Here is a 121,896-nt window from a genome sequence, read left to right as displayed (position 1 = left end):
TTGGCACCCTGCCCGGGGTTTATTTCCTGCCTTGTGCCCTGTGTTGACTGGGATTGGCTCCAGCAGACCCCCGTGACCCTGTGCTCGGATTCAACGGGTTGGAAAATGGATGGATGGAGTTGCAGGGAATGTTATATCCCTAGAACTTGTCTCTGACCAATGAGATATTTACGAAGGTCAAATATTTGAAGAAGACACTGTCTGATTATTCATCAGGAGGAGAGGTACATTTTACAAATAATGTTTGATCAAACTACACTCTGATCAGTCCCATGTGCCCCAATCACATTTGGAAATCCTGGGTAATGAGAATGTTAGGCTGATTGTGATATTCTTTATGGAACTCTGGGTGTTTTTGCCTGTGTATTACCTACCTGCAATGGCATAAAACGCCTCTTTTATTGTCTGCACACGCAGGTGTCCAGGAAGCACTATGAAAACCCGAAGGAAATATATTAGAGCCAAACAGACTTTACGAATTGCCTGGCAAACTGCACTTTTAGATAGATTTTCCGCATCGCCTACAGTATATTAAAGTGCCACTTGCAAACAACCTCAAAGCAATCCATACTTTCTGTGTGGTTGTGAGAGCCCGACTTCACAAGGTGCTAATAAATCTTTAAGGTAGGCCTACAATATTCCCCCTCGGCTAAAGCGGTATGTTTTGAAAAGAATTTCCTCCGGGAGCAATAAAGGATCTTGCCGATCGTGCAAAACGCTCTCTATATGAAATTCTCTTCTTGTAATTTGTGCACCAATATCAATTGGTTGCTCATTCATGAACAGTGAAGCCATGACTGAATGAATTCCATGCACGGAAACTGATTAAGTATGTGAGCTAATCCTTGCTTACATAGAACAAACCTGCTCCAAGCAGGTTTGAGGATTTGGATGTGCTGTTATGACAACACATCCAGCAAGAATTTCGAAAAACCGACAGATCCAGGATCATGCCAAATCGTCAACAATTACATCTGGCTAAACGAATAATCCACATATGAAAAATACCCCCCTGGACTCATGGATCTTGCCAGTCTGACATGATTAAAGGATTACTGTAAAGCTGCTAATTAGATTTAATTTTACAAAGCCAGACTATCCAGCACTCCATTTATGATATAGTACATGCTGTTTTTATCACATTAGTTTTTCAAATAAATCACAGAGTTCAGTAAAAATAGTGGATAAAGAAGGCAACAAATATGTTGTTTATTAATGTAAGATTTAAAAAATGGGTCTGCTGTGGTTACAAACCAGTTTACATAGTTTATATACTTCAGTGCAGTAGTGTGTACCATAGTTGCATTTTTCAGTTTCTTGTATAACTGTGGGTACATCCGCAATTTAATTCCTTACAACTCAGAAAATCTTGTGATTTCACATACAGCAGATGCACTGTAGATTTTTTATTACTTACAACCGCTGTCCCACCACTAACAATTTTTAACAAGCTTTTCCTGTTCCTTGTTCAATGTTTCCATCATCAGAAGCTGCTGCAATCTAAGCAGGTGCAGAAAGGAACCTCTTTCTGTTTATCGTACTCTAAGCCTTTGTCCTTTTCAAATTATTTTTGTCACTGTCAGTAGACATCTTCCCTTTGAAGCACTCCACTTACTCACTATAAGTGTGTCCTTCTTCTCAATTTTTGCTTTGCTCACACAAGTTCTTTCACTTCCTTTGAAAATTGTTATTTCTACATCCTCCAAATACACCTCTGTGGGAGTCCAGTACATGTCTCATTTTTTAACAGGTACCCAGTTTCTTAGCAAATGTCACCCTCAGCAGGTTGGTTTTCATTTTTTTTAAATGAGTGTCACATTGAGTTATTTCTTCTTGTCATATGTTTCACTCATAGCAAGCATGTCATTCACAACCTTCTCCCCACCCCTTTACACCTGGGGGTTCACACCAAGCATCCCATGGGCTTAAATTGCACGGGTGTCCAGGTAGGTGTCACAATCTTAGCCCAGATGCAAAAATTCACATGGGACATTACCTTGTTAACATGCATCATTTTTTTCAACTAGTGTCACTTGAAGGAGGTGCCATCCTTGTTTTCTGTATGAATCTCACTCTGTGTCAATGTCATTGGCCAACTGTTAACTGCATCACTCTGACTTTCATTTATGTCTGACTCTTAATAAGTTGGTCACTTTTAAATATTAATGAAAAGAAAACTCTCTGTTATATGCCATATGTTTAGCAGCTGCTTTCCCAAACCTTTGCAAATCAGTGTTCCTTTCTCAATTTTTGTCTCATTCTCTGAATACATGCTCTCCTCTTAACGTCTGTCTTCATCACTTGGACTTCTGGTCAACCTCTTCTTTACATTCATATTTGGCCTAGACTGTAAAACTGTAGCATGAATGCCGACATCTTGGATGTCCTGTACACTCCTTGTCTACTGCTTTGTTGATGGCAGTAGTAACTGGCTTTTTTGGATAAACTCTAGATTATATTTTACAAGGCAAGTTTGCAACTGACCTCCTGTCTTTAAGGGCAACTCCCCATTTCAAATTTTGCTCAGATATGTAACTGGCAATGAGTATTGTAGCTGCATATGGGGATGACATCACCAATGAAGGTTACATTGCTATAAAGGAAAATGCTTTGATACCACAACTTAGATAATAAAAATGCCCTCTGCAAGGCACACAGTTAACATAGATGGCTAACTGAACAATAGCTGAGATATTAGGGATATAAAGGACAGAGGAAATTAAACAAAAGAAACATTTTTGTTGAACCTAAGCAATGGGTGTAATAAGAAATGCACTAAACAATTTCTCTACTATGGGTTATCAACAGCTAAGTACAGTACATTCACAATGAAAGTCACACTTATATTTTGGTCTGATCTGAATGGACATGTAAGAATCAGAAACAACTGCTATGTATCACTTCTCCCGTGATTTATCAGAAACTAATGAATGTGTCTGTTCCAATGAATGATTGCAGCTAAAGAAATGAAAGGACTCTTATGTTCTCTGCAGTTTTACATTCAAAGAAAAACATGGCAATAATGGCATATGCCAAAATGACACACTCATACAAATTAAAAAGCATCTTCCTGAGTAACATGTACACACAGTCAACTTGATCTCTGCTAAGGTTAAAATAAGCACAGTGTTCTTAGAATGGAAGGTGAAGGACACTTTTAAAAGTTCTTTTGAAATTTTCATTGCAAAGAGGATAAATAAATGGATTTAACGTTGAATTGATGTATCCAAGCCAAATGGTGAACATGTGTAGGTCATGATGAACGCATGTCTTACAAAAGGCCATCACCATAAAGGTGACAAAATAAGGAATCCAGCACAGCATGAAGCCAGCCATGATGAAGCCAAGCTGCTTGGCAGCTTTCCGCTCTTTGCGCATATGTAAGCTCTGCAGGTACTGCTTGGAACTTGAGCAAAATCTCTGCCAAGATTGCTTTATATTCTTTCCATTGGCTTGTAGACAGGGCACACCCTGCTTCAGGATGCCCTCATCATTACCACCTTCCTCTGGCTCTCCCAGCTCAGAAGCTGACTCAGCTTGGGGGCTCTGGTGGCAAGTCATCTCCTTGTTCTCTTGTGTCTGCTGCAAAAGGTCCTCATCCAGTGCCCTGGCATACAAGGACTGCTCCAGACTATATTTTTCCAGCAAATCTGGAGCTGGTCTCTCCTTACACTTGTGTTTTTGCCAAGGAAGCATTTTAAAGCCAGTTTCACTGATGTTCTCTCTCTGCTTGAAATGCTTTCTTACTGCCAAATATATCTGGGCATAGAACCACAACATCATCAGTGAAGGCACATAGAAGTTTAGCACTGCCGTGAGCACCTTAAACCAGGTAACAAATCTAAAGTCTGTGTCACATTTTAGCTCCCTTTCAGGTGCCAGCTCTACATTTGCAAAGGTGCGCCAACCCAAGATAGGAATCATCCAAGTCATTGAGAGCAGCCAGGCTGCTGAAATCATGGCACTTGCTCTGGCTCGGGTGCGATATTTTAAGTATCTGAGTGGGTACTGCACTGACCGATATCGATCTATGCACAAGATGAAAAGGCTGAAAATTGAGGCTGTGCTGGCCACGTAGTCCATCACTAGCCAGAACTGGCATAGTGGCTGCCCAAGCCTCCACTCTTTTTCCAGTAGGTAGACAATGTTTAGAGGCATAACTGTGGCACCTACCATTAGATCTGCAACTGACAGACTGACAATGTACAGGTTGCCTACAGTATGCAGGGTCCTCTCCTTCTTGACAGCATAAAGCACCAGAATATTCATGACAACTGTTAGCAAAGCGACAGAACCAAGGATCAGGCCAAGCAGGGCATAATTTAATCTGCCATCCTTAGTCTCAGGTTTGACGGTGCTGTTAGGGTAAAAATCCTTGCTTGTAGTGGTTGCCATGTTGTATGGAGCATCTAAAAGGGATGAAATCTAGGGAATGCATGAGGCACACAGTTCAGAGATGAGCCCTGCAACAAAACAGTAAAAAGAATGTTACAATAGCTACAGAAGCTAAAGATACTGCACCAAACTGTACACTATAAGGAAGACCTACAAGTATATTGCTCACAACATATGTAACAAATTTAATTTCTGTGTCACATTTTAGCTGTCCATATTACAGTAGCAATACTGTAAATAGCTTGCTAATGTTAAAAAATAAGTTTAGCTGGTGATGTCATTCTTATGGTGGCCTTAATTACACAAATGTAAACAGAATGAATCTAATAAACAGAACAGCATAGGAATTAAGGCATGTTATTAATTGCTTTTTTAGATCCTTATGTCAAAATTCTAATATGGGTTAAGATCTTAGTGTTCATCTATAACAAAAATATAATTCTGAATATTGAGGTTATTTAACTGAACACTCCAAATGGTCTGAAAGTTTATTAAACCAAATTCAAATAAAATACAAGTATATAGTATTTATAGCAAAAATTGGTACATTACCAAAAGACTTAAAGGAAAATTCCACCCACCCCTCTCCCTGATATGTTGGTCAAGAGTCACATCTTTGAGTCTAAAACCCTGCAAAAGGGTTCCAGGTTGTGGGCTACTTTCTTTTTAACGGAAAAATAGATTTAACAACAACTGGATGACTTGACATGGATTATGAAACTCGAGTAATGTGAGATTTTTTTTCATGGATGTTTTGATATTGTTTGTTGTTTTCAGTGTTGGCCACCATACTCTTACATTGAAGCATTAACTTTATTAGCTTAATTTTTCATGAAAACATGAGATTAAAATGTTTTCTGTACCATCACTACAAAGTACATGGGGTAAGTAATATTGAAAAAAAATTGTACAGCATTTATTTAAGAAAAAAATGACAAAATCCACATGGAAATGAATATTAATGATGATACAAAAAGTATATATTTTTTAAAATTATCTCAGGGGTTACGACTTCTACCCCAGGATTTCCTTAGTAAATAAATCAGTGAGGAGGAGGAGTCAGTTAAAAAAATATTGGAGAGAATATCAAATACAAAAAAACCATGTTCTTTTATTATTTTCACCCATGGAGATGTCGGTTGCCTGTACAAAATATAAATAGGTAACAAGAAAAAAATATTTATATCATATTAAATGATTTGTGGGCATTTTAGAATAATGTGCTACTTAGATTAGAAAGCCAAAAAAATAATCAAATCTCCAGAGCTGGTATTTATCCTACACTCCTCAAAGCAGTTTATCTACTCTTAACATACATTTTTCAGAAGGTACAATAAACCAATGAAAAAAAGTTGTATTAATATTGAGTATTGCAGGCTTAAAGTCACACTTAATGTAGAAAAGCAGCAGTTTAGTATTAACAAACAGACAGTCAGCGTATGTTTAGATTAGTTTTTTTTTAATGTACTTAAGATATTTGGCAAATGCGTAGCTACGATTCATTCCATCAAGCGTGTTTAGTTAGCTAATAGCTAAGTTGTTCCAGCATCTCATCTAGACACTTTTTAAAAGTGGTCAAAGTTTCTGTTTCAACTACATGTCCTGAATGCATATCCACAGTATGCATATGGAAAAAAACAAACATTTTTTATTAATTTAGAGTGTATTTAAATTTACCTTGATTTAGTTTAAAGTTGTTTAATGTTATAGGCATGGATTAGATCACTATACTTGTATATAAATATTTTAACATATATGTACAAAACAACTTGATAAAATGTTACAGAAACATTAAATAAGTTAGAAAATATTCTCATGGTGTAATATTAATGTGCATGTGGAAACTTAGTAAACTCTCCTTTTAAAGTTGGAGAATTTTTTCATTTTTGTTAATTTGCCTAAAATTATATTCTTAAATATTTTTCTGACAAAGACTCAAATTTAGAAATAAACATAACAGAATGTAAATACATATGTTAGTACAGTAAGTAAAATGCATGTTTTTATAGCATTTTAAGAAGCCATATAGTTAAAAATCAGAGACTTGCTAGACTTGTGGCTGCAGAAATACCTTTTGTATGCACCAGATTCCAATTAAACAGAGGTAAAATTGCATTGATTGATGTACTCTTGTCATTTGTTGATTCTTAAGAGTTTAGAACCCATTTTAGTAAATATTGTTAAAATTTCTGAAATATGTAACCAGTGGAGTTAAAATTTATGTCAAAGTCTGACATGCATTCTCACCTGCAATATACATGCAGGTTTTTCAGTTACTTCTCCTGGGGATTTGTTTTACTCACAGCAGTGGCTATCAGACATGTAAAAGAGAAAAATGCACAAGTTGAAATAACCCCTCTTTCAATGAAAGGATAAAAAAATGTAATTGAAGTGACATATAATATTTCTCTGTTTTAAGATAGACAATTATGTAAATCTAACACTCTTGGAAATAGCTCATCAAAAATGGAATTTCCTTGACAAATTTCTTTAAAGAATATGTGTGCCAGACAGACATAATGGAACTAGAGGGGCACCCATGCCTATAGCCAAGCTAATTTTAGCTTATGATTAGTGACGAGCCAATGATTCAAGCAAATTCAAGCAAAACTAAATAAAAAAAAAAAGATTGTGAAATGATCTGGAAATTGTAGAAGGATAAGTATTGCTCAGATTAAATAGGCTAAAATTTATCTTTGAGTTCTTAAGGAGGTTAGTGGGTACACATTGTAATAAAGGTGCTATATATGCGCCCAACCCGACACAAACTGACACCGGAGGCATGTATAAAAACCAATAAAAATTTATTTTTCTTCACCTGTGGGGCACGTCTTCCCCATGTCCCACAGACAGTACACAGTCCCAAAAGCACAACCAAAACAAAAGGCACACTACTCTTTGCACCACCACTTCTCCCAGCAAGTGTTCTCCTCCTCCCAACTCAGGCTGTCGGAGTGGTAGCTGCTGGCGCCTTTTATACTTCACCTGGAAGTGCTTCAGGTGCTTGACCACCTGCCTCCAATTGCACCTCCGGGTGTAGCTAACTATGGCCCAGACGGGCCCAGGAACCCCTGCAGCGCCTCCTGGTGGCCACCCCGGATCCCAACAGGGCTGTGGGGAACTCCATCTCCCATGGACCCCTGCGGGTATCTGAAGCACCACAGTCACCCAGCAGGGCTGCCACCAAGTGGTCCGGGGTAGGTACTGCGCAGCCTATGCTTGCTGCCCTGGAACATTTAGAGAAGGGGCGTCCCGGCCGGGCATAACAATGGCCGCCACTAGTACTGTTAGCCAACAGGGTGCTGATGGAAATTGGGCTACTGTTGGCCAAAGAAGGAGAAGAGGGGGGAGACGTGTCCAGAGGCAGAAGGACAGGAGGAAGGTAAAGAGAGTGGAACTGAGGGTAGGAACTTTGAATGTTGGCAGTATGACTGGCAACGGAATAGAGTTAGCTGATATAATGGAGAGAAGGAAGGTTGATATGTTGTGCGTACAAGAGACTAAATGGAAAGGGAGTAAGGCCAGGTGGATTGGAGGTGGATTCAAATTGTTCTATCATGGTGTGAATGGGAGAAGAAATGGGATAGGGTTTATTCTAAAGGAGCACTATGTCAAGAGTGTTTTGGAGGTGAAAAGAGTGTCAGACAGAGTAATGATTATGAAGCTGGAAATTGGAGGTGTGATGATAAATGTTGTTAGTGCATATTCCCCGCAGGTTTGGTGTTCGATGGATGAGAAAAAGATTTCTGGAGTGAGTGAGATTTCTTGACTGTGTACCCAAGGGACAGAGAGGGATGATTGGAGCAGATTTCAATGGACATGTTGGTGAAGGGAACAGAGGAGATGAGGACGTGAGGTATGGTGTCAAGGAGAGGAATGAAGAAGGTCAGAGGATAGTGGATTTTGCAAAAAGGATGGGCATAGCTGTGGTGAATATGTATTTTAAGAAGGAGGAACATAGGGTGATGTAAAAGAAGTGGAGGAAGATGCACACTGGTAGATTATATCCTATGCAGAGCAGTCAATGTGAAGGAGATTATAGTCTGGAGAGTGGTGGCAGGGGAAAATGTGGTTAGGCAGCAGATGGTGGTCTATAGGATGACATTGGAGATCAAGAAGAAGAGGAGCAGTGAGAGGGCAGAGCAAAGGATGAAATGGTGGAAATTGAAAAAGGAAGACTGCAAGGCTAAGTTGAGGGAGGAGGTAAGACAGGCACTGGGTGGCAGTGAAGAGTTGCCAGACAGCTGGGCAACTGTAGCAGAAGTAGTAAGAGTAACAGTAAGAAGGGTACTTGGCGTGACATCTGGACAGAGGAAGGAGGAAAAGGAAACCTGGTGGTGGAATGGGGAAGTACAGGAGAGCATACAGAGGAAGAGGATGGCTAAGAAGAATTGGGATAGTCAGAGAGATGCTGAAAGTAGACAAGAGTACAAGGAGATAAGGCGCAAGGTGAAGAGTGAGGTGGCGAAGCCTAAAGAAAAGGCTTATGATGAGTTATATGAGAGGCTGGACACTAAGGAGGGAGAAAAGGACCTGTACTGATTGGATAGACAGAGGGACCGAGCGGGGAAAGATGTGCTGCAGGTTTCAGTGATAAAGAATAAAGACGGAAATGTACTCACAAGCGAGGAGAGTCTGTTGAGCAGATGGAAAGAGTATTTTGAGAGGGTGATGAATGAAGAGAATGAGAGAGAGAAGAGGTTGGATGATGCTGAGATAGTGAATCAGGAAGTGCAATGGATTAGCAAAGAGGAAGTAAGGACAGCTATGAAAAGCATGAAGAATGGAAAAGCCGTTGGTCCAGATGATATACCTTTAGAAGCATGGAGGTGTTTAGGAGAGATGGCAGTGGAGTTTTTAACCAGATTGTTTAATGGAATCTTGGAAAGTGAGAGGATGTCTGCAGAGTGGAGAAGAAGTGTACTGGTACCGATTTTTAAGAATAAGGGGGATATGCAGAGCTGTAGTAAGCTACAAGGGGATAGAATTGATGGGCCACAGCATGAAGTTATGGGAAAGAGTAGTACAAGCTAGGTTAAAAAGGGAGGTGATGATTAGTGAGCAGCAGTATTGTTTCATGCCAGGAAGGAGCACCACAGATGCAATATTTGCTCTGAGGGTGTTGATGAAGAAGTATAGAGAAGCCCAAAATGAGTTGCATTGCATCTTTGTGGACCTGGAGAAAGCATATGACAGGGTGCCTCAAGAGGAATTGTGGTATTGTATGAGGAAGTCGGGAGCAGCAGAGAAGTATGTAAAGAGTTGTACAGGATATGTACGAGGGAAGTGTGACAGTGGTGAGAACTGCAGTAGGAGTGACAGATGCATTCAACATGCAGGTGGGACTACATGAGGGATCGGCTCTGAGCCCTTTCTTATTTGCATTGGTGATGGACAGGTTGACAGACAAGATTAGACAGGAGTCCCTGTGGACTATGATGTTTTCTGATGACATTGTGATCTGTAGCAAGAGTAGGGAGCACCCTGGAGAGTTGGATGTTTGCTCTAGAGAGGAGAGGAATAAAGGTCAGTAAGAACAAGACAGAATACATGTGTGTGAATGAGAGGGAGGTCAGAGGAATGGTGAGGATGTCGGGAGTAGAGTTGTTGAAGGTGGAGGAGTTTAAATACTTGGGATCAACAATTCAGAGTAACGGGGATTGTGGAAGAGAGGTGAAAAAGAGAGTGCAGGCAGGGTGGAATGGGTGGAGAAGAGTGTCAGGAGTGATTTGTGACAGACGGGTATCAGCAACAATGAAAGGGAAGGTCTACAGGACAGTAGTGAGACCAGCTATGTTATATCGGTTGGAGACGGTGGCACTGACCAGAAAGCAGGAGACAGATCCGGAGGTGGCAGAGTTAAAGATGTTAAGCTTTTCATTGGGTGTGATGAGGATGGGTAGGATTAGAAATGAGTACATTAGAGGATCAGCACAAGTTGGACGGTTAAGAAACAAAGTCAGAGAGGTGGGATTGCGTTAGTTTGGACATGTGCAGAGGAGAGTTGGTGAGTATATTGGGAAAATGATGTCAACAATAGAGCTACCAGGCAAGAGGAAAAGAGGAAGACCTAAGAGAAGGTTTAAGTATGTGGTGAGCGAGGACATGCAGGTGGTAGGTGTAACAGAGCAAGATGCAGAAGACTGGACGATATGGAAGAAGAAGATCCGCTGTGGCAACCTGTAACAGGAGCAGCCAAAAGAAAAAGATATTATTACTAAGTGTGTGATATAATCCATGATGAAATGGAATTAAGCACAATTTTTAGAACATGTAGAGTCACTGTTCAGAATATGGTAGATAAAACAACTGAGTAACTTGTATTGTTCTTTATTGATAGACATTTATTTAAGACCATTTGATGAGTCAGTTGTAATTTTTAGTGTTGATGCCAATGCAGTATCATGATTTGTCAGAATTTTAAATCAATGTTGAATTAATCAACTTTAAATCACCTTTATGACATTATCCTATAGTGAAAATTGTGCTATATCCTGTAATAATACAGTGACCTGCAAAGTGTCTATGAACCTCAATACCCCACTAAATGTATATGCATTCTGCTGTCTATGGCTCAGTAAAATTTGACTACTGAGAGACGAGTTGTTTCATGTCGGAAAAATACACAAACAGCTGTATAGCTAGACAGACACTACAGACTGTGGGTGCTTTCATATTTTATTAGAATGCTTATAAATAAGTGGATTAACAGGTCCCCTAAAGTTGGAAAAACTACCCTGAAAAGAAATTAGACTTGGTTGTGACAAATTATGTTTAATATAAATATCTTTTCAAGTTTCAAGAAGGAGAACATACTGGGTACAGAACAAGAAAGAGCACTTTATGAAGAAAGCCCAGTGGTTCAGTTACTCATTACTGTCCATCTTCAGTAAGAAGATATGTCGCTGAAAAGGCTTGAAGGATTTTGGGGTATGTAGGAATGGTTTTTAATCGGTTTTTAAAAGCTACCATTTCAAACAGAGTTGCCAATGATCTGTGAACTTGTTCCAACCTTAAAAAATAAATACAGACGCAGACTGAGTAAATAAATAGAAGAATTTGACTCATCTTGATGTCTAGTTATGCATAATTTTGAGCTTTTTGGGGCATCCCTTATTTTTGGCCCTCTATATCCAAGTAACCCTCATTTTTAGACCTTTTTTGGGTCATATTTTGTTCAGAAAAATATAGCCTTATGATAAAAAATAAACCAATATGTCTCTTCAGCAAAAATGATCAAAATGCCTTGAAGTTGTGCATGCTACGTCAACTGACCCCAAGGTGTTCACCTACTAATGGGATAGGAGGGGTCAAAATTACTCCTTTTCACAAAACTTAAAAAAAAAAAAAAGGGGATTGGCCCTGTAGATTAAAATTATATTATATACCAATTGTCTTAGCTCTCCAACAGACTCTTCCATAAGGTTAATAATGAGACATTTCAAACATAGGCACATGAGGTATCATTTTAGACTATTTCAAGGTCAGTGAGTACAAATATGATGTTATTTTTGATTTTTGATCCATTACTAGGGATCTAGCCCTTTACGGACATCTATCAGAAGATACAAAAGGACACATTTCTATTGCAATTGAGAATATTTAGACTTAAAACATTTAAATTGTAGCAAACATTTTAATATTCTTAAAGCAAATATTCTTGTTAGTTATGTACTTTTACATCATAAAGTAAATCCCATTTCTTATGAACACTCCACATTAGGGTGGTGTACACTAATTCAGTTGTTTTGTAAATTAAATTTTCAATTAAAATTGAAAGTTTTTGGCATCTCACATACATAAGAAAAATTTAAATACACATCCCACATAAATGTTTTCATTTGCAAATATTAATAAGTTGAGCTGACACAATAATAATAGTAATTGCTTCAACTTACTATTGTAAGTAATTTGGACTTCATGTAATTAATTAACTGATAAAAAATAAAAATAATGTTGTAACTTAATTAAGTTGGCTGAGTTACAGTATGTGATTTCTTTCTACTCTCATTTGAAATGGGGTGTTGAAGTTCCCACACACTTAACATGTCTGCCGATGCTCACAGCATGTTTCTTGCCGGCTGAGTAACACTGTCTGTAATGCATAAACACTCACTTGGAGTAAGTAATTCTCTATTTAAAAATCTATTCTTATGATCAAAGTGATGTCTGCACACAAGCTTTGGTTTGTGATATAATAGAAAACGTTTTTATGTTGATGTCACAATTTAACTTGAAAATGCTAACAAGTAATGAGATACTGTAAAAGTATTTGGAATAACTGTTTGTGAAATGTTGTCAATTTACAAAAATGATACTGCTATTTATATGTATAAAGTACATTGTACATAAAGGGGCAACCCAGTAGCACTGCTGCTTCACAATAAGGAGACAAAGGTTTGTGTCCTGGGTGCTCCCTGTGTAAACTTTGAATGTTCTCCCCATGTATGTGTGGGAGTCTTCCTACAGTCCAAAGGCATGCAGTGTGTGTGTGTGTTCACCCTGTGGTGTGCTGACAGCATGCCCTGTTACCCCACCCTGGATATGCAGGTTCAAAAAATGGATGGATGATGCTTAAAGTGTCTTTAAAAACTGATAAAAAGGTGCTTTGAAACAACTTAATTTTTTTTTGTGTAGCCAACTTAAATAATTTTGTATTGCTAATTATGAAGTACATGGTAATTAAAATATTTTTAAAGGAAAAGCTAATTCACCTACTTAATCTACTTAATTTTTACAGAAGCTAACATAACTTTGAAATTGAATTGCAAACTGCTGTGTTCATATTTTTGTTGACTTGACAATTTTGTTTTTAGGGTGTGAGGGAGATGTGATGCTGAGAGAAAGTAAAAAACTAAAAGTTCTTCTATCCATTCAGGAGCTTAGTAGCACAAGGTAACTGAAGCTTAATAATTAATTTGCACATAGTAATAAAGAGCGCTGAGACAGTTGGGACAGACAGGCAAACACACATAGACCACCGCAGCTACTGGGCTCCACGTGTTTATGAAGTGTCTCTGTCTGTCATTTTAACTCTTGCATCACTATATGACATAACAACAGCAAATAGAGTTTAGATAAGCATTGTGGTCTATGGATACACGTGTTGAAATGCTGTGGCTATTTTGTCATGTATGTGTGTATTTCCAATTAAGACAGTAATGTTAAATTTCTTTAGTTATTTGTTTAGGCATACAGTCAGATGGTGGATGTTGTGCAGCCTCATCTGCGCATCTACTGATGCTGTTGGGCAGATTCAAGTGTTTTGAGCACTGAAATGTGCATCTCCTGTGGCTTTGCTTATTAGTTCTCTTAACAAAAATCCTTTTAATAACATGTGACACACCATTTACTTTAAATGCTCTGAAATAAACACAAAGAGCACAAATAAAGGTTTGGGACAGCCACCCCATATACTTTGCAAGCAAGTTGAAAATAACTGTTATCACACACATATGCATGGGAGGTAGCTAGAGGGCTTAAATAATAGTAGTACCATGCCAGACTAAGGGGTGGCAAGCTGCACTAACTTTCTCTCTCCGTCCTCTGCAGACTATCCGCGGGAAATCCCACTAGGTACTGGCACCATTGATGGCGTTACTTCCAGCACCGGTGATCCAGCTGACGTCACTTCCAGTCCCGAAGACACCACTTCCGGTACTGGTGCTCTGGCTGATATCACTTCCAGTTCAAGTCCAGATGATGCCACTTCCGGTCACGGCCTTTAAAACCGCCATTTTACCTAACTCAGATCAGTTCTGTTTTGGACTCCAACCTGTAACCAACTCAACAAAAATAACCATTTTGCAGCCAAGGCATAATATACGGGTGGCTGCCCCAAACCTTTTTGATGTCTGTGGACTGTTAATTGTGACTGTGGCAGGATGCAAGCCCAGAAGAAACACAGACAGGACCTGAAAATGTACCAGGTGGGAAAGTACCGGGTGGGGGTTCGTCCCGTGGTCTGGAAATACCCGGTTCAGGCTCCACTCCAAATATATATGTCCGGGCTGTCTACAAGGGAGACTATAGGAGAGACACACCGAAGGGGGCTTATAATGTCCCCCCACTAGGGTTAAGACCCTAGCAAAATGTGGGGCATCCTCAGACCAGCAGGTGAGAAGAATAAATTGTGACCCAGAGCAGCCGACCCAGGAACAAGCCTTTGCTTTCTGGAAGAAGGTAGCACTATGGATATGGCCAATTGAATGCTCCATGGTCCAGATAGTACAGCAGGTCGCCTGCTTTCTCCTGCTCACAAATCTTCCTGAACATTTCACCCAGCCGGTTTGTGTAGACTTTCAAAACATGGATGAGGTCATCCAGCTTATAGAAACATCTAGGACAGCCTCGCAATCTGGGGATTACATCCCACAAAATCTGCCTCTCCCTTATGAACCAGAGCCTATTCTGATGTCCCCAGATCCACAGACGGTCAAACCACTTGGAGATGATGAGGAATGCAGCTGGAGGGAGAAGGGAGAGTTGTGTGCATTTTTAAACCCCCAGATGACATCACATACAGTAGTGAACCTTAATGGTTTAAAGTCGATGCCCTTTTCGACCAGTATTATTTGTATACATGGAGAAATCCGACAATATATAACAACCCTATGTTTCATCAGCCATGGAGGATCGCTAAAGAAATTCCCTGTAGTGGTCCTCCCAAATCCACCTTTTTTAATGATTCTAGGGCGGGATTGGTCTGACAATAAATGTGGTGTAATACTGACTACTCCTGATCAAAATTTAGACCTGGTTATAGACAGGAATGACCTGGCTCAAGCTAAGCTGTCTCCACGCCATGGAATCAGCTGGACAGAGAGAAATACAGAAGACCAAGTGGTAGATGAGGAGATTCCTGGGCCATCACTTGCTGATATGTCATCCACCTGTACCTTGACAAGCTGGGAGGATCTCCCAACCTTTGAGGTCAGACCGGACCCTCTCTCCAAGATGTAGTTTCAATTTAATGAATATGCCGGCTTCTTTCAAAAGGGAGCAGTGGAATGACGAATCCGTTAAATTTGCTAAAAATGCAGTTTTACTAGTCAATGGCCAATGCACTCATCAGCCCATGCCACAAGGACCTCACTTTGTAATTGAGAATGATCTGTTGTATCGGGTTGCACAGCATGAAGGAGAGGTGTGGAAGCTGTTGTTAATACTACAAACATACCGGTGGCAGTTCTGTGAATTGGCACACGCCTACCTCCTAGGAGGCCATTTGGGTACTGAAAAAACATTAGAGCGTATTAAGCTGTGATTCTGCTAGCTAGGAATTAATGAATAGGTTCACCGTTTTTGTCTCTTGCCCAGAGTGTGAGCTGTGGCAAATTCCTAGGAGAAACTGAGCTCCTCTTGTTCCCCTTCCCCTGATTGATGTTCCCTTTGAACAGATTAAGGTCGATATTGTAGGACCCCTTTAGCCCTAAGCCCAAGGACACAAATATACAGTATATTAGTTCTCATGGATTGTGCAACCTGATACCCAGAGGCTGTTCTTTTGTGCTCAGCCACGTAAAAAACTATTGCACGGGAACCTATAGATCAAGGGCTACCTTTCACCTCAGGGAAGTTCAGGGAGACGGCCAAGTTACTTAAAATAAAGCACTTAAAGACCGCGATATATCATGCTCAAACTGACGGTCTAGTTGAGAGGTTTAATCAGACTCTCAAGCAAATGCCTCACACGGTGGTCAGCATGGACAGGAGGAACTGGGATCAGCTTCTCCCCCTCGTGCTCTTTGCCTATCGGGAAGTTCCACAAGCCTCTACGGGATCCTCGCCTTTTGAATTATTATATGGACGACAACCTTGGGGAACATTGGATATTTTAAAAGAAGGTTGGGAAGGAAAGGCTCTTTCCTCTACCAATATATTAGAATATATTGCACAATTATGCAATCGATTTGGAAAAATTATACTCATTTTAAAAACTAACATGGAAGAGGTGCAAGCAGCACAGGCCCACTATTATAACCGTGGTACAACTCTGTAAGAATTCCATCCAGAAAATAGGGTCATGGTTTTAGTTCCTACCTCCCACTCTAAGTTGCTAGCCCATTAACATGGCCCCTATGAAGTTAACGAGAAGAAATGACTCGTCGATTATTTGGTGACACAACCCAATCGTCGACCGAGCGAGCGGGTATATCATATAAACTTGCTGAAGCCGTGGAAGAAAAGGGATCCCACTCTTTCTTTGCTCAGAAAAATATCCTTTAGTACTGAATTAAATTCCAGACAGAGATGGGAGCTCGGAGCAGCTATCCTGTCCGTCCCGGAGGTAGTGAGCGAGAAGCCAGGAAGGACCTCTCTGATTGTGCACGACATTGTGACTGAGCTCGTGGTTATTGTTCGAGAGCGCCCCTATTGTCTTCCCGAGGCAAAAAAAAGAGGTGGAGTTTGAAATCAAGCACATGCTGGAACTAGGTGTTATTGAGTAAAGTTATAGTCCCTTTTCCAGTTTGATAGTCTTGGCTAGTAAGTCTGACGGGAGTTGGAGGTTTTGCAATTACTTCCGTCGGCTTAATCAAGTCTCCCAATTTGATGCATATTCCATGCCTTGAGTGGACGACCTCTTCGAGAAGCTTGGACAGGGAAATTATTTGACCACCCTTGACATGACGAAGGGGTACTGGCAGGTTCCTTTAATGGACTCCGCTAAGGTTAACACCGCATTTAGCACCCCTAGTGGACACTGGCAATATTGTGTCCTTCAATTTGGGTTACATGGGGCTCCTGCGACTTTCCAGCATCTGGTGGATAAAGTGCTCCAGCCTCATAATGCATATAGTGCTGCCTACTTGGTTGACATTGTCATTTATTCCAGCAGATGGAAGGAACACATAGAGCAAGTCTGATCAGTATTACGGAGACTAGGTGAGGCTGGGCTTCGGATCAATTAAAAAAAATGCTTTTTTGGGTTGAAGGAAGCTAAACATTTAGGCTGCCTGGTGGGTCAGGGTATCATTAAGTCACAGTGTTCAAAAGCTGATACCATATTGAAGTGGTCCCATCAGTGAAACAAGCGGCAAGTCTAAGCATTTCTCAGATTAGCTGTGTGTTACCACTGGTTTGTACCTCGGTTTTTGGAGAGAGCAGCACCCTTGAGTGATTTAACAAAGAAGAACTTTTCCTAACAACGTGGTATGGACTGTTAAGACTGACGCTGCATTTTGTGACTTAAAACAGGCCTTCACATCAGCACCAGTCTTGAAAGCACCTAACTTTTCAATCCCTTTCATTCTCCAGATGGACGCTTTGGACACAGGCCTAATTGCCGTACTGAGCCAGAGCTTCAATGGTGTTGAACATCCCGTTATGTACTTGAGCCGGAAGCTGTTGGATCGGGAGACCAGGTATGCGGTGGTGGAAAGGGAAGCCCTTACGATTAAATGGGCGATTATGCAGTTGAGGTACTATCTCTTGAGCCATGAATTCACTCTTGTTACGGATCATGCACCCCTGCAGAGGATGGCCCTATACAAGGAGTCAAATCCGTGTGTCACCAGGTGGTTTCTTGACCTCCATCCGTATGTTTTCACTTATTCATCGTAAGGATTCTCATCATGCCAACACCGATTCCCTTTCTCATGTTCACAACCTCTCAGTTAGAGCCGCCCAACCCAATTGGTCTGGGCTGAGTGGGGGTGGGGGCCCTTGTCACACACAAACCAACCCCTGGTTTGGTGGGTAAGTACAATTATTCAAACACATAAGCTGTCTCCAATGCACATGTGTGTGACACGTCCTCCCCTGACACAAGACCCGTTGGGTCGTGTGGCCCGAACTGAGAGGTCATGAACCTACGACAAAGCATTGACGTTGGCATGGATAGGGCCCAGATGATGGAGGACAGTAAACCAGTAAGACTGGAGGTCCAAACACCATCTTGTCACTTGTGGGTTCAATCCCCTGTGAACTGCTATCCAGCGTAAAGGAGCATGATTGGTGACAAGGGCAAACTCACAGCCTAGTAGGTAATACCTCAGCTAAGTAACTGCCCACATGATCTCCAGATCTTCATGCTCTAATGCTGCATACCTGGTTTCACAGTACAACAGTTTCTGGATCAGGGATAATGATGTGGTTTCAACGCCATCTATGCTTTGGCTAAGCAGTGCCTCAAGACCTGTGTCTGAAGTGTCAGTCTGGTTGATAAATGGCAAAGAAATGTTAGAAGCCATTAAGATAGGTGCTGAAGGGCCTGCTTCAGAGAAGCAAGATACAAACCAGCGGAAGTAATCGGCTAACTCCATGAAGGCCTGGTCCTGCCTCTTGGTCTTCAGTTGGGGCCATTTGACTATGGCCTCTGTTTTCGAACACTGTGGTTTTACCATCTTCCCGTCCACCAGGTAGCCAAAGTTGGCCTAAGTTAATCAAAAGTGACATTTGTTTGAATTTATCTGGAGCCCAGCCTCACCTAGTTTATGGAGCAGAGCACATACCTACTGTTGGTTTTCTTTCCATGTACTGGAATTGATGATGATGTCATCCAGGTAGGCTGAACTTTGTGTGTTGTGGGGGTGTAGTACTCTATCCACCAAATATTGGAAAGTAGCTGGTGCACCATGTAACCTGAATGAAAGAACGTGATACTGCCAGTATCCAGTAGGGGTGCTAAACAATGTCTTAACCTTTGCAGAGTCTGTTAAAGAAACCTGCCTTTACCCTTTTTGCCTTACCAAGATGCTCAAGGAGGTCATCCACTTGCTGTGATGATGGCGGTCCCCTACAGACTCCCTCTTCCTACATGGGAGTGTATTGAACCAACACAGTCAATGGTTATGTCATTGATGCAAGGGGATGGTGTAAAATGCTCAGGTGCTTTTATTAAAAAAAAAAAAATCCAACACAAAAGTAAAACCAAAAGAGTCCATTGTGCAGTGTAAAAAAAAAACCAAATCCTTAAAATCAGTGAAACGTGCAGATACATATCCATAATAAATAAATCCGTTAAAATAGAGGTTAAAATGCAGTCTTCTCTTCACCCGATCGCAGCCCACCACCTTCTGTCTCCCCAGCTCACCCATCACAGGCATTGCCGGCAGAGCCTCTGCAGCATGAATTCCTTTCTGCCAACCCCCGTCTTGGCTGCCGCCACACTGTGCAGCCAGACCATCTGAGGTCAGCACACCTCCCACTTTCCTTTGCGCTCATACAGTTGCTCCTCGGATCCATTGGGAGGTCATACGTCTCACTCGCCCCACTCTACACGCTTAGTGAGTGGAGTGAACCAGACCCTAGAGCACCTCAGTCTGCACTCCCTTCCGGAGCCCCAGCTCGAGCTGCCTTCTCCAAATAGGTGGCCCGATTGCCTCTCTCTGACTGCCCTTCACCATATATTAACCTCCATCATCTATCCCGTTCTTTCCCCTCTCTTTCTTTTACATCTCTCATCCCTCTTTTATGTTTATGTGGTCTGGGGAGATGCTATACCTTTTGAACACCTTGGCTTTTAGTGCATCATAATTGAAGGTGGCCTGCTCATCAAGATCGTAGTAAGTCTGCTAAACTTCGCCCTTCAAGAACAGTGCCAGTATGTTGGCCCACTCCACTCGCTTCCAATGGTATTGAGTTGCTGTACACTCAAAGATAGGAAAATATGATTCAATATCATCGTTATTTTGTACTAGTAATAATACTTTGGACAGAGCCTGTGATTGGTCCTGTCGGAGAGCAAGATCCTTACGCACCTCATTCTTGGTGAGCTGTGTCCTCTGTTCACTGATCTGGAACCACAAGGACTAGATCTCTGCTGCCATGTTGATAATAATGGTAGAAATGTCTTTCTGTTTAGTCATTTTCCAGCAAAATCCCGCCAACTACGTCACTGTAAAATTAACACAAAAAACACAGATAAAGATTTGGGGTAGCTACACCATATACTTGGTAAGTACATTGAAAATAACAGTTTTTACAAACAAAGTTAAAAATAGAACTGAATACAATTAACAAGATGGCAGATATATTGTGAATTTGGCAGGAAGGGGTGTGTACAGAGGCACTTGAACTGGAGGTGATGTCAGCAGACCCAGAAGCAACATTAGCAAAACCAGAAGTGGCATCAGGGGACTCGCGTTCAGTCTGCTGATCTACAGAGGGTAAAGTGATAAAGGATTAGTGGACAGAGCCAACTTCTGAAGGGGTTAGAAGATACTGCAAAGACACCCATCTTAGCATTTGAAAATCATTTATGGATCCTGCTGCAGAACATTCAGCTCAGATTCAGCTGTACAGGTGAGTAGTTCCTGTGAAGTAAAGCAAGTAGGAATGCAGAGTGAAAATGTCCTGTTAGTAAAGGGCACCAAGTAGATGTAGTTCATACAGCTACACTGGTTGATAATGTTAATAGTTCAAATTGTGGGCCTTCCGTCCGGGAAACAACAACTCAGATGGAAGAGCTCATGTTGGAAAAAGAAAACGGAGTTCAGAATAAAAAGGATAAGATTTGTTTGTGTCACTTTTGAAGCCTTTGTGCAAGGTAGATTGTGTAAATAAACCTTTTTATTTATACCGGGCTTTGGGGAGCCGCAACATCCCCTAGTGGTTACACAGGCTTTAGCGAGACTAACCACTGAATGGAGTTTAAGAAGAGACAAACAATAAGATAAAAACAAACAAAAATAAGAAATGTGACAAACGAGAAGAGACCATCATGTTTGTCTGTTTAACTAGTAGCAAAGCTGTCCTACTATCTCATCTAAATACTTCTTTAAGAGGTTTGTAAAGTTAAACATTTAAATTTAATTATGGAAGGCATAAGTGAGGTAGATGGCTGTTATTAGTTTAAAGTTGTTTTTTTAACACGGATATTCAAGAGCAGATTAGTCTGTTCAGAAGTATATTTCACTGAAATGGTAGATAATATCTTTTCACACAGTGACCTGTTGGAGCAGTGTGTTGGTCATATTAGATGAAATTTTGATGAAAGGTTATTTTTGGGATGAATGGTTTATCTTCTTCAAAACATTTCCTTAAAATCCTGTGCTTCTTTTTTGTTTATATGTAATGGTTTACATTTCACAGTATTTCACACAGGTAAACCATTCTCCATAGTAAAAAAATACATGTCCAGGTGGTTGGTTCTGTAACACTATAAGGTACTCAGAACACCACAATTTAGATGTTCTCTGTTAATGCATAAAGTAACTAATTCCTACCGTCCACTACTGTATCCTCGTTAGCATCTAAATATAAAATGACCATCATTGACTCATTAGATATTGAAGGGCAGAAGATAAAAGATGAACTGATGTTACAGATGGACAGTATAAGACAACCTATACGAAAAAAAAAGTGTGTAAGCTTGTATCTCTGGGTTATGCCCTGCTCTAGAGGACAGTGAGGGACTTATTTACTAATGCTGCTTTCATCCACAGATTTCTTCCACACCTAGACAGAACTGACCTAAGTCTTACCCAAGAAGTAAATGTACATCCCATACCATGATGCATTAAGATGTGTTCCACAAGAATACATCCCTCTATTATGCTGTCTTTACTCAAACACTGGAATGTTTCCTAAAGTACATTTGGACACAGTGACACTACATTGTGTCCACAATTATGTGCTTCTGTATTTTGAGAAAATCATTATAAAAAATGTAAATATTCACCTATTTGGTAACCTGTTTGTAACACTTCAACATCACAGGGCTTATGACCTATTCCAACAGCATCAGACAAAGACAGAAAATAGTTTTGCATTGGGTGACAGTCCATCACAGCCCACAGTCTCACACACAGATGCACACTCACTCATACTAGATTATTTGTAGTTGACAACTGACCTAACCTGAAGCTGTTGTGCATGAGGGAGAAAAAAATCAGAGTACTTGAAAAAAAAACAATCAAGGAAATGCATGGAGAGTGGTGAGACAGCACTTCTAATCACTGTGCCACCTTGCTGTCCAGTGTATAAAACATGACTAGTAATCACAATGCAGTAAAATAGCAAGTCTGCCTCCTGCACTGGACAACTCATTCCATACTTATTCTTTCCTTTTCTCTGAAGCTCTTTTTGAAAGAAAAAAGTAACAGACTATAGTTACTATCTTGTGCACATGAAGTAGCCTTCACAAGGCCAGACATTTGCCACTTTTATCACTAGTTTTGCTATGAGCACTATGGAAGTCTACATGTGCTCATTTTGTGTCAGTATTTATCTTCCAGACTTCTTTTGTGCATTACAGCCACAATGTAAAGCCTTCTCTTTCCCATTTTTGACATTGTTCAATGCCTTCTGTAACAACACTTATATTATGCTGTTTCTGTTTCTATATTGTGTTTAATTACATTATGCTGCCCTTGTGAAAATGATAAATTAGTAAACACAGTTGTGTTTTTAAAGGAATTTGCATCAAGACCAGCCCCAATACCACTCACCACCAAGAACTATGTCCCTTCAAATTACCATTTGGTTTGGGTCATACTTTAAAAATAAAGGAGATAATGCAGAACCCCAGGATTATCATCAAATCAATTGTAACACAAAGCTGCAGGCCTTTCAGATTGTCTACCCACAGTAAATAAAATCTTTTAAACCCTCCATTTCCCCAAGGTCAGGAAAGCATTATCTATAGATCCAACGATGAGCTGTAGTAAAGGAGAATGGGAGGACAGCAATTAGCACAAAAAGTTTACAAATACATTAGCATTCAAGCCATCAACAGATTGTGACACTTTAAGCAAAATAACCATTTAGATGAAAGCACGTGTCTATCCCACTGGGCACTCTCTTAATTAGCCAGATTTCCAAACTGCTTGGCATAATATTAGACAGACACTAGATACTGCTAGGTGGGCAGGGTGTCTAAGCATCTGCCTATAATAGACAGGCACATGAATCGATCCTAGTGTAAACAAACTGTAAATGTAGATGGCTTCAGGGGTATATGACCTGCAGGTTTTGACAGCTGCATCATATCCACCTGGACGAATGCTGCCTGCAACCCCAGAGAAGACATGAGGACAGTATTTAAAACATGAAAAGAACTGGTAAGGCTAAAGGAAGCTTTTACTTCATAGTATCTTTTTCAAAGATAAATGCATACTTTGCATAGATGTTAGAAATTTTCTGCCTTAATGATAGTGAGTTCTTATCCAGATGATATTATGGACGCTTCAGCCACTGCAGTCAGAAGGCTTGACTTAAACTGCAATCCAGGTGCTCATAGTCTTAAATTGAACACTGTACCCTATGAAATGTGTGCAAATTAAGAAATTAGATGGAGTCTAAGGCAAAGATGTCTAGTCTGGAAGGTGAAGCTAATGCATAAATGTGCATGAAGGAATTACTGAATAAAAAACTGAATGCTGAAGCTGGATGACAGAAAACAAAAGAAGATATCAAGGGTGCCTGGCAGAATCTTGGTTACTCACAAAAGCCGAGAATCAGTAAGATGCAGTAAAGAAAAGGGATTGGACATAAATGTATCATTGCTCATAAGAAACAAGAATTCATGCACCTGGTGAGAATATTTGCTTACCTTCAGACATCTGCTAAAAGTTTAGATTCAGTTTATTGTATACAGTGTGCTATCCAGTGACAAGGTCAACAAAGCTCTTCATTCTAACACGTATACTGTAGTAAAAAACATCAAAACATGTAAAACAGAAAACAAAGAAATGAACTAACAAATATGTACATGAAAATCAAGTATTGCATACAATTGTTGTTAAAAGAAGTCTACACACTTCTGTTAACATTTCAGCTTTTGTTGAGTTAAAAGACCAGAATCATGGCAGACCCTTATTTGCCAGTAGTACTCAAGTAAAAACTCAATTATTTATTTTCTATAAAAAAATATTAAAAATAAAAAGGCATGAAAGTTTTGAAACACTGCACAATGGGTTTGAGTGGTAATAGAGACGATTTCAGCCAATTCATTTTATAACCTGACATGGTTTTGTTGGATTTGAAAAGGTCAAAAAACTAAATTATGTTAGAAGGCCAAAAATAATATGCAAAAAGGGCAAGAATATATCTAGAAACAACAACTTACATCTTCTTCACAGGCAGGACACACAGATACTTCTATGTTTATCACAACAACATGTCTGACATTTCTCTTTAAAATTTACCACGCTTTCTTTTCTTAGACACTGCAGTGGGTTAGAAAAGCTATCAGCATCCACCGAACTGAAATCACTATTAAATGAAAAAATGTCAAAGTCAAGTGAGAGTGGCTATCAGGACACAGGTGAACATTTTAAGCTTAAGTTAATTACAGCTGTTCACGCCTATACTGTATATTACCATTTGTCATAATCAGATTGCACTTGATTACATTAAAAAAATATGTAAACATGCTGGTGGTGGATCACACTGACCACATTCAGAGGTGATCAGAAATAGTTATTGATCCCATTAAGAGGAGTAGAAATGCAAATGTGTCTCATAGACATGCAACAATCAAGTCAGTGGAAAAGACAAAAGAATTGCAGAAAAATGGTCAATCCTGACACTCATGCTGCTTTATAAAGGAAATGGATCAGTTGCAGGGGCATGTGTGATGTTTCTATTCTATTATCTCCTTTAAAACACTGTCACTTCTTTGGCACCCTGGTAAAACACAAAGGCTCTTTATGACAGTATTGTATGTCATCTTCTTTTCACTTTTTCTTGTTGAGTTGTTACAAGCAGCCAGTTTGCATTCCATCTTCGTGTTAGTTGCTTTACTATGCTGTGCTGCACAGAATAACATGAACAGACACTGGAGGTGTGTTCTAACGCCAGGAGTAAAGGTTATTCAATTAAATTATATACAGATGCAACATATATACTGTATAAAATGCCCGTTAAAGGGGGTCTTTGTGAAAAATAACGGTCATTACAGGCTATATGTAACATGTTTTAGATACTGCTAAAGCAGGCCATGAACAAATATCCATGGGCTGGATCTGGCCCTTGGGCCTTGAGTTTGACTCAATAGTACTTAAGATTTAAGGACCGTTTTTATCCACAGGTCACAAGGTTACTCTATAGCCACTCATACTTTCAAAAACATTGTTGCATTTATACAGTACATATCGTATTCAATGTATGATGTTAAATGTTTGTATAAGGGGGACATGAAAGTGTGCATAAAATTAACCTTGAATTTAAATCCATTATGATCAATAATTAGTGATTTAACAAGTTCCTTTATTTAGGTGTGGCAGCATGGTAAGATGTTATTGTCATTGATCTTTTGGTATGGGGTGGGATTTGGGACAGGATAGCAGAGGTGGGTGAAGGGTTCTGTTTGATCAAGATATTTGTTATATAGCATTAAAATGATACATTTTGTTCTTTATTTATATTAATAAAAATCTGATCACCTAATAATTAAAAGTTTAAATGCCTTGGTTGTATATGTGTGCACATATTTTATAATGGGGATTGTAACTGTTTCCATATTTAATCAATAACATTCCAAAACATGTACAAAGGTAATATGAATTCCAATTAATCCTAATAAAAATAAGCTATTCTGGTAAGATTTCACCTAAAGGTTCTTGGTTGCTAGCCATGGTCCACAAGGAACAAAGGAAACATGTATGAAGCCTTAGTGCTGAAATTTACAGATCAATAGAGAGGCATATGAAAGATTCCACAAGCAATAGTGTACATACACTCACTCACCTCATTAGGTAAACCTTACTAGTACCGGGTTGGACCCATTTTTGCCTTCAGAAATGTAATTCTTCATGGCATACATTCAACAAGGTGCTGGAAACATTCCTCTGGGATTTGGGACCATATTGACAGGATAGAATCATGTATTTGCTGCAGATTTGTCAGCTGCACATCCATGATGTGTATCTCCCGTTCCGCCACATCCCAAAAGGTGCTCTATTTGATTGAGATCTGGTGACTGCAGAGGCCATTTGAGTATAGTGAACACATTGTCATTTTCAAGAAACCAGTTTGGGATAATATGAGCTTTGTGACATGGTGCATTATCCTGCTGGAAGTGATCATCAGAAGATGAGTACACTGCGGTCATAAAGGGATTAACACGGTCAGCAATAATGTTCAGGTAGGCTGTAGCATTTAAACAATGCTCAGTTGGTATTAAGGGGCCTAAAGTGTACCAAGAAAGCATACTCCACACCATTACACCACCACCCCCAGCCTGAACCATTAATACAAGGCAGGATGGATTCATACTTTCATGTTGTTGATACCAAACTCGGACCCTACCATCTGAATGTCATCATAGAAGACAACATTTTCCCAATTTTCTGTTCTCCAATTTTGCTGAGCCCGTGTAAATTGTAGCCTCAGCTGCCTGTTCTTAGCTGACAAGAGTTGGTAATACCTGGTGTGGTCTCCTGCTGCTGTAGCCCTTCTGCTTCAAAGTTTGATGTGTTGTGCATTTAGAGATGTTCTTCTGCATACCTCACTTGTAATGAATGGTTATCTGCTTTACTGTTGCCTTTCTATCAGCTTGAGCCAGTCAGGCCATTCTCCTCTGACCTCTGGCATAAACAGGGTGTTTTTGCCCAGACAACTGCCATTCAATGGATAGTTTCCATTTTTCTGACCATTCTCTATAAACCCTAGAGGTGGTTGTGCATGAAAATCCCTGTAGATACATACATACGGGTAGTCTGTCAGTTCTGCGATCCAAATTCAAAGAGTTAGGTGCCAAGCTGAGGAGCAGAACTGACAAGGTAATCTTCTCCGAAGTTCTGCCTGTGCCACGTCCCAGTCCAGGTAAGACTGAGGGGATTAGAAAGCTTAACGCTTGGCTCAAATCTTGGTGCAGGGTAGAACAGTATAGGTTTATGGGGCATTGGGACTGCTTTTGGAATAGATGGGACCTGTTCCTCCGTGACGGGTTACATCTGAACTGGAGGGGCACCAATGTATTGGGGAGGCGTATGTGTAGGCTAGTCGTGGATTGCTTAAACTAAGGAATGGGGGGCAGGGAATTTAGGACAGGCCAGGTTTAGATGTATACATGGAAGAACAAACAATGGTGTAGAAATGAAAATGCATAGTAATGTAAATTCTAAGCAAACATTTAAATGTAGAAGGAGTAATACATTAAAAATAGCTTGCCTTAATGCTAAAAGTATCAAAAATAAGGTAAGTGAGTTGGAGTTGTATGTAGCAGAGCATAATTATGATATTAAAGCAATAACGGAAACCTGGCTAAATAACAAAGATGGGGATGAGTGTAACATAGAGGGATACACATTTTTTAGGAAGGATAGACAGAACAGAAAAGGAGGTGGGATTGCTGTTGTGGTGGATGGCCGGCTTTATATTCCGGTCCTCACCCCCAGCCGCCAGGAGGAGATCTCCCAACAGCGTGGATGGGCCCTGAGTTCCAGCAGGGCCTTATGGACTATGTAGTTTTTATGCACAGCCCTGCAGGAAACCTTGGGGGCCACTGGGAGTCGCTGTCAGAGGGCCCGTGGACTCGTATATGCCCTATGATGCCCGGAATGAAGATATGGACTATTTACCCTGACCCGGAAGGAGTAAGGACTTGTGGACTGTTGGGCAGGAACACCTCCGGGTCAAGGGTGGCTAAGTGTCTGGGATTGGGATTAGTGTTGTATTGAGTAGTGTAGAGTGGAAGGTGATTGGTGCACTGTGATAAAAGAAAAGAGTCTGGAACATTTACCTGCTGTTTGGAGTGGTACCTGAGGGTTCAAGAGGTGGGTCGGAACGTCTACCGCCACACTGGCGTAGTCGGCAGGATTCTCTGGCCATCTGTAGCATTTATATTTTATATTTAAAATAAATATTGTGTGGGCAGACAACCCTAAGTGGGATACGCTTCATTGCACGGAGGTACAAAACCACCCACTACGGAGAGCGCTGCTACTGTGAGCCTCATTCTACTTCGGAGCACAATGGGGAAAAAATCCGGGAAAAAGAAGGTCAGTACCAGCTGGGTACAGAACCTGACAGAAGCCGAAATGACCTGGGCTTACCTAAATGGGAGTGAGGAGGAACAGGCACTGATAAAGGCTGAACAAGCTCGGATGGCGCAAAACCTGGAATGTGGTCAGACATCGAGCGCGCCGGACTGAGTCGGAGTGTCGGGGTGTTTTTATTCCTGTTTTTCAGAAGCCCACTTCAAGAAAGCAAGCAGTGCGTTGGATGCCTGCCTCATACCTCTGCAAGATGGCCGCGATTTCCAGAAGGCAAGTCAGGCTGGGTGTCGGCAAGCGACGACCCCATTTGAGGACAATGACCGCGTGACCTTGCGCGGTGGATGCTGGGACGGAGAAGGTCACTTTGGGTCCTTCGATGAGGTCATACGTTCCCCGACGGATCCGAGCCTCCTGGAAGGGAAGGGGAAGGCGAGCGAAGCAGCGCCGACACAAAAAAAGGTAACAAGGAGCGGGAGGTGACTGAACGGTTCTCCGTTACAGTAGGAAAGGAGGAGTGCAGTTGGCAGGTAACGGCCTCCCAATCCTCGATGGACTCCAAGACCCAAGAGCCTTTGCGCCACCCAGCAGAACACGTGCCAGGAGGTGATGTGCTCATTGGTTCCCGGCCGGCAGGTAAGGAGAAGACGAAAGCAAAATTACCCCCGGCCGTATTAACTAACTTTGTGGACTTACGGGGTCTCGAGAAATACCTTGAGCCCCTGCACTGTTTCTTCCAGGAGTTAAAGGAGCTGAAGGAACAAGTGGAAGAGCTGGGAGCGACGGCTGAGGAGCCGCTGAATGGTCTAATGGAATGTTTATGGCGACTGGGTCGTGAAGCTCCGGTGGTAATCGATGCGGGAATACAGGTGAATCCGGCCTGTATCGTACAGCATAAAGGGACACATTGTGATCTGGCACTGCAGTTAATAAGTAGCGGGTGTCAAAGCACCGTGTGCCTGACAGTAGAGTGTTGTGTAGAGAGTGTAGAGTAGAGTGACTGAACGATCGCAGGGAGGAACAATCGAGCCGGGGCATACGTGTGACGCAGCCTTCCAGAGCGGTTCAGATCTCAAGACCCCAACCGGTGTTTTAAGAGGGCTGTCACTGGTGACAGGAGGGGCGGGGGAAGCGCCGATCATACCGGTACAGCTGAACAGTGCTGTTACTCGGAGCGATGTAGATCAACGGGCATGCAAACAGCAAAGGGGCTCTCTTTTTCCAATAGAGAGACTCAAGCTGTGGACCGGCCCCAGAGTAAGCAGGAGATCCCCAAAATACATCGTGGGTCTCCTGACAAGGTGGAAAAAAGGGCGGAGCATACAGAGGCGGCCAGTAAACCTCACTTGGCGGAAGAAAGGGCGGAGCTGACAGAGTTCCCACGGTGTTTTCAGCCTCGTGGAGGAAGACTACCAGGAGGGCAACGTCGGTGCTACCACTGTCGTCGGCTGGGACACGTGTGGCGGTACTGTCCCCAGAGGACAGGAGATCAGTGGGACAGAAGGTACACCGTTCCCCCAAGGTTCTCTGGGGGGCCTAGACAGCAGAGCCAAGGTCCAACTGAAGTGTCCTCCTGGAGTAGGGCATCCCTCGTGGGGCTGGATGCTCCGCCCTAGTTGGCTTCGCTAAAAGGCGGGAAATGTGGTGGATGGCTGGCTTTATATTCCGGTCCTCACCCCCAGGCCACCAGGAGGAGCTCTCCCGACAGCGTGGACAGGCCCCGAGTTCCAGTAGGAACTTATGGACTATGTAGTTTTTATGCGCAGCCCTTCTGGATACCTTGGGGGCCACTGGGAGTCGCTTTCAGAGGGCCCGTGGACTCGTATATGCCCTATAACCCGGAAGTACGTCATAATCCCGGGACAGGAAGAGACAAGGTGCTTCCGGGATGAAGATATGGACTATTTAATCTGACCCGGAAGGAGTAAGGACTTGTGGACTGTTGGGCAGGAACACCTCCAGGTCAGGGGGTATAAAGGGATGCTGGGAAAGCCCAGACACTGAGCTGAGCTGGGAGGAAGGGTGGGTAAGTGTCTGGGAGAGGAGGATTGATTAGTGTTGTATTGAGTAGTGTAGAGTGGAAGGTGCTTGGTGCACTGTGATAAAAGAAAAAAAAAAAGAGTCTGGAACTTTTACCTGCTGTTTGGAGTGGTACCTGAGGGTTCAAGAGGTGGGTCGGAACCTCTGCTGCCACACTGTTTATGCCAAACAGGGTTTACACGTAAGACCTCTTCAGTTGGATGATGAGCCCCATCTTAGTGAGGACATGTGGCTTTGCCTGGAAAGCATTAGTGAAAGAGGCCTTATTTTAGGAGTGTGTTATAGACCACCCAATTCATACAGTAATTTCAACACACATCTTTTTAGTAATATCAAAAAGGCAAGTTTACAGGGAGATATTATAGTCATGGGGGGCTTTAATTATCCAAATATTAACTGGGATAACCTTGCAGATGGAGGAGCACAAGAGCAGGAGTTTTTAGAAGTAATCAGTGAGTGTTTTTTAACACAGCACGTTAAAGCACCAACACGGGGTGAAGCCTGTCTGGATTTAGTATTTTGTAATTATCAGGATAGAATTGAGGGTGTAGAGGTGATTGAACCACTAGGGTCAAGTGACCATAATGTAATACAATTCTCAGTATTTTGTAAGAGTGCAGATGCAAAGACTAAAATTGTGAAGTTGAACTTTGGTAGCGCTAATTTTGAGCAGATCCGACAAAGTCTAAGTAGGATAGACTGAGATAACCTTTTAAGTGTGGAGACAGTCGAGGAGCAGTGGAACAGGTTTAAAAATGTTTTACATATAATGCAGGACAGATACATACCTAAATTTGGAATTAATAGGAAACTAACAAAACTCCACGGTGGATTAATGAAAATTTAAAAAAGAAGTTGCAAAGGAAAAAACTGCTTTATAAGGCATATAAGACTAATGACTGCAAAGTGAATCGTAGAGCGTATGAGAACATGAGGGCAACCATTAAGAAGGATATCAGGGAGGCTAAAAGACAGTTTTAGAGGAATATAGCAGATAAGGAGAAAGAAGACCCTAAGAGATTCTTTCAGTATTTTAGTAGTAAAAGAACAGTCAAGGAGGAGGTCAAGTGCATCAGGAATAGTAAAGGGGAATTAAAAGATAAAGGCAGTGAAATAGCGGATGCCCTAAACTTACATTTTTCTGAGATGTTTTCAGATTAAATAAGATGAAATCAAACAAATCACCAGGACCAGATAATATTTATCTTTGTGTTCTTAAGGAGGCTAGTGAGTACATATATAAACCCTTGACACATATTTTTAGGAAGTCACTGCACACTGGAGAGATTCCATAGGACTGGAAAATGGCAAATATCATCCCATTATATAAAAAGGGTGACAGGACAGATCCAGGCAACTATAGGCCAGTAAGCTTAGCATGCATCAAAGGAAAATTAATGGAAGGTATTATTAAGGATAAGATTGAGCAACATCTGGAAAGGACAGGAGTTATTCTGAACAGTCAGCATGGGTTCAGAAGAGGGAGGTCGTGTTTTACTAACATGCTGGAATTCTATGAGGAGGCAACAAAAGGATACAATCAAAGTGGAGCTTCTGATATTATTTATCTGGACTTTCAGAAAGCATTTGATAAGGTGCCACATGAGAGGCTGGGCATCAAATTAAAAGAAGTGGGTGTTCAGGGTGATGTTTTTAGATGGGTAGAGAATTGGCTCAGACACAATGAAGCAGAGGGTGATGGTGCAAGGCACCTCATCAGAACTGGCCAATGTTAAGAGTGGTGTTCCACAGGGGTCAGTGCTAGGGCCGCTGCTATTTTAAATAAATATAAATGATTTACATAGGAATATACTGTAAGTAACAAGGTGGTTAAGTTTGCAGATTATACTAAGATAGGTGGGCTAGCAGATAATTTGGAATCCGTTATATCATTACAGAAGGACTTGGATAGCATACAGAATTGGGCAGATTTGTGGCAGATGAAATTTAATGTCAGTAAATGTAAAGTATTACACATAGGAAGTAAAAATGTAAGGTTTGAATACACAATGGGCGGTCGGAAAATTGAGAGTACACGTTATGAGAAGGATTTAGGAGTCATAGTGGACTCTAAGCTATCGACTTCCTGGCAGTGTTCAGAAGCCATTAAGAAGGCTAACAGAATGTTAGGATATATAGCATGATGTATGGAGTACAAGTCCAAGGAGGTTATGCTCAACCTGTATAATGCATTGGTGAGGCCTCATCTTGAGTACTGTGTGCAGTTTTGGTCTCCAGGCTACAAAAAGGACATAGCAGCGCTAGAAAAGGTCCAGAGAAGAGCACTAGAAAAGGTCCAGAGATGCGCGACTAGGCTCATTCCAGGGCTACAGGGGTTGAATTCTGAGGAAAGATTAAAAGAGCTGAGCCTTTACAGTTTATAGAAGCAAAAGAAGATTAAGAGGTGACATGACTGAAGTGTTTAAAATTATGAAGGGAATTAGTACAGTGGATCGAGACTGTTATTTTAAAACGAGTTCATCAAGAACACAAGGACACAATTGGAAACTTGTTAAGGGTAAATTTCACACAAACATTTGGAAGTTTTTCTTTACACAAAGAACGATAGACACTTGGAATAAGCTACCAAGTAGTGTGGTAAACAGTAAGACATTAGGGACCTTCAAAACTAGACTTGATGTTTTCTTGGAAGAAATAAGTGGATAAGACTGGCGAGCTTTGTTGGGCTGAATGGTCTGTTCTCGTCTAGAGTGTCTAATGTAGCTCTTGCCACTGTTGATGTCAAAGTTCTTGAGTCTACCATAAGAACAAGGCTGTCATAAAGATCAGCAGTTTGTGAAATTTTCAGACCAGCCAATTTGGCACCAATAGCCATGCCACATTTAAAGTCACGTAAATCACTTTTCTTCCCCTTTGATGCTCAGTTTGAATTTCAGCAGGTCGTCTGGACAATGTCTACATGCCTAAAGCACTGAGTTGCTGCCATGTGATTGGCTGATTAGGTATTTGCGTTAACAAGCAGTCAGCAGGTGTACCTGATAAAGTGGCCAATGAGTGTACATCATATGTATAATATGGAACCACTGAGACTTTGCAAAGGGCAGGTTATCCATCCAAAATTGATAACCTTTTAACTTTTAAACAACCAACAAGAATTTATGGCCACCACTGTGAACAGTGAGCTTGCAATGGAGTAGAGATGCTTGTGCTTTAATGAGCTGTAGCACTTTGTTGTCTATTGATATGTACATCAACCACCAGGAAAACTAATAACTACTTTCTTGAGTAATACCATGTGATGCATGCAGAAGCCAAAACAAATGAAAATTAAAAAAAAAAATCAAGGCAACCAAAACCCAGACAATAGGCAAAAATCACAGTCAATAATCAGACATCAAGTCGCAAATCAAGCAAGACATGGAATATAATCATAATGACAATTCAAAAAGGTTTAGAAGGTTTTATCCACAGATCTGATAAGACTCAATGCAAAGTCTGAACTTTTATCCCATCTGCTGATTAATTCGAGGTCAAAACTACAGACCACAACTCTAGAAACGCGGGACGCGACCCTGACAACAGTACACAAAAATGGCGCATTGCTAGCAAAAGCAAGTGAAAAGGTACATAAATGAGTTTGGTCTCATCTTTTATTGCAGATGCACATCTTAAGCGGAACTCCATTAGCAACAGTGTTATTTTTTTCTCTTATTTTTTATTCTCCTGAGGTATCCTATATTTATTCAACCCAATGCAAGCATATATAAAATAAGCGTCAGGAAAGGGGCTCAGAAAGAAACAGAAAAGAAAGTTAAAGCTTCATCCATGCCTAGACAGGCATCAAGTCCAAGCTCGAGGTATGGCCTTTCAGAGACTGACCTGGAACAAAGCGAATGTGCAACTGACTCAGGTCACGATAGCTTGTCGATTCCAGAAGATTCATTGAAACTGAAAATGGCCTCGCCTTCCACGTTGTCATGTACTCCTCCTGGGCATGGAGAAGACAGAAACGATCTGTCCGAACTGAAGGCAATGATCACTGCAATGGCCACCGCCACTGCTCAAGACATAAAAGAGCTCAAGAATGATTTTAAGAAAGATATAAACAAAGAAATAAATGATATAAGGAAGGAAATAAGGACATACACAAGACAAACGAGAAGCTACGTCAGGATATTAAAGACCAGGAAAAACGTTTAAATAATCACTTTGAGGCAGCCTTTAAAAGTATGCTAGAAAAAATTGAGGAACAAATACAGGAAAATGCGTCTAAGTTTGAGAATAAACTGAGAGCACTTGGCGCTCAGTTGGAAGACGTTAAGCAAACATTTACGACTCGAATGGAAATAGCTGAACAACTGGCATCCACCACTGACGGAAAAGCAACAGCTGCAAAATTCGAATGCAAAGTTCTCAGAGACAGACTTGCTGTACCAGAAGATTGATGCAGAAGGAATAATATCAGAATCAAAGGTCTCCCTGGGAGTCGTGAAAGTCCAAACCCAGTGACATTCGTAGCTGAACTATTTTCTAAAATAATTGGAGGGGACTTAAAATCAGATACCGAAATAACAGCAGCTTATCTACTGCTGGCCGAAGTAAATAATATTGTTAACTTGCGGGATCTCGAAAAAAACTTATCGAGCCCGTAGTAAGTTTCTTACAGGTCCTGACGACCATAGAAGGGATCGTCGGAGAATTGGGAGCTGTAGCCAAAGCGCCGCTGGAGAAGGTGAGTAGTTACATGCGGCAATTTGGGGAAGAGCCTCCTGTATTTCATGATGCGGCAGTACAGGTATGTGAAACCCGTACCGTATATAAAATAAGAGGGACGCAGTGTAATCTGGGCCCGCTATTTATTAAAAGCCAATACACGGCGTGCCCTACAAAAGAGGTTGGATCGTTAACCGAGTGGTTGGGGGAAGAGCTGATCGATCCGGGGCAGCTAGACAGTGCTGACTCCCGGAACGAGGCGTCCCTAAAGACGCCGCCACTGGTGATTTATAAAACTAAAGGGGTGCAGACAGTAAAGGGTCTCTCTTTATCTCATGGAAAGACTCAGACTGTGGACAAGCCCCAGATGAAACAGGAGATCCCAAAAATAAAATGGGGTTCTCCTGACAAGAAAGCAAAAGGAGAGAGAGCACCGTTAGAGGTGGCGGGGGTTTCTTTCCCAGCAAGAGAAGGGGAGGCCCTAACGTTTCCCAATTGTTTTCAGTCCCGCAGGGGGAGAATAACAGGAGGATGGAGGCAGTGCTACGGATGCCACATTTGGCGAAACTGTCCTTGGAGAGAGGGGGACAAGCTGTCGAATTGGACTAATATTCCCCCTAGATTCTGCAGGGACCAAGATACAAGAATCAGTCAAGATTCAACCGGAATGTCCTCTTGGAAAAAGACTTTCCTCTCAGGGCAGGCCACTCCAAATAATAATTCGTCGCTGGGAGGGGAATACTGTGGTGTATGGCTGGCCATTTATCCCGGCCAATAGCCCAAAGCCGCCAGGTGGAGCCCTCCCTGCAGTATGGAGGTTCCCCAAAGACCAGCAGGGCATCATGGACATTTCAGTTTTTATACGCAGCCCTGCTGGATACTGTGGGGGGGTCTAGGAGATGCTGCAGGGAGGAACAACGGGTATTTTACCTACGCCCCGGAAGCACACATGGACAAGGGGAATGACGTGCTTCTGGGGTGAAGAAAAGGACTTTTTACCTGACCCGGAAGTGATACAAGATCACATGTACTGGGGATTGAGAACACTTCCGGGTCAGGATATATAAAAAGACTACGGGAGCTCCCAGATGGCAAGCTGAGCTGGGTGGAAGGGTGGCAACGCATCTGGGAGTTGGAGGATTGTGATTTATTGTATTGGTTAGTGATTGTATTGTATGAGTATAGTGGAGGAGAGGGTGCTTTGTGCACTGTGGAGATTTAATAAAGTCAAATATTGGACTTTTACCTGGTGTCTGGAGTCGTGGACAGGGGTTCAAGGGAGCGATAGCGCCCCCTATCTGTCACAATATATATATATATATATGGTTGAAATAGTTTACTGTCAAATAATGCAAAGAGTATGCGACACGTGTTTCGCTGTAATTCTGGGCTCATCAGGTGTACACACTCACTGCACCCCCTTTCGGGAATCGAACCTTGGACGTCAGTGTCAGATGCAAAGCCTCTTACGTTGCGCCACAGCGTGTGGTTCATTTATTTGACAGTATGTAGAAAGAGGGCACCATGGCGGATGTTAGCCGACTTGCTGACCAACCACAAGCGTTACCTGGTAGGTAACCACCCATACAATCAGATTGTGATTCAGACTACAAATGCCATGAATATATATATACTGTATAACTGTATATATATATATATATATATATATATATATATATATATATATATATATATATATATATATATATATATATATATATATATACTGTATATACCAGAGTATGAGAAGGAAAAAGCACCTGTCCATAAGCTGAAAATGAATAATAATGAAGATGATGATAATAAACAGTGCAGTTGAAATAGACGATCATCAGATTAAAATCAAGTACTCTACCACAACACAGACTACAGTTGTCTCTCCCCTCAGCTAACATGAAAACTTGACAACTGACTTTTGATGAATTCCGGTTTTTCCAAATACAAAGCTGATATAATCAAACACACACTAGATCTTTCTTCATGACGTGCAAAGGGAACCATTAAGCATTCTTTAAGTGTATTGATTGGCCAAACTTCATGTTAAGTGCAAATTTGACCTGACATAAAGCTTTGTAAAAGTAAAACAAGGATGGGATATAATGCATCACTGGATTTTTATTCTTAATGGTTAATTAACATGGAACTTTTATCATTATTTGAGAACCCAAAACATTTTAACATGTTTGCTTGTGCATGAATGATAATTTAATGAATCATTTATTCTGAAAACAGCATGTTAATGATGTACTAATAGTTGTATGTGGATCTGAGAATTTTCTTCAGTTATTGGTATCTTAAAATATTTTAAATATAAAACAACTTGATCTTTGTTATTTGTTGATAATTCTACTTAAAACAATAGGGCTCATCTGAAAAGGAAAAACTCAAAATGAAGGTTAGTTGACAAACAGATTTGTTTATATTAACTGCAACTGTGTATTCTCACTCTCACTGTGGGGACTGCTGTGATACTTCAAATTCATTTTCTCAATTAAAACAGGATTAAAGTGGGATAGATTGGTTTAAGCATTTTTTAATTAGGTGTTAATATATCAACACATTTGGTCTATAGGGATGTTATTTCGATTTTACATTCTGTCAGATAAAAAGAGAAATACTGTAATATACGGGGGTAAGTCAAAAAGAATCTGTAGTCATGTTTTAAATGTGTTACACTGTTTGAACACACCAATCATTTCTGCATAAGGTTTATTTTTGTCCATTTGGGATAGCTTGCTTACCTGTGAAATTTCCCTTGATTGTAAAATAGCTGGTCACTTCATTTTCCATTCTGGCTAAGTACACCGAGAACGTTTTAGTGCTAAGATGGAGTTGCCAGAATAATCAAATTTTAAGTAAGAGTGTCTATTTTATTACTAGTTTATTTGTGATCTACACAGAAACTTTTAGAAGTGCCTGGTAATGGCTGTTGCCTAAATAAATTGTTGCAAACCTCACAACTGATACATTGTTACACATAACAGTAATAACTGTAACAGTATATTAGTTTAATACAGATGTTATTGCATTAATATGTCTTCATCTTGTTTAAGATGATGCTATTGAAACATATTTCTTAATTTTTTAGAGAACTGCTACATGGCATGACTGGGATCGTGCTGAGTGGGCACACATATTGGCGCCATTCATGAGCGGCCCAGCTCAGCGTTCCCATTATGATTTATCGGAGAACAATTTCAGGGACTATGACAAATTATAGACCAAACTACTCTTGCAATATGGCATCACTATAGATCAGCAGGTGAGGTCCTGCCATGAGTGGATCTTCAACCCCAAACTAGATCCCAGGGTTATGAAATCTGGAGTTGCACGGGTCATTAGTTAAAACCCGAAATTAAAACCAATAAGGAAATCACCGAACCTACTCAAAGCTTCATGATGCTCCAACAATGATGGACGGATTAAAAGGCAGAAGTCTACGTGACCATCATCATCATCATCAAGCCCTTCCGTGAGAACCCTAAATCCAAAGAGGACTGTTTCATTTATGTTAGGTAGAATGCCCAGAGGGGACTGGGCGGTCTCATGGCCTGGAATCCCTACAGATTTTATTTTTCTCCAGCCGTCTGGAGTTTTTTTGTTTTTTCTGTCCCCCCTGGCCATTGAACCTTACTCTTATTCGATGTTAATCAATGTTGATTTATTTTGTTTTATAATTGTGTCTTTCATTTTTCTATTCTTTAATATGTAAAGCACTTTGAGCTACTGTTTTGTATGGAAATGTGCTATATAAATAAATGTTGTTGTTGTTGTTGTTGAACTAGATGCTTGTGATTTCCAATTTAGGCCAGCCTGGAGGCAGTAGCATAAATCAATGATTGGTCTTATATTGACCATCGAATGTCACAGAGTCACCTCCTAGGTTGAAAAAAACAACTCAGTATGTTGAGCGTCATAAGCCTTCTTGGGGACAAGTTGTCCATTGTCATAAACTTGACAAAGAGACACTAAAAGGTTTGGGGCAGCTACCCGTATATTGGTTTCCTGGCTGCAAGTTTGGCTGAATAAATTTATTACACATTAGAGTCAACAACAAAACTGATTTGAGATGGTTAAAATGGAGGTTTTAAAGGCAAGCAGAGGAAGTGACGTCATCAATAGGGCCGGAACCAGAAATGGTGTCATTGGGGCCGGACTGGAGGTGACATCATCAGGGCCATGCGGAATTTCCCATAACTGGTCTGAAGAGAAGTGAGCTAAAGAGTCAGTGCATTCTAGGTCCCCGGTCTGGCATGGAATTACTCTCATTGAGGTCCTTTAGCTGCCTCCCCAAGCTCAGACCCATTGGGTTGGGCGTTCCTGAACAAGAGGTTGTGAATCCGAGAAAGAGCATCGGCGTTGGCGTAAAGAGAACCTCGATGATGAAGGAGCGAAAACTTGTAAGACTGTAGGTCAAGAAACCACCCGGCGACCCGCGAATTCGACTCCTTGTGTAGGGCCATCCAGTGCAAAAGTGCATGAACCGTGACAAATGTGAATTCCCGGGCCAAGAGGTAGTACCTCAGCTGCATAATTGCCCATTTGATCAACAATGCCTCCCACTCCACTGCCACATACCTGGTCTGCTCCAACAGTTTCCGACTCAGGAGCATGATGGGGTATTCAACACCATCGACGCCTGGCTCAACACCCAGGCCTGCCGCGCCTGGAGAATGAAAAGTAAAGAAAAGTTAGGTGCTTTCAAAACTGGTGCAGACATTAGGGTCTGCTTCAAGTCAATAAATGCGGCATCTGTCTTATCAGTCCATACCACATTGTTTGAGGCCCTATTCTTTGTCAAATCAGTCAAGAGTGCCACTCTCTCTGAGTACCCCACTAATCTGAGAAAGGCTTGGACCTGCTACTTGGTTCATGGATAAGGCCTTTTCAATTTGAAATCTACTTTAGAGCACTGTGGCTTCACGGTACCCCAGTCTACCAGGTAGCCTAAATACTTGGCTTTGTTTAATTCAAAGAAGTATTTCTTGGGATTAATCCTGATTCAGGCCTTACCAAGTGTCCGTAATACCACTCTGACCTGCTTTAGGTGTTCCTTCCATGTGCTGGAACAGATGACTATATCATCCAGGTAGGCAGCTCTATATAAGTTATGAGACTGGAACACTTTATCCACTAGGCGCTGGAAAGTCGCAGGTGCCCAGTGTAACTCAAATGGAAGGACATGATACTGCCAGTGACCGCTAGGGGTACTAAACGCAGTCTTAACCTTTGCGGAGTCCGTTAAAGGAACCTGTCAGTACCCCTTTGTCATGTCAAGTGTGGTCAAGTATTTAACCTGTCCTAGCGTATCTAGGAGGTCATTCACTCATGGCATTGGATTTGCATCAAACTGGGAGACTTGATTAAGTTGAGGGAAGTCATTGCAAAACCTCCAACTTTCGTCAGGCTTACTGACCAAGACGATGGGACTGGTCCAGGGACTATGACTTTCCTCTATTACGCTTGATCTCAAGTTCCACTTCAGATTTTTTTTGCCCTGGGAAGGCGATATGGGCATTCTATAAACCCGGGTTCGGTTTCAATATTGTGCAGAATCAGAAAGGTGTTCCTGAGTTTTTCACTCACTGCCTCTGGGACGGACAGGGTAACCGTTTCCAGCTCCCGTCACTGTCTGGAACTTAAATCTGCACCGAAGTTAAGGTTATTCATGTGAACAAAGAGTGAGTGGGGCTGACAGGAGGAGGGATCAGGATCTTTGTCCTTCCACGGCTTCAGCAGATTTACATGATAGATCCACTTACTCGCTCGACAATTGGGTTGTTTCACCAAACAGTCAACGAGTCCTTTCCTCTCCTTAAATTCATATGGACCTTTTGCCTTCCCCATGAACGTGTGTGACACCATACAGAAAATCGTAACCTGCAGTATGGCCCAAGGAGAAGTCCCCACACCCGCCTCACTGCTATAAGTATGGAGAGCTTGGACATACCATCAATTGCACCTGTATCCATAGGGAAACCTGCTGGTATTGTTAAGCTGAGCTTAAAGGTTGTTATTTAATACGTTTGAGAAAAAAAAAAAAGACAATCGTTCTTGTGTATGTTTGTTTAAATAAAGATTGAGTGTGAAGAGAGAGAGACTGTTTCCGGAAGTCAGGGTCAGCGTACTGCTGCACGGAAGAGACGCTTAGTTTTTAAAAGAAGGCACGGAGAAGGCAATTGTGAATGAAAAAGAAAAAGAAAAAAGCGTCATGGAGAAATTAGAAAGCTGAATGTGTTAGCTGATTTTGGAGACATCACTGGTATGTTAAAAAATTCCCATTTTTTAATGTGAAACATTTCTGACTTAGTGACGGCTGTTGTTTATGTAAAAGAATAAGTAAGTCTAGTTAATGCGCAATATTATGCAAGTGTATTTATTTTTAGTAACTAACGCATATTTGAAATAAAGAAGGGGTGTATATATATATATATCCATCCATCCATCCATCCATCCTCTTCCGCTTATCCGAGGTCGGGTCGCGGGGGCAGCAGCTTAAGCAGAGAGGCCCAGACTTCCCTCTCCCGGCCACTTCTTCCAGCTCTTCCGGGAGAATCCCATGCTCCCAGGCCAGCCGGGAGACATAGTCCCTCCAGCGTGTCCTGGGTCTTCCCCGGGGCCTCCTCCCGGTTGGACATGCCCGGAACACCTCACCAGGGAGGCGTCCAGGAGGCATCCTGATCAGATGCCCGAGCCACCTCATCTGACTCCTCTCGATGCGGAGGAGCAGCGGCTCTACTCTGAGCCCCTCCCGGATGACTGAGCTTCTCACCCTATCTTTAAAGGAAAGCCCAGACACCCTGCGGAGGAAACTCATTTCAGCCACTTGTATTCGCAATCTCGTTCTTTCGGTCACTACCCATAGCTCATGACCATAGGTGAGGGTAGGAGCGTAGATCGACTGGTAAATTGAGAGCTTTGCCTTACGGCTCAGCTCCTTTTTCACCACGACAGACCGATGCAGAGCCCGCATCACTGCGGACGCCGCACCGATCCGCCTGTCGATCTCACGCTCCATTCTTCCCTCACACGTGAACAAGACCCCGAGATACTCGAACTCCTCCACTTGGGGCAGGATCTCTCCCCCAACCCTGAGAGGGCACTCCACCCTTTTCCGGCTGAGGACCATGCTCTCGGATTTGGAGGTGCTGATTCTCATCCCAGCCGCTTCACACTCAGCTGCGAACCGATCCAGAGAGCTGAAGATCACGGCCTGATGAAGCAAACAGGACAACATCATCTGCAAAAGCAGTGACCCAATCCTGAGTCCACCAAACCGGACCCCTTCAACACCCTGGCTGCGCCTAGAAATTCTGTCCATAAAAGTTATGAACAGAATCGGTGACAAAGGGCAGCCCTGGCAGAGTCCAACTCTCACTGGAAATGGGCTCGACTTACTGCCGGCAATGCGGACCAAGCTCTGACACCGGTTGTACAGAGACCGAACAGCTCTTATCAGGGGGTCCGGTACCCCATACTCCCGAGCACCCCCACAGGATTCCCGAGGGACACGGTCGAATGCCTTTCCAAGTCCACAAAACACATGTAGACCGGTCGGGCAAACTCCCATGCACCCTCCAGGACTCTGCTAAGGGTGAAGAGCTGGTCCACTGTTCGCACCAGGACGGAAACCACACTGTTCCTCCTGAATCCGAGGTTCGACTATCCGATGGACCCTCCTCTCCAGAACCCCCGAATAGACTTTTCCAGGGAGGCTGAGGAGTGTGATCCCTCTATAGTTGGAACACACCCTCCGGTCCCCCTTTTTAAAGAGGGGGACCACCACCCCGGTCTGCCAATCCAGAGGTACTGTCCCCGATGTCCATGCGATGCTGCAGAGACGTGTCAACCAAGACAGTCCTACAACATCCAGAGCCTTAAGGAACTCCGGGCGTATCTCATCCACCCCCCTCCTGAGACGCCGGACGGTGGACCAGAATCTCCTCGGCCGTCCGAAAGTCGCTTCTCCATGGCCTCTCCAAACTCCTCCCATGCCCGAGTTTTGCCTCAGCAACAACCGGCCGCGTTCCGCTTGGCCTGCCGGTACCTATCAGCTGCCTCCAGAGACCCACAGGACAAAAAGTCCTATAGGACTCCTTCTTCAGCTTGACGGCATCCCTCACCGCCGGTGTCCACCAACGGGTTCGGGGATTGCCGCCACGACAGGCACCGACCACCTTGCGGCCACAGCTCCGGTCAGCCGCCTCAACAATAGAGGCACGGAACATGGCCCATTCAGACTCAATGTCCCCACCTCCCTCGGGGCGTGGTTGAAGTTCTGCGGAGGTGGGAGTTGAAGCTACTTCTGACAGGGGACTCTGCCAGCCGTTCCCAGCAGACCCTCACAACACGTTTGGGCCTACCAGGTCTGACCGGCATCTTCCCCACCATCGGCCAACTCACCACCAGGTGGTGATCAGTTGACAGCTCCGCCCCTCTCTTCACCCGAGTGTCCAAGACATATGGCGCAAGTCCGACGCCACGACCACAAAGTCGATCATCGACCTGAGGCCTAGGGTGTCCTGGTGCCAAGTGCACATATGAACACCCTTATGCTTGAACATGGTGTTTGTTATGGACAATCCATGACGAGCACAGAAGTCCAATAACAAAACACCGCTCGGGTTCAGATCGGGGCCATTCCTCCCAATCACCCCTTCCAGGTCTCACTGTCATTGCCCACGTGAGCATTGAAGTCTCCCAGCAAAACGAGGGAATCCCCAGAAGGTATGCCCTCTAGCAACCCTCCAGAGACTCCAAAAGGGTGGATACTCCAAACTGCTGTTCGGCGCATATGCACAAACAACAGTCAGGACCCTTCCCCCCACCCGAAGGAGGGAGGCCACCCTCTCGTCCACCGGGGTAAACCCCAATGCACAGGCTCCAAGTCGGGGGCAATTAGTATGCCCACACCTGCTCGGCGCTCTCACCGGGGGCAACTTCAGAGTGGTAGAGAGTCCAGCCCTCTCAAGGAGATTGGTTCCAGAGTCCAAGCTGTGCGTCGAGGTGAGTCCGACTATATCTAGCGGAACCTCTCGACCTCGCACTAGCTCAGGCTCCTTCCCTTCAGAGAGGTGACATTCCACGTCCCAAGAGCCAGTTTCTGTAGCCGAGGATCAGACCGCCAAGGTCCCCGCCTTCGGCCACCACCCAACTCACACTGCACCCAACCTCCTTGGCCCCTCCCATAGGTGGTGAGCCCATGGGGAGGAGGACCCACGTTACCTCTTCGGGCTGTGCCCGGCTGAGCCCCATGGGTGCAGGCCCGGCCACCAGGCGCTCGCCATCGAGCCCCACCTCCAGGCCTGGCTCCAGAGGGGGCTCCGTGACCCGCGTCCGGGCAAGGGAAAACGTTGTCCAAAGTTTTTGCTCTTCATCGGAGGTTTGTTGAACCGCTCTTTGTCTCATCCCTCACCTAGGACCAGTTTGCCTTGGGTATACCTTGTATATATATATATACAAAATTGTTAAAGCATGAATGAAAATATGAGTTTTCTTGTATTTTCTTTGTTTATTTAAGGTTATCAGCCTACTTCTAATTCAATCCTGTTCCTGGTGTTACTATTGGTCTTGCAACCTGTTTATTATTAAACAACATCAAATAACGAAAAGGAAGAGTTGTTCCATGTGTCCTCTTTGATCAGCTAAAGGCCTTTTTCAAGTTTGGGCAGACATTAATGCAGTAAGCCTAAAAAACTTGGCAGGTATGGGGCTGCCCGGTGTATCATCACTTATCAAAAAATCAGAAAATTAGGGAGGCTGTAATGTGCAGCCCTCTCTACCCGGTGATCCTCGGATGAGACTGGTCAGAAAGTACAAGGGATGTTCAAAATGTTTCCACACCTTTGTATTTTCATTGGAAAGAGTGAAGGTGGGAGTGAGTGGGGTGAGTAGTAATTGGGCGTTAAAAAGTTGGTACGACGCTGGAAAAATTGCATTGCAAAGGAAGGTGACTATGTAAAAAGTCATGTAATTTGTTGCTGAAACTCTTAATACGGTAAATACAGTTAAAAAAGGTGCAGAAACTTTTTCAGCATCCCTCATATATGCAAAAGTACAATCACCACCTCCAAAAAAAAAAACACTAGACCAGATCACTGAGAAGGAAAATCCCGCCCAAGTTGTTCCCACGCCGCATATACAACCAGAAGGAAACCCTACTAGTGTAGCCACAGAATGAGAGGAGAGGGAAATGTAATGGTGTTGTGATCTGATGACATAATCCAGGTAGAGGATGTGACAATTAGGGACATAACTCCACCCCTTGAGGTCACATCAGACTCACTCCAAGAATTACATTTTCAATTCCGGTTAAACGATAGCAATGGGACAATGATTCCTTGAAATTTTCTTTGAATGCTGTTGTATGTGGTTGTGATGTACAATGGAACAATTATCCCATGCCACAGGGGGCATACTTTGTTTTAAAGAATTTATTTACTTTATTGGGTAGCAGAGCATGTGGTTGAGGTGAGGTTGTTGTTGTTAGTCCTGCGGACTTTCTGGTGACAAGTCTGCGAATTAGCTCACACCCACCTTATGGGTGCCCATTTAGGTACTGAGAAGATTTTGGAGTGAATTAAGCTCTAATTCTGTTGGCCGGGAATCAATGAGGAGGTCCGGCGCTTCTGTGCCTCCTGTCTGGAGTGCCAGTTCTGGCAGATTCCCCGGAAGGACTGTCCTCCTGTAGTTCCTGCCACGCACATTGACATTCAGTTTGAGCAATTAGGGGTTGATATTAAACAGTCTCCTAGAACACTCTGCAAGATGCCACAAATATATATTAGTGATTGTGGATAACGCTACCTGATATCTGGAAGCCATCCCTTTGAGAGTGGCTAATTCAAAAAATATTGCAGAGGAACTGCTTGGGGTCTTTTGTGAGGGTTGCCATTTCAAAAGAAATCCTTCCGGATCAAGGGACACCCTTTACCTTGGGGAAGTTCAGGCAAGCAGCCAAATTACTCCGTATAAAGCATTTAAAGACCTCCGTGTACCACCTCCAGATGGACGGTTTAGATGAACAATTAAATCAAACACTCAAACATATGCTACTTAAGGTGGTCAGTTGCTCTCCCTCGTCTTGTTTGCTTACCAGGAGGTTCCTCAAGCCTCCACAGGCTTTTCTCCTATTGAGTTGTTATATGGATGACAACCCCAAGGTTTACGTGACATATTAAAAGAGGGTTGGGAAGAAGAGGCCAATTCCTCCATAAACATTTTAGAATCTATTGCCCAATTAAGCAATAGATTTGGTAAAATCAGGCCGATACTAAAAGAAAACATGGAAAGTGCTGAAGCAATGCATGCTCATTATTATGACCAAGGAGCAACCTTATGGGTGTTCCGAACAGGGAGACCACTTTATAGTTTTTTGTCCCACATCCCACTCCAAATTATTCGTTCATTGGCAGGGCCCAAATGAAGTTAAAGAGAGGGAAAGCTTGGTCAACTATTTGATTAAACAACTAAACAGATGACCAGCCGAGCGGATGTGTCATATTAACCTCCTGAAACCATGGAAGGAAAGGGATCCTGATCCTTACTCCACCTCAGGCCGCTCCTTCTTCACAGTCAATCATTTTATCTTTGGTACTGATTTAACTCCCGAACAAAGATGACAGCTTGAAGAAGCAACCTTGTCCATCTCAGGTATGGTAAGCGAGAAACCTACTGTAGGATTGTTACTGACCCTGGAGTTGTCATTAGAGAATGCCCCTATCGCATCGAAGCCGAACGTGCTGAAGTTGAGCAAGAGATCAGAAGGATGTTGGACTTGGGGTTAATTGAGGAAAGCTACAGTCCTTGGTCCAGTCCTGTGGTTCTGGTTTCTAAGCCAAACAGAAGTGGCTCAATCAGTCTTGTTGGTTTGATGCCTATCTGATGCCGCAGGTAGATGAACTTCTTGAGCGGTTAGGTAGGGCTCAGTGTTTCACCACTCAACAAGACCAAAGGGTACGGGCAAATTCCCTTAACATCATCCGTGAAGGAAAAGACTTTCCAACGTCTGATGGATAGACTGCTACAACCCCACCAAGCCTATAATGCCTCCCATCTCTATGACACAGTCATACAATACAATTTATTTTTGTATAGCCCAAAATCACACACAGACGTGCCGCAATAGGCTTTAACAGGCCCTGCTTCTCGACAGCCACCCAGCCTTGACTCTCTAAGAAGACAAGGAAAAACTCCCAAAAAAACCCTTGTAGGGAAAAAATGGAAGAAAGCTTGGGAAAGACAGTTCAAAAACAGACCCCTTTCCAAGTAGGTTGGGCATGCAGTGGGTGTCAAAAAGAAGGGGGTAAATACAATACAATACACAGAAAAGAACAAATCCTCAATACAGTATAAAAATAAAAATTTTACAAGTATGGAGCAGAATTTAACAGTAGATGATATCACATAATATGATTTGGATTTGTTTAGAGTTCTGGAGACCTCAGCCATCAAGTGCCTCCCCCATTTGGCCGCTCCACAGCTGAAACAGCGCTGGGCCAGCCAATCCGATAAAAGGATCCCTCTACCCCACAATTCCTGCGATCCTCCATCAGGGATGACTTTACCTTAGGCAGGCAAAAACAACCTGGCAGGTGGGCCATGGCACCAAGTGCCACATTTGAGTACCAAAAAGAGAAACAGAATAGGTGAGGGTTAGTAACAAATATTATAACTATCATCTTACTTATGTTTTAGTGCTAATGACTAACAACAGAGATGCAGTCTGTACAGTTAATCAACAGCTCTAGTCAGGATATGCTAAACTGAAGTAGTGAGTCTTCAGCCGTGATTTAAAAGCTGAGACTGAAGGGGCATCTGTTATAGTAGCAGGCAGACCATTCCACAGTTTAGGGGCCCTGTAACTAAAAACTCAACCTCCCACTATTATTTTATTAATCCTTGGAATCATAAGCAGACCAGAATCTTGAGATCTTAATGCGCGCTCTGGTTTGTAAGTCATGATAAGTTCAGACAAGTAAGCCGGACCTTGGCCATTTAATGCTTTATATGTTTAAAGGAGGATTTTGAAATCTACCCAAAACTTAACCAGCAGTCAGTGTAAGGATTTAAGTCTTCTATTCTGACACCTGGGAGAATCATATACAACAGCTGTGTGTGGTCCTGTTGGCACTAAATGAAGCCAGTCTCACAATTAATATAAGGCAATGTTTCTTTGGGTTAGTTGAGACCAAATATTTAGGCTACTTGGTGGGCGGTGGAACCGTACTCCTCAGTGTTCCAGAGTTGCTGCCATTGTTAATTGGCCCGTCCAAAAACTAAACAGCAAGTACAAGCTTTCTTAGGAGTTGCGGGGTACTATTGCCGATTCGTATCTTGTTTCTCCAAAAGGGCTGTCTCTTTAACCGATTTAACAAAGAAGCATGCTCCTAACATGGTGGTTTGGAATGAAAAAACAGAAGACGCATTTCGTGACTTGAAAGAGGCCTTCAGTTCAATACCCACTTTGATATCTCAGAATTTTTCCTTACCTTTTATTTTACAGACCAATGCTTCGAACACAGGTCTGGAGGCTGTGCTGAGGCAAAGTATCAACACTGTTGAACACTCCGTGATGTACCTGAGCTGGAAACTATTGGACCAAAAGACGAGGTATGTGGCAGTGGAAAGAGAGGCCAGTGGTGATCAAATGAGCTATTAACCAACTAAGGTAATACCTTCCGGGCTGTGAGTTTACCCTGATGAACCCTGGATCATGCTCCTTTACAATGGGTGGCGTTGCATTGGGATTCCAACCCTTGGGTAACCAGGTGGTTTCTAGTCCTCCAGCCATTTAGGTTTAAAGTCCAGCATCGCTGCTGTCTTCTCCATGCCAACGCTGATGCCATGTCTTGTGTTTAGGACCTCATGGTTTGCAGTGCCTAATCCGGTGGATCTGGGCTAAAGGTGTGGGGGGTTGGGGGGGTACTGTCACACACATGTGCTATACTACCCCAGGCCACTGAGGGCATTGTGTAATTATGGTATCTCATCTTCTTTCCTTTTCCCTCTGTAGAAAGTAGAAAGTAAGACTGATGTACCATCATCTATGATGTCACTTCCAGGTACCGCCCAACTATACCCTTCTTCCTTGTAACCATTTTATCTGAAGCCACCACCATCTTGAAGCAGACTCAATCTCCACACAGTTCTAGTCTCTGTTTTTTAAGTTCTTTACCACACATTTTCTTTTGTGCATTTTGCACTCCTTTCAATATACAGGGTTTACCTATGGATGCCCCAGACCCTTTATGAACATCTTTTGTGTTTTTCTCTTTATAGACATAAAAACTGCCAAATAGTGTGAGGTACAAATGTTGTTTATTTTCAATATTTTTTGAGTTCATTATATATATGATAAAGAATAAAACTATCATTATGGTGATCTTGAATTTGATAGTATTTTTTGGACCACCCCACTATGCATACATGTGTGACCTTTGTTTATTTAAAGGCATTTTCACACCTAGTTTGTTTGGACCAGTTTTTTTTTCGAACTCCCATACGATTTCCTTGAAAGTCCATTTGGGTTAGGTAGATGTGAACTTGCCAATTGCACTCTGTTGTGGACCAAAACAACCTTTTGAAAAGGGTGGTCTCAGTGTAGTACGAAATGAACCCTGGAGCGGTTTGCATTGGTAAGCAAATACCTGCCATGATATTTTTTTCCCAGGGAAAAAAATGTTTTTACTCAATGAAAGAAGTCTGTGACATGCCCATGAAATATCTACTGAAACACAACTAAACTAACAGGACAGTGTGTAGCATAGCTATTAGTAGTTAGAACTGCATCTCCCAGCAGTCCTTGCATGGGCTGATAGGGTTAAAGGTGGCCAGAGGGGTTTAAAAAGAGGGCAGGTGTCAAAGAAAGAAAAAAAGTTTGTTTTGTTTTGGTGCATTGTGTGTTACGTTTATCTGTCGTGCTGCCTGCTGTTATTAGAACCTTAATTAATCATTGTGACCTGGACTGTATTCGTTTGTTGGGGTCTGGATCGTCTGTCTACCTGTGCAATGAGGACTGTGTTGGAATTCATTGGCTTTCCCAGAAGTTCCTGAACCATCCATCCGTCGTCATCCTTTCAGCAACTCTGATAGGTCTGTGTTTTCCATTCCCTTTCTACTTTGTACATACAGATCGCTGGACTCAATCTCGTCACTTCTCATTTCATCCGTTTTGGTTCTTTCATGGACTTTGCTGTGTGTTTATTGTGTTTATATGTTAAATGTAATATTGCCGAAGGGGTCAGGGGTGGTATTATTGTTTTCATTTAGTTCATTTAATTTCATTATATTCTTTATCGTTTAATGTTCCCAGTGTGCTTTATTTGGTCTCTGTAGTTTGTGTGTGTCGTTCCATGGCTGGGGTTGTCCCTGGTAATCCACCACTAAAATAAATAAATAAATCACCGTCACATTGACGGTGTGCATCTTAGCGGCACTTGACCGCTACAGATTTTGGCGAGCCGGGTAGGAGCCAGGGTTATTTACGTCCCCTTCTAGTGCGACTTCGCTTACACCCTTACAGAAGCATGTCTGTTGAAAGAGCAGTGCAGGGCGAGGAGCTTGAACTGAGTGGGCCGCTGGTTGATATGCGTCCGCTGCCTAGGTCATGTCAAGTAACGGTCAGAGCCCCTCTCGAGGAGGAGTTGAGCCTGCTGTATACCCTGTGTGACTCCAGTCCGGAGCAGCCTCAGACCAGCGAGGGACGACTTCTGCAAGACCTGACGCTGCGCCCAGAACAGCTAGAGGCTCGCCTGGAGTTTTCTCAATCGAGACGAAACTGTCCATGACCTCATCGATGCCACAGCCACCCGAGTTTCCAGCGAGGAGGTTGTGAGGGTGCAGCGTCTGGAACAGTCCTTTGCGAAGTGTGTGCAGCGCCTGGAAGCCAATATGAGATAGGAGATCAGGAGGCAGGTGCAGGAAAGCTGGCGTGCTGTCATGCAGCCACTGGGGCAGTTGACTCCTGTAACGGGAGTGAGGAACGACTGGGGACAATCATCCTTGTCTGTTGCAGTGCCGCGGATGGAGTTTCCTATGCTGGCCCCTCAGTGTGCACCCACGGGCATTGTTGACTTTGTAGAGGAGGTCGACATGTTCGTGGAGCTGCATCCTCTGAGTGGAGCCGACCTGCTGGGATTCCTGAACACAGCACTCAGTGGGCCGGCACACTCTTGGTGGTATGCTGAGCGGCACAAGTGTAATACCTGGGCGGAGTTTCGCATTGCCTTCCTAAACGCGTTCCTCTCTGATGAATACCAGGCACAAATTCTTTGTACAAAAACCATTGCAGAGCCTCCGGGACTTTTGTCTTTGAATTCCGTGAATTGTGTCTGAAGTGGCGATCTGACATGCGTGAGGAAGAGATATAGCGACTTGTCCTTGATGCATGTGCTGTGAAATCGGTTGATGAGTTGGTGAAGGTGGGGTCCCGAGTGGAAAAGGATTGGGCGGCTATCGGGCTTAGTGGGTCTTGAAAGAGTCCCACATCTCGAGATGTCCCCTGTCCGAAACCACGAGGAAAAGCCCCAGTGGATCCCCGGGCTGATCTCACCCTGGTGCAAGCCACCTTGCCTCTCTTAGTGGTGCCCATACAAGTGCGAGGTGTCACTGGAGAGGCGGTCGTAGATACAGGGAGCACTTATACCCTTATGAAATACAGCTTGTGGGAAAAGCTTAAAGTTCCTCATGAGCAGTTAAGGGAAAGTGCAAAAGTAAAATTCTTTCTTGCGGATGGAAGGGCGCACGGGGCAAAGGGCAGGGGTCCTATGAGGTTCTGCTTACATGAGACACACTGGGAGACAGAGGTTTACATCCTGGAAGATGACCACCTGTCGATGCCCTTGTTACTTGGAATGAACTCTCTAGTGTTGGTAGGTCTTACCATCCACCTGTCGCGGCTGGAGTACGAGTTGCTGGGGGGTGAAGTCCATCAGTTTGGGACAAAGGCTCAAAGGAATCTGGTTTGGCCTAACTTGTATTATTACCTTGCGCAGTTGGTGGATGAGCCCAGCCCAGTAGAGAGCTTGTTTAGCCACTGCTTAGGAGGTGGCACTTGGTGTGGACGGACAAATTGGGTCGGACTGATTTGGTGTGTCAAAAAATTCACACAGTAGACCCTGTCCCAGTTCGGCACAGAACTTACAAAGTGTCACCTCTGAAAAGAGGAATAATCAAGGAGTAGGTTGACCAGATGTTGGTGGATGGGGTCATTGAGCCTTCCACCTCGCCATGGGCTAGCCCTGCGGTGCTCATTCAAAAGGCCGACGGGACCTACCGATTCTGTGTGGACTATCAGGAGCTGAACAAGAAGACCTTGGATGATGCTTACCCCATGCCCCTCATTCATCACATCTTGGTGTCTTTGCATGGGGCAACGGTGTTCAGCTCCCTAGATTTGAAGTCCAGGTATTGGCAGGTGAGGATGGGGAAAAGCAGCATGGAGAAGACCACCGTCATCACCTCGGAGGGGTTTTTCCAGTTTCGGGTGATGCCCTTTGAACTTAAAAACGCTGGGACGTCATTCCAACGGCTAATGGAGCAGGCCCTCCGGGGACTCATTGGGAAGACCTGTTTTGTGTATATAGGTGACATCATCGTATTCTCCCCATCTGTCCCACAACATCTAAAGGACCTAGACCACATCTTCCAGTGACTGCAGAAGGCTAATCTGACCCTCAACACCAAGAAGTGTAGATTTCTACAAGACCATCTGAACTTCCTCAGCCATGTGGTGTCGGCAGACAGGGTCCGGGTGGACCCAAAGAAAATTAAGTCCATCTTGGACTACCCAGCGCCCCAGGAGGTAAAAAGTCTCCAGCGCTTCCTGGGGATGGCTGGGTGGTTCCACAAATTTGTGCATGGGTTTGCCGACATCGCTGCCCCTTTGTTCCAGATGCTGAGGATGGGATCCCCCTGGGAGTGGTCATCAACGTGCCAAGACTCCTTTGAAAGACTCAAACAGCCCCTGATATCACCTCCAGTCATGGCACAGCCTGATCCCTCATTAACCTTTCAGGTCCACACAGACGCAAGTGACCTAGGGCTCAGCGCCGTTCTCTCGCAAACGAGTCAAGAAGAGGAGAGAGTGTTGGCCCATGCTTCACGGTCACTAAAGGGCGCCGAGTATAATTATTCCACCACCGAGAAGGAATGCCTCGCTGTCCTGACCTGACCTGGGCATTCAATTGCCAGAAGACCACGTCTAGGCTAACAAGGTGGATTTTGCACCTTCAACAGTTCACGTTCAAGGTGTGCTATCGGAAGGGTTGTGCTAATGTTGTGCCCGATGCCTTATCACGGGTTCATGAGCCCGCACCAATGGTATGTGCAGTATCGGTCTCTAACCCTTGGCCTGATCTTCCCCTGAACATGCAGGAAATCGTTCAATCTCAAGCAGCCAGTCCTGTATGTCGGGGGTTGAGAGAGGGCTCGGGGGGAGGCCTGATCGCATACATTATAGGGAACTTCAAGGGGCACTTTATCGCTGTGTTCCAACAAAAGATCGGGGTTACAATTATCAGTTGGTAGTGCCCGAGACATAAGTGCCCAAGTTCCTACAGTATTACCATGATAGTACGTCCAAGGTGACCAGCGATCAGGCTAAAACACTGCTTAAAATCTTGGAGGTGGCATGGTGGCCGACTATACGCAAAGACATCTGGTCCCATGTCCAGACTTGTACCATCTGTCAGCAATAAAAAACCCCACCTGGTCTCCCCTCGGGACAGCTTCAACCAGTAACCATCACTTCCCCGGGGGAAAGCCTAGGCGTGGACCTAATGGGACCATTTTCTACCAGTAAGGACCGGAAGACCTACCTGATGGTGGTTGTGGACTGTTTTACCCAATGGGTGGAGCTATTCCCTATGGCTAATGCCACAGCCAAGAAGATATGTTCCACCCTGAAAGATGAGATCTTTACCTGATGGGGGGTGCCGAAGAACATCATCACAGACCGGGGCCCGCAGTTTACCGGCTCAGAGGCCGAAGAATTTTGGAAGCAATGGGGGGTGGTTCACCTGAAGACAACAGCGTGCCATCCCCAATCTAATCGCATTGAGCAGGTGAACCGGACCCTGAAGACAATGATAGCATCTTTCGTCGGAGACCACCATCAGGATTGGACAAAGTGGCTGCCTGAGCTGCGGTTTGCGTTGAACACGGCAGTGCACGAGGTTATGGGTGAAACCCCTGCATTGTTAGCTTTAGGCAGACAGCTAAATGGTCCACTAGAGAGAATAATTGATCATAACCCACCCAATCCAGACACCTCAATGCATGATCATTTACAGACTTTACAACAAATCACACAACAGGTGAAGGAGAGGATGGTGAAGTTTCAATTGTACAACCAGAGACATAAGCTTGTACAATTCTCGGTTGGGGAGAAAGTCTGGATCAGGACTCATCCCCTCTCCAAAGCCAAAGATAAATTCATGGCTAAACTGGCCCTGAAGTGGTTCGGCCCGGCAACTGTTGTCCAAAAGAAGGGACCAGTGACCTATGCAGTGGAGTGGGGATTGCCAGGGACTAAAAAAGTAGACACTGTGAACATCGCAAACCTCAAGCCTTGGTTCGGCCGTACACCACGGCCTGGGGGTGAGGATTGTAGCAATGCTACTAGTAATTAGAACTGCATCTCCCAGCAGTCCTTGCATGGGCTTTTGGGGTCAAAGATGGCCAGAGGGGTTTAAAAGAAGGGCAGGTGTCAAAGAAAGAAAAAAGGTTTGTTTTGTTTTGGTGTGTTGTGTGTTACGTTTATCTGTCGTGCTGCCTGCTGTTATTTGAACCTTAATTAATCATTGTGTCCTGGACTGTGTTCGTTTGTGGGGTCTGGATCGTCTGTCTACCTGTGCACTGAGGACTGTGTTGGAATTCATTGGCTTTCCCGGAAGAGAGGAGCGCTCCTGAACCATCCATTCGTCGTGTCCCTTCAGCAGCTACCGGTAGGACTGTGTTTTCCATTCCCTTTCTACATACAGATCGCTGGACTCAATCTCGTCACTTCTCATTTCATCCAGTTTGGTTCTTTCATGGACTTTGCTGTGTGTTTATTGTGTTTATATGTTAAATGTAATTTCGCCGAAGGGGCCAGGGGTGGTATTATGGTTTTCATTTAGTTCATTTAATTTCATTATATTTTTTATTTTTTAATGTTCCCAGCGTGCTTTATTTGGTCTCTGTAGTGTGTGTATGTCGTTCCAAGGCTGGGGTTGTCCCTGGTAATCCACCACTTAAATAAATAAATCACCGTCATATTGACGGTATGAATCTTAGCGGGACTTGACCGCTACAGGTGAAACAAAGGAATGAAATGTCCCACGATTCAGAAGAACACAGACTTTGAATGTGAAAAAGCCTTTAGTTGATGTGACAAAGGTACAAACTGGTCTAGTTAATTGTTGGCATTTTACAGTATTGTTAAAATGGACATTCCCCTTTCTATATGCTTTAAAGAGGAACACGCCCATTTTTTGTGGGCTAAGTGTGTATCAAAAGCACAGATCCATCATTGACTTTCAATAAAAAATGGAAAGAACCATTTTCTTTAGTGAAGTGTCTATAAATGTATTGAAAAGTTCAACAATGGCTTCATGAGTTTTATAGATGAACAATGATCAGATTACTCATTTAAATTGCTACTGCTGGAAATGCTCCAAATGTCTGGTACATAATGGTTCTGGCAAACAGTTGTGTGACTGCTGGACTATGTGTGTTAATAACCTAGGAGACTATATTGGAAAATTATGCTAAAGTAAGAAATGTATTCTGTCTGTATTCATTTTTTACAAATACATTCCTAATGCTTTTTCATTTACTCTCTTATTGGAGAAATTGACTGAATCATTATACAAAACATATTGTAAAATGTTAAAAATTGCTGTAATATCATATCTTGACACAAATATTGTGATATATCGGATTGTGGTGTCTACAGCAGTACCTACCTATATTAGAATTGAGCAAGCTTAAATAAAAAATTAAATTCAGAAAAGATGACTGCAACTCCTGGTCACATGACCTTAAAGTAAGATAAATACCGTCAGGAACTACTGAATGGCAGTTTCCCTGTGGACATTGTGGAATACAGGGCTTTGCCTGCCAGAAGACACCATGAAATACCCTAACCCAGGGGTCCTCAATCACGGTCCTGGAGAGCCGCAGTGGCTGCAGGTTTTTGCTCCAACCCAGTTGCTTAATAAAAAGCACTTATTGCTAAAGTAACACTTCTGCTTCACTTTAGTGATTTTGAGCCCTTATTGCTTAATTTTGTCTTAAACAGCTATTTTAATTGCTCCTTATTATCAATAACATGCAAATGACAAGAGAGAGCAGCATTTCTCCATTTAGCTTATTTACATTTACACCTGTGTGTATTTATCTGCACTATTGGGTTTAATTAAATAATAAAAGTGAAGGACTGAGAATTACTCATCCATTTTAGCCTTCAAATCATTTGCATGATAGAAAGGGAAAGAAAATCTAGGATATGAGAATGACCTGACATAGCAGAGTTAATTTAATTTCATAGCTTGTTAGTGCTTTATTGGCAAGAATTGCTTTCTAATTAAGCAACCAGGTCAGAACAAAAACCTGCAGCCACTGCGGCTCTCCAGGACTGGGATTGAGGACCCCTGCCCTAACCTTTCTTCTTAAAAGTTTTGAGGGAGGACTTCAATGTTTTAACTGCCTAATTGAAATTTACTTTGTGGAACATATCCTAAGACTATGATATGTGGAGCAGAGATATCAAACTCCTGGTTCTTGGACCATTTTAAAACAGCCAATTTCAATGATATTCAAGTACTGTATGACTGTGATGATCATTAATTTTCTTAAAGACCCCTTTTAATGCGTGCTTCATATGTAGATTGCATCTGTTAGCCAAATTACATTTATATCTGGCATTAAAATATTTTCCCAGTTTCTGCTCACATTTATCTGGAGAAGGTACCTCAACTTCACACATGTCACTGATGTTTTTTTAAAGCTGCATAGGTGTCAGCCCCTGCCACCCTTCCTCAGCTTGCCTGACAATTCTTCTGTCTTTTAAGATGACTTAATGACTTGATTGTTTTATGTGGATAGAAAATGAATTTGCACTTCCACAGATGTTAAATGTGATTACAATCTGTTTCTGACCAACTCTGAATGTTGTCTGTGTGGTCCATCACCAGCATTTTTAATGTATGTCTGCTTATTTAATGTGGCCAGGTGCTATCCGATTGTGACACACCAATAATACAAGTGTAAATGGATGTACTTTGTGTCAGCTACAAATTCATTCATTTAATGCTGATTTTGGTCTTGCGGCTGCTAGTATAACTTTAAGAACCACTGCAGTGTACAAGAGAAGACCTTTACAAGAGAGATGCAAGGCAGAATATATAATTGTGATGAATACAGAAGTACCTCACTGTTTTGCTTGTAAAGAAAATGTGGCAGGTTTTGTTATATACCTGATACAGGCCAAAATATATAAAGTGTTATTTTTGACCATATTATTTATATATATATATATATATATATACATACACTGTATAATAATATTGATTTTGACACGCCTAACGTAGGGAGAAACAATCCACTGTTAACTTGCTTTATAGTAAATATATTTTTACTGTATGGAATTAGTCAAAAATATAGTATAAGGTCTTTGTCTGTCAAGAAAGCAATCATTATGTATGATATTGTACATAGATGTTTAGCCTCTACAAAATAAGATACTAATAGAAATAATCTACTAATTAATCTACAGTATCTAAAAATAATTTGGAGACAAACTCATTTTCAGTTTTTTTGCATAGGGAAAAACAAAACCTAAAATAGTCCATGCAACTCAAGAAAGGCTTTGGTTTGGAATAAGGTTAGAAACATTAAAGTAGACACTGTATGAGTTACAGTCCTAGATGCTGAATCTGTCCAAGCCATCCTGAGGGCACAAAGAAGGCATTTATGTAGAGAAGGCTGGTGTAGTCACTGCATGTTTTACAGGAAAAAGTAAAAGCCTTCTGTGATGAAGCAGAATGCTACTTTTCTCAGTCTATCAACATCCTGTGCACCATGTTTTTTCCCCACACAACAGACAAAACTGGTCTTATCAAAAGGGATCCTCATAGTGCATAGCAATATGAAGGTGACAAAAGTCATCATGGACCCAACTGGGAAAAATAATACTCAAGGCTTTCAGAAGGGACACCAGAAGATATTTTCAGCATTATAAATGTATATCAGTCCTAGTCGTGTGTTCTGTTGCCAATATCATGAAAACTGTGTTATACATGCCTAAAAGCAAAGGAGTTGACCAGTCTACTTTCTCTGTTTCTTTTTCAGAACTTCTTAGCCTTACAAAGATAGCTGTTGACACAGATAAAAGAGTTATAAAACAGTGTTTTTTGTCCCTGGATTGATCACTGATGATCATGTGAAAAGAGAAGACCACTGTAAAAACTGTAGAAAGATGGCTAAAATGGCCATAGGGACATCAGAGAACTCATAGCTACTACAAGCTGATGGTGATGCCGCAATGAAACCCACAAAGTTGCTTGCTGGGTTATTTTAAAAATGTGCATCTTAACTCCCGAGTTTAGTCTTTTTTTATTTTATTGATTTTAGCTAGAGGCCAATAACATCCCATACAATCAAGTCAAAATTAACAAAGCAATACATGGCCCAATAGAAAGAGAGGAGAGCCAGCTACCAAAGCTACTCTATAAAATGAACAAGAAAAGAAGGGTATCCTTTTCCTTGAAATGGAAGCTTATTCTAAATTGTTATTGATAAGATCCTGACATATTTTTAAAAAAGTTTTAAATGGATCCTCTATGAGAGAATTTGATTGTTTCCAATTTCAAGTACTGCAGAACATCAGTCACCCACTGACATAAAAGTGGTGGGGTGGGATTCTTCCAGTTGAGCAAGGTAAGTCTATGTGCTAGTAGTTTAGTAAAGGCAATTACAGTTTGCTTGTCCTTCTCCACTTTAAGCCGGTCTGGGAGTACACCAAAACACAGCTGTTAATGGTTTTGAAATGATTGTGACACTGAGGCTGTCTGACAGGCATGCAAAGATTTTTGTCCAAAATGTAGTTAATTTGTTGCACACCCAGGACATGTGGCCCAGTGAGGCTAGAGCTAGACTGCAAAATTCACAGCTTGAAACTTGCTCTGGAAACATTTTGGACAATTTTAAATGAGATAAATGAACTTGATAAAAGATTTTAGTTGAATGATTAAATGCTTTACACATATGGAGCTAGAGTATATTCTTGTGCATGGCTGCTTTCCACTCCTTTTCTGAAATATTAAGTGACAGATCATTTTACCAATGTACGAGTTTAGTTTAAGCTTGTTTGCCTCATAAAGCAACTCACAAAAGTTAAATAGATAGATAGTGTAGTGAACGGCCGGCATTTCAGTCCGGTCGGGACGTCCCTACAAGAAGAAAACAGCTTTTTCAGGGCACTACATCCCCCGGAACGCTAGATTGCAGCTCTCCTGGATGGAAATGGCTCCTCGGATTCCCACAGGGCAGCATGGGACACGGAGGCCATATCCTCATCACTGTTGGATACCGTGGGTGCCGCCATGGGGAGCTCACCAAGATCCAGGGAGATATTATGAGGACGTCAACCCGGAAGTACTTCGGGGCCACGAGGACGGAAGCCTGCAGTACTTCTGGGACGATTGAGGAAAGAAGATGTGATGTTGATCCGGAGAAGAAATACTTCCGGGTCATGAAGTATAAAAGGACTATGGGGAAACCCCAGTAGACTGAGCCGGAGTTGGGTGGGAGTGTGATGGAGCTGCTGGGAGGAGTGGAGGATATTGTTTTATTGATTATTATTATTGTGTTTATTGAGAATTGTGGACAGTGCGGTGCTTTGGACACTTTAGTGAAGAAAAATATTAATAAAATCTTCTTGGTGTTTTTACACGTGTGTCTGGGATGTCTGTCTGACGGGTTCAATGGGGAAGCAGCAACCCCTAGCGTCCACAACAGATAGATAGAGGATAGGTATTTGTCCCCAGGGGAAATTTGGCATTTTATAGAAGCTCTTTAAATAAATAAAATAATAAACAGGTAGTTAAATAAGTAAATATGTAATGTAAATACAGTATACACACACACACACTTTGGTCTGAACACACACCAGAATGACTATAAAGCAAGAAAATTAAAAAGAAAGAAAAGTTCTGACTTGGCTGTCACAGTGAGGCATTATGCAGACATTTGCTGTTGGTATAAATGAGCTCTAGTAGTGTTTCTTGACACACTTCTGCTGAATAATTTGTTGGCTGAAAGTTCCTTGTGGAACAGAAATAATGAGTTCACACTATAAATGACAGTATATAAAATATAAATACCAATTTGATTTGTGATCATTTACAGTATAGTCTTTTCCTTTTGTCCTGTGGAGGGAAACCAGTGTGGAACTGTTACATTTTAAAAACTATAATGTATTAATAAACCACACAGTTGGGTTCATGTTGGGCTTCATCTATGTACTGACATTACAAGATTATGAAATTACAGCAAGTGTTAGGGCTATCCTTTAGATATATTCAGGTTTTTCGGATGTAATGATACCGAGTTCAAGTAGTGAAATGAGGAAAATGTATACAGAGTTCTGGTGATACAAAATAATATACTGCTGCTGGATTATGTGAATTTCCCCTTGGGATTAATAAAGTATCTATCTATCTATCTATCTATCTAATATATTTAAAGTCCTCTGTCTGATTCAGTCAGGATTTTGTTATTGAACACAGCTTTTGAGGGCCACATTATATGCATAATCAGAAAACAGTAGAGGAGTTGCATACTTTTTTTTATTTTATCGAATTTATTAAAATCAAATAACATTCCATACAATCAAGTCGTGTTTTACAAAACTAGGTTTGAAACTAATTAACCCCTACCCCTGACAAAGAGAGATAGGCCAACAAATTAAAACTTAGATAGATATATAGATAGATACGGAAACAAATAAAAATTAATAAAATTAAAAAAAGGGAAGATAATCTGCTTCCTCAATTTAAATGCTTACTCGAGAATGTTATTGATTAAATTGTGCCAGGTTTTGAAGAGGTTAGATCCTCTAAGTGACAATTTGATTTTTCCCAATTTCAGATAATATATAACATCAGTTATCCACCAACTTAAAAGATAAGACTACGTGCCAATAGTGAACTAAAAAGACAATTATAGTTAATTTGTCCTTCTCCACTTTAAGCCTATCTGGAAGTACGTCCACCAAACACAGCTGTTAGTGGATTAGGAGGGATTGTGACTCCAAGGCTATCTGAAAGGCATTTAAAGGTCAGTCAGTCAGTCAATCCTAACACAGGATCACGGGGGTCTGCTGGAGCCAATCTCAGCCAACACAGGCTATAAGGCACGAACAAATCCCGGGCAGGGTACCAGCCCACCACAGGACACACACACACACACACACACACACACACACACACACACACACCAAGCACACTATAGGGACAATTTAGGATCGCCAATGCACCTAACTTGCATGTCTTTGGACTGTGGGAGGAAACATATGCAGACAAGGGGAGAACATGCAAACTCCATGCAGGGAGGACTTGGGAAGCGAACCCAGGTCTCCTTACTGTGAGGCAGCAGTGCTACCACTGTGCCCCTGTGCTGTCCTGCATTTAAAGGTTTTGGTCCATAATTATGTTAATTTGAGGAACAATCAAAACATATGGCCCAATGAGCCTGGAACTTGATTGCAACGTTTGCAGGTTGGATCTTGCCCTGAAAATATTTTGGATAATTTTAAATGAGACAGATGTGCTTGAAATATAATTTTAAATTTAATAATTATATGCTTGGTGCATATGGTTGCTTTTCACTCATTTTCTGAAATGTTGAGTAAGAGATCTTTTTCCCACTGTACTGTGGGATCATTGAAACGGAGGGACTTTAAAAGGTTTTTATATATTGCAGAAATGCTTTCTGAGTCCTCAAGACTGATCATTACCTTTCCGGAGTAAAGGATGGAGGAAGGTGAGGAAAATTGGGCAGATTTTGTTTAACAAGGTTTCTAATTTGGAGGTAGTGAAAGAAATGTGTTGCTGGAAAGTTAAATTAAGAGTGTAATTGTTCATAAACTGCAAAGATGTTGTTATTTAAAGGTCTCTAAATGATTTAATCCAGACATTAAAAAATGCATACATGTGAGATGGTGGAAAAAGGTGGTCATTGTGCAGAGGTGATAGAGAGAAACTTCTCTATCTTGACATACTTCCAACATTAGTTCCACATTCTGAATGAATGATGCACAATTGGGTTGTTAGTATATTGGTGATAACTTGTACTTATTGGAGTACAAAACAAGGAATAGACTTCAGGATTTTATTTCTATTGTGGACAACGCCTGTGTATGTTCATTTATTTGTCTCAATGTCCAGGTTTTTATAGCTTGTATATTTGCTGCCCAGTAATAGAACTGAAAGTTAGGTACAGCTATGTCACCTTTGGACTTTGATCTTTGTAGGGTCGACCTTTGGATATTTTGAATTCCAAATTAATGAGGTAATGATTGAATCAAACTTCTTAAAAATGTTTCATTGATGCATATTGGCATTTTCTGAAATAGAAAAAGAAGCTTAGGAAAGATATTCATCTTAAAAGTGTTAATTCTTCCAGCTAAAGTGAGATGAAGGGTAGATCATCTGTGCAAGTGTTGCTTAATTTTTTTTCCATACAGAAAGCAAAGTTTTGTTGATAAAGAGCTTCATGTTTACTTGTAATGTTTACCCCTAGGTATTTAAACTGATCTGTGATGATAAACTGTAAGGTGTCCAATCTAATAGTGTGTGCTTGAGACTTCACTATAAAGAGCACACTTTAATTCACATTAATTCTCAGACTAGAAATCTTTTGAAATTCTGTTAGTGCTGTTAGGACTGCAGGTGTAGTTTTTTGTTGATAGGATATACAGTATATAGTACCATATCAACTGCATATAGTGAAATGTTCTGTTCAAGTCCTTCTCTGATAATCCCCTTTATCTCATAAGCATTTCGACAGTGAACTGCCAGTGGCTCAACGACAACAAAAAGCAGTGGTGACAAGGGGCATCCTTGTCTAGTACTATGTTCCAGTTTAAAGTAGTCTGAAATTAATACAGACTGAAGCTTCTGGATTTGTATACAGTAGTTTGATCCATGCACAAATGTTCGTGCTAAACTGAAATTTCTCAAATGTAGTGTAAAGGTAGTTCCATTCAAACATATCAAATGCTTTTTTTCCATCAAACGTTAATAATATCTCTGGGTGTTAGACTTTTTGGATGAATATATTACATTAAACAGGCATTGAAGATTGGAAGCTAAGTGTCTGCCTTTAATAAATCCAGTTTGGTCTTGTGATATTACCGAAGGAAGCACTTTCTCAAACATTCTATCAGGACTTTGGAGAGTATCTTAACATCATTATTCAGAAGCGAGACTGGTCTGTATGATGCACATTTTAACAAGTCTTTATTTTACTTTGGAAAGATAGTAATTAATGGTTGGCAAAGTTTGAGGAAGAATTTCATTGTCTCTACCTTGTATAAATGTTGGTAATGAGAGGGGAGCTAACTTAATTGAGATTTTTTTATAACATTTGACAAGGTAGCCATCAGGGCCTGCTAATTTCCCACTCTGAAGTGAGTTTATAGCATCTAGTAATTCTGATAGTGCCAGAGGATTATCCAGTTCCACTGCACTGAGAGTATCTAGTCATGGTATTTGTAATGCATCCAGAAACACATTTGATTGTGTCTTGTCTTCATTAAACTGAGCAGAATATAAGGACTTGTAGTAGTCTCTAAATGTGTGCATTATATTTTTATGGTCAATGATTTTGTTTCTGTCTGTGTTGGTGATTGCAGGGATTGCCCTGTGAACTTGCTGCTTGTGAATTTGTTGAGCTAAGGTTTTATTAACTTTCTTTCCATGTTCATGGTAATGATGTCTTGATTTAAAAATGAGTTGTTCTGTTTCTTTAGTTGTTAAGAGGTTGATTTCTAAATGCAGAGCCTGACTTTTCCTATGAAGTGTCTCATTTGGACACCTGGCATGTTCTCGATCTATTCTGGTAATTTCACAGATTAGCTCTGATACCTTCTTGTTTTCCAATTTATTTTTGTGGAAAAGATATGAGATAATTTGTCCTCTTAAGAAAGCCTTCAGAGTTTCCAAGACTATTCCTGCAGAGACCTCTGAGGCTGTATTTGTCTCTAAAAAAATTGATTTGTTTGGATATAAATTCTGTACAGTTCTTATCTGCTAATAAAAGTAGGTTAAGACACGATCTGTGAGATCAGTATATGGGGCATAATGATTTGAGCTCCATGATCAAATGGGCGTGGTCAGAGATAACAACAGTGTTGTACTTACAAGATTTAATTGTAGGCAAAAAAATTTTATCTATAAAGAAATAATCAATTCTTGAGTAGCAGTGATGCACTGGTGAGTAGAAGGAATATGCTCTTGAGTTTGGGCTTGGAAATCTCCAGTGGTCTGATAAGTTACAAACTGTGTAATTGTCTTTGCAGTATTAAATGTCATTGCCCCTGTGGCAGGTGACCTATCTAGGTCTGGATTTAAAATACAATTTAAGACCCCAGCCATTATAATTTTATGAGTGTTCACATTGTGAATGGATGCAAATACATTTTGGATGAAGTCCTTATCATCTACATGGGGTGCATAGATATTTATCAAAATCACTTTACAGTTAAATAAATTGCTCATGATGATCACATATCTCCCTTCAATATCATATTCTACATCTGATACTACAAATGAGACTGTTCTAAATATAAGAATCCCCACACCTCTAGTTTTCTTTGTAAAGCTGTAATGGAATATTTGGCCAGTCCAGTCTCTGTGCAGCTGAAACTCAGCCTTGCTTAATAAGTGGGTGTCTTGTAAAAATACTATTTTAGTATTTAGTCCTGTTAGGTGAGAGAATATTTTCTTTATCTTTAATTTGTGATTGATACCTTTAACATTCCAGCTCACAAAGTTAACTGTTTGGTCATGGAGACATTGCTTCCAAACTTTTGTTGTCATTTTGTTGTCCTAATTTAAGATAAGAGAGCTTTGACCTTAATTTCCAATTTTCCCAGAAGTCATTGCCATGAAGCCTATTGTTGTGTTGGCACTTATAATTATAAGGATTAAAAGAATAGATTAGAAATATCTTGCTCTCTTCTCTCCCCCCCGTCCCCCCACCCCCCCATTTTGCCTCCCCAAATGAGGCCACACTTCAAAGTCCTAGTCCTCTGACATACCTAGAGACACAACACATCCAAAGCAAAACAATCCCCCCAGCAGCAGTGTATAAGGATTAAAATAGAGATATCTATTGACAATACAATCTAAATGCTATAAGTATAAAATATAATCTTAAACAGTCTTGAGAGAGTAAACCCAGGGAATGATGTTGAAAAGTAGGCCTGGGTAAGCATAGTAAGCCCTAATACAATAAATGAAGGGTATGATGTTAAACAGTTCCATAAAAACAAATGTACACATACATGCATATAATTGTAATTAAAATGTAAACAGGAAGTGGCAGAAAAGGAAATAGGATGTATAATTATGGTACCAGTATCATTGCAAGCTGATCAAACAGCAGGTAAGAACTTGCCATGCCAGAACCAGTTGCTACTCACAATTGTATTTCAAAAAAGTATCAGGATCGTTTTCTTAGCTCTTTTTCTGCTTCCTCCATAGAAGTAAAAATGTAGAGTGTGCCTTGAATGTCTACTATCAGTTTGGCAGGATACAAGAGGCTGTATTTGATCTTGGCTTTCCGTAAGCGCTGTTTAATGTTGTAAAATGAGGCACACATTATATTTGAAAATAACCACATTCGTATCCTCTTCTTTCTGTCTGATACGTAACATATTTTATTTAAATTGTAATTTATCAAAACACACAATGAGAGTACTAGGTTTTGAGGTATTAGATCCACATATCTGGTAAGCTGCTTCTATCTCGGTGTCTGATTTGAATTCCTCTCCAATTATTTTAGAGAATAATTCAGCTGCGAATTTTACTGGGTTTGGACTTTCACGATTCTCAGGGAGACCTTCGATTCTAATATAATTCATTCTGCATCCATCTTCCAATGCAGCTAGTCTGTCTCCAAATGCTTTGCATGTGAAATTTGCAGCTGTTGCTTTTCCATCAGCAGTAGATACCAGTTCTTCAGATACTTCAATACGGGCCGTGAATGTTTACTTAATGTCTTCAAACCAATTGCTGTAAATGTATTCTCAAATTAGACACATTTGCTTGTATTTTTTCCTAAATTTTTTTCTAGCTTACCTTTTAAGGTTGCCTGAAAGTGATTATTTAAATGTTTTTCCTGGTCTTTAATATCCTGAAGCAGCTTCTCGTTTGCCTTGTGTATGTCCTTTATGTCTTTCATTACATCATTTATGTATATCTTTATTTATATCTTTCTTTAAATCATTCTTGAGCTCCTTTATGTCTTGAGCCATGGCCATTGCAGTGATCATTACCTTCAGTTCAGACAGATCGTTTCAGTGGCAGGCCCAGTTGGAGTTGATGTTCCTGACTTGCAGGGAGTAGTTGACAACGTGCACGGTAAGGCCATTTTCATTTTCAATGAATGTTCTGGAATCGACGAGTTCTCTTGGCCTGACTCGCTTGCACACTTGTTCCCACTTTCACTTTCAGCTGAGACAATGCAGCAGCGTTAGGTCCTGGGAAATCTGTGCTTTCACCTGTGTGTTCCAGGTCAGTCGCCGAAAGGCTGTACCTTGAGCTTGGACTTAATGTCTGTCTAGGCTTGGATGAAGCTTTAGCTGTCTTTTCCATTTTTTTCTAAGCCCTTTTTCTGCCACTCATGTTTATATATGCTTGCATATACTGTAATTGAACCTTCTCATGTTGCGTAAATACAGGATATCTCGGGATGATAAAAAAACAAACAAACAAAAAAAAAACACCACTGTTAACGGAGTTCCACTTCTGATGTCCATCTCCCGTAACGAACGAGACCAACTCTCAGGAGTTGTATACTTTGAGGAGAAACTTGTAAGTTCCTAGGGCTAGAAGCCATTATATTATCAAATCAGAGTTAGTGTTAAGCCTCTTGGATGCAGCTATCCATATAACAAGCAAGCTCAGAATGAAGATGCACCGGCAGTGGGATAGTTCCCGTGTGGGATACAGGAAAGATTTTGTTTGCTTTCATTCATTTATAATTTGGACAAAATAAGACTGAAGTACAATGATTCATGTAATAAAATGAAAGACAGTGACATCTTCTGTTATGATGATTTTATAGTGCCAGTCATGTTGCTCTTTATTTCTCTGATATTGATCGAGCAACCACAGCAAGATGAATGCTCCACTAAAATATTGTAGACAAGTTTTAACGTCACCACTCATCATCAGATGCCTCCTTATAAACAATGAACTAAAGATTCACCTATATTCATATTCTAATATATCTAGCAACATCACTGAAGACCCAATGGAAATGGGCAGTGACAGCCGGTGCCCAGATAAAAATGATTAATTATCATTGCATGTTTTTAAAGCAGCAATAGGCAAAGCAGTGGTTAGCAATGCTGTCTCAGGGATCTAGCATTCTTGGTTTGAATACTATACCTAATCATCTTCTGTGCAGAGTTTGCCCATTTCCCCATGTCTGTGTTTTTTTTTTTTCTGTCCAGATATTCCCACATACCCAAAGACAGACTGGTTAGACTAACTGGCAATTTCAAACTGGACCTGCATTGCTGTGTTATGTGAGTGGGCCCTGAGATGGACTGGCTCACTACCCAGGGCTGTTTCCTGTCTTAAGCTTAGTGATGCTGGGATTTTATCCTGCTTCAAAACATAGAACCAACCAACAGTAAAACTAAAACACCTCATTCCATGATGAATTAAGTCATATAGTAAAAGTTACACAGTAGTGCATTTCACTACCCTACCCCATCTGTACATACATAGGAATGTTTGTAAAAGAACATTTTGACACAGAAACACTACACTGTATTTACATTCAGTGTTTCAAGACCTTCAGTAAATTATCCAAAACATGAAATGTCTACCCATTTTCTGATTCATTTGATCCAGTTCAGGGTCACAGGTCATGGGGTCCTTTGTGAAAGGATTAGGTAGAGGGCAAAAACCAGCCCAGAAAAGGGTGAAAGTCCATCACAGTGCACATTCACACATACAAAGATACAATTTTACTAACTTGCACACTTTGGGGGTTTGAAAGTAAAACCTGAACAACTGGAGGTGATTGTATGCAGAAGAAGCCACAACCCTGGAAATTTGACCCAGCACTGTTAATCACTATGTTATATTGTTGCCCTGTGTACACAGCATGCAAAAAGTAATTTCACTAAAGTAAAATAGCAGAACTGTCTACTGTACTGGAGAACTCATTTGACCCTTGATAAGTTATCTTTCTTTCCTTTCCTCTGAAGCACTTCTCAAAGAAAATTGTATGTATATGTTTACTTTGTGTCATTGTTTATCATTCCAAATTATTTTTGCACATTCACCATGACAGACACTATACCAAAAATACTCTTTTTTATTTGATGCCATGTTGAATTATACTCATTATATACTGTTGTCAGAGTGTGTTTAAGTAATACAGTAATCTGCAGTGGAAAATAAATCTGTTCAATATTAAAACAAAATTAGTGCAACATCAGGTCAACGTAGTGGCTAGCATGTCTAAGTTTGACAACCTATATGGTCACTGTCTGTTTGGAATTTGCACATGGGTTTTTCTCCAGTTTTTCACTCCTCACTTCCAAAGATGTTCACCCTAAGTTAATCAGTAATGCTAAATTGTCCCATCTGATTGCATGCATGAGTGGAACCTGTGATAAGCAGGCACCCAATAGAAAGCGTATTCCTGCCTTGCACTCAATACTACTGGAAAAGGCCCACCACAAGTCTAAAATATATTTCTTTGACTAAATTACACGCTTCCCTTTCTTTATATGACACACTGAAAAGATGGGTCACTACTCTCCTCCCTGAAAGACATGCAATTATATCCAGATGGGTGTTTAGATTTGTTCCCAGAGAATAGGGAATGGTGAAGGCTTTAACATAAATTGTTCAGACTAGCACACCTTAAAGATAACTACATCACACATGAGTGTTTAAGTGTCAAATTAGAGGGCAAACAAGGTGCTTTTTCACCCTTTATAATAAACAACATACTTTTCAATTCAGCTTGTAGAGACATACACAAAGAGATAGGAACCATTTTCTGTATTTCAAAAAGCAAGTCATTCAAGGCAGAGAGGTATAATACACAAATTCCCTCTTCCCTCTGCATGTGAAAATTGTTGAAAAGCCACGCTTTTGCAATTTTTAATTTAGTCTGCAAAAAGGGGCAACATACACAGCTCAAAAAGAATTAAAGGAACACTTAAATGACACATTGGATCTCAATGAACAAAACATTTAAGTGAAAAATCTTTACTGAGTAATATGTAATACTTGCAATTGTTGAGAACAAACTGATGTGACAACGGTCAATGGAAACCAAAATCAACTCATTGAAGGCTGAAATCAACTTAACACAGAAAATTAAAGTAAAAAATTGATATCACAGCCTGATCCAACTTGCGTGAATTTCATTACGGCAACTCATAATGTGACTCAGTATTGTGTATGGTCCCCACATGCCTGTGTGCACTCCCAACAATGTCTAGGCATGCTCCTGATGAAACAGTGGATGGTGTCCTGGGGGAATCTCCTCCCAGACCTGGATCACGGAATCAGTGAACTCCTAGACAGTCTTTGGTGCTATTTGGCGGGGTTGGATGCACCAATACATAATGTCCCAGAGGCACTCAGTTGGATTCAGGTCTGGGGAACTTGGGGGCCAGTCAATGGCATCAATACCTTCATCATCCAGGAACTGCCTTACACACTCTGGTCACATGTGGCTGGGCATTGTCCTGCACCAGGAGAAACCTAGCGCCCACTGAACAATGGCTCTTAAGATTTCATTGCTGGTACCTAACAGCAGTCAGGATACCGTTGCTTTGCAAATGGAGGTCTGTGCATCCCTCTAAGGATATGCCTCCCCAGACTATCACTGACCTGCTGCCAAATCGGTCACGCTGGATGATGTTGGAAGGTGCATAACATTCACCATGGAGTCTCCAGACTCTTTCATGTCTGTCACATGTGCTCAATATGAACCTGCTTTCATCTGAAAAGAGAATAGGGCAGAGCTGCCAATTGTGGTATTCTCTGGCAAATGCCAATTGATGGTGGTGGGCTGGGAGCACAGGTCGCACTAGAGAACAATGGGCACTCATGCCACCCTCACAGAGTCTGATTCTGACAGTTTGGTCAACTTAAAAGCAATGCAATTGCTCTTTTAGCATGCAAAATCTAAACAATGCTCTCCTCTATGCACAAAGGCACATACAAAAGAGTCGAAAGGAATATCATTCTGACCTCTGTACAACTGCTGAACACTTAGTGTAAGCATAGACAGGAATGCTGCAAAGGTTTTATTATTTCAGGCAATTACATTGTTTGTTTCCAATACAAGACTTTATAGACTATATTACACAATATTTTCTACACATAATATGTAGTTCACTGAATTTTATTAAATGGCTGCATAGTGCATTTTACACTTTATAAGTCTAATAAGATCCATGACCCCATCTAGTTTCGAACCTGCTTAATCTGCTTCAGGGAATACATTCTTTTAATTATATAGCTAAAACATAACATTTTTTAAAACAACTTTTCCCATTCAGGGTTGCTAGGAGCAAACCCTGGATAGGGTACAAGTCCGTCATATGATGTTTCACTGAACAAATAAACATGCGTAATTCTAATATATGATGATTTAATTTAGCATTAATCAGATACTGTATGAAATATTTCTAAATATGTAATATGTGGCTTTAAGACTGCACTATGTTAAACAATAATGCTGTTAATTACTATGAAATATCCATCCCACCATGCATTTTCTTAATCATCTTGTGCAGGTCAAGATTTTACACTAAGAATGATACTACTGGGTTTAAACATTTAAGAAACATACAGTACAGCCAAAACCCTCATTTTCATATTGTTTTCAATAACCTTGAGAAATTCTAATAGGCAATAGGAACAAGTGTTTTGCACGATATACATATTAGGTCTGATGGCTTTTGACTGAAGTTAATGTCTCTCTTTAACCAACTGCAAACAGAAAGCCTAAATCCCTGACCACCTCGTAGTGTAAAAGGCTTGTTATTCAGAATTGATAACACAGGGATTGCTACTTCTGCAATTTTTTATGGATTTATAAGGTATCACAGACTTTCTAGTTTAAGCCATTGTGGCCTGCAGAGGGCGCAAATGCTACCCAAACCCAACACAGACAGATGCAGGACACAAATGGAATACACTTGCTTTTATTTTTTTCTTTTTCCATGTGGGAAACACCTTCCCCACATTTCCCAACTGTATAGCACAGTTTCAGCACAGCACAAAAGCACAATTCCCTTCTTTCTTTGTCCTTCTCCTCTTTCTGTCTCTTCACCTAAACACCTCTTAACAAGCTTCGCCCTCTTCCACACGACTCTGGCTCCTGAAGTAGTGGCTGCTGGGTCCTATTTTATGATACCCAGAAGTGCTTCAGCCAAAGGCTAAGCAACCATCCAGGCACCTCCTGGTGATGGCCACTGGCTGCAGCAGGGTTGAGCTTCCATAATCCAAACCCGTGGCCCCGCTAGGAGATAATGTCCTAGATAAGCTCTCTCTCCCAGTCCTTCCAGTAGAGAGGAGTCCTGGCCTGTCAAGGGCCCCGGCCGTACACCACACCATTTTGAAAATAGGAATGTTTGGCTGTTTATTGATCGACAGCCTCATATAGCACATCTGTGAGACCAGTCAAAACATGACTTAGCACTAAAAAACAACATAATACCTGCTTTTAAGGCAGAGAGCTACTGTACACACTACATACTTGACTAAAACTATACCAAGAACAGCAGCTAGATGCGATTTGAAACTAATGCCCAATCACAACAATAATATTCACTCAATATATGCCCCAAGCCCTTATATATGACTAAAACATGTCTCCTACCTTCAGTCATTACATTTCTCAAGAAAAACTATGGTAAGCAAGTGCTAACTGTAAAGTGGCATATATGCAAAGCACATTTTACTTAGGGGTAATGGCAAAATAGTTTCAAGGAAAATCAAAACAACATACTACCAAGCAAGAACTGCTGCTGCATTTTAGTTTAACAAAATGTTAATTCTGTTCTTCTATATCTCTCTCTCTCTCATTATTTTCTACAGAGACTTTATTACCAAGTAGCTTCATTACAAAAAAATATATATATATATATATATATATATATATATATATATATATATATATATATATATATATATATATATAAACCATTACTAATGTTTTCATGTCAACACATCCTCAAATATGCTAAAACTGGAATACGGACAGGGATTTACAAGTATATTTTAGAATAATTAATTCAAGGCCAGTTAGTATCTGATTCAAACAACAAATCTTTTGTTGCTCTTTTCTTGTGTATGAACTATCCCAAAGATTTTACAAGTACAATTTGCATATAAAATTCTTCACACTGATGCTTTACCAATGAATGACAGGTAGGTTAAGCAATATACTTATGTTTACAAAGGGAATCACAATTGGAAGCTGAAACAGCAACCTTGTTATTTTCAATGCAACTGTCTTAGCCAGGAACATTACACTGTCTGTCTAGGATGTGATTCTATTACAGCCCCTGTATGTCCATTGCTGGCTTTATTCACAGACATACCAAGTCACATTTGGCCAATTTAGAGTTGTAATACTCAAAAAGATCTAAGAAGAAAACACCAGTATTCTTGTGTTGTTTATCCTTATATGTTTTTTCTCGGCATTAAGAAGTCATTGTAGAGCTTCAACAGAAGCTTCAAGTACAATGCTGTTTTGACTAACGCAACGAAGAACATGAAAACTCCAGACAAAAAGTACCAAAACCAGAATTCTAAAGTTATATGGCAACAATGCTACTGTACTTCTCCAATGATAAAATTTTCTCTTTCTTTCTCTTTTTTTGTTATGGGTTAATTTAATCTGAATTAGATGCTAAACAATGCTACATATCCTCTCTCTGACATACCAACACTGAGTACTTTCAGCCAACGATTTATTCAACAGAAGTGTGTCAAGAAATGCTACCTGGGCTCCTTTATCCCAAAAGCTGTATCCCTGCATAATGCTTTACTGTGATTGCCAGCCAAATCAGAAGTTTTCTTTCTTTTTAATTTTGTTGCTGTGTAGTCATTCTGGTGTGTATACTTATTTATTTACTTATTTCTTTATTTATGTATTTATTCAAAGAGTTTCTGTAAAAATGTCAAAAGTTCTATCTAATCTAAATTTTTTTTCATGATGTGGCTTGTAATCAACTGGCATCCCAGCAAGAGCTGACTTCTGTTGTGAAATTTCAGTCATCTGTGATCCTGAGCAGAAAATAGACTGATTCTACTTGCAATCAAGTGTCTGCCACTTTTCACAATAATTATCATTTATATATCAGGCTCTTGGGGTACCCTCCTCCTTTTATAACCATCTTCGGAATTATACTGAATGGAACATCCTAGCATAATGAACACTCCAGTGATAGCTTTCGTTACACAGATAGATAACCATCTTATCTTGCTCATTTGGAAGAGTGCCACTCCACCCTTTATATAATATTGAGAGCAAGATGTGTTGTAGTACTTGAGCCTTGAAAATATTTAATTTTGCTTAAAAAATGTATAACTCAGGTATTTTAACACATGGCAGCCCTTTATCAACATGGTCCTTAAGCAGAACTCTCTGCACTACTGGCTGTAGTTATTTATATACTGTAAGTATCCATTGGCTTTGCTATTGCTTGACTGTTAAACTATTTCTTCATTTTTTTTTGTCTCTCCAATTTCTTTTTCACTGATGAGGCAGTGATGCTTCACTTGACTATTGCCCCACTAATCAGACTAAGTGTACTTAAACATTTGAACAGATTTATTAAATCAAATTGAGCTTATGTGTAATACATGACCACCCAGTATACTCTTTCTAAATTATAAATATTATAATATTTTAAAAATTATTTTCTAAAATAAAAGTTTAAGAAAATGGTTTAATTAAAAGAAAAAATAGAAATGGCTTTTTCCAAGCAATGAAAACAATAGAATCACAGTGCTGAAAGTTAGCCACCAAACTTTGTTAAATCTAGGTTCTTTCAAAATGTGTACCTAATGACAGCTTTACTGCTTTTCATCACACTTGCTTATACAGATTAAACTGAGCTGTCATACTGTACAGAGGTGCCATTAATTATGCTCCATCATTTCATATAAAGGCTATTTGCTGTGCTTTCTTGGTCATGTTGGGCATTTTATCGATTTGAATCACCACAAACTGCTAACAAAGCACTCGTAAATATAAGTGAACTCAAAATTCTCATTTACTGTATAACTGCACTGTTAACATTAGCAAAAATGAGGAAAAGAATCAACCTTTACTATACACAAGTAAAACTAAAAACGTACTCTCTAACAATACAACAAAAACATTTGCTAGCTTTAGAGTAGCAATGTGTATTAATAAATACATACACAAATTCTAATTGTGATTAAAATATATTTTCGTTTGATTTGGTCTATGTGCACCATTTCCAAAGCTTTCACAATTAAGAGATATTTGCACAACGCTAATTGTTTATTTTCTTTATTATGTTTAAGTATTTTCTGTTTTGTGTGTTATTATAAGTATACTATATTTCCATGATGTATATTTTAATATGTGTACTTCCACTGGTCCTTTTTGTGTCCTATATTTGCTTGGCTTGACTCCAGTTGCCCTGAGACCCTGTTCTTAATAAACAGGTTAGGCAGATGGATGGATGGATTTGTGTACTTCCTTTGAATGTGACAATTTGTGAAGTGCTCAGAATGGTGATTTGAGAGGGTCGATTGCATTTACTTATCTTTCTGTGCATTATGGTGTCAATGTAGGGATTCTACAGAAGCTTCAGGACCAATGTTGTTTTGGCTCATAAAAGTGAAAGTGCCTACACCAAGGTATTCCAACTCTTGGGGCAGCATGAGAGTAATTAGGCTAGATTAAACCTTTCCCTTCAGTTTACATTTACACTTTCTAATTAAATTCCAATAACAAACTCTCTTTCCTTCACCCACAAAAACTTGTATTAATACAAACTGAGAAAGTAAGTTATACAGTATTTCAAGCACATTTTTTGAACTTAAATTATTTTATAGGTTTATAGAATCATTATTGTTACATTTAAACAAGACAATTAATGTATTAAGCTGCACAAATCTACATGGCAGTTTGTGGCAGAATGACTTCATTATAAACCTGCTGTGCTATGAGACCAATGATGCAAATTTGGAAGATTCATGAGCAATCTACAAAATGATGACTGTGCCTAGATCTTTTGTAAATGAAGAAAATGATAATGAAATTCTGAGTTTTAGGTGAACTCATTTTGCAATCCTGTATTGAAATACCCTAAATTTGTGAAACAGATCAATAGCTGATTGGCTATGATTGAGAAATAACACACCATGCTCTTCTGTATTCTAATATTACGGTGTTTAAACATCCACGCACCTGGTTTACAAGGCCAAACACTGTATAGACTTTGCACAGTGTCCCTATGCCTACATGATTTCCACTGGGCACTACATATAATTCCAATAATGGAATTCTATAAACTCTTCATGTATGCCTCTAAACTTGGGTGTATTCAGCCAAGGATAAGCATTACAATAGATTTGGTTCCTGCCTTGCACTCACTCCTGCTGGGACAGTCTAGTACTACCAATTTCCTTGTAGTGAAATAAACAGATTTAGAATTTCAACAGATGATTCATTATACATTCTTCATTCTCTTTGCCCATTGCACTATTATAATTCAGTAGTCTTACACAGTGGTTGTCAAAACTTTACATTTTTAAATTTATTTTAATTAAAGAAACTTCAAAGTTGCTCTACAACTAGTCTGCCTAGCACAGCATTTAAACACGTTGATATTTTTGTGTACAAACACAATTTCTTCATTTACGTAATAATTTAGGATTTTAGATGATCACTGTAAATGTTTTTGTTACAGTTTTTAACATACCGTTACGTTCTGCAGATTTAAGTAACGTACTCGTCAAATACCCGCTTTGTTCCGTTATACGTGTGTTACCTCCATCCATTTTATGACTCGCGCATCAAGTTCATGGTCTTGGATAATTACAGCTAATCCGGGTAGCACTGGGCTCAAGAGGGGTATTTCATCACGGACGAATAGCCAGTCCAATCAGGGGGACGCGTTTTGTAGCCGAATTTTGCGGCTGTCAATCCTTTAAAATGTGTTAGCACACTCTGGAGCTTCTGGCAAGCATTCCACGTGCTTAGCGTCACTGTCCTCCAATGTACGTACTTAGCCCGAAGTGACAGACCTGCTTTTGACAGAACGACTCAAAGGTGTCCAGACTCATTCTACACCGCGACCCGTGCGGACAACCAACTTTGGGGACAAGACCGGGAACACCTGCAGCCACACGCTATAAAGTACCGAAAAGAAGAGTTATTCTTACCCCTGCATGAGCCAGGGGCGCCCCCAGAGAGCACAGTTGTCTTCTATCCTTCCTCCTTCCCCTTCCGTCTCCGTCTACTCGTCCGCACAGCACCGCTTTTTCAAAGGACTCTCGAGTATCCCTTGAGCTGAGCTCGTAGTCAGTCAGAAGCTCGACTCCGCCGCTTGGGCACGCGCTGGAAAAGGGCGGGAGCAGACTACTAGAGAGTGAGTGTCTTTCGCTCCTGGGGAGGACTGGTGGTCGCATCAAAGACGACCCGATCTGTGCACACACTGCTTACATCATCGGCAGCTTCTCGGACAACTTCATTATCTTATTCAGTTGGTGTGAGTTGGGGATGACACTGATGGAAGATTTATATAGTCGGCATTTTCAGTTTTTATACAAAACTACCCTGACTTTTATATTACTTCACTGCTAAACGGACATAAAAAAATACATTGAAGCGATGCCATATTTGCATGTATTATTGCGTCACTTTAATTTTTTTCTTGGTAATGGGAGTTGTTCAGGTGCGGAAGTACCCTTAAACGAAAGCCCCTAGCAGCCGCCGCAGATGCTGACACTTTGGTTGTAACGAATTTGCTTTACATATGTTGATTGACGCAGCGGTCAGTGCAAGTGCCACATGGCTCCTAACCAGTGTTTCCCAAGCTCGGTACTGGGGACCCACTCTGGCTGCAGGTTTTTGTTCCAACCAGCTTCTGTTTTTAATTGGACTCCTGGGCTAATTTCGTGAACTGTTATTTTCCCCAAGTGCTGTATTGTGAGAACAATATAGGAATTAGAAACGTAAGTCTGTTATATATATATATATATTAAAGGGGCTTCGTCTCTGACGCTGACGTCCGAGGTTCGTTCCCCGTGTACGCCTGATGAGCCCATATAAGAGCGAAACACGTGTCGCGTACTCTTTGCATTATTTAATAGTAAACTATGCAACATTCCATGATCTGCTTCTTGCAAGTGGAGAGGGCACCGTGGAGGATGTCTGCCGAATGGCAGACCAACCACTAGCGTTACCTGGTAGGTAACAATCCATACAATTCAGGTCGGGACTCAGAATACGAATACTATATATAGCACTTTAAAACACTGCTGAAAACACATTACTTTAACATGGCCTTTTTCTAACTTCATTTTAATCGTAATTTAACTTAATCCTGATACTCTATATGTTCAATCTCCTCAAAATAACTATTCATGGTGGCTCTAAAATCGGTACTGACCCCTACTCTCTTTTCTGTTTCTTTTTCCGGTTTCTTGGTGGTGGTGGCCTGCGCCACCACCACCTACTCAAAGCTTCATGATGCTCAAACAATGATGGACGGATTAAAAGGCAGAAGTCTACGTGACCATCATCATCATCATCAAGCCCTTCCGTGAGAATCCTAAATCCAAAGAGGACTGTTTCATTTATATTAGGTAGAATGCCCACAGGGGACTGGGCGGTCTAATGGTCTGGAATCCCTACAGATTTTATTTTTTTCTCCAGCCGTCTGGAGTTTTGTTTTTTCTGTCCCCCCTGGCCATTGAACCTTACTCTTATTCGATGTTAATGTTGATTTATTTTGTTTTATAATTGTGTCTTTCATTTTTCTATTCTTTAATATGTAAAGCACTTTGAGCTACTGTTTGTATGAAAATGTGCTATATAAATAAATAAATGTTGTTGTTGTTATATATATATACACTGTATGTATATATGTGTATACAGTATGTGTATATATATGTATGTATATGTACCAAGTATATGAGAATATATTTTTTTTCTTTTTAACAATATTTTAATCTTGATTTTCATTCTACTTTTCCAGGTGTTTGTAATTGCAATCTATTATTTTCTAATTAGTGTGTCTGACGCTAAAGCAGTTGCAGCCTTTGATTAGGCAGTGTTGTTTGCCTGGGTGTCTGCTCTGCTCGTTTTTAATTGTCATTAATAAGATACAACGCAGGGGGAAAACTGCACAGAGAAAGGGCAAAATATAATGAACTCAACAAAAGAGAGTTAAGCATTTAAATCTATAGAAAAATCATAAATATTTCTAAATGTCTTATAAATATAAAAATCATGCTGTTGAGCTTTTCTTAATGTAGAATAAGAGAAAAAAATACCAGCTAATTAAATGAGATCAGCTGTTATCAGGTGTTGTTACTCATTATGAATCTGGTTGGATTAAAAACCTGCAGCCACAGTGGGTCCCCAGGACCGAGTTTGGGAAGCACTGCTCTAGACAGTAGTCTGTGCTCCGTTTGCAATCTATTGCTCCTTTCAGTGTTTTTCTCGCTAGCTACTTCAAAGACTTTCATGTTAGGCTAATTAGCAAAGTATAACTCATCCTATATACGTGATGATTGTCAGAGTTGCTGTGTATTGTAGTGGTGCTGCGTCCAGGATTGGTTCCTGCTGCTGACTTAGTTCACCCTACAGACATATTATTAGAATGAGCTGGTTCAGAACATGAATGACTGACAATTGAGAATGACTACTATGGAAGATAATTCGTGCCACAATTAAATGCAATCTAATGTGTTAACTAGATTGTAATGTATATGAACGCAGTGCATTTAATTCTGGCAGTTTTGTCTTGTCATGATTAAAATATATCACGAAAATGTTCGATCGCTTTTCACTGGGAAACACAAGTTTCGTGTCAGTAAAAACAAACGCGTATTGCATTTTCATTATTCACCTCAGATCGCGTGTCATAACTAAAGGCAAAGCAAACCTATTGCATTTCGCATGGCAGCAACTGGAGTGCACTGCATTTCGATGCGCGACCACGCTTTAATCCTGCCGGAACTAAATGTAATCAAATGAATAATCAGTGTCCAAAAGTGAGGAAAGGAACGTGAACAGCTGGGGTAAGAGGCGTTATACATTCAAACATTTTCAGTGTTCTAACGACGGACATATGTTTCGTCAATAGTGATGGGCACTTCGATGCAATTTATTGATTCGATTCTTTCCCGTTCAAGCGAATCAATTATTTTGATTTCATTTTTAGGCATAGCTTATACTGAAGCTCATGGGGACCCCCTGTCACCGCGTCACAAATACATAATTTGTACATTCGTTTCATATGTATGTACTTACATGTAATTATATAAATGTATAATTAGTATTATTGCTTGTTAATTTATATTTATTTAAGTATCTATAAATATATGATTAATTGTATATGAATGTATAATTCATTATATATTTAACGTGATAATTCATATGCCATTGTCCTGTTTCTGAGCATAGGGCATAATAACCCATTTAAGATGCAAAGTTAAAATAGACGTTGCATTACAGAATCACGATCGAACGAGAATTATGCAAATCGTACTGAGTCGTTTACGATTCGCGATTCGTTACGTGATTCGTTAGACTGATTCTCAGGTACTGACACTTAACCAATCAAATGAACGAAAAACATTAGATTCATTCTCGGATATTCGTTCACGAATAAAATGAGTCCAGAGTTGGTGCGCTTCACACATCCACCAGCGGGCATCGAAACGGCAGTCGATGACTAAGTCATGCAAGACACGCATGCGCTCTAGCGCTAGTCCGATTCCGTACCACTGAACCGATTCGTTCTCGTTCATGAATCGATTATTTTGATTCACTGAAAAGTGTTCAAAAAGAAGGAATCTTTTATCGCTCTTCTTTATTTGTCAGCATGGACTGTGACGTGATTAACCAAAACGTCGAAAAATGCGTTTTAGTCCTCGCTGAAGATATTTACTGTTATGTTAATGTTTTACATGTTAAAATAATTCATGCGGTTACATTTTCGAGGTGTGGGTTGTTAGCAGTTTTAACTAAAATGCTGAATAGAGTGAAGCATTTGTTAGCATCGCCGAGGACTGCTTCGTTGTGGCTTTTTATTCATATTCTCTGTGATAACCATATATTTAGCGCTGACTGGTCATTTGATTATATTTAGTTTTGGCATTAAAGCGTGTTTGCTTTGCCTTTAGTTATGACACGTGATCCATGGACAGGAATGAAAATGAATTTTTTATTGCATTTTGAACTGACAAGAAAATTGTGCAGTGTAATGAATAGCAATCATTTATTTGCTGGGTATGTTTTTAATCGTAAACGCGATAAGTCCAGGCTAAAATGAAATGGCAGTGCGTATATATTACATTTAAATTTAGTTGGATTGCATTTAGTTTTTACAAAAATGTGGTTCCATAGCCTACACCTGTCATTCATGTCACAGAATGTTTGTGTTCCACGATGTAAAAAGACCTTCCATATTGAATTTAAGACCACTTATTTCCATACTGACTAATGTCACTCTGCAGCTACCACACTTTTCTTCTATGTAAGTGCATTCAGTTCCATGTATAATAGCCATGTCTAATCCAGGCCGACTTCATGGAGTTTTTTTCTTTTTCTGGTTAATAGTGTGGGAATTGCTATAAATGTTTCTGACACCCCCACAATCTATCAGTCCTTCCATTATCAGAGCCCACTATTCCACTTCAGGGTTGCAGAAAAGGTAGAACGTATAATTACCACACTGCAAGGTAAGGCAGGATTTAACCCTGGTTGAAAATCCAGTGAACCTCAGAGAAAAGTAAGCAATCAAATGATTTTTTTTTAAACATAAGGAATTTGCAATTCATTAAAAGCCTCCGAGTCACACAGAAATAGTTTTCTCCAAAAATGTTTCAAGACATGAAATGATGGACAACAGCAGCAAACATAAAACTAGTCCAGTTTCAATGAGGAGCCACCTTCCTCTTTCACTTCCAACAAATACAGTAGATATTTTTGTATGTGCACATTATTTACATGTGGACATCAAAGCCTAGTATTGGAAGAGTTAAGTGGTGACCTTGGAAGGCTACTAGAAGCCCAAAACACCAAACAACACTACTTAGAGGTTCACTGGATCAAAGTGTTTTTAAATGGAATTCATTTTTAACTCAGACCTGATGTTCAGGATGAACCATAAACTCAGTGTAGCAGAAGGTGGATTAATGTGAAGAAGGTATGCCTCTGCTGCCCCTCCCAGTCGATATGAATTTGATTAACCCAGGTGACTTTCATTTTATACTGTATGCAGTAGTATACTTTAAGACCCTTGTCATAAAACAGTAAAAAATCAAGTGACACTTACTAGTTGAGTGACATCCCTTCTGGCCAAAGAAACATTTTTTTTAACTGCCAGAGGAACCCTAAGGTGATCAACAGTTAGATATTTGCCAGCAATGGCTGATTAGGAGCAGCTGAATTAAGACAAGAAGCTTGCTGTCAGGATACAGAAATCCCTCTGGTACCAACAACCTCTTGGCATTTATTGAAGTTTCTCAATCTCATTTTAATGAGACGATTGCAAAGCTGCACATGGCAGCTCCTTATCAATGCAAATTTCAATTACCTACCAACAGTAGACTCGTAACAAGCTGCCACGCAGTGGCTCTGTGGAGGTCAACATTTTTGGCATCACTGCTGAAAGGAAGGCAGGAATGGGTGCATTGTGAGCTATGAATCATGTACTGCCTTTGAGAAGGGCAAATTAAGTGCTAAGATGGATGAAATATTTATCAAAGTCTTATGACCATTGCCGGGGTGTGCTAGTGTCACTCAGTGTTCCTTTCCAGTTGTTGACTCATTAAAAATGATTCTTAATAATATACACTGTGTTAACTACAAGGCATTTTTTTTACATTAGCAGCTATGATCTTTCTAATATGTATCCTAGTTGTGTCTTTACTGGTGCTGATGAGAATTCTGGTTTACAAAAAAAATTCTTACCTGATTTTAGATATGTTAAAAAAATGAAGCAATCTACTAGTCATTTGATTAGCAGCAGAGGGCGCCATTTAATCATGCAAGACCCTGAGACCTACTGCTGTAGTTTTATCACTGGGCCACTCTACAAAGAAAACTGAGGAAATAGTGTGAATCATTAACCTAAATAATGCCCAGGTTTAAATGTTTTCTGCATAGCTTCCGATTTCATTTAATTACCAATCAGCTCTATTCCATTTGGAAAGAATTACTTATAAACATTAATAATGGATCTTCTTCTGTGATGATTCTATTTTATCTTAACCCTGGTTGGGGTGTTGCAAGGCCCAGTACATACACAAGCACAATTTATTGTTGTCAGTCAATTTAACTGTGTCGTATTTGGGATGTTTTAAGAAAACACAATGACTCAGAGAAAAAAAAAGCACACAAATTGAAAATATATACAAACTTTTCCCTGAGAGGTGCTAGACACAGCATACAATCCTAGACATTGTGTCTGGGCTAACCATTCAATTCCATGTCACTCCATTTTATTTGATAAAATATAACTTTAGGTCATGAAAGAGCAAATTATTCAATTTAAACTGATACAAATATTTAGTAAACTCTCACAGGACGCTCATCCTTTCCACAACTTTCTAGCCATTTCATCACTGCATACTCCTTCCTTAAAACTATTGTGCTCTGTGAGGTCAAGAAAGATAATGGCAAAAGATGATTCATATTTTTATTTTATTAGAAATCCTGTTCCATAATCAAGAAAAACTTGGAGGTGGCTTTGTTGATTTTGGCTTTAAGCATTACTAGATGACTTGCATCATGGAGTGAGTTGCCACAGTGTAATGTGTTACAAGACCTGTGATTTTTCCATTTTGTGGCAAAGACCATTTTAATAGCTACTGATCTTAAAAATATTCACTTAAGATAAAAATAAAAAAAGAAACAAGCATGTTGTTATCCTGGAAAGAAAACCTCGTTGCCGCCACTGATATCATTAACTAGCATCTCCTCTTAAAGAATTCCAGGGATCCTATTTCTCTTTTTCTTTTTTTATTTTTGAGGCCATAATGACAGTTTCTGGTGTCCTCTTGGCCGAGCCTAATTCTGCTCACTTTCACACCCTCATACTATCAATGAGTTACCTATTTCACCTATTCTACACGATTGTCTCCTGCATCCATCATGTCACTGGTTTAGTTTACAGCTAGAAAGTAAAGAATAGCTTAGCAAGTTGTTTATTAAGTTATTCTAAAGCTGAGCACTGGATATCTTCACTTCATGTATTTTCACCCGGTTGGCATTTCCTCAATAGGTAGCTTCACAGTTAGCACTTTCAGCACAGGCATGTTTACTGCGCTTGTTCGTCAGTGTTGACTTGAGGCACTCTAAACTATTTGTATGAATGCATATGACAATTGTCCCAGTAAGTGAGCTCTGCAGTGTACTTGTTTCTGTGGCTGTTACTATGGAAACAGGCAAACTCGCTGCATAAATGGATGACTTAGCAACTGCACACATTATCAGCAATTAAGTGAAAGTGTAAATGCAATTACACACTTTTCTGCACACTATTGGCAAACAGTGATTTTTGGAATGATTTCAAGGGAAATGTTGTTTAGGTGCTGGCCAAGCTAAATTTGTTCACAGTCCTGGGTATAAATGACCATACTTAACACCCAAGTTCATCTCTATTTTTGGTAATTCAATAGGAGGAAGTCATTTTCATTCTCTTTTTATTTATGACACCCAGAAGCATACACAGTTCTTTTGCTTGCAAGCTGTACCATGATACCTTATTTAATTCTCTTTTCTTCATGAAATCTCAAAACTCACAATTGTAGAATGTTCACAAAAAGACCAGTCCAAAAACCTTTTTTTTTGTGTCTCCCCAAGTACACATAGTGTTATTTCTAAAATCCTTCAAAGAGACATGTGAAATAAGTACTGGTCCCCAGAAGAAGAGCAAAGGCCCTACCTTCTGGTTGTAAAGTTGAACCAGCTAGCAGATGATTTGAGTACCTGCACCCAGGGCCGGATTTAGACTTGATAAGGCCCTAAGCTTTTTGAGACATGGGGCCCTTTATAAGTCCAGATATTCTATATAAGTGCCAAATATGATTTGTTTTGGGGGCCCCCAAGAAGGCGGGGGCCCTAAGCTATAGCTTGTGTAGCTTATACGTAAATCCTGCACTGCCTGCACCTTCTCTCCCCTTGATGTTCAAACATTCTCCAAATTCTAAATAAACCTTGGTTTCACACCCTAGCATCATGAAGCTTTATGCATGATGTCTGAATCTACAAAATCCTATCATCTAATATTAATCATGGAGTCTACACCCCTCATATTCCATTCAGTCACTTTGTCTCTACAGCCCAATCCTATTACACTAGCTAATCATTTTTAATCTATATCCTCCAATGCCTCAGTCTTATCTAGTCAGATTTTGGTGTAATTTGAGCCTTTCTTATGGAGCCCTAGCATTTTCTGCTGTTTTGTCATTTATTTCAAAAATATATTTATTAGATCAGGAATGGTGAAGCTCTGGCTCATGAGCCGCATGTGGCTCTTTGCCAGCTCCTGTGTGTCACAAGCCATCTACTAAAACAGATGGCCTGCTAGTAGTTTGGGTCTGACCAGGACTAAGGGGGTAATAAGATAGTCACGAGAGAGGCATATTTTCAAAAAAAGATAATTTTATTATTCCACAATAGAGTAGAGAAAAAAAAAACTGTCGCTGATGTAAAAGGATGCACAAAAAGGTATAAATAATCCTGTGACAAGAAAAATTTAATTTTGAAGAAAAAAAAAGGGAAGATGAAAACTGGAAAACACAAAGGCTCTTACCCTACTATATATATATATATATATATATATGCTTGGGTTGCAGATTTGCACAGAGACACAGGAGGTCGTAGAAACAAGAAGGATTTTTAGGATTTTTATTCAAACACTGCGAACAAACATTTGTCTCTTCAAACTTGCTCCTTGACAGAGATGACAGTTTCGTCTATCAATTAAAGGTAAGCGTGCGTATCTTCTTCTTCAAAGGAGTACAGGTCAGGAGCAGTCTGAGAGAGAGAGAAAGCAAAACAAATCAATACCAAAAACCGACAGGCACTACGCTGCACAAGGCTTTTAACACTAGAATTACCAGAGCCTACGAAAAAACTCGTAATTCCGTCCCACCTTAAATCGCTTCTTAAATCCCTTCACACCTCTTTGCTTTACTAAGCGGAGTACCGTGCGATGGCTTTATTAGGTGTTATAGCGCAAGTGAGAAGGTAAGGAGCAATGTGAAGGTAGGCTCTGTTTCAGGGGTTTTCCCAGGGGCGTCTGTGTCCTCTTGGGGTGCGATCACCCCTCCAGCTTACACCCTCCCCTTCAGCTTTATTCACATTCTCGTGAATCAAGCGACTCTCTGTAACAGGTTCAGGTTCATGTAGTTGAGATATTGCGTCCGCGTTGACGTGTTCAGACCCTGGTCGATGTTTTACTGTGAAACTGTAAGGTTGTAAACCCAGAAACCATCTCATTAGGCGAGTGTTTGTATCTTTATAGCCATTGAAGTGGATCATGATCAGTTACCAAAGTGGAGTTTCATCCCCACAAGTAATAGCGAAGCGCTTTCACAGCCCACCTAACTGCCAATCATTCTTTCTCGATTGTAGAATAATTATGTTCCCTAGGAAGTAATTTCCTACTCAGATATGTGATTGGATGTTCTTCTCCATCAAAAATCTGTGACAGGACTGCGCCTCTACCAAATGCACTTGCGTCTGTTTGCAAGACAAAATCCTTTGTGAACTCTGGGTTCCTCAGAACCGGATAAGAAGACAAAGCTTTTTTTAAATCGCTGAAAGAACGTTCAAGATAGGTCAGTTTTTCCTGCCTCTAGTAAGTTCTGTAAGAGGAGCAGCTCTATGTGCAAAATTTGGAATGAACCCTCTGTAGTAACCAGCAAGCCCCAGAAAACTACTACCTGTTTCTGTGTTCTTGGTCTCGGGTAAGCAAGCATTTCTTCTATTTTCCTTTATTGTGGCCTAAGTAAACCCTCACCAATAGAACAACCTAAGTAATGAGTCTCGGACATGCCCAGTTTACATTTCTTAGGGTTAGCAGTAAGGCCAGCCTGTCTCAAGCTTTCAAGAACAGCTTGAAGCTGCTCTAAGTGTGTTTGCCAATCATTGCTGAAAAGCACAACATCGTCAAGGTATGCCCCGAAATATTCAGAATGAGGATGCAGGATCTGATCCATCATACGCTGAAAAGTTAGAGGTGCCCTGTGAAGACCAAACGGGAGTCTTGCAAATTCATAAAGTTCGTCGGGAGTTCGCGAATGCTGTTTTCTCACAACTGCTAGCCTCTAAAGGCACCTGCCAATAACCTTTCGTGAGATCTAGTGTGGAAATATAGCTCACCAGACCCAATTTTTCCAACAGTTCATCGACACGAGGCATCGGGTAAGCATCAAATTTAGAGACTTTATTTAAGCTTCTGAAATCGATACAGTAGCGAACCGAACCGTCTTGCTTTGGGACTAATACGACCAGGCTGCACCAGTCACTTTTACTTTCACGAATTACACCTAATGTCAGCATCTTTTTTACCTCCTCATGCACAATATTTTGTTGCGCTCCCGGAATCTGGAACAGCCGCATCTGTACGCGAACACCAGGTTCTGTGGTAATTTTATGCTTTGTAATGTTAGTCTTGCCTGGTAAATCTGAAAAGACATCAGTGTTCCGTTCTGTCAAAGATAACAGTTCTGTCTTTTGTGTGTCAGTAAGATCATTACCAATGGCAACACCGGTCTGAGAAACAGCAGCCAGGGAAGTGTTAACCTCTTGTCCGTCATGCCATTCCTTCAAGAGATTAATGTGTAAAATCTGGAATGGTTTGCGCCGGTCTGGTATTCTAACCTTGTAATTTACTGGACTCATACACTCCTCAATAATGGCGGGCCCCTGCCATTTAGCTAGGAATTTGTCTGGGTCGGATGGAACCAGTACCAAAACACGATCACCAGGTTTGAATTCACGGAGCTTACTGCGCCTATCGTAAAGACGCTTCTGAGTTACCTGTTCTCGTTGTTGATGCTCCACAACAATAGAGGAAAGCATAGAAATTCTGTCTTGCAACGAAATTACCCGATCTGCAAAGCTTGGTCCTTGAGCTGTTGTCTTGTTTCCTATCCATTCCTCTCGTACAACATCCAGGATGCCTCGCTGCTGCCTGCCGAATAACAATTCGAACAGACTCAAGCCAGTGGATTCCTGTAGTGATTCTCGCACTGCGTACATAATAAAGGCAGGACAGAGTCCCAGGTTGTGGGATCATTATGTGAGACTCGCCTTATCATCTGTTTCAAAGTTTTGTTAATTCGCTCAGTCAAACCATTCGTTTGTGGATGGTAAACAGTGGTACTCAATTTCTTAATAGCAAAGCTGTCAAACAATTGTTTTATCACGCGAGAGGTAAAAGGTGTGCCTTGATCAGTTAAGATTTCTCTAGGGATACCGACATGAGTAAAGATATCACACAAAGGCTACAGCTGTGGAGTTGGCCTTTTTCAGGGCAAGCACCTCAGAATATCGTGTTGCATAGTCAACCAACACCAGCAAATATTGGTACCCATTCTTAGTCTTAGGTAAAGGGCCTACGATATCTAATCCCATCCGCTGAAAGGGAACTTCCAAAATGGGCATAGGACAAAGGGGGGCCCATGGAGGCTTATGAGCAGAGACGATCTGGCAGTCAGGACATGAAGTACAAAACCGTTCAACATCTTTTCCCATATTCAGCCAATAAAATCGTTTTGATAACTGTTCTCTGGTCTTATCAGCACCCAGATGTCCCCCCAAGATGTGAGAGTGTGCCAGATGCAAAAGAGTTTCCCTATATGCTTCAGGTACAACCAGTTGTTCAATAAATTCTCCCTTTAAATGGTCTGAGATCACTCTGAAAAGGCAACCGTCCTTTTCTATAAAGTGTGGGGTTTTCACGCCCCCGGAATCACACTCTTGGTAATAAAAGTCATTGACAGAGCGAGCCTGTCTAAATGCATATTCTAATGAGCTATCAGTATGCTGCAAACGCACAAAATCTGATTTTTCGTTAATGCTAAGTTTGTGCTCGGAGACGTTTGCAATCTGAGAAGACGTAGAAGGACCAGCCTGCCATTCTGGAAAATTGTCGGGGGTGACCTCTGTCTCACTGGAGAGATCGGGTTCAATATCTAAATTGGGCTCTAGAATTGGGCACCATGAATAGTTATTATGATGAATTGAACATACAGAGTATCAGGATTAAGTTAAAGTGAAGTTATAAAAAGGCCATGTTAAAGTAATGTGTTTTCAGCAGTGTTTTAAAGTGCTCTACTGTATCAGCCTGGTGAATTCCTATTGGCAGGCTATTCCAGATTTTAGGTGCATAGCAACAGAAGGCCACCTCACCACTTCTTTTAAGTTTTGCTCTTGGAATTCTAAGGAGATACTCATTTGAGGATCTAAGGTTACGATTTGGAATATAAGGTGTCAGACATTCTGATATATAAGATGGGATGAGATTATTTAAGGCTTTATAAACCATAAGCAGAATTTTAAAATCAATCCTGAATGACACAGGTAACCAGTGTAGTGACATCAAAACTGGAGAAATGTGTTGATTTTCTTTTCCTAGTTAGGATTCTAGCAGCTGCATTCTGCACTAGTTGCAAATGATTTATGTCTTTTTTGGGTAGTCCTGAGAGGAGTGCGTTACAATAATCTAGTCAACTGAAAACAAAGTGTGAACTAATTTCTCAGCATCTTTCAGTGATATAAGAGGTCTAACTTTAGCTATGTTTCTTAAGTGAAAAAATGCTGTCCTAGTGATCTGATTAATATGCATTTAAAATTCAGATTACAGTCAACAATTACCCCTAAGCTTTTTACCTCCGTCTTGACTTTTAATCCTAATGTATCCAGTTTATTTCTAATAGCCTCATTGTATCCATTATTGCCAATCACTAAGATTTCAGTTTTCTCTTTATTTAACTTGAGAAAGTTACTATTCATCCATTCTGAGATACAAGTCAGACATTGTGTTAGTGAATCAAGAGAATCGGGTCATCAGGTGCTATTGATAAGTACAGCTGTGTGTCATCAGCATAGCTGTGGTAGCTCACGTTGTGCCCTGAGATAATCTGACCTAACGGAAGCATGTAGATTGAGAATAACAGCGGACCCAGGATAGAGCCTTGTGGAACACCATATGGATATCATGTGTCTTGAGTTGTAATTACCACAACTAACAAAATATTTTCTCCCTGTCAGGTAGGATTCAAACCAATTTAAGACACTGCCAGAGAGGCCCACCCATTGACTAAGGCGATTTCTAAGAATATTATGATCAATGGTGTCAAATGCAGCACTCAGATCTAAGAGGATGAGAACAGATAAATGGCCTCTGTCTGCATTCACCCACAAATCATTTACTACTTTAACGAGTGCAGTTTCTGTGCTGTGATTTGTTCTAAAACCGACTGAAATTTATCAAGAATAGCATGTTTATTTAGGTGGTCATTTAACTGCATAATGACTGCCTTCTCCAGAACTTTACTTAAGAAAGGCAGGTTAGAGATGGGTCTAAAATTTTCAAGAGCCGAGGGTCAAGATTATGTTTCTTAAGTAGGGGTTTAACTACAGCAGTCTTAAGACAGTCTGGGAAGACCCCGTATCTAATCTAATGACAATTTACTATGTCAAGAACATTATCAATTAGCACGCCTGATACTTCTTTGAAATAATTTGTTGGTATCGGGTCAAGGACGCAGGTGGAGGGTTTTAATTGAGATATTATTTTTTGTAAATCAGATAAATCTATCCTAGTGAAAGAGTTTAATTTGTTTATAACAGGATGCTGGGGTTTAGGAGGATCCTTAGTGTTGGGAGATATACTATGTTATTTCTAATATCATTAATTTTTTGATTGAAAAATACAGTGATAGCCTCACAGGTTTCACTGGAAGTACTTAGGAGGCATTCCTTTGAGTTACCTGGGTTTAGTAGGCGATCAATTGTAGAAATAAGACTCTGGGATTACTAGCATTGTTATTTATAATCTTAGAGAAATAGCAGCCTCTCAAGACGGACAGTGTTATTGTATTCTGTTATTTTAACTTTTAATATTTCATAGTGGATAGTTAGTTTAGTCTTCCTCCATTTACGCTCAGCTCTATGGCATGTTCTCTTTAAATCAGACACTCTTTGGGTCTTCCATGGTATAACAATGCTAGAAGATTTTTTAACTGTCTTTTCAGGTGCAACTATGTCAACAGCAGCTCTCACTTTAGTATTAAATCTTTCCACCTTACTATTTACATTATCCTCGCTATTATAGTTGGCACTATAAACGGACTGATTGCTTAGAATGTTTGTAAGTTTTAAAGCTGCTGCTGAGTCAAAGAAGCGTTTTTTAACAATATGCTTCTCATGGGTGTTTTTTATCATTATTTCTGTATTAAAAAGTAGAAGAAAATGGTCTGATAAACCAATATCAGTGATCTGCTTTATATCAACTTTAAGTCCTTTAGTAATCACTAAGTCTAACACATGACCTGCTTTATGTGTAGGCTGATTAACGATTTGTCTCAAATCAAAAGAGTCCAGGAGGTTCATAAATTCTTTTACTTTTAGATCACACTGATTATCTATATGAAAATTAAAGTCGCCAACTATTAGGAGTGTGTCATAGTTAGTAATTAAAATTGACATTAAGTCAGAGAATTCCTCAAAAAAAGACGCGTTGAATTTTGGAGGTCTATACACGGATAATACTAGAACTTGAGAATCTCCATGGATAACAACGGCGAGATACTCAAAGGACTTGAACTTACCAAAACTGAAATCTTTACATTTTAACCAGCTCGAATAAATGCTTGCCAAGCCGCCCCTCCCTTTTTCCCTGGCGGTCTGCACGAGTAAAACTGTAATCCTGAGGCGCAGATTCGATTAAAACAGCCGTGTCGTCTGAGCTAAGCCAAGTTTCACTTAGTGCAATAAAATCTATTTTTTTATCGCTAATAAGATCGTTGATAAAAAATGTTTTGTTAGTTAAAGCTCTATAAGTTAAAGCAAGAAGTAATGTCTGATAATCTTTAACATCACCATGTACACAGCGTATTTTTACAGTCTCACAGTCTCTAAGGCATTGTTCATCAAGACAGTCTCGTCTCACGATGCACAAGTCACTTCCCAAGTCTAATAATGGTGAGATTTCTCGGCCACCTAATTTCACCGGGATTAACAATCCATCTTTTCCATCTGAAGAATATATAATATTTGAGCAACAAACCTCGGCCAGTCCAACTTCCATTGATTGAGCTGGAGACAAGCGACATTCTCTTGCCAAATGGCCTAGTTGATCACAACGGAAACATCTACGGTCAGCTCCGCTTCCAAAATATCCTCTGCGATGTCCACGGTTTCCTCGGCCTGCTGTTGCCGGTTCCCCAGAGATAGGCATCTCTTCGATGACTGGATTCCTCGGAGGCCTACCTGACCCCATTCAATTTTCTGGTTTTGCAGCTTGTCGTTGTTGTTGACGTCGATCGAAGTGATGAGAATGTCCTGGACGTTCGTTCACAGGTTGCGAGGCAGCACCCAATCCACCGCTCTTTCTCCAAGTGGATTGTGAACCCCCCAGTCGTCCGGACATAATCATTAATGATTCAATACCATGATGCAGAAATTCATCTCGAATAACTCTAGGTATGCCATTCAGTAGTATATTCATTACTACCTTTTCTACAACTCGCTCCATCACGTAGCCTTCAAACCAGCAGTGCACTTTATATATTAAATCTTGAATTTGCGCACGGATTGGGGCATCCATGTTCAGTTTCCAGTCTTTTAGTTTGAAACCTTTAGCCACAAAAGTCACATTCTTACATAATACAACTTGATCGTTCAGGAACTTGTAATCGCCAAGCTTATCTTTTGCTCTTTATTCTTTAAGAAATTTGCCATCTCCAGATAAAAAAGGTGTGATTATAATGGCCCACTGTCGTCTGTCCCAGCCTAGCATGGTCGCAACTTGCTCGAAGGCTATTAGGAACATCTCTGGATCATCGTTAGGGCCCATCTTCGTCAGCACATTCTCTGCATTTCCAGGAAGTGGTGGTAAAGGGATAAAAGGTCGATGGTTATGAATTGGAAAATTCGGATCAGGAATATATCTTTGATGGTTATTCAGATCAGGCATAGAAGGCATATCATCTTCCGGATCGTAAGGAAGTGGAACATCCTGGGCCATACGAAATAACTCTTCTGCGGCATCCATCTGTGCAACAATATACAGTCAATTCCAGTCCATGTAAGGGCATCAGCAGCCTTCAAATAAAACAAAACTGGACTCTGTTTCAGTCCAGTACAAAAGTACAACTCCTCAAAAAAAAAAATCTCAGGAGCCATTTCTGGTCCTCAGGAGCCTAACACACTCCTTTACATTAACCAGCAGCTCAGCCACCGGGCACCTATTAAGTCTTACGTGCCTCACACTACCTAACCCTTCTTAATTCTCTCTGAATGATCGTTTCCCCTCTTGTGGCCACAACCGTACTTATTAAGCCTTTTCCATTACCAGGGTCAGCTTGCCTAAACATAGGGAGATGCCATTTCAGGCCTGCCGGGGAAATCCTACACTTCAAGTATAAATCAAAATATCCAAGAACAAAATATACATATAAAACACTAAACAACAAAACAAAAAAATGTATACTTAACCTTGAGGTTACTAAGATACAACCGTAAACAATACAGTACATGTACACTACTAATCCAACTTGGACTCCTCTTATAGCTGTCTTTGGACCTTCCCAGGCACCCATGACTGCATTTAGCTGCGACACCACCTTTAAAACACCGGTTGGTAAAAGTGGTATGTTATGCGCGAGGCTTGCACCCAAAACCAATGGTGAAACATCTAAAAAAAAAAAAAAGCAAACGACCTGAGGGTAAGTCCAAAAACCTTGTTAAAAAAAAATTTTTTTTTTTCCATTGTAAACTCACTGGTATATTGCTCATTGCGGTTAATACCCAACACTTAATTGAGAGTCTATAGTGTATTAGCGTCACGGTGAGGCTATAGCGTCACACACCCCCAGACCCTCGATATTTTGCATTTGAGAGAGAAAGTCTATTTTGTTTCCCTTGTATATAATTCACTGTAAACTTGTATGGTTGCCAGGACAAATGCCACTGCGAAATTCGAGCGTTGAAGTCATGCATCCGTGCTAGCCATTGCAACACACGATGGTCTGACTCCACAACAAATGGATGACCTAGCAGGTAATACTTCAGTGAGTCCACGGCCCACTTAACTGCCAGTGTCTCCTTCTCAACAGTGGAATATCTCATTTCCCTAGGGAACAACTTGCAACTTATATAGACAACAGGGTGTCTATCTACTTCCTCACCCTGCAGCAATACAGCACCAAGCCCCTTGCAGAAGCTGTCTGTAAACAAAAAGGTAAATTATAATCTGGACATTTCAAAATAGGGTTACAACATATTACATTTTTCAATTTAGCAAAAGATTTTTCACATTCTTCAGTCCATTTCACATGGTTGGGCTCTTTCTTCTGTAAGAGATTAGTGGGATGGCAATCTCCGAAAACTGTGGAATGAACCTCTTATACCATCCAACCAGTCCTAGAGATGACTGGACTTGTCTTTTGGTGTCAGGATGTGGACAAGCCTGAACAGCCATCACCTCGTCCACCTGATGTTTTATAAATCCTCCTCTGATAGTTTATGCCAGATATTGTACCTCCGATCTGGCTAATACACATTTAGCCAGGTTTACCACCAGACCAACTTGCTTTAACCTGTGAAAAACATCAGCAAGATGTGATAAATGCTCATGCCAAGACTCACTGTATATTACAATGTCATCAATATAAGCTTGAGTATAAGATTCTGCTTCTCTCAAAACAATATCCATAAGCCTTTGGAAATTGGCTGCAGCTCTGTATAATCCAAAAGGCATGACTGTAAACTGATACAGTCCACTAAGCACTCCAAATGTCGTGAGGGGTTTAGCAGGGATCTAGCAGGTGTCTACTAGTGGCACCTGCCAGTATCCCTTGCATAAATCTAAAGTTGATAAAAGCATAGCTGGACCCAATTGTTCTACCAATTCATCCCGGGACCTGGAGAGGTGAGGCAAATAGCATGCTCTATTAAATTAGTCCTAACAGGTATTTCGCTGGACAGATGCTCCGGAACCACTGTTATCTGTTCCTGTTGCTTCTCCGAAAGATGGTCCAATGCATGTAGATCGGCAGAAAAAGATGTTGCAGGCAGAAACTGCTCAGGTAATTCCTCTTCGTCTTGAATTCTACAACTGAAAAGCTGTACCTTGGGGTTAGCTTTTTCCCTCCATTCTTTCAACAGGTTAATATGGAAGACTTGATACTTATTTCTAGGCCAGTCTGGCATATAAATTTCATAATTTACTGGGCCTTTTTGTGAAACAATCTCATATGGGCCTTGCCATTTTGCCAACAAACTATTAGTCGATAGGGGCAACAGTAATAAGACTTTCTGACCTGGTTGAAAACTATGATTACGTGAGACTTGATCGTACCAGGCTTTCTGCTTCTTTTGTGACTGCAATATGTTCTTTTTAACCAACTCGAACATTGCCGAAAATCAATCGCTCATTATAATAGCATAACTTAGAAATTTCATTTGTTCTTGAACACTGCCATTTTCTAATGTTTCTTTCAGCACAGCCAAAGGTCCTTGAACATTTCGCCCATAGACCAGCTCAAATGGTGAGAATCCTGTGGAAGCCTGAGGGACTTCTCTGTAAGCAAAGAGTAAGTATGGCAGCCATTGATCCCAGTTTACCCCATTGTCAGACAAAAACATTTTTAGCATTTGCTTCAGGGTGGCATTGAAGCATTCTACTAGGCCATCAGTCTGTGAATGGTAAGGTGTGGTTCTCTAGATCCCTAACAAACTATACACCTGCTTAATTAGCCCAGTGGTCAGATTAGCCCCCTGGTCGGTTAACATTTCCCTAAGGATGCCAACTCTGGAAAACAACTGAACTAGGGTGTTAGCAACTTAACTTAACTTAACTTAACTTTCTTCAGTGGGAATGCCTCTGGATATCTTGTTGCATATACACATAAGACCAGTATGTAATGATGCCTGTTACTACTACGTGGTAGAGGACCTACAATATCCATCACCATTCTACTAAAAGGCTCCTCTATCACAGGTAATGGCACTAACAGAGCTCTGTCTCCTTTCTTAACAAGTCCTACAAGCTGACATTCAGGACAACTCCTGCAATGACTGGCTACATCTTTAGACCAACCTGGCTAATAAAAATGTTTAGCAATACGGTCACTAGTCTTAGTTTGCCCTAAATGGCCTGCCCATGGGATATCATGCCCCATTTTTAACACTTTGTCCCTAAACTCTTTAGGTAATACCAATTGTTGGCCATGCTCATCTTGGTGGTAAATAATACCCTGGTCTAACACAAAGGTTTCTCCTGTAACTGACTGATGTTGCTTTTCTGCTTTGACAAAACAGGACTTCAGACTGGGATTGCCACGTTGCAAAGCCCCTATGTCCCCTGTAATGAAAGGTGAATGGTCAAGAACTCCGGAGGCAAGAGTTATACCAGTATCTACGGCAAGCGTGCCCAAACTTTTTGCCTGTTTCCACTGCCACAGTCTTACAGACTGAGTCCTTATTCCCCTGGGCAAAAGGCAAAGTGCTCCAGTCCACCTGGTCACTTTCTATAGCTGCAGCTGCTTGAGCTCTGGTCAAGACCCGGGTTTCCTGCACCAGGCTCTGCTGCAATATGCCATCAATACCCGGCACACCCAGCCCAAGCAAGGCAGGGTATGGCATGTCATCCACTATTCCCATGAACATTGCATACATCTGGTCTCCTATGTCAATGCACATCTTCACCAGAGGATAAGGAACCTCATCTCTGTGGACGCATCTCAAGACCACCTTCCTGGATGTCGACAACAATTTATCATCGAGAATATCTCTTCTCACTAGGGTTTGGGTACTCCATGTATCAATCAGTGCTGTTATGGTTCGACCCGCTATGTTTACTTTAACAACCTTTTCTTGATTCTTCTGCACTACTTTCCAAGGAATTGGACAAGGTACATAACAGAATTTGTTTTCTTTGAACCCTGCACTATTCTTGGCCCTAGGACACTGTATTTTCTTGTGACCCTGCTGTGCACACAGATAACATATTACACTGACTAAACCCCCATCCCTCCCGCTCTCAGAGGTAAGAGAACCGTGACCTCCCATGACCATGGATGTTCCAGGAAGGATTGGATAAGTCATTGGAACCCTACTGGTTTTGGTCACTTTTTGTATGTTCCTGGGATGGCCTCGAGCAATTTTAAAGACCTCTGCCAGTTCTGCGGCTTGGCGTGACAACTTTGGCTGATGTTCTTAAATCCAAGTCCTCAGCTCAGGGTTCATCACCTGCAAAAACTGCTCCAAAATAATAAAGTCAATTATCGTCTCTTTGTCATGTTGTTGGGGCTTAAGCCGCAGAATGCATAGATCTTTCAATCTGGCTTGTATCTGTAATGGGGATTCACCCTCCTTCCATTCTGCAGTTCTAAACCGCAACCGATAACTCTCTATACTATTCTCGAATTTATTCAATATGGCTTGTTTGAGCAACTCATAGTCTAATGACTCAGAAGGATCCATGGCCACAAAATCTGTGTGTGTCTTGCCAGTTAATAGGGGCACTAATCTTATTGCCCATTCAGTTTTAGGCCATGAGAAAACAACAGTCATTCTTTCAAAGGTGGCAAGGAATATCTCTACATCCTCCTCTTCCTTATAGGGGAAGAGCTTTGGACCTTCCACTCACCTGGTAAATCCTGCAGCAGAGTTACTGGTGTTAGCCTCCGCACTCTCCGCGTACATTAAATTGGAACTTACAGGTGGTGAACAAACCACTCCAGGGTTCTTTAAAGGACTTCCCTCGCGTCCTCGCTGTACCTTTGCCTGCAGTAACGTAAACTGATCCGGCAACGACTTCCACCTCAGCTCTTGTTGTTTCTCCTTGTGCTCCTGTGCTTGTAGAAACTGCTGGAACATTCTTTCCAATGTCTCTGCCTCTTTAGACATTGCTTCCAATGACTCTGGGGACTGTGCCTGTGGTTCTTCGCCCAACAATGAAGCTGGAATGGATGCAGAAACCTTCTTGGGTGCCATCTCTGCTCTCTCTAAGATCTTCCAAGTCCCCCAGTTAAATCCCTCTGCTGCCACCACAATGTCACAAGCTGTCTACAAAAGCAGATGGCCTGCTTGTAGTTTGGGACCGACCAGGTCTGAGGGGGTAATAAGAGAGGCATGAGAGAGGCAGATGTTAAAAAAAAGGTAATCTTATTATTCCATGATAGAGTAACAAAAAAAGTTGCTGATGTAAAAGGATGCACACAAAATGTATAAATAATCCTGTGACAAGACAAAATTTAATTATGAAGAAAAAAAAATAAAGGAAAGACAAAAAATTGGAAAACACAGAGGCTCTTACCCTACTATATATACAGTCAATTCCAGTCCATGTAAGGGTATCAGCTGCCTTCAAATAAAACAAAACTGGACTTTGTTTCAGACCAGGACAAAAGTACAACTCCTCAAAATAAAATCTCAGGAGCCATTTCTGGTCCTCAGGAGCCTAACACACTCCTTTACATCAACCAGCAGCTCGGCCACCAGGCACCTATTAAGTCTCTCGTGCCTTGCACTACATAACCCTTCTAAATTCTCTCTGAATGATCGTTTCTCCTCTTGTGGCCACAATTGTACTTATAAAGCCTTTTCCATTACAGGGTCAGCTTGCCTAAACATAGGGAGATACCATTTCAGTCCTGCCGGGGAAATCCTATACTTCAAGTATAAATCAAAATGTCCAACAACAAAATATACATATAAAACACTAAACAACAAAACAAAAAAAACATTTCTACTTAACTTTGAGGTTACTAAGATACAAACGTAAAAAATTCAGTGCACTTAGACTACTATTCCAACTTGGACTCCTCCTATAGCTGTCTTTGGACTTTCCCAGGCACCCGTAACTGAGTTTAGCTTTGGTGTCACCTTTAAAACACCGGTCGGTAAAAGTGGTATGTTACGCGCGAGGCATGCACCCGAAACCAACAGTGGAACATCCGAAAAACAAAAAACAAAACAAACGACCTGAGGGCAAGTCCAAAAACCTTGTTAAAGAAAAAAATTTTTTTTTTCTTTTTTTTTTTCTGTTGTAAACTTGCTGGTATATTGCTCATTGCGGTTCATACCTAATACTTAATTGAGAGTCTTGCCCCAGTATCTACAGTATCTGTACTATAGTGTATTAGCGTCACGGTGAGGCTATAGTGTCACACTGTGTGGCTCCATGGGTTATCACTGTTAACATTTTTTACTTTGTAATCAGCAGAGCATGTTAGTGGAGCAGAGGGAGAGTGGAAGGATTTTGGCTGGACTGGGAGTGATACCAACTACCAACCACATTTGATTTTTTGACAATAATGTCAATGAAGTTGCCAATATTTGTAATAAAAAATAATTTTGTCTTCATCAGACTGATAGAAAATTCATGTGCATATGTGCACATACACAGAAGTTTGTTAGCTAAGCTAGCTTGACTGAATCACCATGGCAGAGTCAGGAAAATGTAAAGCTAAGTGCTAATATGGAGAGGAGCACAGTACATTCTTACCTGAAGGGGAGGAATTGTATTTTTTTTGTGGAACAAAATGGGATACCCTCTTGTCTGATATGCCCTGACGTCTGTGTCAAACTTGCAGCTATCACGACACACTGCTGAGACAAGAATATTGAATATCAACAATTTAATTGAAACACAGTTACATATTGATCTTGTGAAATGCATATATTTCAGCATTGATTTGGATGAGTCCTGCGATGTTTAAGATAAGCAACAGTTGGCAGTATTTATATGTTCTGTGTCAGAAGACTTAACAATTAAGGAAGAGTTGCTTGACATTGTGCCAGTAACCTCTTTAGCATTGGCGGTACAGGTAAGTAAATCCTGTATTGTACAATATACTAGAAATCTGTGCAAATTGTCTCCGGATGTGATGTTAAAAGAGAGGCAAGTAGCTGGAAGTCCAACAGTGTATGTTGGTGTGAGGACCGACTGCTTAGTGGTGGGTGAGGGGGAGCTGAAGCAGCTTGTTGTTGCTGGCGTTCGGAGCATTCAGCAACCCACCAAATAAGTGGTGGTCACACACAAATCCAAAGGGGTACAGACAGTACAGTGTCTCTCTGTATGCCATAGAGATACCCAGACTATTGCCGCACCCCAGAATAAAAGGGAGACCCGGAAAAAGATCAGATCTCCAAACAGTGTAACACAGGACCCTGTTTGCTCACATGTGGTGGAGGGACAAGCCGACCTCACTTGGGTGTGAGGCAGAGCAGCGCTTCCCACGCTGCTTCCATGTCTGCAGGGCACGGATAGGAGGGGGGGAGTGACAGAGCTATGACTGCCACCATGTGGGCCATGAGTGGAGGTGCTGTCCTAACAGGGTGATGAGAGACACCTGGAGATGGCATTGGTGCAGCACCACCCAGTCTCTTTCTTGTTTATTTGTTTCAGGGCAGAGCCGTGGTCCAGACAGAATTGACTCCCCATCCTTGAAGACAACAGCCCTCATGGGACAGGACGCTTCGCCTCACAAGGCTCAGCTGAGGGAGGGGCAGTGTGACGGGCGACCTCGGCCATGGCCCAGCCGGGATGCCACCTGGATGGAAGTACCAGGGGAGAGTGCGTTGGTAAGGCAATACGCTAGAGGACAGTTCCCTTAGGCAGCTGTGGCACCATGGATTCCTGCAGGGCATACTGGGAACTGGAGTTTGGTGCAGCCCTGTTAGGTTCCGTGGGGGTCACCAGGTGGAGCTGCAGAGCCCTATAGAAAACCTTCAGAACACCTGAGAGTGATTACAAGTAATACTGATGTGCCACTTGGAACACTCCTGGGACCAGAATAAAAGGAGCCACCTCTCTCCAATTGGGACCAGAGTTGGGAGAAAGGAAGAAAGAGATAGAAAGTAGAGGTTAAGAGCATGCGCTGACACAGCACATTGCTGCACCCACCACATGGCAAACCAACTCAGGATCCTAGATTGAAGCAATGCAATGGGTGACATCTCAGCGCCACACTAGTTCAGATGGAATGAAACAGTGTGAGGTTTTTTATGGTGGCTGGAGTGCCAATTATGCCACCAACCCCCAGGTTTTTCTCGCTGGTTGGAGGGCTTACATACAGGGCTGGATGCAGATTAATGTCATATCCAGGACGGAGCGATTGCAGGTTATGGGCCGAGCTCAAGAGCCCAATGAAGTAGAGGCACTTTTGGCATTTAAGGGATTTGAACCGGCAACCTTCCGATTGCCAATGCAAATCCCTAACCTCAGAGCTTGCTGGGAAAAAAGTGGAGGTGGCTAAGAAACAAAGAAACAAGGAAGAGGAAGAAGGAACTGAGTATTGTGTACTGGTGCTTATGTACTGTGCTGTGGGGAGCAGGATGAAAAGTTCCCCAATCTATATATATAATTCACTAAGGGCACACAAGACACTGAGCGCAAGCAAGACACTGAGGGCACGCAAGACAGTGAGCGCAAGCAATACAGAGCCCCGCCTGCCAAATCTAAGACCATGGGATACGCTCGACAGAGCCCCGCCCAACAACTCTAACCCTCCTACCGCGTCATGGGATACGCACGACAGAGCCACGCACGCCAACTGTAACCGTCCTCCTGAGTCCAGCGTTGCTCTCGAGGCACGCAACAACTCACCAAACACAGCCTCAGTCACTTTCGTCCGTGCAAAAGTCCACATGCACCTCTGAGCCACATTGACTTTACACTGCACGCAAGACAGAACTCTAACTAAGGGCAAGCAAGACAGAGAGCACACGCAAGACAGAGAGCCATGATCGCCAACTTACAGAGCCCCGCCCGCCAACTCTAACTAAGGGCAAGCAAGACAGAGAGCACACACAAGACAGAGAGCCCTGCCCGCCAACTCATGGAGCACCGCCCACCAACTCTAAGACCATTGGATATGCACGCATTTAGTGTATAAATGGATATAAATAATTGCATGTGAACAATTCACCAAAATCTGTTGTATGTAAACAATACTGTTTAAAATGTTATTGTTTTTTCATCAGAAAACCCCGTTTCCACATCTACCTGTATTAGTTTTTAATTTTAGTTTAGTTTTAGTTTTTAATTAGTGTATTAATTTTAGTTTAAATGGCACTTTTACCACTCACAATAGGGCGGATGCGCTGATTTATCAACACTGTGTCAACTGGGCAACACAGTGAATGCGGCGTCTATCTATATATGTCAGTGTTTTCCGTAGCCTGCTACAGGAAGGTACTCTCTCAACCATTGGCATTGGTTTCGCTCCTTACTATTTTCGTTATACTGCGACGGTGGTTTCCTAAGCCTTTGTTATACTGAATTCCTTTCTCACCTTTTTCCGTTCCTATTCTTACACCGCCGTATGCTACGGCGGGCTTCGGTTAGTTCTAAATAAAAGGTGTGTTTTGTAGCAAAGTCGTATCTGCTTGTCTGTGTTGGGTTAGGGCAGCTGTACACGCCATGGTGGTCCACAGCTGGAATGGGAAGACAAGAAACACATTTGCCTTCTTATCACCGTACATAATGCAGCTATAGTCACTGTACAGACAAAAGGCAACAAGCAGGTTACAAAGCCTTGTGCTGTGTTCGACTACAATAGCACAATGGGCAAGAATTGACTTTCTATCCCATTATGCTGAGGCAACAAAAGAAATTCTACAAAAAATCTGGTGGAACAGTGCATTTGGAATGCATTATACAAACAAAAAGGTAACAAAACGGTATCTCTTGCAAACTTTACATGCCAGCCTGTAGAGCAAATCATTGCTGCACATCCACCGTTCAGACTACTGCTAAAGAGACCTCGGCCCAGCACATCGCAGATCGATCCAGAGCATCTTATTAGTAGACATTTTATTGATTATTATACCACTTTTCACCTCCAACAAAAAAAAAACAGAATCCAACTCATACTTTAAACAGTGTGCTGTTTAAAAACTAATAAATCTGGAAAGTAAATCCGTAGAGAAATATGCTATTATTGTCCCAGCTGTGACGTTGGATTGTGTCTTTCACCGTGCTTTACGATTTACCACGCAAAGGACTCATTTTGAGATTATATACTGTTTTGGCATCATTAGTACTATTATTATTACTGTTATTACTATTTTTGTCATTATTGTTCATTTCATATTATTTTTATTCATCATTACTATTATTATTTGTATCATTATTATACTTTTAAAATTTAATAAAAACGTAATTTTTCATGGCAAAATGCAAAGCTTTTTACATGTTTTTATGGAATAAAATGCAATGCTAAGGAGATTAAAAGATAGGACCTATGTCATCGACCTAAAAGAGACACTCACGACTGTAGTCAAGAAGGTGAATTTGCAGTTATCAAAACTAACAGTAATAGCTACAGATGGTGCACCAACTTTGTTGGGATGTGCAAATGAACTTGTGGGACTGTAAAACTGATGACTGTTTCCCAGATTTTTGGACATTTTACTGTACCATACATCAAGAGGTTTGTAAAAATCTGAACTTGGACCATGTCATGAAACCCATGCTAGAAATTGTTAATTTTATTTGGACTTGTGTGCTCAGTCACAGACAACTCAAAAGATAGCTCAACAAGATGAAGCCTTTCCCAGTGATCTGCTTGTCCACTACACTGTAAAATGGCTTTCAAAAGGTAACATGCTTTCCTGTTTTTTTAAACTTTTGAACCCAGTAAAGCTGTTTCTGGAAGAGAAAAATAATAATTATCCTGAGCTAGATTACCCAAGTGGATTTCATATTTGGGTTTTCTGGTTGACGTGTTGCCTCATTTGAATAAACTGAATGTAGATCTGCAAGGAAAGTTAAAAATGCTGCCTGACCTAGTGCAACGTGTTTTCATGTTTGTCAACAAATTCAAACTCTTCTAAATCCAAAAGTGAGAGAGAGAGAGAGAGAGAGAGAGAGAGAGGTGGGAGCATGAACTGATACAGCATGTTGCCACATGATGAACCACCTCAGGATCCCAAATTAGGACATGAGCACAGCCGTGCAATGGGTGACACCTCAGCACCACACTAGTTTGAATGGGATGGAATAGTGTGAGTTTTTTTTTCAGTGTCTGGAGTGCCAATCCTACCACCAAACTCAGACTTCTTCATGCAAGTTGGAAGACCTGCTCACATATTTTCCCACATTGCTAAAGGCAAGTGGAGGAGCAGTTGAGGCCACAAATGAGAGAATTGCATGCTATGCACCACTGGCTGAATATCTGCAGCAGAGATTTGAGGACAGATTGTGCAACCTGAAGTAAAAATGGCCACAAATCAACAAAAACAATAACATGTATTTATATAGCACATTGTTATACAAATGATGTAGCTCAAAGTGCTTTACAGGGTGAAGAAAGAGAAAAAAAGAATAAATAATTATGAAATAAAATTAGGTAATACCAATTAACATAGAATAAAAGTAAGGTCCGCTGGCCAAGGAAGATAGAAAAAACAAAAAAACTCCAGATGGCTGGAGAAAAAAAAAATAAAACCTGCAGGGGTTCCAAGGCAATGAGACCACCCAGCCCCCTCTAGGCATTCTACCTAACATAAATGACCTCAATAAGTTTTTATGGTATTCAGGGTTCACATGGAAGAACTTGATGATGACAGTCATGTGGACTTCTGGCCTTTAATCTATCAATGTAGTGACATCACAGTGCTTTGATCGGGTGGTGGCGCAGATCACCATCACAGAAAACTGGAAGAAGAACAGCAGAGAAAGTAGGGGTTAGTATGGATTTTGGAGCCACCATGAACGATAATGATAATTAAATTAGTACTGTATACAGATTATCAGGATTAAACTAAAACAAAGCTATGAGAAAGCCATGTTAAAATAATATGTTTTTAGCAGTTTTTTAAAGTGCTCCAATGTATTAGCCTGGCGAATTTCTATCAGTCAGCTATTCCAGATTTTAGGTGCATAACAGCAGAAGACCGCCTCACAGCTTCTTTTAAGTTTAGCTCTCGGAATAATAAGCAGACACTCATTTGAAGATCTAAGGTTACAATTTAGAGTGTAAGGTGAAAGACATTCTGAAATATAGGATGGAGCTTTTTTTTAAGGCTTTGTAAACCATAAGCAGTATTTTAAAGTCAATTCTAAATGACACAGGTAACCAATGTAATGACATTAAAACTGAAGAGATGTGTTCGGATTTTCTTTTTCTAGTTAGATTCTAGTAGCTGCATTCTGCACTAGTTGCAATTGATTGATGTCCTTTTAGGGTAGTCCAGAGAGGAGTGCCTTATGGTAATCTAGCCAACTAAAAACAAAAGTGTGAACTAATTTCTCAGCATCTTGCAATGTTATAAGAGGTCTAACTTTTGCTATATTTCTTAAGTGAAAAAATGCTGTCCTAGTAATCTAATTACTATGTGATTTAAAATTCAGGTCAAAGTCAATAGTTACCCCTAAATTCTTTACCCCCGTCTTGACTTTTAATCCTAATGGATCAAGTTTATTTCTAATACCTCATTATATCCATTTTTGCCAATCACTAAAATTTCTGTTTTCTCCTTATTTAGTTTGAGAAAATTACTACTCATCCATTCAGAAACACAAGTAAGACATTGTGTCAGTGAATCAAGAGAGTTGGGGTCATCAGGCGCTATTGATAGATACAGTTGTGTATCATCAGCATAGCTGTGGCAGTTCATGTTATGCCCCAAGATAATCTGACCTAACGGAAGTATGTAAATTGAAAAGAGCAGCGGACTCAGGATAGAGCCTTGTGGAATACCATATAGAATATCATGTGTCTTATAGTTATAATTACCACAGCTAACAAAGAATTTTCTACTTGCCAGGTAGGACTCAAATCAATTTCAGACGCTGTCAGAGAGGCCCACCCATACACTAAGGCGATTTCTAAGAATATTGTAGTCAATAGTATAAAATGCTGCACTTAGATCTAAGAGGATGAGAACAGATAAACGGCCTCTGTCTGCATTTGCCCACTAGTCATTTACTACTTTAACAAGTGTACTTTCTATACTGTGATTTGTTCTGAAACCCAACTGAAACATATTAAGAATAGCATGTTTATTCAGGTGATCATTTAGCTGCATAATGACTGCCTTCTCTAGAATTTTACTTAAGAGAGGCAGGTTCGAAATAAGTCTAAACTTTTCAAAAGTAGAGGAGTCAAGATTATTTTTCTTGAGCAGGGGTTTAACTACAGCAGTCTTAAGACAGCCTGAGAAGACCCCAGTATCTAATGACGAGTTTACTATGTCAAGAATACTATCAATTAGGACGCCCGATACTTCTTTGAAAAAACTTGTTGGTATTTGGTCAAGGACGCAGGTGGAGGGTCTCAGTTGAGAAACTATTTCATATAAATCAGGTAAATCGATCCTGGTGACTGAATTTAGTTTGCTAAAAATGGAATACTGGGGTTTAAGATGATGAGTATTGGAGAGATGTACTATATTATTTCTAATATCATTAATTTTTTTTATTAAAAAATATGGCAAACGTTTCACTGGAAGTTTTTTGGAGGCATTCCATTGAGTGACCTGGGTTTAGCAGACAATCAATTGTAGAGAATAACACTCTGGGATTACTAGCATTGCTATTTATAATTCTAGAGAAATAACACAGTCTCTCAAGATAGACTATGTTGTTGTATTCTGTTATTTTAGCATTCAATATCTCATGGATAATCAGTTTAGTTTTTTTCCATTTATGCTCAGCTCTCCGGCATGTTCTCTTTAGATTAGACACTCTTTGAGTCTTCCATGGTACAATAGTGCTAGAAGATTTTTTAACTGTCTTTTCAGGTGTAACTATGTCAGCAGCAGCTCTCACTTTAGTATTAACATTTTCCACTTTACTATTTACATTATCCTCGCTATTGTAGCAAGCACTACAAATGGACCGGTTGCTTAGAATGTTTGTAAATTTTGAAGCTGCTGATGAATCAAAGAAGCATTTTTTAACAATATGCTTCTCGTGAATTTTTTCTATAATTATTTCTATATTAAATAGTAAGAGAAAATGGTCTGATAGACCAATATCAACAATCTGCTTCATATCAACTTTTAGTCCTTTAGTAATTACTAGGTCCAATGTACCGTCATATGAAAAAGTTAGGGAACTCCCCTCAGCCCGCATAATAATTTACTTTCAGCTAAAAAGATAACAGTGGTATGTCTTTCATTTCCTAGGAACATCTGAGTACTGGGGTGTTTTCTGAACAAAGATTTTTAGTGAAGCAGTATTTAGTTGTATGAAATTAAATCAAATGTGAAAAACTGGCTGTGCAAAAATTTGGGTACCTGATTTGAATGCATGTAACTGCTACAACAACAACAACAACATTTATTTATATAGCACATTTTCATACAAACAGTAGCTCAAAGTGCTTTACATATTAAAGAATAGAAAAATGAAAGACATAATTATAAAAAATAAATCAACATTAACATCGAATAAGAGTAAGGTTCAATGGCCAGGGGACAGAAAAACAAAAACTCCAGACGGCTGGAGAAAAAATAAAATCTGTAGGGATTCCAGACCATGATACCGCCCAGTCCCCTCTGGGCATTCTACCTAACATAAATGAAACAGTCCTCTTTGGATTTAGGGTTCTCACGGAAGGGCTTGATGATGATGATGGTCACGTAGACTTCTTCCTTTTAATCCGTCCATCATTGTTGGAGCATCATGAAGCTTTGAGTAGGTGGAGGTGGCGCAGGCCACCACCACAAAGAAACCGGAAAAAGAAACAGAAAAGAGAGAAGGGGTCAGTACTGATTTTAGAGCCACCATGAATAGTTGTTATGATGAATTGAACATACAGAGTATCAGGATTAAGTTAAATTACGATTAAAATGAAGTTATAAAAAGGCCATGTTAAAGTAATGTGTTTTCAGCAGTGTTTTAAAGTGCTCTACTGTATCAGCCTGGCGAATTCCTATTGGCAGGCTATTCCAGATTTTAGGTGCATAACAGCAGAAGGCCGCCTCACCACTTCTTTTAAGTTTTGTTCTTGGAATTCTAAGGAGACACTCATTTGAGGATCTGAGGTTACGATTTGGAATATAAGGTGTCAGACATTCCGATATATAAGATGGGGCGAGATTATTTAAGGCTTTATAAACCATAAGCAGAATTTTAAAGTCAATTCTGAATGACACAGGTAACCAGTGTAGTGACATCAAAACTGGAGTAATGTGTTCTGATTTTCTTTTCCTAGTTAGGATTCTAGCAGCTGCATTCTGCACTAGTTGCAAACGATTTATATCTTTTTTGGGTAGTCCTGAGAGGAGTGCGTTACAGTAATCTAGTCGACTGAAAACAAACGCGTGAACTAATTTCTCAGCATCTTTCAGTGATAAAGAGGTCTAACTTTACTTATGTTTCTTAAGTGAAAAATGCTGTCCTAATGATCTGATTAATATGTGATTTAAAATTCAGATTACAGTCAACAATCACCCCTAAGCTTTTTACCTCCGTCTTGACTTTTAATCCTAATGTATCCAGTTTATTTCTAATAGCCTCATTGTATCCATTATTGCTGATCACTAAAATTTCAGTTTTCTCTTTATTTAACTTGAGAAAATTACTATTCATCCATTCTGAGATACTAGTCAGACATTGTGTTAGTGAATCAATAGAATCGGGTCATCAGGTGCTATTGATAAGTACAGCTGTGTGTCATCAGCATAGCTGTGGTAGCTCACGTTGTGCCCTGAGATAATCTGACCTAACGGAAGCATGTAGATTGAGAATAACAGCGGACCCAGGATAGAGCCTTGTGGAACACCATATTGGATATCATGTGTCTTGAGTTGTAATTCCCACAACTAACAAAATATTTTCTCCCTGTCAGGTAGGATTCAAACCAATTTAAGACACTGCCAGAGAGGCCCACCCATTGACTAAGGCGATTTCTAAGAATGTTGTGATCAATGGTGTCAAATGCAGCACTCAGATCTAAGAGGATGAGAACAGATAAATGGCCTCTGTCTGCATTTACCCGCAAGTCATTTACTACTTTAACGAGTGCAGTTTCTGTGCTGTGATTTGTTCTAAAACCTGACTGAAATTTATCAAGAATAGCATGTTTATTTAGGTGGTCATTTAACTGCATAATGACTGCCTTCTCTAGAACTTTACTTAAGAAGGGCAAGTTAGAGATGGGTCTAAAATTTTCAAGAGCGAGGGTCAAGATTATGTTTCTTAAGTAGGGGTTTAACTACAGCAGTCTTAAGACAGTCTGGGAAGACCCCAGTATCTAGTGACGAATTTACTATGTCAAGAACATTATCAATTAGCACGCCTGATACTTCTTTGAAAAACCTTGTTGGTATCGGGTCAAGGACGCAGGTGGAGGGTTTTAATTGAGATATTATTTTTGTAAATCAGGTAAATCTATCCTAGTGAAAGAGTTTAATTTGTTTATAACAGGATGTTGGGGTTTAGGGGATCCTTAGTGTTGGGGAGATATACTATGTTATTTCTAATATCATTATTTTTTGATTGAAGAATACAGCGACAGCCTCACAGGTTTCACTGGAAGCACATTCCTTTGAGCTACCTGGGTTTAGTAGGTGATCAATTGTTGAAAATAAGACTCTAGGATTACTAGCATTGTTATTTATAATATTAGAGAAATAGCAGCGTCTCTCAAGACGGACAGTGTTATTGTATTCTGTTATTTTGACTTTTAATATTTCGTGGTGGATAGTAAGTTTACTCTTCCTCCATTGACGCTCAGCTCTACGGCATGTTCTCTTTAAATCAGACACTCTTTGGGTCTTCCATGGTATACCAATGCTAGAAGATTTTTCACTGTCTTTTCAGGTGCAACTATGTCAACAGCAGCTCTCACTTTAGAATTAAATCTTTCCACCTTACTATTTACATTGTCCTCGCTATTATAGCTGGCACTATAAACGGACTGATTGCTTAAAATGTTTGTAAGTTTTAAAGCTGCTGCCGAATCAAAGAAGCGTTTTTTAACAATATGTTTCTCATGAGTGTTTTTATCATTATTTCTATATTAAAAAGTAGAAGAAAATGGTCTGATAGACCAATATCAATGATCTGTTTTATATCAACTTTCAGTCCTTTAGTAATCACTAAGTCTAATGTATGACCTGCTTTATGTGTAGGCTGATTTATGAGTTGTCTCAAATCAAAAGAATCCAGGAGGTTCATAAATTCTTTTACTTTTAGATCACACTGATTATCTATATGAAAATTAAAGTCGCCAACTATTAGGAGTGTGTCATAATTAGTAATTAAAATTGACATTAAGTCAGAGAATTCCTCAAAAAACGACGCGTTATATTTAGGAGGTCTATACACGGATAGTATTAGAACTTGAGAATCTCCACTCAAAGGACTTGAACTTACCAAAACTGACATCTTTACATTTTAATCGGCTCGAGTAAATGTTAGCCAATCCGCCCCCCCTTTTTCCCTGGCGGTTTGAATGAGTAAAACTGTAATCCGGAGGCGCAGATTCGATTAAAACTGACGTGGCATCTGAATTCAGCCATGTTTCATTTACTGCTCAATGCTGATTACTTCCAACACCTCCATCTTCATGGACAGGAGTTTCTGGATCGGGATGTTGAGAGCCTGGAGTTCTTTGACAACGCGGTTCATCTCACTGTCAGCCATTGTCTGCTTCCACTTTGTGCCCTAGGAAAGAATGAAAGAGAGATGGTTAGAGATCACATTCCTCATCAACCCTTTCACTGCTGAATCAGATTGTTTGAAAGCCACTTTTGATGCAGATGAAGCAGTGTCCAAGTTGGAGAAGATTGAACTTTCTGAATATCTTCTTCTTCTTTCAGCTGCTCCTATTAGGGGTTGCCACAGCAGATCATCTTTTTCCATATCTTTTTGTCCTCTGCATCTTGTTCTGTTACACCCATCAACTGCATGTCCTCTATCACCACATTCATAAACCTTCTCCCAATATACCCAGCATCTCTCCTCTGCACATGTCTAAAACAACGCAATCTCGCCTCTCTGACTTTGTTTCCCAACTGTCCAACCTGAACTGACCCTCTAATTAACTAATTTCTAATCCTGTCCATCCTTACCCAAATCTTTAACTGTGGTACCTCCAGCTCTGTCTCCTGCTTTCTGGTCAGTGCCACCGTCTCCAACCCATATAACATAGCTGGTCTTACTACTGTCCTGCAGACCTTCCCTTTCAGTCTTGCTGATACCCATCTGTCATAAATTACACCTGACACTCTTCTCCACCCTGCCTGCACTCTCTTAATCACTTCTCTTCCACAATCCCCGTTACTCGGTACTGTTGATCCCAAGTATTTAAACTCATCCACCTTCGCCATCTCAACTCCCTGCATCCTCACCATTCCACTGATCTCCCTCTCATTTACACACATGTATTCTGTTTTGTTCCTACTGACCTTCATTCCTCTCCTCTCTAGAGCATATCTCCACCACTCCAGAGTCTCCTCAACCTGCCCCCTACTTTTGCTACAGATCATAATGTCATCAGCAAACATCATAGTCCACGGGAACTCCTGTCTAATCTCATCTGTCAAGCTATCCATCGCCAATGCAAATAAGAGAGATCTCAGAAATGATCCCTGATGTAATCCAACCTCCACGTTGAATGCATCCGTCACTCCTACCGCAGACCTCACCACTGTCACACTTCCCTCATACATATCCTTTACAACTCTTACATACTTCTCTGCCACTCCTGACTTCCTCATTCAATACCACTACTCCTCTCGAGGCACCCTGTCATAAGCTTTCTCCAGGTCCACAAAGATGCAATGTAACTCCTTCTGACCGTCTCTATACTTCTCCATTAACACCCTCAAAGCAAACATTGCATCTGTAAGTCTAGAGATTCTGGTCGAGGAGGAGGCCTTGGAATAATTCACTGTAAGAAAATGCAAATCACTTCTAAAAATGTAGGCAACTTTACATCCTTTGAGGCATTCTTTTTAAATATTAAAACAGATTCCAACACAATTATAGTGCTAGTCTACAGACCACCAGGGCCATATTCATTGTTCATGACTGAATTTAGCAACCTTCTATCTGATTTGGCTATAAATTATGATCACGTAGTACTGATGGGGGATTTTAATGTACACATTGATGTGGAAACTGACACTTTTAGCAAATGTTTTACTTATTTGTTAAATTCAGTAGGATTTTGTCAGATTGTCAAAGGTCCAACTCATAATCATAACCACACATTAGATTTAATTATAACTTACAAAGTTGAAATTCAAAATTTAAATATTACTCAAATGGTTACCACTTAATTACATTTGATTTAGTTCTGCCCATGCCAACGCACTCACAGATTAAAACAAAGACAGTGCGACATCTAGATTGTAATTCTGCTTCAAAATTTATAGATACCTTGAGTAAGTCGAGTGTAATTGTGGAAAACCATTTAGATCAGTTAACATCAAATGTAAACGTGGAAAACAATTTAGATCAGCTAACATCACATTATAATGTGACCTTGAGAGATGCTCTGGACACAGTGGCTCCCCTTAAAACAAAAGTGATCAAAGCACATAGAAACTCTCCCTGGTTTAATGAAAACACTCAAGCTCTTAAATTAGAGTGTCGAAAACTGGAGCGCAGATGGAGAACAACAAAGCTACATGTCTTTCAAATTGCATGGACAGAGAGTGTTAATAAATATAAAAAAGCCCTCTTTAAAGCTCGCTCAGAATACTATTCTACATTAATAGATAGCAATAATAAAAATCCTCGGGTACTGTTTAGAACAGTGGCTAAATTAACAAATGGGAATTCAGATCAACAGTGCAAAATACCAACAGATATTAGCAGTACAGACTTTATGAACTTCTTCAATGAGAAAATTAAAAATATAAGATCCCAGATCTCAGCATCACAGTACAAACCAAATACTAGCTTAGCAGACCCTGTCTCACATTGCATTCAGCACTTTAATAATTTTAATCCTGTAACTGAGCAGGAAGTCTTAACTTTAATTTCTAAAATGAAGCCCACTACTTGTTCCCTAGATCCAGTGCCAACAAAACTAGTAAAAGTGCAATGGATGTTCTTGCAGCCTATTCTAAACATTATCAATAGTTCATTATTGCATGGCACAGTACCTGATGCACTAAAAGTGTCAGTCATTAAACCATTACTTAAAAAGTCAGACCTAGACCCACACATACTAAATAATTATAGGCCTATTTCAAATTTACCATTTCTCTCTAAAATACTAGAAAAGTAGTCCAGTCAGCTTCAGTCACACCTTACGCATTACAATTTATTTGAGAAATTCCAGTCTGGTTTCGCACTGGTCATAGTACAGAAACGCACTAACACGGGTTGTAAATGACATTCTGATATCCTCTGATGAAGGAAACTCCACTGTAATTATGTTGTTGGACTTAAGTACAGCATTTGACACCATTGACCATTCTATTTTACTGCACAGGCTAGAAAATGATGTTGGGCTTACAGGCCACGTGCTCGCTTGGTTTAGTTCTTATTTATCAAATCGATTCCAATATGTACAGAAATGTGCTGACAGTACTCCATCATTATACACAGAAGTTCAATATGGTGTCCCAGGGCTCAGTACTGGGACCTTTACTGTTTTCACTTTACATGCTTCCACTGGGATCTCTCATTAGGAAACATAATGTTAATTTTCACTGTATGCAGATGACACCCAGTTATACCTTTCATTTAAATCAAATGAAGTTTCTCCGATGTTGTCTTTAATTAGTTGTGTTAGTGAATTAAAGGAATGGATGAATGAGAACTACTTGTCTTTAAATACAGATAAAACAGAGATGTTAATTGTTGGAGGGAATGACGCTGATCACAGCAATATTTTGTCATCATTTAACTCAGTTGGAATCCCAATTAATTTTACTGAATCAGCCCACAATCTAGGAGTTATCTTTGACTCTAGCATGTCATTTAAAGCGCATATTACAAAGTTGTCCAAAACATGTTTTTCCATCTTAAAAATGTTAGGAAATTAAGGCGCTTTCTAAATAAACAGGATTCTGAGAAATTAATTCATGCATTTATCTCTAGTAGGATTGACTACTGCAATGCGGTGTTCACTGGCTGTTCAAACTGTTCTCTATACAGCCTCCAGTTAATCCAAAATGCGCTGCAAGAATTATTACAAGAACAAGAAAATATGAACACATAACCCCAGTTCTTAAATCTTACACTGGCTCCCAGTTAAGTTTAGGGCAGATTTCAAAATCCTCCTTTTAACATATAAAGCATTAAATGGCCAAGGTCCAGCTTACTTGTCTGAACTTATCATGACTTACAAACCTGAGCGCACATTAAGATCTCAAGATGCCGGTCTGCTTAGGATTCCAAGGATTAATAAAATAACAGTGGGAGGTCGAGCTTTTAGTTACAGGGCCCCTAAACTGTGGAATGGTCTTCCTGCTTCCATAAGAGATGCCCCTTCGGTCTCAGCCTTTAAATCCCGGCTGAAGACTCACTACTTCAGTTTAGCATATCCTGACTAGAGCTGCTGATTAACTGTACAGACTGCATCTCTGTTGTTAGTCATTAGCACTAAAACATAAGTAACATGATAGTTATAATTGAATACTAACCCTCACCTATTCTGTTTCTCTTCTCGGTACTCAAATGTGGCACTTGGTGCCACGCCCACCTGCCAAGTTGTTTGCCTGCCTATGGTAAAGTCATCCCTGATGGAGGATCACAGGAATCATGGGAAAGAGGGTCCTTTCATCGGATTGGCTGGCAGCAACGTTTCAGCCGTGGAACGGCCAAATGGGGAGGCAGCTTGATGAAAGAGGTCTCCAGGACTCTAAAAATATCCAAATCTTATTATATGATATCATCTACTGTTAAATTCTGCTCCGTACTTCTAAAATTTTTATTTTATGCTGTATTGAGGATTTGTTCTGTTCTGTGTATTGTATTGTATTGACCCCCTCCTTTTGACACCCACTACACACCCAGCCTACCTGGAAAGGGCTCTCTCTTTAAACTGCCTTTCCCAAGGTTTCTTCCATTTTCCCTACAAGGTTTTTTGGGAGTTTTTTCTTGTCTTCTTAGAGAGTCAAGGCTGGGGGGCTGTCAAGAGGCAGGGCCTGTTAAAGCCCATTGCAGCACTTCCTGTGTGATTTTGGGCTATAGAAAAATAAACTGTATTGTATTGTATTGTATCTGTGGTGCTCTTTCTTGGCATGAAACCATACTGCTGCTCACTAATTACCTCTCTTAACCTAGTTTCCATTACTCTTTCCCATAACTTCATGCTATGGCTCATACAACCTCCTTATTCAGTAGCAGTACACTTCTCCACACCTCAGGCATCCTCTCACTTTCCAAGATTCCATTAAACAATCTGGTTAAAATCTACTGCCATCTCTCCTAAACATCTCCATGCTACCATAGGTATGTCATCTAGACCAACTGCCTTTCCATTCTTCATCCCCTTCATAGCTGTCCTCACTTCCTCCTTGCTAATCTGTTGCACTTCCTGATTCACTATATCCACATCATCCAACCTCTTCTCTCTCTCATTCTCTTCAACCATCAGCCTATCAAAGTACTACTTTCATCTGCTCAACACACCCTCCTCGCTTATGAGTATGTTTCCATCTTCAGCTCAGCTCAGTCCCTCTGTCTAGCCAATCGGTACAAGTCCTTTTCTCCCTCCTTAGTGCTCAGCCTCTTATATATCATCATCATATGCCTTTTCTTTAGCCTTCGCCACCACTGTCTTCACCTTGCACCTCATTTCCTTTTACTCTTGTCTACTTTTTGCATCTCTCTGACTATCCCACTTCTTCTTCATCATCCATTTCCTCTGTATACTCTCCTGCACTTCCCCATTCCACCACCAGGTTTCGTCTTCCTCTTTCCTCTGTCCAGATATCACTCTAAGCACCCTTCTTGCTGCCACCCTGGCTACTTCTGCTGCAGTTGCCCAGCTGTCTGGTATCTCTTCACCGCCACCCAGTGCTCGTCTTACCTCCTCCCTAAACTCAACCTTGCGGTCTTCCTTTTTCAACTTCCACCATTTGATCTTTAGCTCTGCCCACACTCTCCTCCTCTTCTTGAGCTTGTGGAAGATGAATGTTCTCTTCATTCCCTTGTACTAATTCATGTCTGAGAAGTAATCTTTACGAAACCATACATTATGTAAAAGCATGCTTTGCTGAGCAAACAGAAAAATATGTGTCCAAAGGACTCAAGGTCTAAGCATTCCACACATGAGTCTGCCTTATCACGTTTTCCCTTAGTTTACATCTGAACGCCATAATAAAGGGGCCAAGAAATCAAGTTGCACAAGGGGCGGCGAAGGGACTCAAGGATTGTGTACAATAAAAGTGGGGACTGTTACATTTCATAATGATATTAAATCACACATTCTAGGGGTATAAAAACTTTGCCCCACCCAACAGACGGGGTTCAGAAGAGCCCTGACGCTGTCATGTATATTGATTGACTGCTTTTCTGAAACTCTTCTCACTGTGACTCTGCAAAATAAAGCTGCTATATAACCACACCTGCTGTCTTGTCTGAAGTCTTCGTCCACAAGCTCCAACTTCATCCTACAGACCACCATCCTATGCTGCCTAACTACACTTTCCCCTGCTACCACTTTGTAGTTTTTCAGTCTACTTCAGGTTGACTCTTGACCTGTGTGCATCTTCCTCCACTTTTGTATGTCACCCTATTTTCCTCCCCCTTCTTAAAATACATATTCACCACAGCTATGCCTATCCTTTTCGGAAAATCCACTGTCATCTAAGCTTCTTAATTCCTCTTCTTGACACCATACCTACTCATCACCTCCTCGTCTCCTCTGTTCCCTTCATTTGTCGATTGAAATCCACTCCAATCACCACTTTTTGTCCCTTGGGTACACTGTCTATCACTTCATCCACCTCACTCCAAAAATCTTCTTTCTCATGCATTGCACACTAAACTTGTGGGGCATATGCACTAACAACATTGTTCATCACACCTCCAATTTCCAGATTCATAATCATTACTCTGTCTGACATTCTTTTCACCTCCAAAACACTCTTGACATACTCTTCCTTCAGAATAACCCCTACACCATTTTTCCCCCCATCCACACCATGATAGAACAATTTGAATCCACCACCGATCCACCTGGCCTTATTCCCCTTCCATTTAGTCTCTTGCACACACAATGTATCAGACTTCCTTCTCTGCATCATGTCGGCTAACAGTCTCCCCTTACCAGTAATACTGCCAACATTTAAAGTTCTTACCCTCAGTTCCACTCTCTTTACCTTCCTCCTCTCCTCCTGCCTCCAGACACATCTCCCACCCTTTCTTCTCCTTCTTCAGCCCTTGAACTTTCTGAAGATGACAGACACAAATGTGTCTTGAATGAAAGAACCATAGAGTTTTGGAAAATTGTGTACACACACAGACTGCCCAGTGACAAGCAAGCTGAACTGAACCTAATGTCAATGTTTGGATCAACTTACGTATGTGAATATGATTTTTCAAAATTAAAACAAGTGAAGTCAAAACAATACTCTGTTCTTGCTGACACACATGTGAAACAACCAAATATATGCCAGACATGACAAGGATTGTGGAAAACAAAGACTGCCAGGTGTCCCAATAAGTAAATGGAGGTAAGAAAATATCTATGAAAACTGTTAGGCTATGTAGTGCCATTACACATTTGTTCCTGCATCCATTTATTGAGCAGCTCTTTGCAACAGTGTGTTTTTTTGGCTCTTAATGCTGGATGGGTTGGCCACCCCTGTTTTAAACAGACCATCAGTTCTCTCTTCAGTTCTAAAGTCTAATATTCACTATCAATGAGACTTAGATCTACCAGGTTTCAAAGCTTCGAGTATTACTTTTCATGCTTAATCATTCCAGATCTTTGAGTCCTGGATCTCCCTTCCCAGGAGCTGCACTTTGGGAAGATGAAAAATGTGGCAGCATTATTTCTTGGGGTTTAACGTCCTCTCAGGTGACATCTGTTTGTTTTTTCATTAGTGACTTGACCTCTTCAAATTAGAAAGTAAGCTTCCAACAGATTTGTGAATGTTGTCATATCTTTAAAAATTCTATTTTTTAGTGGCTCAGTCCGAGTTGGACAGGATGGTGGTGCTGTTAGTGCTGGTTCACTTTGTTGGTTTCCTTGGTCTGTATGAGTTACTCCAATTAAATTGATTGGCTACTTTAAATTGACACAGTATATAAGTGTGTGAGTAATGGCCAAAAATAGACTGGTGCACTATCCTAGACTGAATCCAGCTTTCCACCCAGTGCTTCTGGGATAAGCACCAGTCCACATAAGCCTGAACTGTATAAGGGGAGCAGAAAATGTATGAACCTATACCCTGGTGTCTGAGGTCCACTTAAAATTCAGGATCCTGCAATTTTAATTGGTCAGATTTTATATCCTTCAGGAGAACTTATTGGGTTATGCTCCTGTATGATCTTAGTGCCCTGGAGCTTTACACCTTGAGTCTGATCTCAGGTGCACATATTTACGGACCAGATTTTACTGGGTTGCTTGGAGCACTGTTGAGGGTACAGAGGAGGTGTTCGATGGTAGAGCACCTTGCTTCCTGATGCCTGCAGCAGTTGTACAGTAACTGTCGAGGAGTAAAAAGCAGATGTCTGATGATCTGAAGGATCTTCCAGCTTATTTTGCAGGGTTCAGCTCCAGCAGAAAGCTGCTTTAAAGCAGACATCAGGTTAGTGGTCATGTTGGAAGTATTTCCTTGAATATAACTCAGGTACAGTACTGTGGTCCCCGGTCGGGGCTGGGGCCCGGCCGGGACGCCCAGGAGGACGAGAGGAGGGCTTGTGCCTCCTCCACACCGCGAGGGGGCGTCCGTACTGGTTTTGTTGGGAGCCACGGGTCGAGGGTATGGAAGCCCTACCCTGTAGGGGCCCGTGGATACCGCCAGGCGGCGCCCCGATGCCGGTTTATCCCATGCAGTCGCCGGCCGGAGCTGGAGCCCGGCCGGGACGCCTTGGAGGACGTGAGGAGGGCTTGTGCCTCCTCCACACCGCAAGGGGGCGTCCGTCCTGGTTCTGTTGGGGACCACGGGTCAAGGGCATGGAAGCCCAGCCCTGTAGGGGCCCGTGGTCACCGCCAGGTGGCGCCCCGATGCCGGTGTATCCCGTACGGTCCTCGGCTGGGGCTGGAGCCCGGCCGGGACGCTTTGGAAGGACAGAGGAGGGCGAGTGCCTCCTCCAGACAGAGTGGAGGCGTCCGTCCTGGTTAGGCAGGGGGCCTCGGGTACAGGGCATGGAAGCCCAGCCCTGTAGGGACCCGTGGCCACCGCCAGGCGCGCCTGTGCCTAATTATCCCGGGAGCCCGGCACTTCCGCCACACCAGGAAGTGCCGGGGGGAAGACTTTGTGTGGCGCCCGGAGAGCCGCCAGGAAAGCAGCCGACACTTCCGCCACGCTGGGGCGTGGCTAAAGAGAAGAGGCCGGAAACACCTGGGGCTCATCCGGGGCATTATTTAAGGGGCTGCCTCCCTCCAGTCGGTTGGTGGAAGTTGGGAGGAAGCAGACGGAGCTGGAGAGAGGACAGGAGGCGGCCAGAGGAAAGGCACAGTGACTGTGGGCCCTGGACTTTTGGGGGATTCGGTGCTGAAGGCACTGGGGTTGTGTGAGTGCACGTGACATTTATATATTGTGTAAATAGTGTAAATAAACAGTGTGTGGAGCAAAATATGTCGTCCGTCTGTCTGTGCTGGGGCCAGCGTTCACAGTACACATCAGGGAACATTCTTCTTACTTTTTCATTACCTTCTTGATTTTATACATCTTTCTTGAACTTTCTTGTATTGATGTATATTCTTTATTTTTATGAAGCTAACTATAAGCAAAACAAAAAGTTTTGAACAAACTGAAAGCTATTGCAAGAAACAGTATACCAGTGGGTGTTTAAAAGCCCTAGTTATTGAGTACTGCTTTTTTCAATTAACTCAAGTTCTGATATTAATATTTTGAACAAGACAAATTATAATTTTAATTACTGATAAATATATGTATTCTGACATCTTGATCAGCTTCTGATCACTGTTTATGTTGAGTTTCTGTTTTTGTCTGAACTGTTTTTTCTTTTTCATACTCCAGTTTCCCTCACATACCTTAAAGATATAGAGATGATGTGCAGGTGTAATGGCTCTCGTCCAGCAGATAAAGACGAGTGAAGTCTTAGCCTCGTGTTGGTTGTACGGGAGTGGGAGGGATTTCTCCAACAGGTATAGTCCTTATTGCAGGTGATTGGCCTACTGAGGCAGACATTCGAGGATCTGGAGAGGACGGCCGAGGCATTCCTTAAGAAGCTCTCCACCCATGTAGATACGGTGGTACAGGTGAGTGTTTCCTGTACCATAAATAAAAATGAAACTCAGAGCAAATTCTCCCTAGATGTGATGTCAGAATTGAGGCAAGTATCTGGAAGTCTGACAGTTCATGTAAGTGTGATGACCGATAGCGGGGAGGATGAGTTGGAGCAGCTTACCGGTGCTGGTCTCTGGACTCCCCAGCCCCTCACCAAATAAGCAATAGTCTAAAACAACTCTAAGGGGGTGCAGACAGCACAGGGTCTCTCCGTATGCCTTAGAGAGACCAAGACTGTCACTGCAACCCAGATTAGAAGGAAGACCTAAAAGAGAAAAACTGGGTCTCCAAACAGTGCAGCATGTGTGCCTGTGTGCTAACGTGTGATAGTGGGCCTCTCTCCATGGAGGCGGAGGGGTGAGCCGACCTCAGTTGGGTGTGAGTTGGAGCAGGGCTTCCCACACTTCTTCCATTACCGCTGGGCATGGTTACAAGGAGGGGAGCAACAGTGCTACAAATGTCATCATCTGGCCCATGGGTGGAGATGCTGTCCTTATAGGTTACTAATAGATGCCTGGAGACAGCATTGGTACAGTGCCTCCCCGTCCCCTTTTTGTCTTTTTATTTCAGGATGGAGCCTTGGACCAGACAGAATCGACTCCCCATCCTGGAGAACAACAGCCCTCGCTGGACAGGACACTTCGCCCCACAATGCTCAGCTGAGGGAAGGGTACTGTGATGGACAGCCACGACCATTACCTGGCTGGGACACCAGCTGGATGGAAGGACTGGGAGAGAGAGCATCCACAAGGCACTACCTTTTCTGGGATGCTATAGGGCAGTCCTCCAGGGAGGCTGTGGCATCATGGATTCCCACATCACCTGGCGGTAATTTAAGTTAACCCTGATAAGCCACCTAGAGCACTCCTAGGTATAATATGAATGGAGCCACCTCACTCCATTCCGGAAGCCACAGTTGGGAGGAAGTGGGATAAAGCTTGCCAGTGGAGGAATGGAGACAGAAAGGAGAGGAAAAGAAGGAAGAAAGGACTGTGTATTTGATGCTAAATTGTACTGTTTCTGCGAGGAGTGCAGGAAAAGCAATTTCTCACTTGTAAATAAACGTGTGCTGTGCTGGAAGTTGTGTGTGTCTGCTTATCTGTGTTGGGGCAACTGGAGCAGCTGTGGTTGTTCACAATCTATAGAACTGATTTCTTGCAAGCAGATTTCATTTTGAAGGTTTTATATTGCATACAGCAAACTGCCAAGTATATCCTATGTAGCGGACCGCCCTTGCCCTTACCTAGCTAGGCCACCTCTATTCTGGAAGGACCGGGGAGAGAACATATCCAGAGTTGTACGACCTCTCGAGTGATAGATGGCAGCCCCCTTGAGTTTTAGCGGTGCCTAAGACTCCCACAGGGCTCCATGAGAGTTGGAGTATGGTACAGCCCTGTTGGGTTCAGTGGGCGCTACCAGAGGGGGCTTTAGGTACTGTTGAGCCTTGTGTGGCAGCACTTCGGCTACACCCTATAAAAGGAGTTAGCCGCCACTACTCCGAGAAGCAGAGTCGGGGGGAGGTGGACAAAGCTTGTTTGAGGAGGAGTGGAGGCGAACATGAAGGGAAAGAGAGATAGAACATTGTATTTATTCTACTTAATGCTTTGTACTGTGCTTGTGGAGTGAAGGAAAAGTGCTTCCCCACTGAATTAAATGTGTGCTGTGCTGAACTGTTGTGTCTTGGGTTTGGGGAGCTGTATGCCTCCTGGTGGTCACACCTACTATCAATGCTTTGAGTAATAATAAACAATTACTAAGTTTATTTAATTTGAATGACAAATCACCAAAGCTTCCTAAAAAAAAATTAAATTGGAGACAGTTTCCAAAATAA

General features: G+C 41.1%; 1 protein-coding gene and 1 long non-coding RNA gene across 7 annotated transcripts; one reads left to right on the top strand and one right to left on the bottom strand.

Annotated features, from left to right (window-relative positions):
* Nucleotides 1-1,195: 1,195 nt before the first annotated feature.
* hrh1 (histamine receptor H1) lies at nt 1,196-76,893 on the bottom strand. Of its 6 annotated transcripts, none has more exons than XM_039772563.1 (5): nt 76,679-76,893; nt 20,097-20,233; nt 19,840-19,981; nt 6,643-6,706; nt 1,196-4,463 (listed from the first exon to the last, which is right to left on the bottom strand). In XM_039772563.1, exon 5 carries the CDS (start codon nt 4,393-4,395, stop codon nt 3,133-3,135), a length of 1,263 nt encoding a protein of 420 aa, XP_039628497.1. In that variant the 5' UTR covers nt 4,396-4,463; nt 6,643-6,706; nt 19,840-19,981; nt 20,097-20,233; nt 76,679-76,893; the 3' UTR covers nt 1,196-3,132. The 6 variants fall into 6 exon arrangements, with proteins under 6 accessions (XP_039628497.1, XP_039628496.1, XP_039628495.1 ...); XM_039772562.1 differs by lacking the exon at nt 76,679-76,893 and adding an exon at nt 30,414-30,538; XM_039772561.1 differs by lacking the exon at nt 76,679-76,893 and having other exon boundaries at nt 20,097-20,965.
* LOC120541174 lies at nt 41,166-49,159 on the top strand. The gene is made up of 3 exons (XR_005635956.1): nt 41,166-41,253; nt 48,496-48,602; nt 49,006-49,159. It is a non-coding gene; the product is annotated as an uncharacterized LOC120541174 (long non-coding RNA).
* Nucleotides 76,894-121,896: the final 45,003 nt, after the last annotated feature.

The sequence above is a fragment of the Polypterus senegalus genome, chromosome 12, assembly GCF_016835505.1.
Source record: "Polypterus senegalus isolate Bchr_013 chromosome 12, ASM1683550v1, whole genome shotgun sequence".
NCBI lineage: Eukaryota > Metazoa > Chordata > Cladistia > Polypteriformes > Polypteridae > Polypterus > Polypterus senegalus.
This window is presented reverse-complemented; position numbering and strand designations above follow the sequence as displayed.

What these genes read in the sequence shown, in the direction of transcription:
- hrh1 (XM_039772563.1), bottom strand. Translation starts at nt 4,395, where the DNA reads ATGGCAACCACTACAAGCAAGGATTTTTACCCTAACAGCACCGTCAAA.